This window comes from Hyperoodon ampullatus (genome assembly GCF_949752795.1).
Source record: "Hyperoodon ampullatus genome assembly, chromosome: X".
In the NCBI taxonomy this organism is placed as follows: Eukaryota; Metazoa; Chordata; class Mammalia; order Artiodactyla; family Ziphiidae; genus Hyperoodon; species Hyperoodon ampullatus.
This window is the reverse complement of record NC_136913.1, coordinates 37,500,624-37,644,802: the sequence shown is the minus strand read 5'-3', so window position 1 is coordinate 37,644,802 and position 144,179 is coordinate 37,500,624. Positions and strand designations below refer to the sequence as shown.

The window sequence follows — 144,179 nt, the reverse complement described above, 5'->3', positions numbered from 1 at the left end:
TATTCAAAATCACTAGTTATTTGGGAAATGGAAATTAAAACCACAATGAAGGGAATTCCCTGGTAGTCCAGTGGTTAGGGCTCTGTGCTCTTACTGCCGAGGACCCGGGTTTGATCCCTGGTCGGGGAACTAAGCTCCCTCAAGACACACTGCATGGCATAAATAAATAAACAAATGAATGAATGAATAAATAAATAACATTTGATTAACAGATTTGATCTATTGGTCATATATACAATCCCAAACCAATAATAAGATAATAAATACTTCTTACCAGACCAAAAAAGAAAAAAAACCACAATGAAATACTCTCTCACACCTTTGCTCTAGCGTTCTCCACTGGTTCGGCCAAGGCTTTGTGATATATGCATCACAGTCTGAAGCTCTTCTGTCCAGTCCTGCTTCTCAGTCCCTTTCCTCGGGAGTCAGCATCATGGCCTGAAGGCTTTGCCTGCCCCATCCTGCTTCCTCTGTCTTACCTTCCATGGGCATTTATCCCTCGATAAGCCACTTTGCACTTTTTTTTCTTTTTTTTTTTTTTGCGGTACGCGGGCCTCTCACTGTTGTGGCCCCTCCCGTTGCGGAGCACAGGCTCCGGACGCGCAGGCTCAGCAGCCATGGCTCACGGGCCCAGCCGCTCCGCGGCATGTGGGATCTTCCCGGACCGGGGCACGAACCCGTGTTCCCTGCATCGACAGGCAGACTCTCAACCACTGCGCCACCAGGGAAGCCCGGGATGAGGGAACTTTTTGGGGTGATGAACATGTTCATTATCCTATGAAGGTGATATTTTAATAGATACATATATGTCAAAAGTTATCAAACTGTATACTTTAAGTATATGCAGTTTCTCATATATCAGTTACATCTCCATAAAGGTGTTAGAAAACAGATTTTTCGACGACTGGTCAGTGTTCATTGCATGGTTGTACTTAGCCATGTTCTCTCCAATTATCTCTAAACTTTTAGTGTTATCTTTGTTCATAAATCTTTTTTTAAAGTTTAGTGTATATATTTTATTGAAATGGTTATTCTCTAAACATCCACATCATTCCATCTGTACCTTCTTCCTACAAACATTTTTTCTTCTACCATTCAATTTTTTTTTTGCTTTTTTAAAATTGAAGTATAGTTGAATTACAATGTTGTGTTAATTACTGCTGTACAGCAAAGTGACTCAGTTATACATATATATACATTCTTTTTCATATTGTTTTCCATTATGGTTTATCACAGGATATTGAATATAGTTCCCTGTGCTATACAGTAGGACCTTGTTGTTTATCTGTTCTATATATACCAGTTTGCACCTGCTAATCCCAAACTCCCAATCCATCCCTCTTCCATCCCCCCATAAATCTTTGAATGTATTTTAAGTTATTTTCTTAGGATTATAAATTTCTCAAAGTGGAATTACTGGGTAAAAGATTCTTAGGGTTTAAAAGAAACTCTTGATATACATTGACAACTTGCTTTCCATAAAGGTTATGTCAATTTACACTCCTATGAGCGCTCAATGATAGGCTTTGGTCATTTTAAAGAAATTTATGTTCAGAACTCATTGAACACTTTATAAAGTCAAAATAGCTTTCTGAGCAACCCTTACTATTGCCCTTTTCTAAAATTGTCTGAAACTACTTATTTTTTGCTCAGTTATTCTCAATTTTTGCTTGTTGCTATGCTCTGTCATTGCTTGATTTCACAAACATTCTTACTTCTTCAAAAAAAAGTTTTTATAACGGCTTTGTTGAAATGCTATTCACGTACCATACAGTTCATTTAAAGTGTACAACTCAATGTTTTTTAGTAATGTTAACAAAGTTCTGCAACTATCGCCACAATCACTTTTAGAAATTTATCCCCTCAAAAAGAAACCCTGTATCTGTTATCAGTCACTCCTCATTTCCTCCCAAACCCACCAGCCCTAGGCGACCAACAATCTACTTTCTTGTCTCTATGGATTTGCCTATTCTGGACATTTCATATAAATGGAATGAATACAATACATAGCCTTCTGTGACTGGCTTCTCTCACTTAGTTTAATGTTTTCAAGGTTCATTCCTATTGTAGCAAATATCAGTACTTCATTCCTTTTCTAATTGCCAAATAACATTGCATTGTATGATATACCATACTGGGCAATTCAACGGAGAAGGAAAAGACTATTCAACAAATGGCATTAAAACCATTGAACATCCACATGCAAAAAAAAAGTGAACCTGGATCAAAGTCTCATACCTTGTCCCAAAATTAATTCAAAATGGATCCCATATCTAAATGTAAACCTTTTAGAATGAAAAGGGGGAGAAAATCGTCACTGTCAATGGTTGGGCAAAGATTCCTTAGACATGACACCGAAAATATGATCCATTTGAAAGAAAGACTTGTATCCAGTATGTATAAAGAACTCTCAAAACTACACAGTAAGAAAACAAACAGCCCAGTTTTTTAAATGGACAAAAAACTTAAAATACAACCCAGAAATCACACTCCTAAGCATTTAACCCAGAGATATGAAAATTTATGTCCACACAAACCTGTACACAAATGATCAGAGCAACACTATTTGCAATAGCCAAAAACTCAAAACAACCAAAACGTTCTTCAATAATTGAATGGTTAAACATACCATGGTACATCTATACCATGGAATAATTACTGTGCAACAAAAAGCAACAAACTCTTGATACATGCAACAACTTGGATGGATCTTGAGAGTATCATGCTGAGTAAAATAAAGGCAATCTCAAACGGTTACAGACTATATGATTCCATTTATATAGCATTCTCAACGTGACAAAAGTATAGAGATGGAAAACAAATTACTGGGTGCCAGGGATTAGGGATGATTGAGGGGAGGTTATGGCTGACTATAAAGGGGTAGCTCAAGGGAGATATTTGTGGTGATGGAGCAGCCCTGCATCTTACTTGCAGTGGTGGTTATACAAATCTACACAAATGACAATATGGCATAGAACTATATACACATATCATACCAATGTCAATTCCTGGTTTTGATATTATTACTATAGTTATGTAAGATGTAACCATTGGGGGAACCTGGGTGAAGGGTACATGGGACCTCTCTGTACTATCTTTGTAATATCCTATGAATTTAGTTATTTCATAATAAAAAGGTTTTTTTAAGATGAATTGGGAGATTGGGATTGACATACATACGCTAATATGTATAAAATGGATAACTAATAAGAACCTGCTGTATAAAAAAATAAATAAAATTAAGTTAAAAAAATTTTTTTAAATGGCAAAAGACTTGAACAAATACTTCACCAAAGAGAATATATGGATGGCAAATAATCACATAGAAATATATTAAACATCATTAGCCATTAGGGAAATGCAAATGAAAACCACAGGGAAATACCACTATATACCTATTAGAATGGCTACAATAAAAAATACTGACAAGGAAGCAGAGCAAGTGGAACTCTCATACTTTACTCATTGGAATGCAAACTGGTACAGCCACTCTGAAAAACACTTTGGCAGTTTTTTGTAAAGTTAAACATACACTTATCATATGACCCAGCAATCCCACTCCTAGGTATTTCCCTAGAGAAATGAAAACTTATATTCACCCAAAAATCTATACATGAATGTTCATAACAGCTGTATTCATAGATGCCAAAAACTGGAAACAACCCAAATGTCCCTCAACAGGTAAATGAATAAACCAGTGGTGGTACATCCATACAATAGAATTCTACTCAGCAATAAAAAGGAAAGAACTATTGACAAATGCAACGTCATGGATGACTCTCAGAGGCGTTGTGCTCCAAAGTCTCAAAAGGCTGCATATTGTGTGATTCCATTTGTATGACATCTTTCAAAGATAAAACTATAGTGACAAAAAACAGATTAGTGGTTTCCAAGGGTTAGGGGCAGGGCAAGGGCATGACTATAAAATGTTTTCTGCAGAGGGACAGATAGTAAATGCTTGAAGGCTTTGTGGGTCACATATGGTCTCTGTTACATGTTCTTCTATATTTTTGTTTGTTACTTTTGGTCTTTTTGCAACGCTTAAAAATGTGAAAACCATTCTTAGCTTCTGGCCCTAAGAAATAGGCCACAGGCCAGATTTGACTCGGATGTGGTTTGCCAACCCCTGCTACAACAAGATAGCAAGAGGGAGTGGGGTGGGGTGTGTGATGTAGTTGTTCTCTATCCTAACTGTGGTAGTGGTTACACAGATCTATAGATGGGTTAGAATTCACAGAAGTGTATGTACACAAAAATGTCAATAATATTGTATGTTAATTATGAAAAAAAAACCCAGTAACCTATCAGATCAGATCAGTTCATCTCTGTCACAAAAGAGCAAAGATTCACTTTTCCCTAAAATATAGAGATCAAGAAATCTTTTAAAAGATATGACTTCTGTCTATTCTACTTACAAAATTGTTAACTGTAGTAATTCCCACAAATTAAAATGGCAGTCTTGTGTGAATGAGATAATGAATTCAGTTGTAACTTACTAGGTTATGAGGACGACAACTGTTTCTTTGAGGACAGGAAAGGCACTTGATTATTTTCTGTTACAGAGAGATAAATGGATTTATCACTTACAATAATGTCCAGTTTCTTAGCTGAGCAATGAACACTGAAGCTCAAAGCAGTATGTGAGTTTCAGCCCTTAAACAGCAATTCAAGCTGAATTGTTTTCGAATAAGGTACCCTTATAAGTGTTAGAAATTATAACTTGTGTTCTAGAGAATATGCCCTTTCTTAACTTTTCCAAACCAGAGAAAAGAATCTGACATTTGCTTGAATACTCTGGACAAGAGGGTCAGTGTACCACAGCAGAAGCTCTTTTTCCACAGGCCTTGATTACTGTCAGAGAGAATACTCAGCATATTGTATAAAGAAAATTGGCAGAACTGAATTCTGTGGTCTGGCCAAATGAATCCATTTTTAATGCTTCCTTAAAAATAGTCTTTAAGAAAATAAAAATATTTAATCTTTAGTAATGACTCTTGCAGTGGTTGGTGTGTGTACCTCAGGGTTGGGGATGTTTTAGGAAATTATATGGCCTAATGCCAGAATCATTGGCCTGGTGAGCCCTTTGAAAAGGAGTGTAGTCCTTCAAACTATATTTATAAAGTGTGTACTTCTGGTAATCATGTGATAGAGAATGAAAATCTTTTCCTACATTTCACTCTGGATACAAAAGGATTTCAAAACTAAGCATAAAACATGAAGCATAAAAGGACAATGTCTTTCTGTGTCCCTACAGGATGGCATCGTACCAATGGCTGGCTTGGCGTTTCTCTCTGTATTTCTTTAGGCACCGTTTCTTCCCATCATCCCAAGCGCTGCCTCACACTCCAAAGCAAGTTCCTGTGCTTATGTGACAAGAACTTTTTTCTCTTTTTGCCTGTAAGAATATGTTCATGCAGCAAAAATGTACTGAGCACCTATTACATGCTTGGCATACACAAACAAACAAACAAAAAGTCCCTGCCCCTATACAGCTTACTTTCCAGTGGGGGAAGATAGACCACAGACAATAAGTATAATAAATCAGTAAATTATATAGTATGTTAGATATATTTCAATTGCTTAAGGTGACTAGTTAGCTATCTTTGCTAAGTCGCTGATAAGTTATAATTCTCCCCTCTCTTTTTTGCATCATCAATTTCCCCCCTCTCTACTGGACTGTTCCATTAGTGTGCCTTGCAAAGAAACTGTTATTTCTCTAATCTTAAAAGGAAGCCCTCTCTTGATTGATTCTGTTCTCATCACAGCAGTCAGAGTGGTCCTGGTAAAGCATAAGTCTGATGATACAACACCTGTGAAACTTCCAGTTCCTCTTCAGCTCACTCAGAATCAAGTTATAAGACCTCACAATGGGTGGGGCATGAGCTGCCCCCATTTACCTCTCTGACCTCTCTCTCTCTCTCTCTAGGTCTTCAATGTCTTTCAGTAAAGTTTTTTTGTTGTTGGTTTTTTAATTACATTTTCAACTTTTCCCTTTGAAATAATTATAGATTCACAGGAAATTGCAGTGGTAGTACAGAGAGACCCCAGGTATTCTTCACTCATTTTCCCCAATAGTTACATCTTCCCTAACTATGAAGCCATATCAAAACCAGTAAACTGACATTGGTACAATGTGTGTGTGTAGTTCTGTGTCACTTTATCACATGTGTAGATTTGTGTAACCACCGCTGCAATCAAGATACAGAACATTTCTGTCACTGGAAAGAATACCCTTTTGCTAACCCTTTATAGTCACCCCACCAATTCGAATCCTGGCAACCACTAATTTATTCTCCATCTTTATAATTTCGTCAGTAGAGAATGTCATATGAATAGAATCACAAGGTATGTGAGCTTTTGAAATTGGCTTTTGTTCACTCAATATAATCCCTTAGGATTCACCCAAGCTGTTGCATGTATCAGTAGTCGCTTCTTTTTTTTTAAAATCACATTTCCTCTTTTTTAAAAAAAATTTATTGGAGAATAGTTGATTTACAATGTTGTGTTAGTTTCTGCTGTACAGCAAAGTGAATCAGTTATACATATACATATGTCCACTCCTTTTTAGATTCTTTTCCCATATAGGTCATTACAGAGTATTGAGTAGAGTTCCCTGTGCTATACAGTAGGTCCTTATTAGCTCTCTATTTTATATATAGTAAATAGTCACTTCTTTTTATTGCTGAGTAGTACTCTGTGGCACAGATGTACCAAAGTTGCTTAACATCATGTGTGAAAGACATCTGGGCTGTTTCCAATTTTAGGCTATTACAAATAAAACTGCTATGAGCAGTCATATACAGGTTTTGGTGTGGACGTAAGTTTTTTGTTTCTCTGGAATAAATACCGAGAAGTGTGATTGCTGGGCCATATTGGAAGTGTGTTTAGTCTTTAAAGAAACTGCAAAACTGTTTTCCAGAGTAGCTGTGCCATTTTACATTCCGCCAGCAATGTATGAGAGATCCAGTTTCTCCATAACCTCACCCACACTTGGTGTTGCCATTATTTTTTTCCAGTTTTATTGAGATATAATTAACTTATAACATTGTATAAATTTAAGGTGTATACCACAAAATGATCATCACAATGAGTTTAGCTAATATCCATCATTTATTCATTTGGTCAGACCACAGAAGTCCGTTCTGTATATACTGTATACCATATATTGTATGATCTCACTTATATACGGAATCTAAGAAACCAAACTCACAGAAACAGAGATCAGATATGTGGTTGCTAGAGGCAGGGGCTGGGAGGATGGAAGAATTGGGTGAAGGTGGTAAAAAAGGTACAGACTTCCAGTGATAAGATAAATAAGCTCTGGGGGTGTAATGTACAACCTGATGACCATAGTTCACGATACTGTATCGTATATTTGAAAGTTTCTAAGAGAGTAGAACTTAAAAAGTTCTCATCACCAGGAAAAAATTGTAGCTCTAAGAGGTGACCTCATCTCTTATTTCTCTTCCCTTCCCTCATTTTGCTCAAGCCACACTGGCCTTCTTGTAATTCATCTAACACATCAGACAAGCTCCTGTCTCAACATCTTGGCATTTGCTCTTTCCTCTGCCTGGAATTCTCTTTCCCTGGGTACCCTCACTTCCTTCAGGTGTTATTTAATGTCACCTTCTTATTCATCTTCATACCACCACCATCACCGCTGCCCAAGACATCTTATTCCCCTCCCTGGCTTCATTTTTTTTTTTTCTCTTTAGCACTTAGCTCTATTGCTATAGCTCTTTTTGTATCTATATCTGTATCTATATCTTTATATTTTATCTATAATTTTATTTATCTTGTTTTTATCTGTTTTTTTCCAACCACAATATAATTTTATGAAGGTATGAACTTCTATCTGTTTTGTTTTCTCTTTAATCTCAGTGTTTAGAACGATCCCTGGCACATTGTAGAGGCTCAGTAAGTATTTTCAATGAATCATGTTGCCTACTCTAATTAAATGTGTTTCAACAGGGAACTATTGGCTGACGATTATGCTTTAAGCACTATAATGCTGGTCACTGGGCAAATATTTTCTACAAGCTATTCCTTCAATATCCTTCAATCACAACGTTTTGATTCTATCAATAGTTATAACTCTAAATAATAAAAGATAATGTTGTCTGTCAGGTCCCCATTCAGTGTATTCATAAGAGTTGTGAATATGGGCTCCTCCTTCTTCTCCAGACTGTAGATCTTCAAGAGCCAGTATTTTGTTTGTTTTGTTCTTGGGTATGTGTTCTTTTTTCTTCTCAGCAATTCCTTCATGATCGCTTTCCTTTCTTGTGTCATTCATCTTCTCCCACTCCCTGCCCTAAAAAATTGGGGACACTGGTTGATATCCAGGAAAACCTTTCATCTTTTACCTTAATCTCTTTTTCAGTGTTAGCTCAATTTTGAACAGGCTTAAGTGAAATAAATTATTTCTTAGATACAGATACTATTAGACATACAGTTGTATTCATCAAGCTCTGCTTACTATAAATCTCTCTTCTGGAACTAACACTAATTGTAAGTTGAATTTTCAAATTACTTGGACATCATCACTCTGCAATGTATTTTTAATTTTCCTTAGTAAAACCTTTAATTATTCTTCCTATAATTTTAAAGCATAACCAGTTATTATGGCATCTAATTGGAGTATACCAGGCAGTTGGAAAAATATTTGAAACTAGATTGATTTTAAAATTAAGACTTGCTTTCAAATGTGTGTACCTTAAAAACATTTTACAAGTATGTGCTTCCTTCTATGGCTCCTCAATAAAATATAATGACTAGAGAAGTAGATCCCCTACTTTTTATTATAAAGGCTCAATATTCAAGATAAATGCTTCTTGTTAATCTTTACTTTTTTTTATTTTGGTAATTCTTAAAAATAATTTTCAAAATTTATTCTCAGCTAAGGAATTGGAGTTACATTTCCAAACTTGGGCGTCATAAATTAAGTGAACTAGGGATTTTTTTTTAAGGTTTAAGATACATGATTTTAAGCATTTAGGGAATTTAAGGCAAAAGTATAAAGTTATTTGTGGAGAAATTCAAAATGTTGCACAACGATGGAAATAAAATTCTTGGGATAAGAATAGTGTGTGTGGAGGTGGGTTTGAAATATCCCATTGAAACATCTTCCTTTTTAAAAATGGAAATTCCCTATTTTAGTCACTGAGAATTCTAAGCACACAGCATGCCAGATTTTAAGATATTTACTTTTAAATTTGAATCTAGATATTTATATCTATATATGCATAAATCATCTTATGGTATAATCAAGGTCACAGTTATTTGGTTTAAAAATATCTACCTAGGGACTCTAGACTACTTTCACTGGTTTCACATTTGTTGGACTTTATTGAGTAATCATTTGTACTTAGGTCATGAATATTTGCTTATTTTACTTGTCTTCTGATGGCCGTTGGGAGTGAAATTCAGTCTGAAGATCTCCCACCTTGAACAGAGAATATACTGTAATAACAGGTCTCATTATCCCACCATGATAGAAACCTCAAACGTCTTTATTTAAAGGATTCGAATTACATCTGTTGCAACACCAAAGCACCAGCTCATTAATTGCCTTTCTTCTCCACTCAGAACTACCTTGTGTAAAATATAATACCATACTCCCTAATGTAACTTGATTTTCATTAAATTATTAAAAAAGAAATTAGCAAGTTGAGGGTAGTAGAGGTGAAGAGTGTCACTTTTTTTTTTTGTTTTTTCCCTGTCCATTCCCAATTATTTCTGCCACCTGGTGCACAAAAGATGTGGTCCAACAAAAGGGATTATATAACACACACACACATATCTGTCACATTACTGGTCCCAGGAGTTGACATACTTCACTTTTGTTCCCCTTTTTTTTTTTTTTTTTTTTTTTTTTTTTTTGCGGTACGCAGGCCTCTCACTGCTGTGGTCTCTCCCGTTGCGGAACACAGGCCCTGGACGCGCAGGCCCAGCGGCCATGGCTCACGGGCCCAGCCGCTCCGCGGCATGTGGGATCCTCCCAGACCGGGGCACGAACCCGCGTCCCCCGCATCGGCAGGTGGACTCGCAACCACTGCGCCACCAGGGAAGCCCTGGTTTCCCATTTTTATGTTTAAGTTATTTAGCTTCTAGCTTTCTTTTTAAATAGGAGCTATTTGTGCAACAAAACTGGATGATAAATCCCCCCCCCAAAAAACCACAAACTATGAGCAAGTAGGGACAAACTAGTGACAGCTACAATACTTACAGTATCAGCTTATGTACAGAAGGAAGCATAGGGAAGCAATAGGGACTCTCACTGACCTGAGGACAACAATATAACCAACAGGTACTCACTGAGAGCTCATACAGCCAGTACGAGGACAGGAGCTAAAACTGTAAAGTTTATAACATTCCAATGGCTACTGAGTACCATGGATCTACAGTAAGGCCTAAGAGGGCTAAAACAGCCTGACTGAAACATATGAGCTTTGGGGACTAACCAGTGAAAGCATCCTTTGACGATAAAGATCCACACTGAGGAAACCTGCTGATGAATCTAAATTGAACAGGACAGTGACAATACAGACAAAGGAAAGACCAGTCCAGAAAAAGTAGAGGAGGGAATGGAGGCTGAAGATCTCAGAAATTAAGCCACCATAGTTTTCAACATTTCACAAAAACAGCAGGAGAGAGCTCTAGCCATAAAGTTATAAATCCATATCTCCCTTCTAAAAGTTCAGAAAAATTAAATTCACTTGAAAATGAACAACGTGACATAAAAGACAGAAACCATGTGATCATCTCAATAGATACAGGGAAAAAAAGCATTTGACATTCATAATACAAACTCTCAACAAACCTAGAATAGAAGGGAAATTCCTCAACCTGATAAAGACATGTACAAAAACCCTGCAGTTAACATCATACTTAATGATAAAAGAGTGGACGTTTCCTCTTAAGATCTGCAATAAAGCAAGGATGCCTACTCTTTCCACTTCACTGTTGCCACTTCAACATTGTACAGGAGTTCTGGCCAGTGCAATCAGGCAAGAAAAATAAAAAGCATCCAGATTGTAAAGGAATAAGTAAAACGGACTTTATTTGAAGATGACATGATCCTATATGTAGAAAATCCTAAGGAATTCACATACAAAAAACTATTAGAACCAATAAATAAGTTCAGCAAAATCACAGGATACAAAATCAGTATATGAAAATCAATTGTATTACTACTTACAAGCAATAAACAATCCAAAGTGAAATTAAGAAAAGAGTTCCATTCACCTAAAACTAACATAATATTGCATGTCAACTATATTTCAAAAAAAAAAAAAACAATTTCATTCACAATAGCATTAAAAATAGGGAATTCCCTGGTGGTCCATTGGTTAAGACTTTGCCTTTCAATGCAAGGGGTGCAGGTTTGATCCCTGGTCGGGGAGCTAAGATCCCACATGCCTCATGGCCAAAATACTAAAACATAAAAACAGAAGCAATATTGTAATAAATTCAATAAAGACTTTAAAAATGGTCCACATCCAAAATAAAAAAATCTTTAAAAAATAAAAATAATAAAAATACTTAGGGATAAGTTTAACAAAATAAGTACAAGACAAGTACACTGAAAATTTAAAAACACTGATGAGGGAAATTTAAAAAGATCTAAATAAATGGAGAAACATCTCATGTTCATGGATTGGAAGACTCAATATTAATATGGAAATTCTCCCCAAACTGATCTGTAGATTAACACAATTCCTACCAACATTCCAGCAGATTTTTTTTTTGGCAGAAATTGACAAACTGATTGTTGGGAAACAATTTTCCATGGGATATTTCACAGTTCTGTAGTTAGGTCTTCTGGGCAAAGAACATGTTTGAACAGCAAAGGCTTTAGAAGAGAGGTATTTGCTTTAAGAGAGGTATTTGCTTACATTCCAAGGTGATATATCTAAGAGGCCTTTCCCTCTCCTCCCCAAAGATTTGTTTACAATCCTGAATAAAGATGAAGTCATTCTCTCTGTCTCTGTTTCTGTCTGTTTGTCTGGCTGGCTGGCTGTCTCCTCCTCCCTCCCTAAAGAGGAAAATGGGCAGATGTACCAGCAAACCTTATATAAGCTTAGAGACTCATAATTTGGGGGATCCTTTCCTGTGCTGAAACCCACTGGATGTGCAGGTAAACATCTGACCCTCATTTGTGTTGACCTGTAGAGAACAGCCACATGGGGAGCTAATGCAAGATGCTACTCTGGATTCTGCTTTTACTATGAGTGATAAATCATCTGTGTCACTGACACAGGGGTCTGATGTCTTCTGTCAGTATATGTGTGTGAAACTGTGGCAAACTCACTTTGTTGGAAAGTAGGATAAAGTCTCCTTCACAGTTTCTGACTTAGTATTGATCCTAAAATTAAATGGAATAGACCTAGAATACCCTAAACAATTTTGAAAATAAAAAACAAGGTTTAAGGGACTTCCCTGGTGGTGCAGTGGTTGAGAGTCCGCCTGCTGATGCAGGGGACATGGGTTCGTGCCCCGGTCCGGGAAGATCCCACATGCTGCGGAGCGGCTGGGCCCGTGAGCCATGGCTGCTGAGCCTGCACGTCCGGAGCCTGTGGTCTGCAATGGGAGAGGCCACAACAGTGAGAGGCCCGCGTATTGCAAAAAAAACCCCAAAAAACCAAAAATAACAAGGTTTAAGACTTTCACTCCCCAATTTCAGAGCTTATTATAAGCTGTAGTTATCAATATAGTATGGTGTTGGCATAAATACAGACATATAGATCAATGGAAAAGAATTGAGAATCTAGAAATAAACTTTTATATTTATGGTCAGTTGATTTTCGACAAAGGTGCTAAGCATTTCAATGGGGAAAACGATAATCTTTTCAACAAATGGTGCTGGGGAAATTGGACATCCACATGCACACCATACTAAAAAATTAAACTGGATCAGAGACCTAAATGTAAAAGCCAACACTATAAAATCTGTAATAGAAAACAGGAGAAAATCTTAAGGATCTTGGTTAGGAAAGGATGTCTTAGATATGACCCCAAAAGTATGATTCATAGAGAATGAATTAATAAATCCAACATCATCAAAATTCAAAACTTTTAAACTTCTAATTGCAAAACACCACAAGAAACACCAATAAAAACCACTAAGAGGATGAAAAGAAAAGCCACAGACTGGGAGAAAATATTTGCAAATCACATATCCAGATAAAGGATTTGTATATCCAGAATATACAAAGTACTCTTACAACTCATTAATAAGAAAACAAGCAAACCAATTTTACAATTGGACAAAAGGTGGACTTATTCCCTACACCTAAACAGGACTGCCTGCTAAGAATGATTAATTAGGATCCAGAGTCTCACAACATAATACCCAAAATACCGAGGATACAATCAAAGACAACTTTTCATACCAAAAACCAGGACAACTGCAACAGATGCCAACACTGAGATTACTCAGGTGTTGGAATTATCTGACAAGGATTTTAAAGCATTTATCATAAAAATGCTTCAGTGAGCAATTATAAACACTTGAAACAAATGAAAAAAAATTCTCAACAAAGAAGTAGAAGATATTAAAAAAGAAAAAAAGAAATTACTGGAAAGTACAATTACTGAAATAACTCAATAGTAGGGTTCAATAGTAGATTGGAGAGGATGGAGGAAAGAATCAGTGGACTCAAAGACAAATCAATATAAATTACACAATCTGAACAACAGAGAGCTCTTACATTTAGGTCTTTGATAAATTTGAGTTAATTTTTTTTTTTTTTTTTTTTTTTTGTGGTACGCGGGCCTCTCACTGTTGTGGCCTCTCCCGTTGCGGAGCACAGGCTCTGGACGCGCAGGCTCAGCGGCCATGGCTCACGGGCCCAGCTGCTCCGCAGCACGTGGGATCTTCCCGGACCGGGGCACGAACCCGTGTCCCCTGCATCGGCAGGCGGACTCTCAACCACTGCGCCACCTGGGAAGCCCTGAGTTAATTTTTGTATATGGTGTGAGGTATCGGTCCACATTCATTCTCTGGCATGTGAATATCCAGGTTTCCCAACACTATTTGTTGAAATGGCCAATTGATTTTTGACAAACGTGCAAAAGCAATTCAATAAAGGAAAGACAGTCTTTTTAACAAGTTGCACCAGAACAACTGGACATTCATAGAAAAAAGAAAAAAGTGAGCCTTGACCTAAACATCACACTATGTACTAAAATTGTATGTACTAAAATTAATTCAAAATGGACCATGGGTTTAAATGTAAAGTGTAAAACTATGAAACTTAGAAGAAAGCATAGGAGAACATCTTCAGGACCCAGGACTAGGTGAAGAGTTCTTAGAAATGACACTAAAATCACAATTCAAAAGAGAAACAAATTAACAAACTGGACTTCATCAGAATTAAAAACTTGTACTATGAAATACTCTATCAAGAGGATGAAAAGACAAGCTACAGTGTGGTTGAAAATATTTGCAAACCATATATCTGCTAAAAGCTTTCTTTGTAGAATATGTAAAAAAATTCAAAATGTAGGGAAAAAATCCAATTATAAAATAGGCAAAAGACCTGAACAGATATTTTACCAAGGAAGAGATATGGATGGCAAATAAGTACATGGAAAGATGTCAACATCATTAGTCATTAGGGAGATACAAATTCAAACCACAATGAGATATCACTACAGAATTATTAGAACAGCTAAAATAAAATATAACAATGATACCACATGCTGGTGAGGATGCAGAAAAACTGGATCTCTCATACACTGGCAGTGGGAATGTAAACTGGTTCAGCCACTCTGGAAGAGTTTGGCAGTGTATTAGTTTCCTAGTTCCGCCATAACAAATTACCGCACACTTGTTAGCTTAAACAACAGGAATTTATTCTCCCACAGTTTTGAAGGCAAAACCCAAAAACCAAGGTGTGGCAGGGCCATGCTCTCTCTGAAGACTGTAGTGAAGAATACTTCCTCTTCCTAGTTTATGGTAGCTCCTGGTAATTCTTGATGTTCCTTGGACTGTAGCTGCATCACTCCAATCTCTGCCACCATCATCACATGGCTTTCTTCCCTCTGTGCATCTCTCTATGTAAATCTCCCCTTACTTTCTCCTATTCATCAAATCCAATCATTGGATTTAGGGCCCACTCTAATCCAGTATGACTTCATCTTAACTTGTTTACAGCCTGACTGATGCTTGGACCTTAAAATACTCTACCCCCAATTTCCCCTTCCATTTTTACATGTCATTGCCAATGTTTTAATTCCACCTTGTTTTTAATATACCCGAATTAATTATTGTTGTCATCTTTGTTTTTTTAATAGTCAATGCCTATTTAGATTTATCTGCGTATTTACCAATTTCCCACATATTTACCAATTTATTTGTTCACCATCACTTCCTGCATCCTACACTGTCCTTCAGGATTCAAAATATTTCTTCCCGAAGTGAATCCTTCAGAGGTTCTTAGAGTGACAGTCTGTGAGTGATGAGCTCCTTCCGTCTTTGTCTGAAAATGTCTTTATTTTGTCCTTCTTTGAATACAAAATTTAATCACATGGGGTGGCAGCTTTGAAAATATGCTACTCAGATCTCTTGCTATGGGAGTGTAACTGACAGATGGCCTCAGCTGCTTCACTCTGAATCCACCACCACATTAGCATGGAAACCACCGAGGCCACATTTCACACAGGCTGCTGTCAGTCAGTGACTAAGCAGGGCAAGGATACTAAGGCAGACCCATTCCGGCAAGACATGTGACTCTTCTGATGGGCTACTTTGGCTTAAGGACTCCTCATTAGCCTGGCTGAACCTTTCTTAGAACTGCACTGCAGTTTCAAAATCTGCCTAGGCAGCGCTCCCTTTTTGCCAGGGGTCAGACTTGCATTGTGGTCTGAAGACTCTTTCCTACTTTCTGGTGCTCCCTCCCCTTTTACACACAGAGGCATTTCCCCCAGTCAGTCTCTTGCATGTCCGATTCCATCTTGGCTTCTGCTTCTCAGAGGACCTACAGTAACACACATGGTTTGTAAATTAAACCAATATAACATGTATACACGAGTACTAGGGATGCAATGTACAGCATGATGACTATATTTAACACTGCTGTATGGTATATTTAAAAGTTAAGAGAGTAGGTCTTAAGAGTTCTCATCACAAGGAAAAAAACACTTTTTTTTCTTTTTCTTTTTTTTTTGTATTTATATGAGATGATGGATGTTCACTAAACTTACTGTGGCCATCATTTCACAATATATGTAAGTCAAACCATTATGCTGTACACTGTAAACTTATATGGTGCTGTATGTCAATTATATCTCAACAAAACTGGAAAAGAATAAAGTGAGATATTAGCTCGAGGTTAAAAAAAGAAATGATAAAATGTATGCAGTAACAAAAATCTCAGTCCCACCCTCACCCACATCTACCGTTTCCCCTACCACAAGCACATTCATACAGGTGTACTATTCTTTACCATTTTTGGTGCACCCTTTGAGGTTTTTACTGAAATAAAATATGAATATGTAGTCTCATTTTCCTCTTTCTTACTCAAAAGGTAGCAAACTATAAACACTGGTCTAGGTCTTACACATTTTATCTTCAAGCTCTCTTAAAGTTCTTTAAATATTTTCAATCTTTGTGTCACTGTGTCACAAAATTCTGAAACATTTCCTTAAATCTGTTACATAGTTCATTTATTCTCTTTTTAGCTGTGTCTAATTTGCTTTTTAATTCATCCATGAAAATTTTTTTCAGTGCCTGTATTTTTTTATCTTTGTATTTCTATGGTTATTTTTCCTAATCTATCTGTTCTTTTTTCATAGAGTCTTGTTCTTAGTGTTTTGATCCTTCTTTTAGGTTTTTGATTATCTAAAATATTCTGATCTTATATTCTCTTTCTAATTTTATTCTATTATCTCTGGTTTTGGGGGCTCTAATGCTTCCACTTATTATGTCTGCTGATTTCTACTTGTGGTGAGTTGTTTCCTTATGAGGCTTTATAATTTTTTATTGTAAGTTCAACAGCAGTGGGTGTTTTTTCTTTCTTTCTATGTGTAGCCAATGCAACTGGGCCTCTTTACATTTACTTTTGCCAGGTGTATCAATTAGGGTCCAGCAAGGAGACATAAAACACACCAGTAATTTGAACATAATTAATACAAAGAATTACTAATGAGTTAAAGGTGATTACTAAATGGATAAAAGAGAACTCTGAAGAACACAGGAGTAGCATTGCAGGGAGCAGCTATTATCTCTAGAGTTGAGGGAAAGGATCCAAGGATGAAAAAACTTAAAAGAGCATTGCCCCTTGGGCCTCCCTGGTGGCGCAGTGGTTGAGAGTCCGCCTGCCGATGCAGGGGATACGGGTTCGTGTCCCGGTCTGGGAGGATCCCATATGCCGCGGAGCGGCTGGGCCCGTGAGCCATGGCTGCTGGGCCTGCGCATCCGGAGCCTGTGCTCCGCAACGGGAGAGGCCACAACAGTGAGAGGCCCGCATACCACAAAAAAAAAAAAAAAAAAAAAAAAAAAAAGAGCATTGCCCCTTCCCCACCCCTAGGCTAAGACTCAGACCTCGACCTCATCAGAGAGGGTGGGTTGCAGCCCACTGGATGGTGGGGAAATCCTCTGAGGTGCAATAGGTCAGAGCTGGTCCACAACTGGAAGGCCAAGGCTGGCGATCAAGGAGCTGTTCGCCAGGGTGCTAGTGAGCTGGGGCTAGTGAGCTAGGGCTGGAGAGCAGGGAGCTGCCTGTTAGGGTGCCAGGGAAACTCACTGGGGGTGCCACTGGGTCTCCTATACACTGTTGGCAAGGATGCCAACTGCTGGGATTCTGGTGAAGATTGCTGAATGGTGAGCACCACTCCACCTCCTGCACATCACTGACAGTTGCACCATAGATTCAGGAAAGAAAAACACACCAGACCAGAAAGAGGAGCTCTTGCCTCTTCTGTGCTTTACACTGTTCCTCCAGCACCCTCACTTGACAAAGCCTAACATTACACTATCTGGCAAAGGAGAAATGTTTGCAAGGTCCAGTATCAGAAAGCATGGCCAAGAAATGTAGATTTAGAGCTGAGAGGCAGCAAACTGATAATTGGCACATTGAGTTCTTGAGGAGGTATCACTGGACCAGGACCAGTTCTTCACGTTGGTTTTATAGTTTGGGATTATCAAACCATGTAGAGAGTATAACTTTGGACTTCAAACCCAGAAGAGGCATATCCCTGGGATTTTGATTTTTCAGGGAGACTTCTCCCCTCAAAGCTTCCCATATAGCATCACCTGCTCATAAAGGGGGCCCCACTCCCATGTGGCTGGTAATTATACAACCAGAACAATGTCCATGCAAAAATACTTACATGTCTTTGTACTGAAAGAATGATGTTACAGATTAATTCAAATAAATGAAACCTATGTAGACCCCCTCATTGCTAGCAATGCCAAATTCATTACACGGAACACAAATCCATAGACAGAATAATAAAATACTTCAAAGAAATATAAGCACAAAACCAAGAACAACCATAAAAGAAAGTTAGCAAACTCCCCAAGTGGAAGAAACAGTTAACATGGCAAATCAAAGACTTTAAAAGTAAGTATAATATCCCCAGAGAGATTCTAGAGGAAAGTGCATGAGGGAAAAGATAACTAGAGCTTTTAGAAATGAAATATATGATCATTTAAATAAAAGAACTCAAGAGATGGGCTGAAAAGAATAACAAGCACACCTAGGAATGATATTAAAACTATTTGCTCACTAGTATGGCATAGGTATCAAACAATCAGAATATACACTTAATCAGGAAGACTCAGAACAGAATGCCCTAATGGTGTATACTGGCTTAATTTCCACCTTAAACACAGATGAAGTTGAGCCAAGAGATTTTTCCAGAATACAGTGCCTAGAGACAAAGAAATGAAAAGTATAAGAGACACACCAAGAGACAGGGACGATAGATCCACAAGTTTAAATGTGCACATGATAGTGATTCTACATGGACAAAACAGATAGTAGAAGGGAGGGAATGAAGAAATAATAAATGAAATATTGTAAGAGCTCAAGAAAGATACTAGTCTTGAGGATGCTAGGCCCCACCAAGTGCACAGATGGATTTTTTTTACAAAATTGTTTCATTTAAACCCAGTAGAGACAGAGAAGGTATCATTGTTCTTATGTTACTGGTGAGAAAATTGTGGTATAGGGTAGATAAATAACTTACTCAAGTAAGTCAGGATTTGAACCCAGACAGTCGGATTTCTAATCTTCTGATGTACTATTTTGCCGCCATATTGACAGAGGCTTCAGCTTTACTTAATAACTTTGTGAGCACCTCTGAATTCCAAGGCAGTGAGTGAGTATAGGAGGGGAGGCTAATTAGAGGTGAATAAGATGCTGTCCCTATCCTAGTTTACCCTTTTGCAGCCAGTGGGTATATAGAGAAAGTGATGGCATAATGGGAAGAGAATGGATTTCAGCATCAGTTAGAGCTGGGGTTGAATCTTCACTCTAGCCCTTACAAACTGTGTGCTCTTCACCCAATTACTTAATCTGAACTTTGGTTTCATAACGATAGGATGGGAATAACAATAGTACCTACTTCATTGGGTGGTTGTGAAGGTTGAGATATCATCCTATGTAAAGCATTCAAGCTCTTGTTATTTTAGACAATACTAATGTATCTTGGGAACTCACAGAGAATTTAAAGTTGGGGAGATTAGGGAACACTTCATGGGAGAGAGAATATTTGAGCTAGGTTGTAAAGAAGAAATGAAATGTTTAATATGTAGAAACGGGAAGAGATCCCTTGAGGCTGAGCTAACAGCATGAGCAAATGCGTGCAGGCAGGATGTTAAACTGGGTCAGATCAGACAGTACATTAAAGGAAATATTAGTAAGTAAAGCTTGAACAGTGACTTTGGTTTGTATTTTGGCAAAATAAATGAAACGAGGTTATGAACTCCCGGCAGACAGAACTGCTTTGATTTCTTCCTTCATTTTTTTTTTCTTGGTACGCGGGCCTCTCACTGTCGTGGTCTCTCCCATTGCGGGAGCACAGGCTCCAGACGCGCAGGCTCAGCGGCCATGGCTCACGGGCCCAGCCGCTCCGCGGCATGTGGGATCCTCCCGGACCGGGGCACGAACCCATGTTCCCTGCATTGGCAGGCGGACTCTCAACCACTGCGCCACCAGGGAAGCCCTCTTCCTTCATTTTGCTACACTGTGTCCCATTGAGTAGAACTGAATAGCATAGAAGTTATATGTGTTTCACATGTGTTGACAGGCTAATGTGATGTCTGTTCCCATTTGCTTTTGCTCTCACCTGGTCCCCATTCTAGAGGCTACAAAAAGCCTTGGTTTCCCGGTCTCCCTCATAGCCAGTAGTGACCATGCTTCATGGTTTCTGACTAATGAACTAGAAGCAGAAATCTGTCAGAGGGCTTCTGGGAGAGTTTTGCTTTATATAATGAAAAGGACAAAAATCCTGGAACCACTTCTTTTTCTCTACTTCAGGCCATGCCTGGAGTTGCAGCAACCATGTTGGGACCATGAAGTTATGGCGCAGAGGATCCTGATACAGTTGAGACATTGAACCAATTCCCCAGCAACCACAAATCTCCAGTCACCTTGTTATGTGAGAAAAATGAACTCCTGTCCACTGCTAGCTACATTGTTCTTGCAACCAAAATCATTTCTAGCTGATACAACAGGAGATATTTGGACTTTGAGAATTTTTTTAAAAATCAAGTACAACTAGTTTTTACTCAGGCAGAGTTTCACTTATTCTCTTTTTCTCAAATCAGTGCCCACAGTCCTAATGATTTAGAAACCTAATCTAGTGTTTGGCTGAGGTTACACTAGAACTGGGAAAGTCTGCAAATGGGCTGTGACAATTACATCAGAGACAGATGGGCTTAGTGTTCCTGAATACAGGTTTCTGCATGGTCTCTTAAATCTCTTTATTTTTCGTTCTATGTGGAAAAGTGTTCTGTTGTCAAAGAGAAATGCTTTGACATTAATTAATGACCTATAACATCAGAATAATTGAATGCAACATCCATAAAGAGGAAATAACTGACTGATACGGAAATTCAGCCTGACAGAACTGTTATTTTGCTTCCAGATATAAGGTCTAACTTTTTCCTGCCCTGAAAAATTATTATACAGTGATTCCAGGGGATGATAAATGCTCACCCTAGTATCAGCTCTCAAGATATAGATTCATCCATGTGTATTTTTGTATTGTGGTGGCCCTCAAAGTCAAATAGTTTGGATTCAATATAGTCTAGGTTCCAATACAACAAATACATTTCCGGTTGTTTCGGCTGGCAAAAATATAAAACTCTGAAAAATTAAGAAAACATATATAAATGAAATTACTGAAGAATTGACAACCTCATGATATTTGGTAATCTTATTTTGGACCCTTGGTTTAGTGAATATGCTGCTATACTGCTACCTATGTCTCAATAATACCTAATTCAACAATCTTTTGGTAACATTTAAGGGGGTAATTTTGGCAGCCTTCATAAATATCAAAGAAAAACCAAAGTTATAATTCACATGTTCCTGAGGAGCATTGTTTTCTCTCTAAACTTTGCTTTTAGCTTAGAAGTGGGAGTTTCCTTCCCTTTTGGCTCATTCTGTCTTGTTCAAAAGTGTCTAGAAATAATGGGCTAAATTTTTTGGAAGTAAAAATGAATTCTCTACAAATCTTTCCAGTGATTTAGGAAGAGGTAGTCTACCATGGGTCCCAAACATCCTTGCCTGGCCTTGCTAAGTGTGCCACACTAAGGCCTAACCATCCCCTGATACTGAAGAGTTTCTATAGAGAGTCATGTATACAATTAAGTCGGTCAAGGTGACCAAAACATGACTACTCTGGGGAAAGGGGACTGGCTTGTTTTTTGTTTGTTTGTTTTTTTTAAATAAATTTATTTATTTTTGGCTGCATTGGGTCTTTGCTGCTACACGCAGGCTTTCTCTAGTTGTGGCGAGTGGGGGCTACTCTTCGTTGTGGTGTGCGTGGGCTTCTCATTGCGGTCGCTTCTTTTGTTGCGGAGCACAGGCCTTAGAGTGCGTGGGCTTCAGTAGTTGCGGCACGCGGGCTCAGTAGTTGAGGCTGGTGGGCTCTAGAGTGCAGGCTCAGTAGTTGTGCCGCACGGGCTTAGTTGCTCCACAGCATGTGGGATCTTCCCGGACCAGGGCTTGAACCCGTGTCCCCTGCGTTGGCAGGCGGATTCTTAACTACTGCACCACCAGGGAAGTCCGGGACTGGCTTCTTTGACACTAACTACAAAATGTTCTGAGCCCTTGGCCCTGGATTGCAGTGCAGTCTGCTATGTGTGTAGCCTAGCTCATTGCCTCGTGAGACTTGGGGACATAGGAATTGGTACCACCATGCTGATGCTCCTCTTGTTTTCTATGCTGTAATAAAATGCTTTATTCTGATTTATCAACTCCCACTGTCTACTTTTTTGGCATCTATGGAAGTAGGAGGTTTACTCTGTGTTAGCCCAATCAGACTACCAAGGACACATTTGTAGTGTAACAAAATCAGGTTCATTGATCCACTGCAGTGAGGGAGATCACACAAGAGGAACCATGGGGCATCTCATCAAATAAAGGAAAGGCTAGAGTCATTATGGAATTTAGGGGAAGGGTGGAGTTTAGGTGACGTTTAAATGAAGCAGTGTTTTGGTAGGCTCAAAGTAAGGCTGTGTGTAAAGAGCTCAACATCAGCTCTAAGCTGCAAAGTGAACACTTGGATTAGCATGTATGTGGGATATTGAATCCAGGACCCCTTTCTGAAGCTATGCACCTAGGATGGAAATTGTGGCTGCTTCTCTAGGTCAAAGTGACTTAGATCCTCCAGGCAAGAGTGGGATGTTTTATTCTTGAAGATATAATTTCAAACAGCAAAGCTTCTGACAGTCCATGATTTTATTTTTTATTATTATTATTTTTTTTGCAGTACGTGGGCCTCTCACTGTTGTGGCCTCTCCCATTGCGGAGCACAGGCTCCGGACGCACAGGCTCAGCGGCCATGGCTCACGGGCCTAGCTGCTCTGCGGCATGTGGGATCTTCCCGGACCGGGGCACGAACCCGTGTCCCCTGCATCGGCAGGTGGACTCTCAACCACTGCGCCACCAGGGAAGCCCTGACAGTCCATGATTTTAGAGAACAAAGTTTCTCAATGAGTATGGCAGCAGTAGTCACACAAAGAAAGTGGTTATTATGACGTTTTCTACCTGCAGCATGTCCTTGAGAGAAATATTATTTTCAGTTGACAGTGCAGTTGACTTTGTGTATTATTCAAGCGTAATGAATGGCTGGGAAGATTCTGAGCTAAATTTGACTTTCACATTGTCTTCTTTTGTCCAAGGGCTATGAAATTCAATTCATAAGACATTATTTTGTGAAATCCAGATCTGCACCACTGTCTGAGTTCCATTGATTGGAAGGCTGTTTGGACAGTTGGATTAGTAAGTCCTGCTCATTTCTTTCATTGTAAGATGAACTGGTGAGTCAATTTCTGTGACAGTATCTGAATGGTAGCATTTAAGACTCTGAAGATCACACATTTGAACACTGTAACACAGACAAATACTAAGAGAAGGTTTTATCATCAGAGTTTGAAGAATACTTGTAAGTTAGAAGGTGTCCAAATTAAATTAAGACAACAGATCTTATCCCCAATCTGAAGAGCCCACAGAGCCAGGTATGGGGGTATTAGCTAAGCTAAGTTATCTCATTTTTAAAGGAAACGTCTTTGTCACCTATAAAATCACTTAGTATTGAGTTCAATTACCTAGGAAACCAATTGATCCGTACCATAGGAAGTTGGATAGAAAGTGAGTACAAACTCAACAGCTGGTTTAATTGTATGTTTTTAGCCAAATCGTGAGCAAATTGTAGCCAGGTGTAGGATCTATACCAAGGAGTGATTAAGGCTTCAAAGAGCAATATTAAGAATAGACCCTAGGGCTTCCCTGGTGGCGCAAGTGGTTGAGAGTCCGCCTGCCGATGCAGGGGACATGGGTTCGTGCCCCGGTCTGGGAAGATCCCACATGCTGCGGAGCGGCTGGGCCCGTGAGCCATGGCCGCTTAGCCTGCGCGTCCGGAGCCTGTGCCCCGCAATGGAAGAGGCCACAACAGTGAGAGGCCCGCGTACCGGAAAAAAAAAAAAAAAGAAAGAAAGAAAAAAAAAAGAATAGACCCTATATATACTGTAGTTAAAGAAGTCAGCAATCTAAACCTTAATCTGGTAAAGAAGGAAAAAAGCAGCCTGTCCTGTGCTATGGATGTTGGGTGAAAGCCGTCTACTTCATGCTGTTATCTGCTTCTGAAGGATCTATAAGAATCTTTAGTTTGAGGTCTTCAACTGATACAGTATTCCAGTGATTTAAGGGTGGTTTTTGTCTCTTTAATTGAGAGACATGGATCCAAGGATCAATATCCTGTATTACTGTTGTGTTAGTTAAGAGTACCTGGTAATGTCCTCATCGAAGTTGGAGGAAGTCTTTCCTCGATATCTTTTTTCAGAAGACAAAGTCGCTGAGTTTTATTAAATTGTAGACTTTGTTTCAGAGCAAGGTTTCTCAACCTTAGCACTATTGACATTTGGGGCTCCTAATTCTTTGTTGTTGGGATGAGGGGCGGTTCTGTGCACTGGAGGCTGTTCAGCAGGATCCCTGGCTTCTACCCACTCGATGCCAGTAGCACCCCGCCCCCAGTTGTGACAACCAAAAATGTCTCCAGACATTGCCAAATGTCCCTGGGGGTGGGGATAGCCCCTGGTTGAGAACCACTCTTTTAAAGGATGTAGTGAAAACTCTTCTTGGACATGTCGAATACAAGACTGAAGGCGGGCTTCCCTGGTGGCGCAGTGGTTGAGAGTCCGCCTGCCGATGCAGGGGACACGGGTTCGCGCCCCGGTCCGGGAAGATCCCACATGCTGCGGAGCGGCTGGGACCACGAGCCATGGCCGCTGAGCCTGCGCGTCCGGAGCCTTTGCTCCGCAACGGGAGAGGCCACAACAGTGAGAGGCCCGCGTACCGCAAAAAAAAAAAAAAAAAAAAAGACTGAAGGCGATATGGACAATGGAGATTTTGAATAAGATGTAATATCTCCCAAAGATGTTTGGCAACAGTTCTAGAGAAGTGACTGTCACCATCACTAGAGAGAAAATCAAGGTTTCCCAAGTAAAAAACAAGCCAAGCAACTTTTTTGTTATTGTTAAAGTAGTGGCTTTTTCATAACATTTGATGATCCTCAAAAATAGATATATAATGGCCGAACACATTTGTATCCCATGTAAATCTATTTGGAGGTTTTCAAAGGAGGCTTGAGGCTTTGGCTACAGTATCTATCCCATCTTAACAGGTTTCACAGGATTACGGCACAGGTAGGTGAAAACATCCCTTGGCGGTATCTTTTAAACCAATACTGTTTTAAAATTAGTCAGATTATCTCTGCCTTAGTAATATGACTGAACACCTCTGGCTAATGTATTATATTAATCAGCAGTAGCAGACTGGAAGAGAATGGCATCTTTTCTTGGGGTCTAACACAATTAATTTATAAGGATAGAGTCAAAATTACCCTGAGAGTAAGAAAATATTATGAACAGTGGGGACAATAACAAATTTCCAGTAGTTTCTGATTTATATCGATGAGAGTTGACCAGGATTGTCCCTGATTGACAAGGGTATTGAAATCTAGAAAGAAAATCACTTTGTAGACAATTATTGTACAAGTCTGTGTGCTAGAGGATGAGGATATTTGCACTAACCTAAAAAGTACACACTGAAGTGTATCTACTCTGTTTAACTTATACATAAGTAATCTAAGAATGCTGAACCTTTTTGATGTGTTAGCTTCCTCCACCTCTCTCTCCCCCCACCCCTCCCTCTCACTCTTAACTTTGGGAAACAAAAGAGTTCTCACAGTAGTTTTGAGTTACTTAAACGTGGAGAATACTGAAACAAACCTATTTCTATTATCCTTCTTTTTTATGAGGTGAAGAAGCAAATCTTTATGAGGCCATTCCAGGAAATCCAAAGATAGTTCAGGCACAGAAGACATCTTTATAGTTTTATTATTTCATATGTAGGGTCTGATAAGGGAAAGACAAAATCAGGAACTGTCAGGAGACGGAAGACATTAACATAAGTCATAATTTTTAAACCCAAGATACAGTTATATATTTTAAAACCACAGTAATAATTGACAGTGATTTTTAGGGCTTAACTGAAACAATAGAAACTTTTGTTGAAATTACTCAAGAGTTTGCAAGAAGTACAAAGAGTAAAAAGAATACTTTCAGTCTTAACAAAATACGTCCTATAAATTTTAAATAGATCATAACAGAAACCTCTGTTTTCCAGGAAGAGACTTAGTTGGTTGTTCTACAGAAGGAAAGCCCATGTAATCCATGTAATAATTTCCAGCAGGGTACTTAAATGCCTTTTTAAATAAATAAATCTATCACCATCGAATATACCCTTAATTTTTTGTTACCATTTATAGACCTTTTAAAAATTACTCTTGTCACTTTCATATCAGGGTAAATTAAAATTCACATAACATAAAATTAACTATTTTAAAGAGTGCAATTCAGAGACATTTAGTACATTCACAGTGTTGTGCCACTATCCCCTCTATCTAGTTCCAAAACATTTTCACATCCCCGAAGGAAACCCGGTACCTCTTAAACAGTCACTCTCCATTCTCCCCTCCCAGGCCTCGGCAACCACTAATCTACTTTCTGTCTCTATGGATTTGCCTGTTTTGGGTATTTAATATAAACTGAATCATACAATATGTGACCTTTTGTGTTTGGCTTCTTTCACTTAGCATATTTTTGAGGTTTGGTCAATGCTGTAACATATATCAGTATTTTATTTCTTTTTATGGCTGAATAACATTCCATTGTATGGATTTACCACATTTTGTTTATCTATTCATCAATTGATAGACATTTGGGTTGTTTCCATCTTTCAGTTATTGGGAACAGTGCTGCTATGAACATTTGTGTACAAGTATTTGGATACCTGTTTTCAATGCTTTTGAGTATATACATAGCAGTGGAATTGTTAATATGCTAATTAATATGCTAATTATATGTTTAACTTTGCAAGACCAACCAAACTGTTTTCCACAGCAGCTGCACCATTTTACATTCCCACAATCCATGCATAAGGACTCTAATCTCTCCATGGCCTCACCGACACTTGTTATTCTCTGTTTTTTAATAACAGCCATCTTGCTAGGTGTGAAATGGTATCTCATTGTGAACTGTACACTCTAAAATAGTTTGACTTGCATTTCCCTAACGATTAGTGATGTTGAGCATCTTTTCTTTTGCTTATTGGCCATCTGTATATCCTCTTTAGAGAAATGTCTATTCAAGTCCTTTGCACATTTTTAAATTGTGTTGTCTTTTGTTGAGTTGTAAGAGTTCTATATATATTCTGGATACTAGATGCTTGTAAGATTTATGATTCACAGATATTTTCACCCATCTGTAAGTTGTATTTTCAATTTCTTGATAGTTTCCTTTGATGCACAGTTTTTTATTTTTATGAAGTTCAATTTATCTACTTTTTCTCTTATTGTTTATGCTTTTCATGTCATGTCTAAGAATCCATTGCCAAATCAAAGATCGTGAAGTTTTAACCCTATGTTTTGTTCTAAGAGTTTTATAGTTTTAACTTTTATATGTAAATCTTTGATCCATTTTTGAGTTAATAATTTTGGTATATGGTATAAAGAAAGGGTCCAATTTCATTCTTTTTTTATTGAGGTATAGTTGATGTACAATACTATATAAGTTTCAGGTGTACAGCATAGTGATTCACAATTTTTAAAGGTTATATTCCATTTATAGTTATTATAAAATATTGGCTGTATTCCCTGTGTTGTACTATATATCCTTGTAGCTTATTTATTTTATACATAGTAGTTTGTACCTCTTAACAATTTCAGTCTTTTGCATGTGGATACCTAGTTGTTCCCGAACCATTTACTGGAGACACAGTTCTTTCCCCCGTTGAATGATCTCAGCACTCATAAAAAATCAACTGGCCATAGATATGCAAGTTTATTTCTGAACTCTCAACTCTATTCCATTGATCTATATTGTTGTTTGCTTGCTTAGTGACTTTTCTAAACTCTTTTTGTAAAGTCTGTATTCTTTGTCGTACGTGGCCGCCTAAGTTTGTTCTGTTAGCTTAGTGGTTGGCTAGTGTTTTGACAGTTTCCTTAAAGACATGGAGAGGAGAAGGAGGAGGAAGAGAGAAGGAAAAAAAAAACCCTCTCTTAGTCTTTGCAGATTGGCTCAGTGTCAGGGCACTCCTTCAATGCTTAGCCAAGCCCTTTGCAACTCTGCTTACCCAAGCCCTTTGCAACTCTACTTAGCCTTCACATCCTGCTTGCACAGAGCCTGAAGGCAAGCCAGAGGTGAGAGTTTAGAATCTTTTCAGGGTTTTTGTGAGCATGCATCCAGCTCTGGGCATGCATGTGGCCTTCTTGATTCCCAAGTGTATGTGGGAGCTTTTAAATTCCTTATTCTCCCATGTATCTCCTTTCCCAATCTCTTCCTTCCCAGGCTTTATGGTCTCTGTATTTATTGTCCTGACTGTCATTCTTTGTCCCAGGCTGCTACTGCCAATACTTGGGCCCTTAAATGCTTTTGGCAAAAGCTGTTTGGGAAGCTGCTCCAGGCCTGGGAATGCTCCCAGTTGAGCAAAACAAAGGTAAGTCTTGTGCAGGTCCTTTAGGGAGCTGCCAGGCAAGTCTAAACCCACAACAACAATTATGTGAGAATAAGGTCCATATTGCTCCCTTAGGCGTTAGCAACCTACACCAGGGGTGTGGGCTGCTATCCTCATGGCTGCCACCAATCTGGGGTATGGAGGATTGTAAGTGGGCAATTTAAAATGCCACTGTTCTCTCTTTCCCCAGTGCAGCAGCTTTTGTCTTCACCAAGCCTTCCTCTCGTTGTTGTCAGTATTTGACCAAATTCTAGAGTTGTGCAAAAGTTGATAATGATCGGGTTTTTTTTGTTTTTTTTTTTTTTGCGGTACGCGGGCCTCTCACTGTTGTGGTCTCTCCCGTTGCGGAGCACAGGCTCCGGATGCGCAGGCTCAGCGGCCATGGCTCACGGGCCCAGCCGCTCCGTGGCATATGGGATCCTCCCAGACCGGGGCACGAACCCGTATCCCCTGCATCGGCAGGCGGACTCTCAACCACTGCGCCACCAGGGAGGCCCGATAATGATCGTTTTTGCCAGCTCATTAGTTGCTTGTGTGGAGGGACACCACCCTGGAGTTCCCTACTCCACAATTTTCAGTGACATCATTCCATAATATACTTTTATATGAATATGTTTGGATGTAAATATATAGCAATGTTGATAAACAGTAAAATTAAAGACTTTAATTTTAAGATATAATTAGTGTTAGCATATTAAATAAAATATGTATGACATTAAAATTACTATTTTAACAAACTAATAATTTCCTTATGTGACGGACAAATCCATCATCAGGAAAAACATTTTCTTGTACACATATTTGTATTTTACATGATTCTTATACTGTGTATAGCTTTTTTTTTTTTTGGCCTCGCTGTGCGGCTTGCAGGATCTTAGTTCCCCGACCAGGGATTGAACCCATGCCCTCAGCATTGAAACTGCAGAGTCCTAACCACTGGACCACCAAGGAATTCCCTATACTGTGTACAGCCTTAATCATTTTTATTAGCTCCTTTAGTTTACATAGCCAACTTTTGTCTTTTCTAGACCCAGAGAAAACCACTAGACAGGAAGCCAAGAACCATCTAGCTAATTTTCCCTGAATATACTTTTTAGATTATATTTATAAATCTTAAGGTGGCAAAATAAGCACATACATCATCCAAAGGCCTGGAACATTCTGTTAACTTACAAAAGTTTTATAATATATAAGAATAAGGGTAAATTGAAACTATGTTTAGTGACCAAAGTTTTATATATTTTTGTACTTAGAAATTATTCAAGTAGCCAAAGATTATTTACCAATGAATTCAACCTAATATTTAAAACCTTAACAAATGTTAACTAAAGATCTGGAAATTGTAATTTTAGCTAACACACTAAGCCCTTATGATCCGTAGAATCATAAGAAATTTATAAACTCAAACTCTTTTAAAAGATATCTGTCATTAAATTCTCATTTAGTGAAACACCATTTTCATTTAGTGAAACACAATTTGGTAATCTTTAATATTTTGTGGAAACAATGAAAAGTTATTTGATCCATAAGACCAATATGGGAAATTTAGGAAATCTAAATCATGAGAAGTTTGGCCTTAGTTTTATATAGACTAGAACACTGGCTTGCATTAATTTTAATAGATTAAAACCAGGAGAAGACATTCTTCTAGTAACAAAGGCTATTATTTAAATTTACTTGTCATATATTTTTTAAAGTGAAAGAAGCACAGTTTATTACATTTTTTCTTTCTCATACACATTTATGACTATTTATCTGTACTAGATGTTCTTAGAATATGAATATGACAGAATGATTTTTCTGATCAATTACCTTTAAAATTTCCCAAGTAATGAAAAGAGAAAAAAACGTAAAAGAAGAGAAGGAGCAAGCTGTAGAATAAAATTATCACTGTAAAAGCTAAACACCCATTTTGACATATAGTCATATATACACATCCACACTAGAGTCATTAGAGGTGTTTTAAACAGTAACTTGGGGCCTTGATAATTTTTTTAAATTTTATTGAAGTATAGTTGATTTACAATGTTGTATTAATTTCTGCTGTACAGCAAAGTGATTCAATTATACATATATATATTCTTTTTCGTATTCTTTTCCATTATGGTTTATTACAGGATATTGAATACAGTTCCTTGTGCTATACAGTAGGACCTTGTTGTTTATCCATTCTATACATAATAGTTTGCATCTGCTAACCCCGAACTCTCAATCCTTCCCTCCCCCAACCCCCTCCCCCTTGGTTACCACAAGTCTGTGCTTATATCTGAGTCTGTTTCTGTTTTCGTAGATATGTTCATTTGTCGTATTTTATTTTTTTTTTATTTTTTTATTTTTTTTTTTGTGGTATGCGGGCCTCTCACTGTTGTGGCCTCTCCCGTTGCGGAGCACAGGCTCCGGATGCGCAGGCTCAGCAGCCATGGCTCACGGGCCCAGCCGCTCCGCGGCATATGGGATCCTCCCAGACCGGGGCACGAACCCGTATCCCCTGCATCGGCAGGCGGACTCTCAACCACTGCGCCACCAGGGAGGCCCTGTCGTATTTTAGATTCCACATATAATGATATCATGTGGTATTTGTCTTTCTCTTTCTGACTTACTTCAGTTAGTATGATAATCTCTAGCTCCATCCATGTTGCTGCAAATGGGCATTATTTCATTCTTGTTTATGGCAGAGTAATATTCCATTGTAGATATATACCACATCTTCTTTATCCACTCATCTGTTGATGGGCATTTAGGTTGTTTTCATATCTTGGCTGTTGTGAATAGTGCTGCTCTGAACCTTGGGGTGCATGTATCTTTTCGAATTTTAGGCTTGTCTGGCTATATGCCCAGGAGTGGGATTGCTGGATCATATGGCAACTCTATCTTTAGTTTTTTAAGGAAAATCCATACTGTTTTCCGTAGTGGCTTCACCAATTTACATTTCTACCAACAGTGTAGGAGGGTTTCCTTTTCTCCACAGCCCCTCCAGCATTTGTTATTGGCACCTTGATAATTTTATCAAGTCATACTATTAAAAAGCCAGTACTTATTGATATTAACACTTGTATGGAAAAAATAACATGGTCTCTCTCTTTTAGACAAGCCAGTCTCCTCATGAGTATTTTTGGTCTCTTTTTGTTCTAAAGCTCCTCTCAGATGAACAATCTTATTCATGTCAAAGTTGCCCAAAGTGGCCACTACAATTCCAAACTGTCCTCAGTGAAGTTGTGCCAGAAGTTAGTACAAGTTTATTAGCAAACAAAGCGAGGAGAAATCGGCTGACACTTGGTCAAGTGTAAAAATATCACTTACAAATGAGTTGGGCCCTTAACTCTAATGTTAAATCACCTCGACCACTGACTGGAAGAATCAGCAGCCTCCCGGAAGGCAGAATATTTACAAAGATCTCTTCCAAAGTCAATTTCTCATAAGTTCTCAGACAAACAACAGACAAGATGGTGGACACGCAGATGATAGAAGATGGTGTTAAAAGATAAATTTCACCAGAGGACACCAAAGTCTGATCAGACCTCTAAAATCCCAGGAGACAAATGACACATCTGATACCAAAGGGCCAAAGAAATCAACAGAGTCCAGATTCAGAGCAAAAATCCATGTAATCAGGGACAGAGATGCCTCAAGTGGACGAGATGCAAGGGGCTGCAGATGTGCACGTGATTACTTAGTCAAAGGTCCTGGTCCATGGCAGTGAGGATCTCAGCCGTACCTTGGTAGAAACTCCAAATTATTCTAGCCTAATATGCCTAAGACCACCAGGGACAAACCTATAGCCTGACAAAATCAGTTTTAATTGACCCATCATGGTGAGGGACACCTGGGATGGCTTTGGCTGATGGCCTGGGGAGCCGTTAAAGACCTGGCTGGCGTGTCTGTGTGATGAGGGAACAAGAATGAATGGCAGCAGTGAGGCTGTCTCACGTGCCTCAAGCTGCCATGCAGACTATTCAGTTGGGACAGAATTATGCCCTCAACAAGGCTTGCTACTTTGGATTTCTGTTCCAATGACTACATTATGGCCAACCCAGGAAGACTCTCCCGAGGCTGATAAAAATCCCACGGAATACCATGGAAGAAGCTATTCAAAGCCTGAGTGCTGTAGGTGCTCCAGACTGACAATGAGCATTGGACACAATGACAGCCCCCCACGATGAGCCTCTCACTGCAGAGAATGGCTGAAAAGGTACTTCGATCTGCCCCCCGCCCCAAGTGGAAGAAAGACTCCATTACCTTTGTTTTAGTACTTGGGGGCCCTCTGTGGTAGGCTGTGATGATGCTGAGCCCCAAAATGCCCAGGATAAAGATAGGCACCCCAAACCAGGCACAGACTGTGATCTAAGACAAAACTAAGGAAGGGAAAGGCACAACAGTCTTTTCTTATTTAATGAAAATAATAGAGTCAAGGGAGAAGCAAGCCTAGTCCCACAAGTGAATAGATTGTGGCCACACTTTTAGGGGCCATTGTAGCTCCCTCTCCTAGATGACTCCGAGAGCAGCCTTTGGCTCCCTAGGGAGAAAGAGTGGCTACTGACCTAGGACAAATGAACTATGTGGCCACGGAAAGAGAACAATAACCCTGGTACCTGAAGAATGAACACCTTCATTACCTAGGAAGTTTGAGGTGGTGGGAATATTTAATGCTTTCTTTGTCCCCTAGACCCAGCACTGCAGCATCACAAAATAATCACATGGTCCGCTTGAGTCAAGCAGCAGGTGCAATTGGCAATATAACCCTGCTGCTGGGTTTGTCATCCCATCCGAGTGCTAGGAAAAGAGAAAAACTCATGTGGGTGTGGCCAGAACAAAGCTATTCTGCTGTGTGGGACACCCGCACAGTAGCAGGACTATTCAGTTCCGCCCGATACCCTCAGGAAAGCTGGACTGCTTGGGTGTGTCTGACACCTCAGCTCCCCCCTCATATGTGCACCAGTGTAACCGTTTTTCAATCTGACTGATCGGAATTAAGGCATTGAGCCCTTGGCCCTGGGTTCCTCAGCTGTGATGCATCTCACTGCTCACAGACTCTCTGTCTGGGCTCATTGAATCACTCCCTGGGACTTGGGGGCACGAGAACCAGAGCTACCATGCTGATGCCTCTGCTGTTGCTGTGCTGAGTCTTACTCTGATCACGTGATCTAGTTCCAGTACCTATGGATGCCAGGTTTACTCCTTGCAATCCAGAGGTTGAGGGTTCTTCCCTAACAAAGGTAGAACAAGGCAAGGTGAGATTTTTTTATTTCTTAATGAAGAATATAATAATTGTATTTTAAATGGGTTCCTTCCCCCTTCTTTCTGTTTCTAATAATACCCCTCTTTTCCTTTTTCCTTTGTTCACCCACTAGAAATCATTTATGTAAAAGATATTGAATTTTACCAAGAGGTATCTGCACCCTCCGTGTTCATTGCAGCATTATTCACAAGAGCCAAGACATGGAAACAACCTAAGTGTCTGTCGACAGGTAAAGAAAATGTGGAATACACACACATACACACACACAAATGCATGCACGCACGCATATTATTTAGCTATAAAAAAGAAGGAAGCCCTGCCATTTGTGACAACATGGATAAAACTTTGAGGGCAGTATGCTAAGTCAAATAAGTCAGATGTAGAAAGACAAATACAGTGAACACTTGAACAACATAGGTTTGAACTACAGTGAATTTTTTTTTTGACTAAATATGTACTACACGATCCATGGTTGGTTGAATCCTCAGATGGAGAACTGCACATACAGAGGGCCGATTGTGAAGTTAGACATGGATTTTTCAACTGGGCAGACGGTCAGTGCCCTCACCCCTCACCTTTTTAATATTTATTTATTCATTATTTATTTAGGCTGCTCCAGGTCTTAGTTGCAGCACGTGGGATCTTCGTTGCAGTATGTGGGATCTTTCGTTGAGGCATGCGGACTCTTAGTTGTGGCCTGTGGGCTTCTTAGTTGTGGTATGTATGTGGGATCTAGTTCCCTGACCAAGGATCGAACCTGGGCCCCCTGCATTGGGAGTGCGGAGTCTTACACCCTGACCACCAGGGAAGTCCCACCCCTCACCTTTTTAAAGGGTCAACTGTACTCTATGATCTCAGATGTATTTAGAATCTAGAAAAGCCAAACTCATAGAAACAGAGAGTAACTTGGTGGTTGCCAGAAGTTGGGGGTGGGGGAAATGGGGAGATGTTGGTCAAATGGTACAAACTTCCAGTTATAAGATGAACAAGTTCTGGGGATCTAATATGCAGCATGGTGACTAAAATAGTTAACATGTATTGTACACTTGAAAGTTACTAAGAAAGTAGATCTTAAATGTTCTCAGCACAAAATTTTTGAAAAGGTAAATATGTGAGGTGAAAAAAAAAAGATACTGAATTTCAGCAAAGCTAGAAATTTTTAAGATTATAAATTTGTGTGTGTGTGTGTGTTTTGAGAGTCCCTTGGAAACATTCTTATATCAAGGCCTGAAACAAAAATTGTTAAAATATTTGACATTTTCTTCTGTTTTATAAGCAGTTATAATTGAAGTTTCTTGTAGTTTTCTTTTTTAATGTTAGTTTTAAACACTCTATAAATTACAAAAAAAGTTTTTAAAATCTGAAAAATTGAGTAGATATATATTAAAGGCTGTTCATTAGGAAAGAAAAAAGATCTGGGCCTTTAGTTTACTACCCATTCTTAATTTTTTTTTTTTGGCTGCACTGCGCAGCATGTGGGATCTTAGTTCCCTGACCAAGGATCAAACCCATGCCCCCTGCAGTGGAAGCATGGAGTCTTAACCACCGGACCACCAGGAAAGTCCCCCCTCCCCCAGTTTTTTTTATTGTGTATATTCTTACACATACAGAAAAGAAGTGAAAGAATGGAGTATAATGAACTCCCATGTATCCATCATCAACTTTAACAACCATCAACATTCTGCCAATCTTATTTCATCTACCTCCCCCAACTTTTTTTTCTGAGCCACTTAAAAAGAACTCCTAGACACTTGATTTCACATGTAAATATATGAAAGTCAATCTTAATTCCAAATAAGTTAATGCAGTATAAATAAAATTACAGTGTATAGATGAAGGAATATGCCTGTTCTATTCACTCATTAAAGCCAGATAGCTAGGCACTATGTTAGCTGCTGGGAATATCAGAGAGAGCCACTTGAGGGTAGGAGAAGACAGAACGTTCATAGGTTATTAGGTGAAGAATCAAATAGAAACATTATTGCTCCTAGGTGATGATAATGATAATAGTTAATATTTATAGATCAGTTACTGTTTTAAGCCCTTTGCAAACATTATTAAGAATAAATGTTAGGGATTGGTTCAAGATGGTGGAGTAGAAGGACGTGCACTAACTCCCTCTTGTGAGAGCACTGGAATCACAACTAACTGCTGAACAATCATCCACAGGAAGACACTGGAACGCAACAAAAAACATACCCCACATTCAAAGACAAAAGGAGAAGCTGCAATGAGATGGTAAGAGGGGCGCAATCATAATAAAATCAAATCCCATAACCACTGGGTGAGTAACTCACAAACTGGAGAACAATTATATCACAGAAGTCCACCAACTGGAGTGAAGGTTCTGAGCCCCACGTCAGGCTTCCCAACCTGGGGGTCTGGCAACAGGAGGAGGAATTCCCAGAGAATCAGACTTTGAAGGCCAGCGGGATTTGATTGCAGGATTTCAACAGGACTGGCGGAAACAGAAACTCCACTCTTGGAGGGCACACACAAAGTAGTGTGTGCATCAGGACCCAGGGGGAAGGAGCAGTGACCCCCATAGGAGACTGAACCCGACCTACCTGCTAGTGGTGGAGGGTCTCCTGCAGAGTTGGGGGGTGGCTGTGACTCACCACGGGGACAAGGACACTGGCAGCAGAAGTGCTGGGAAGTACTCTTTGGCATGAGCCCTCCCAGAGTCCGCCATTAGCCCCACCAAAGATCCTGTAGCCTCCAGTGCTGGGTCTACTCAGGCCAAACAACCAACAGGGAGGGAACTCAGCCCCACCCATTAGCAGACAAGTGGATTAAAGTTTTACTGAGCTCTGCCCAACAGAGCAACACCCAGCTCTACCCACCACCAGTCCCTCCCATCAGGAAGCTTGCACAAGCCTCTTAGATAGACTCATCTACCAGAGGGCAGACAGCAGAAGCAAGAAGAACTACAATCGTGCAACCTGTGGAACAAAAACCACATTCACAGAAATATAGACAAAATGAAAAGGCAGAGGACTATGTACCAGATGAAGGAACAAGGTAAAACCCCAGAAAAACAATTAAATGAACTGGAGATAGGCAACCTTCCAGAAAAACAATTCAGAATAATGATAGTGAAGATCATCCAGGACCTTGGAAAAAGAATGGAGGTAAAGATCGAGAAGATGCAAGAGATGTTTAATAAAGAACTAGAAGAATTAAGGAACACACATCTAGAAGAATTAAAGAACAAACAGAGATGAACAATACAATAACAATACAATAACTGAAATGAAAAATACACTAGAAGGAATCAATAGCAAAATAACTGAGGCAGAAGAAGCGATAATGATCTGGAAGACAGAATGGTGGAATTCACTGCTGCGGAACAGAATAGAGAAAAAAGAATGAAAAGAAATGAAGACAGCCTAAGAGACCTCTGGGACAACATTAAATGCACCAACATTCACATTATAGGGGTCCCAGAAGGAGAAGAGAGAGAGAAAGGACCTGAGGAAATATTTGAAGAGATTATATTCGAAGACTTCCCTAACATGGGAAAGGAAATAGCCACCCAAGTCCAGGAAGCCCGAAGAGTCCCAGGCAGGATAAACCCAAAGAGAAATATGCTGAGACACATAGTAATCAAATTGACAAACATTAAAGACAAAAATTATTAAAAAGCAACAAGGGGAAAAACAACAAATAACATACAAGGGAACTCCCATAAGGTTAATAGCTGACTTCTCAGCAGAAACTCTACAAGCCAGAAGAGAGTGGCATGATATATTTAAAGTGATGAAAGGGAAGACCCTACAACCAAGAGTACTCTACCCAGCAAGGATCTCATTCAGATTTGATGGAGAAATCAGAAGCTTTACAGACAAGCAAGAGCTAAGGGAATTCAGCACCACCAAACCAGCTCTACAACAAATGCTAAAGGAACTTCTCTAAGTGAGAAACACAAGAGAAGAAAATGACCTACAAAAACAAACCCAAAAGAATTCAGAAAACGGTAATAGGAACATACATATCAATAATTACCTTAAATGTGAATGGACTAAATGCTCCAACCAAAAGACACAGGTTTGCTGAATGGATACAAAAACAAGACCCATATATATGCTGTCTACAAGAGACCCACTTCAGACCTAGAGACACATACCTGTGTGGAGCCTGTGCTCTGCAACGGGAAAGGCCACAACAGTGAGAGGCCTGCGTACCGCAAAAAAAAAAAAAAATATATATATATATATATGTGTGTGTGTGTGTGTGTGTATAACTGAGTCACTTTGTTGTATGGCAGAAATTGAACACAACATTGTAAATCAAGTATATTTCAGTAAAATTAAAGAAAGAATAAACATCATTTAGTTTTCATAATCATCCTTTGAGGTAAATACTATTATTACAGATGAGGAAACTGAGAAACCCAGAGAAATGAAGTAACTTCCTGGAAAGCTTTAAGATCATAAGTGGTCTGATTTCAGAGGCTGTGCTCTAAGAAAAAAAGACTACCTTAATATTGTGGTAAAAACAATGTTATTTGTTCACCAAACCATTTCATTTTCTTCCTAGGCATACAGGAAGACTGTACTTCCCAGCTCCCTGGCCTTTAAACAAGCCATGTGGCTAATTCTGGCTAATGGAATGTGGGTGGATATAAAACAAACAAAAAAAATCTCCGGGTTAGAACGATGGCTTCCCAAGACGAAAAGAGACTGTATCTCTAGGTTATTACTTACAGGAGAGCCTCTCCATCAGGTACATCTTTACTGAACTTTGTGAGCACAAGAAATGAACCCTTTCTGTGCTAAGTTACTGCGATTTGGTGGGGTGTTCGTTATGGCAGCTTGTGTAAATAATACTAATAGAAAATTTAAAAATTTAAAAATTATGAAATATTTCAAAAATATTGAAAAGTGCAGAATATATTAACAATCATATCTCTATCCCCAGATTTAACATATATTAATATTGTCACATTTCCTTCAGGTTGTTCTTCAAGAAACCCATTAGATATAACTAATAGCTAATAACCAATAAAGCATCACCTCATCCCTAACCCTTCCTTAGAAGTAACTACTATCCTGAAGGTGGTGTCTATTATCCTCATTTACATTTTTTACTTTGTCTACGATATATTAAATTATAGAGTATTTTGTGTGCTTTAAAAATAGGAATGGTATCAAAAAAATGGGTTTTTTTTCATTCCGTATTGTTTTTGAGGTGTCTCCATGTTGGTACATGTAGGTCTAATTTATTCAATTGAAGAGGTATGTAGAAATACAGTAATTTATGTATCCATTCTCCTACTGAGAGACAGTTGAGATTCTTCTTATTTTTTTGCTTCTACAAGCAACGTTGCGATGAACTTCCTTGTACCTGCCTAATATCATGGAGTCGGGGAGGCCTCTCTGAGGATTTTCTCATTTAAGCTGATACTGGAAGGATAAGCCAGCCATGTGAAGAGCTGGGATACCAGTGTTTCAGGTATCTGGAACAGTAGACAAGCCCTAACACCTTAGGGAATGGCATGTACTTGATCCAGTGAAGTTACAGTGAAGTGAATGAAGGAAAGAGTGGCAGGAGATGGAGGTGGAGAAGCAGGCAAGGACCACTGTGTTAATGGCTTTAGAGACCACACTAAGAAGTTTGGGTTTTCTTCTATATGCAAAGCCATCCAAGTGTTCTCATTTTTTCTAGGTTGGTCAGACCAGTATTGTGAGTTCCTTCCCTCAACTTCACTATGAAAGGAGCATCTCTTAAATGAATGCAGTTACTGCTTTTGCTCTCCATTTTGGAGGAATTGATTGTAATATCATAAAAAAAAGAAAGAAAAAATACTTTTCAATTCCTTTCCCAGACTTTTGTGTCTGAGGGGCAGCTGTGTGTTTCAAAAGGAAACTACAGTTGACCCTTGAACAACATGGGTTTGAAGTGCATGGGTCCACTTATATGCAGATTTTTTTTTTTTTTTTTTCAGTAAATGTTACTACATGATCTGAGGTTGGTTGAAAATCGCAGAACAGCAGATAAGGAGGAATTCCAGTTAGGGAGGGCCAACTATAAATTATACATGGATTTTTGACTGCAAGGAGGGTCTGTGCCCCTAACCCCCAAGTTGTTCAAGGGTCAACTGTATATGTATCAAATTTTCAGTTTTCCATCAAAAGGGCTTATAAGGAAATGTTCTTTTTTCCCCATATTTTGCAATCAAATTGTTCCTCATTAAAATCAGATTGACTTCAGGAACGATCTAAAGTGTTAGGTTGATTTAAGAGCTGAGGAAATATGCTGCTAGTTCTGAAATTATCTCAGGTGTGATAGAATCTGGTGATGACCAAATAGAGCAACAATTGAAGAGTGGGAATGAAACATTAGGTATTTATACTACAGTGCCAAACATTGTACTGTAGGCTTTAAAATGATAAATTACACTATTTCCAAAAGTTTGGGTATGAGCCATTCCTTTAGTAACTTAGCCATATGCTAACATTTTCTCTCCTTCCTTATTCATTTCTTCGATTAGCAGTTCCTATATTTGCTTAATTGGCTGTACTATCAGGTTGGGAGGTGGGCTATCACTTTCAGTTTTCATTTAAATTACCTCCCCGATCTCCAACAATTCAAGCACATCAAGTCTCACAGTTCTATTCTTGTATTTTCACCCTATTTTCCATTAGAATATCTTTTTTAATAACCAGTACCTTTCAATTTTTAAAGATACGTATTCAGACTCACAGAAATTTCATTAAAATCTAACCCGATGGATGCCAGTGAAAATTCCTCTTTTCCAAAACAACCCCCATCCACCCATTAATTTTTTTTTATTTGCAAATTGGTTGTAATTTCTCTAGGTAGAATCTTACTGCCAAATAGAATGAATACCAAGAGGCATGGTGTATAACTGTGTTTAATAAATGCAATAAGGCAGAGTTAAAATCCCATCAACATCACACAGAATCAGAATGTGAGTATTAGAAAAGACCTTAAGGACCATCTTGTACATCTTGTGTGTTTGTGACCACCACGGCGTTTTAAGTGAAGTCAATAGTTTTCAGAAGAGGAAAAAGAACCTTCATTAAAACAAATCAAAACAACTGCAAAAAAAAAAAAAATGGTACCATTCTAACTAATTTAGAAAAAATGTGTTTGTTTCCTGAGGTAGCAGCATAGGGATGAATCTTAGGGAGGTTATCTGCCCTCCAGCAACTATACCTGTGGGGGGTGGTGTAAGTAATCTAATGTCTTTTTCTGAGTACTATGATGGTATTGTTTGTGTAAATGTGCTTTAGGATCACAAAAGAGGGAGCCAAGTGATTAATTACACTCCAAAAGTTACACCCTCAAAAGACAGGTGAATGGTCTTCAAGAAGGACTAAGAATTACACAAGTGGACAAGAATGAGAGTATTTTAACCTTAGGGAACAACAAGTGCCTCTCTTACACCTAAGAGTTACAGATAAGAATCTCCAAATAGATGTTTGAAAAGGGTCGCAGCAATTGACGCTTTTAAACGGTTGCACATTAAAATCACCTAGGAAGCTTTTAAAAATCCTGAAGCCCAGACCAATTAAAGCCGAGTGTATTGGGGGTGGGGGTGGCATAAGTATTTTTTAAAGCCACCCACCCCTCCACCGCCCAAGATTCCAACGTGCAGGCAAGGTTGAGAATCGCCGCTTTAACGCAGGAAGCAAAATTATTAAACGTGAATTTTGAGGGGGGAAAAAGTGGCAGTAGGGCACAGAAGATGAACTGAAAGTCCTTGGAAGGCAGGGCGGCTACTTCAAGGGCAGGGACAAGAACCAAGTGGGAGAATCAGCGGTAGAGGATTTAAGGGCTGTTTCCGTGGTAGAACTGCCAGGATTTGGGGGTCGGTAAAGAGCTCAGCATATATTCAACTCCGTTAAAGTGAAGTTATTCTGCCAGTGGCCCTGCTCCTACCCCTAATCAGATTTTCTCGAATTTTTTCCCACAGTTTAAAAAAAAAAAAAATGACGGAAACGTCTTCTATCCCACGAAAGGCACATGGGCAGACTGTGGGCGGGGCAAAGATCTGAGAAGTCAGAAGCACGCAGCCGCAACAATTTCTTTGCGAGTCCAGAACTACAAGTCACAAACATCTGGGATGGGGTGGCCTCCCGGTCTGTTGCACCCACCAGGGGAGCGTTGATCGACACCTCAGCGCAAATTGGAGCCTTTTAAATCCCGGAGGGCGGAGAGAGCAAGGGCGGGGCAACTGCTGACGTTCGCACCGGCCCCGCCCTCACACACACTTCCGGCGGCGCGCGGCCCCCGCTTCCGCTTTTCCCGCCAGCGCGCCGGCCCCGCCCTACTCCCACGCGCCCCCCAGCGTCCGGGCGCCCGACAGCCGGGAGAAAAGGCACAGGTTGCTGTCGGAAGTCCCCCTTTGGCTCCCTTTCCGTACTGCCTAACAACTTCCGCTTTGGGCCGTCAACATGGACGCTGCGGCTGCCTGGTGGAACTGCCTCTGATCGGTTGCGGGGGCGCAGCTTCTCTGCGGCGCCCACCCGGCTTCCCCGCCCTCCCCCCGCCCCTTGCTCCAGTCCCTGCAGCCGGCGGGCTTGTCGTTACATGGGGGCGGGCCTCCGCGGCCGGCGCACGGCTTCCTGTTCAGAGGCGGCCTGGCGGTAGTAGGCGGCGGCGGCGGCGACTCCGCCCGCGCCCACTTCGGCGCGGTGATCGAGCGCCCGGGAGGGAGGCTCGAGAGCCGCATTTTGTGCCGCTGCGCCAAGCCCGGCCCTGCGCCGCCATGGCCCCAGTGCAGCTGGAGAACCACCAGCTGGTCCCGCCCGGAGGCGGCGGCGGGGGCAGCGGCGGCCCCGCGTCAGCCCCGGCGCCTCCTCCTCCGGGAGCCGCCGTGGCGGCGGCCGCTGCGGCGGCGGCAAGCCCTGGCTACCGGCTAAGCACCCTCATCGAATTTCTGCTGCACCGGGCCTACTCGGAGCTCATGGTGCTGACTGACCTGTAAGTGCCGCGAAATCCACGCCTGCTCCCCAGCCCCCCCTTCCCGCCCAGCCGGCTGAGAGGCTCGCACCTCCTTCTCCCCAAAAGGCTGCTGCTTTCTCTTCTTTGCTGGGCTTCTTAGTCTAGAATTTTTGAACTCTTGGGGCCCAGCGGAGGTGGAGGAGAAGCTTTGCATTTGGGGTCTTTCTGGAGATGAAGCAGCCGAGACTTGTGAATTATGCACGTTGTTAAGACTTTCCCTGAAAAGCCAGTCTTTGGAATTTTTGCTCGATTTGCCAGCTGAACCCTATTGATTTCTTGGTTGGAAGCTTTCTAGCCCAGACCCCAAGATTACGGTTTAGGAATACATACTATTCGAGTTACCAAAAAAAAAAAAAAAAAAAATCCCAAAGGTGAGAAATTGTTTTACAGCTTCTTACGGTACATTTTAAATGTAGGTTGTAATTACTCCTGACAAAGTTTGAACTCAGGAGATGTATTGTGTATAAAATAATGCAAAATTTTGGATTCCAAGTTTGTTTTTCTGGAACGTTTGAGACTGAAGTCTTCACGCATTTAATGTAAGTAAAGATTTTTTTGTAACTAGCCTGCTGTTATTGTCTCTTGGGGTATGAACGGAGTTTATAGATCACCGAGTTACCGGGTGAAATGCCTTGGGACATGATTAGGGTGTTAATCTCTTCAGAATAGGATCAGAATACACTGTAAAGATTTTCAGGTGTGTGAAGAAAAGAAACTAAAATTTAGGGGTATATATACTTGAATTACTGTTTTACATTTTTTAATTCATGTTCAGAAAAAGTAAGAATTACTAGTTTTCGTCTAGATTCGTTTTTATCTTTTATCTATTGGTAGGCTCCAGATCAGTGTATTCAGTTGAAATACATGAGTATGTAGGTATTAGGCTGTGCAGTGTCACAGTAATTTGTTGCTAGAGACTGTTAAATTTTTTTTTTTTTTTTGCAGATGACTTAAAGAATTAGAATAGGCTCCACTTATTCCTGTAAAACATCATTCTGAGAATTTTGATATACTGTACTTTACAGAAAGAAGCCTCCCCCCCCACGGCCGTGTAATGAGAAACTTAAATAGCTGTCATGATGAGGGATTATTGTGGTAATGTACTTCTCTGCACCATTAGTTGTTGGATTTCATAAGAATTTGAGTATCCATGAGAAAATATCATGTACCCGTCCTATGTAGAGCTATGGGAAACTGTTGAAAACTGCCGCTCTCAGTGGTTGTGTAACTTGTATAATTTGTTTTTCCATAGGGCATTTGTAGAACTTCTTTGAATTGTGTTGTTGTTACTGTTTTAGGACTTAGTTATAAAAAGAGAAACATTTATTTTATTGCTGTAGAATAAGTATATAGTTTAATATTTCATCCTGCACCCTTTATAGGTTGATGATTCCCATACTTATTTCTCCAGCACAGGCGTCTCCACTGAGCTGCAGACTCTGTATCCAGGTGCCTATGTTTAAGTACCTAATGGGCATTTCAGTGGACCAAGTCCAGAACCAAACTCCTGATTCCATTCGATCCCCCCAAAACTTTCCTATCTCACTAAAGAGTACCTCCATTCTTCCTCTTGATGCTTTTAGGCCAGAAATTTTGGAGTAATTCTTGGCTCTTCTTTCTTCCAATCCCACCCTCAGTACGTTAGCAAGTCTTGTCATCTCTGACTTCAGAATCTGACCACTTTTCAACGTTTCCATCAAGTGTTAATCCTTTGCTCGTGTTACCGCAGTAGTCTGCTAACTGGGGCCTCTGCTGCTACCCTTGCCCCTCTACGGTTTTTCCTCCATAAAATAGCCAGGATGATCCTTTTTTTTTTTTTGGCGGGACGCGGGCCTCTCACTGTTGTGGCCTCTCCCGTTGCGGAGCGCAGGCTCCGGACGCGCAGGCTCAGCGGCCATGGCTCACGGGCCCAGCCGCTCCGCGGCATGTGGGATCTTCCCGGACCGGGGCATGAACCCGTGTCCCCTGCATCGGCAGGTGGACTCTCAACCACTGTGCCACCAGGGAAGCCCCAGGATGATCCTTTTAAAACTTATTTGCTCACAACTTTCCCGTGGTTCCCCATCTCACTTAGAGTAAAAACTTTTTATAGTCACCTATATAGAGTGACCATAAAATTTATGGTCCAAGTCAGGACACTTTTGAGCATGAAAGGTGGTGCTATTAATAGCAATGGCAGAACGACAGGCATAAACCGGGACTATCTTGAGCAAACCAAGACTGTGGTCTACCTTTAATATCCTACATGATGTGTCTTCTCTCCCTTGCCTCTTTAACTTCAATTTCTAATACTCTCCTTCTTCTGTTTCAGCCACCGCTATTCTTACTGATCTTTCTTGATAGGGTCAGGCACACTCCACCTTAGAGCCTTTGCTCTTCTCGCAGAAATCTGTGTGGCTTGCTTTCACATTTCCTTTAGGTCTTTGTTCAGATGTAACTTATCAGAAAGACTTGGTGATCACCCATGAGAAGTACTCTGCCCGTCCACCTATCCTTCTTACTCACTGCTTTGTTTTTCTACAGCACTTATTGTTTGTTGTCTGTCTCCTCCTCACTGGAAGTTCTATGAGGACGGGGATTTTGAGTTGTTTGCTACCTTCCCCAGGGCTTAGAACAATAACTGTTCTAAGTCAGGGCACCTGTCATTGTAGACCTGGAGAATTTAAGGGGAAAATTCACTGTTGCTCTTGATACATAGATATATAAAATAACTTTTTTCTCTTTTGATTTGTGGTAACCAAAATTGGTTTAGGAATATACCTTGGAAGTTCCTAAATCATGTATTTTTCCTTGTTCCAGGTAAAAACTGCCAGGATTAATGTATTAATATAAAACCAGTGTTCAAGGTATACTCTGAGTCTTATTTCTGCCACATTTGATGCTTGTCTGTTGACTGTTGAAAGTAAAAAAGGTGGTTTGTTTTTGGCCCCAGATTTCTATTTTTTTTTTTCCTTTTGCTTGTTCATTTCCTCCCCCGACTCATGTAATACATGCTTTCATTTTAGAGTTTACATTCTGCTGTGATTTTTTAGAGACTTAGGTTCTTCCTTTTAAAAACCTCTTTTAATTAAAATCAGAAAATGCTAGGATCTCAGTCATGTAAACTTGTCTTAAAACGCTTTGGTGTAAACAAGGTTTCTGTGACTTCTTCCAAAGATTTGCCCTTTAGGGTTGGTTTTTGCCCCAAGTGGTGGATTTGTCATCCATAAAGGAATTTTAAATAGATTAGGAGGAATGGGGGGGGAGGGATGTAGGCAGCAAAGCCTATCCTTTGTCCCTGAAATGACACCACCTCTGGCAAGAGATGATCCTTTTAGGGTCTCTGGGGGTGGTGGTGCCTAGAACAATGATTCCTATTCTTTCTACCCCCAAAGGCTCTACTCTTCTGTTTTTCTCCCTCTCTCACATACAAGCATCCATGGTTCTCATTCTCTCCCTCTCCTGAGGACAGGGGAGTCTTCTCAAGGAGTGTTTTCCGGATCTTTCACAGGTATAGGAACTTCCCAGTAGCTGCTTTTACTTGCAGTCTTATAATAAGGCCTTAATTTTTGCTTCATCCTCTGATCTCCTGGCCCTTCTAGCTCCTACCTAGTTTCTTGTATCACTTGGATCATAACTTGAGCTTCCATCCCGTTGTCTACCCGAAGAATTGTAGGTAACTCTAAGTCAGAGCTCATTTTAATAGTTTCCCTTCCTTGTACCTCGGATCTCTGGCGGTGGTTTTAGTTTTTCTGCACCTGTGGCATGTCGGTGGGGAAGAGGGTCTAAGCGGCTCAGTGTGTATTCTTCAAGAGCCTGTTAGATGTAGGGGACGCTTTAGAGTTCAGGCTGTTGAATCTTGGACCATAGGATAGAGGTTTACAGAATGTGGTGATTCAGGAAGCAATTCAGGACCTTTCTAAGCATCGGTGGATGTGAGACTGTTAAATGGTATAATTTCAGGGAAAATGGTGACATTGGTTGCTGGCTTTTGTACTGGAGAACTAGCGAAAAAGAGATCAAAATCTCACTGGAGCCGTTTAAAAGTAATCATTTGCATCTAACCAAGCAACATCATAATTACTGTACATCCCTTGGCTGACGCTGGCCCTTTTGTGTGCCTAGCTTCTAGTTTTGCCCACCGTAACAAAACATGGAGGGATTAGTGCTTGGAAGCAAGGTTCCATTGAATATGGGGAGGCTGGCAACTAAGTAGTACCTTGCATCCATGATCATTTTGGTCTTAAAAGAATATTTTCTCTGACTCTCTATGGTGTAATGTGCTAAGGTAAGACTTGGTCTTTTTAAATGTTTGAGGTTCATGCAGTATCTTTTGAAGCACTTGGAATGGAGAGAAATGTTCCTTTGTTAGTTTTTCCTTTGTAACTATACTGCCGGAAACTCATAAAATAAAAAAGAGTAGGGAGCCACACAAGCTTGTAGTGTCTATTTATCCAGTTTTTCTGAAATACTAAGGTATTTAATAAGTCAAAGTAAAGACCATTATCATATTTTGATGAAGGTGTGCATGTATTTAGTCAGTTTCTTTTTTTTTTTCTTCTTAGACTGCCAAGGAAATCTGATGTGGAAAGGTGAGTATGAAAAAAACCTTAAATCTGTGTCTTTGTTGATATATCTATGAGTATGTGTGTGTGTGAGCGAGAGAGAAAGTGGCGGGACGGGGAGGTACGTGTAGGTATGGGTGGTAGAGCTGTGGACCGGGAACCTAGGCGCAGAGAACCTAGAGTGACTTCACACCATTTGTTTAAGGAGCCCTGGGAAATCTAATTTCCTCACCCTTGACAATTCTTGGTATGAGGCCAGCTCTGGACCTTCTCTTCTAGAAATCTTTATTGAATCACTGACCAGTTCAAGTGCCTGAGGGGGTAGGAAGATGTAGAAAATACAGAACTAAATGGAGAAAGCTGAGGAAGAGACTGACTTTAGAAAGTTTGCTGCTAATTTATCATTTGCTGCAATGATGGTATTAGATATCTATGGAGAGTGGACATTTGTCTACTGCTATTGCTGTTTTATAGTTAAGAGAATTTTGATGCAGTTGGAGTTTGGGGCTTAAGACATTACTAAACGCTAGTATGTTTCCATAGTCCAAAGGAACAAGATAAAGTAAGGTTTCAAAGAAATCAGGTGATGGAGATTTAAACTGTGGCTACAGTATAGGCTACTTGACTCTATCTTTGGAACTACTTATGCTCCTTGGTTGATCTTTTTTTTAAATACCAAGTCACTAGGGTGGATTTTAGCATTTATTAGTGACTACGTTCCACTCCCTACCCGCAGCGATCTTTCTGAGAGAGTTAGACATAGATCGAAAAGCTAGAAGTGGAAGAGACAATTGAAGTATTATGGTTTGGCTGGTCCGTTTTTAAGGAAGGAAATGAAAATCAGGATTTGAACAAAAATAAACAAATGGGACCTAATGAAACTTAAAAGGTTTTGCACAGCAAAGGAAACCATAAACAAGACGAAAAGACAACCCTCAGAATGGGAGAAAATATTTGCAAATGAAGCAACTGGCAAAGGATTAATCTCCAAAATTTACAAGCAGCTCATGCAGCTCAATAACAAAAAAACAGACAACCCAATCGAAAAATGGGCAGAAGACCTAAATAGACATTTCTCCAAAGAAGATACACAGATTGCCAACAAACACATGAAAGAATGCTCAACATCATTAAATCATTAGAGAAATGCAAATCAAAACTACAATGAGGTATTACCTCACACCAGTCAGAATGGCCATCATCAAAAAATCTACAAACAATACATGCTGGAGAGGGTGTGGAGAAAAGGGAACTCTCTTGCACTGTTGTTGGGAATGTAAATTGATACAACCACTATGGAGAACAGTATGGAGGTTCCTTAAAAAACTACAAATAGAACTACCATATGACCCAGCAATCCCACTACTGGGCATATACCCTGAGAAAACCATAATTCAAAAAGAGTCATGTGCCACAATGTTCATTGCAGCTCTATTTACAATAGCCAGGACATGGAAGCAACCTAAGTGTCCATCGGCAGATGAATGGATAAACAAGATGTGGTACATATATACAATGGAATATTACTCAGCCATAAAAAGAAACGAAATTGAGTTATTTGTAGTGAGGTGGATGGACCTAGCATCTGTCATACAGAGTGAAGCAAGTCAGAAAGAGAAAAACAAATACCGTATGCTAACACATATATATGGACTCTAAAAAAAAAAAAAAATGGTTCTGAAGGACCTAGGGGCAGGATAGGAATAAAGACGCAGACCTACTAGAGAATGGACTTGAAGAGACGGGGAGGGGGAAGGTTAAGGTGGGACGAAGTGAGAGAGTGGCATGGACATATATACACTACCAAACGTAAAATAGATAGCTAGTGGGAAGCAGCCACATAGCACAGGGAGATCAGCTCGGTGCTTTGTGACCACCTAGAGGGATGGGATAGGGAGGGTGGGAGACGCAAGAGGGAAGAGATATGGGGATATATGTATATATATAGCTGGTTCACTTTGTTATAAAGCAGAAACTAACACACCATTGTAAAGCAATTATACTCCAATAAAGATGTTAAAAAAAAATATTTGACAGCAGCCAAAAATAAATAAATAAATAAAATACCCACAATGCATTCATTTGGGGGAAAAAAAAAGAAAATCAGGATTTGTTCTGTCCACTCTGGGGTAGGAAGGGAAACTGGGCCTTGGAAAACCAACTCATGCTGCCTATCACTTGAGACAGTGTGGTGTCAAGAAAATACCATATTAAAATAGTTTACAAAGGGGGATGTCTCCTTTCCAGTAGAGGAGCTCCTCTGGCAACGGAATTAGTAATATACAAATATGTTTACTCTGTGAGAGAAGAGACCTCACATCCTCTGTAAGCCGTTGCTAAGTTAGAATGACAGCACTGAGGCTCCTAGCACTGAGGTGACTGCCAGATCTTAGTGTACATTTAACATTTCTGCTGTGTTCCAGTCTTGCCTGTGATGCTCTCTGCTTGTTTTATCCCTAAGGATCCTTCACAGACCCTGGCAAAGAGTCATAATTGTATCAGTGTCCTTAATTCTTCTCTTTCTACTACCAATAATCATATTGCAGGCTGAACCTTAAGGAAGTCTTTCAGGTTGTTTGTGGGCTACGTATTCTCTCAATAGGAGCTAGACTCTGTGGTCTTCAGTTAGGATTATGCTTCAGCAGAAACTTTCATTTTGGTGCATTGCATCGTGGTATTGCTGTTGGTGAGATACAGAGGTGTGGGTTGGATCTACAGGTCAGTGAACAGCTGTAACAAGATTAATATGTCAGAGTCCACTTGGAGGGAGGTTGGTGTCTTGCTGGGGCCTGTCATCAGTCCTGGCCTGTCGAATATTTTTTTGTGTGGTAAGGTAAACCATGAAAGGTATGATTATCAGTTTTGTAGCCGACATGAAGTTGAGAGGTCTAGCTAACACGTTGATTGACAACGTAAAGCTTTTAGTAAAGCTTTTAAGCCTTTATGAGGAGATGATAAAAATACTGATGAGTATGGGGAGAAAAAGCATTGTAGTGGGTATAGCATAAAAATAGATATGGACAGACCTTCTAGCTTTTATTTTTAGTACTTTGTTATTGAAATTAGTTTGGTAAAGAGTTGCATAGTTAAGCTCTTTTTTTTTTTTTTTTTTTTTTTTTTTGCGGTACGCGGGCCTCTCACTGTTGTGGCCTCTCCCGTTGCGGAGCACAGGCTCCGGACGCGCAGGCCCAGCCGCTCCGCGGCATGTGAGATCTTCCCGGACCGAGGCACGAACCTGTGTCCCCTGCATCGGCAGGTGGACTCTCAACCACTGTGCCACCAGGGAAGCCCCATAGTTAAGCTCTTTATTCACTTTTATAAATCATGCTCTTGCAAGATGGGAAATGGGCCCTTGCCTTCGTAGAAATAATACAGCTTCAAGTTTTGGTAAAGAGCTATTTCACTTCCTCTCTCTTACCAGAAAGGTTACTAATTCATAATTCATAATTTCAACTTCAAACCATAATTTGGTCCCCTTTGTGACCCAGTTAACTTCTATATAATAATTTTATATTTGTGAATTTAGTATATTTTAGTAAACAACTTTTATTGCAGTATAAAATTAATTTGAAAATGTGATTCATTGCTTAAGCATTCTATTGGAGATGTTACTCTGAGGTAGAAAATGAAGTATATGCAGGTGGTATATAAAATGTGACAATAATTCATATTTAAATAAATATTTTAGGTGGTTCATTTCATTGTAATGGTTGTAAACAAAGACTGATTCATATTTTATCTCAGATAAAGTAAATTGTGAAATACTCCTTCAAATTTGTTGGTTCATTAAAAGTTGTTTTGTTTTATTTTAAAGGAAAATAGAAATAGTGCAGTTTGCTAGCCGGACACGCCAACTCTTTGTTCGATTATTAGCTTTAGTAAAATGGGCTAATAATGCTGGCAAAGTGGAAAAATGTGCGGTGAGTTAAACTTTTGACTTTATTTTTTATAAAATAACTTTTTTGGAATGTTAACTTATAATAGGCATAGTTTCTAATTTTAGCTCTAACTTATATCTGCTGATATGTTTTGGGATACATTACTTATGTGAGTAATCATTATTTCTGTATGATAATGTATAAGTATATATCTGTAGAAACTTAGTATTTGTTTATGAACACCTAATCAGAAAAAAGAGTAGGCCATATCTGGAGATGTCATTACGCTAGAAGACATTAAATATGAGACTGGACCTAAAGGGGGAAAATGGTTAGCTTACATTCGTATGCTTCCTTAGAGTTTGCAAAGTATTCCCTAAATTTGCCTACTGATTTCTTGACAACCCTTTGAGAATGGCAGAGTCAGTATTCTCTTCTTATTTTACAGATGAGGAAATAAGGTTCCTAGAAGTTAAATGGCTTTTTCAAGGCCACAGAGCTGATGATAGCACTTATCTGTCCCTTTGTTTATTCATCTGTTCATTCTCCAACCCTTTATTGCACACAGGGCATAAGGCATGGTGGATGGAGACTTGAATAAGGCATAGTCCCTGCCCTCAGGAAGCTCATGGTCTTTTGACTGTTGAGTCATTCTTTTGAATTCAAAGGAGTGACCTGTAGTGAAGTGCACCAAAGATTCTAAAATATGCACCCCCTACCCCCCATAAAAATTTTAAGCTATGTTCAAGAAATGTTAAGGAGGAGAAACATCAGTAGGGATCTTGTGTTAGCCTATTGAGCTCATAACTTGGGGAGGATGATATGGTGTTAACAGATGAGACACAAAATGAGGAGAATGGAGTTCATATTGGAAAGGATAGAGTAATTATAATAAAGTGAATAAAATCTTAAAATAATGAGAGCATTTATTTATCCACCATAATTTATTTTTTGCACCCTGACAAGCTAAGTTGAAATATTTTTATAGTAACTTTACATTTGCAAATCTATTGGGGTTTGCATATTCCATAAAATTTCCCTTTAGAAAGAAATCTACAACACAGTGTGTTTCTGCATATGATTTTCTGACATCTCCCCTCAATTTTAGCCCAGTGCATTTGCTATCCTCAGTTTCACTAGGTTCACTTATCATTAGAAAGAAAGCTTATGTGAAAATTGCTAAAGTGAAAGGAAAAAAGAGGTTTGAAGAAGTTGAGAATTTAAAATTCTAGAATAATATATTTTTTGAAAGTTAAAAGAAGACACATTTCTAGCCACAGATCTTTTGTCTCTAGGAGTAAGCTGGTATCATCCTTTTATATAACATTGATCAAAGGGGGAGGATATTTTGTACCATATATTGAATTTTCTTTATGGGGGAAAAGTCATTTTATTCATGTTGTCATCATTCAAAGGATAGTTTTTATTATAAATATTAATCTAACAGGCTTATTCCAAGCTTATTTACCAGAAAGTTTACAACTCATTTCATTGTTTTGCAAATTTAGGCACCAAGTCTAATGAATCTATTTTGGCCAAAATGAAGAAGCATGGTATAGTATTTCTGAGAAGCCTAAGGTTTCTTTTCAGTAATTAGTTAATTTGAGGTAATCTTTTCCTAAAGATATTCAGACTTTCAGTGAAGAGTTAAGTATTACTGAGGTATATAAAATCCGAGTATTCAATTTTTCAAATCTAGTTTTAAATCCCTAATTATACCATGGGTATTTAAATTACCTGTTTGATACTACTGAGCTGTATGTCGTTAAAATAATATCAAGCAAAATCCAAAACTCTCGGTTTTCATATTGAGCCATATTGTATTTATCTTTCATTAATTCATGGTATAGTATTTTCCTATTAGTTTTTTGAATTGGCTGTTCCAGTAAGTCACATTCTGAATAAAGTCTCATATTGAACTTTATACATAAAGTTTTGGTATTTTTGTTTTGTGAATGTAGATACAGAGATGTGTTTTTGTCAGGGATAAAGTCCATCAACTGGAGAATTAGAGGAGGATTCACGTTTTGACACTTGTGTTCTCAACCTAATGATTATTTAACTAGACTCATTGGAGGTTCTTAATAGATAATGATCTTTAGCCATGCCAGACATATAAAGTGTTTAGCTGAGTGTATAAATACACGGTTTATAGAACTCTAACTAATGGTAAAGCAGTCTGGATAATGTTTTAGCTAAGAAAAAGAAAAAATATCTCTCTCCTCCTTGAGCTTTTTTAAAAGCAATTTTGAGATATAATTCGCATACCATACAATCTATCCATTTAAAATGTACAATTCTGGGAATTCCTTGGTGGTCCAGTGGTTAGGACTCCACGCTTCCACCGCAGGGGGCACGGGTTCAATCCCTGGTCAGGGAACTAAGATCCCACATGCCGTGCGGTGTGGCCAAAAAAAAAATAGTAATAATAAAGTGTACAATTCAGTGGTTTTTAGTATATTCACAGATATGTGCAACCATTAGCAGTCAATTTTAGAACGTTTTCATCACCTCAAAAAGAAAATCATTACCCTTTAACTATCACCCCAAGTACCCCCCAGCCCTAAGCAACCTCTGCTGTCTCTATAAATATGCCTATTCTGAACATTTCATATAAATGGAATCATAATATATGGTCTTTTGTGATTGGCTTCTGTCATTTAGCATGATGTTTTCAAGGGTCATCCATGTTGTACTTGTACTGTACATGTATCAGTACTTCATTTTTATAGCTGAATTGTATGGATCTACTACATTTTGTTTATCCATTCATCAGTTAATGGACTTGTAGGTTGTTTCCAGTTTTTGGCTGTTATGAATAATGTTGTTATAAACATTCATATACAAGTTTCTCTGTGGACATGTGTTTTCATTTCTCTTGGGTATATACCTAGGAGTGGAATGGCTGGGTCATACATTAACTGTATATTTAATAATCATTTGAGGAACTGCCAGACTGTTTTCCAAAATGTCTATACTATTTTACATTCCTACCAGCAATGTAAGAGGGTTCTCATTGCTCCATGCCAACACTTGTTATTGTCTGACATTTTGATTCTGGCCATCTTGGTAGGTGTGAAGTGGCACTTCGCTGTGTTTTTTGTTTGTGTTTCTCTGACGACTAGTGATGTTGAACGTCTTTTCATGTGCTTTTGGCCATTTGTATATTTTCCTTAGAGAAGAGTGTTTGGTACTCAGTTAAATTTTAAAGGAGATTGGTATTAATCATATCAACAGTTGGTATGTGAGTACTTAAAAATAAAAAAAAAAGAACATGATTATTAGGGACCTATATGGATTCACTAATAAGTAACTCAAAACTAAACTTTTATCTTTATTAATTTGATTTCTAAGTCAAAGAAATATAGCTGGAGCTAGTTTATTTTGAGTTGAGCAAGGTAGTTTAGAGAGTTTCATTAATAACCCACATTTAAGGTGGAGTGATGTAGGCTCGATGAACTGTGGCACCCCACTAGGGTTGATGCACATCTTCCTGGACGGAAATGTTTAGTATTCTTTGGCCTAAGCATTTTTACAGTGTCTTGAGTGAATGGAGACTTGGGATGACCTAAATCTGAGTAAAAACCTGTACAGAAGTTGAGAGAAGCAGGATTCAAATATGTTAAAAATCAGAGTACAGTCATGCTTTAGGTTCAGGGTGGGAAAGGGGACCTTGCTTGATAGAGATTCATGCACAGAAGATCAAGGCCTTTTAGTTAACTTCAAGCTTGCTGTGTGTTAGCAGTGTCGTGGCTGCTGATAAGAAGTTAGTGTTGGTGGTGTTAATAGAACTCCATTTTACTAGTCATGGAAGGTAGCACTTCTGCGGGGCTGTGCTGGTCTAACTAAGAGTTAGAAAAAACATTTTTTGCTTCCAGCTTCTCTGATTATTCACTATCTTTGAGCAAGTGTCTAAACCTCAGTCTCAATTTTCTCATCTCTAAGATAATAGTAATTATCTTGTTTTGTCTATTTCCTAGAGTCATGAAAATCAGATAATAAAATAAGTGTGGGAATACTGAGAAAATGTAGGGCATTGTGTGTGCATGATGTGTTATTAATTCTGGATACCATATTTTAAGTTGATCACTGATAAACTGGAGCATTTCCAGGCAGTGGAATAAGGATGGTGAGTCAGGAATTTGGAATGTTCAGCTTGAAAATAGAGTGGGCTTCCCCTGTTTGAAGGACGTGAAAGACTTTAAGCATTGTTCCAAAAAGGAAGTCGTTTTCAGCTTCATGATGACCTCTACTAGTTTAGGCACACTTGTGAAATGCATTGAGTAGAGAACTGATGGAAAGGATTTCTGTATTGGATGTGAAGTTGGTCTAGATCTCATAATGGACAATGTTTACTGTGTGTTTTATATGTTCTAGGCACTGTTCTAAAGGTTTCATATGCATAAACTCTTAATCCTCGAACAACCTTACGAGGGGGAGGAAATCATCTCCATTTTATATTGAAAAAACTGAGGTAAAGAGGGATTTAAGCAACTTGCCCAAGGTTATAGGGCTAGTGAGTTGCAGAATTAAAATTGAGACCAAGGCAGTCTGGGTCCAGGAGACCATGCTTTTATGTCTCCTTTATTACCAATCAACTCTAGAGGTCTGTAAGAGAAAAAGCATTGTGTTCTATTTATTTTTCCTGACTTGTCATATGTATGTGTAATGTTAAAGATGGAGAAACGAATCGGGAAACCTTTTATTTAAATTGATAGAAAATTACTGGTTTTTAAAAATATTTCTTCTTTCCTCAAATTACTGGAAAATTTTTTGATGAAATATTTTGAAATATTGAAAAGCTATATTTCCTCTCAGAGTTTACTTTGGAATCAATAAATGATATTTGATGTGAAAAGTGGCTGGTTTTCAAGGAAGCGTAATACATATACCCTTTGCTTTGAAGATGATCTCGAGCTTCTTAGATCAGCAAGCCATCCTGTTTGTGGATACTGCTGATCGCCTGGCCTCATTAGCTAGAGATGCTCTGGTCCATGCACGCCTGCCTAGTTTTGCCATCCCATATGCTATTGATGTACTGACTACTGGGTCTTACCCACGGCTGCCAACCTGCATTAGGGTAAGTGCATTCCTACCCCAGCCCAGCCCCAAAAGTTGAAGGCTTTGACATTGGATTCTACAATATTAATAAGTAGCCCAGCCAAAACAAAAAACTGTTCTGTATTTTTAAAATAAATATTTCATGTAGTTTGCTTTTTTCTCTGTAATTAAAATTTGGAGGGGGCGGGTTTGAAATAAATTGGAGCCAGAATGTGAGTAGCTATCAAAATGGGTTTATTTATTTATTTAGGTGAGGGTGAACAGAATTATGAAGGTAACTTAACATCTATTTCAGATGTGAAAATATGGCACACTAGTTGCTTTTTGGAAGTGTTTTTTAAAATTTGTTGTTGTGGTAGTTGTTTACTCACTTGGTGCTGTTGTATTTTATACTTCTAAGAAGTGGTGAAAGTCATCTAGTGACATTAAGTTGGTTTCATAAATAGAACATGAAGAAGATCGTGTTGCATTACCATCTTAGCTGGGTGACTGGTGGAATCATTGACACTCTAATGCATGATAGTAATGGTCACTATTATTGGATGTAGACTGCAGAAATGAGTGTTGAGGTTCTCTTGGGTAAAGTAAGAAAATACTGTGTTAGAACAGGCGCAGGTAAAAATTATGTCTCTTTGTACATTATTTTTAGATCACTTAAACTTTTTTGTAGGATAAAATTATTCCTCCAGACCCAATTACCAAAATTGAGAAACAAGCTACACTTCACCAGCTGAACCAGATTCTTAGACATCGGCTTGTAACCACAGATCTTCCTCCTCAGTTAGCAAATCTTACAGTTGGTATGTACCTGAAATACATTTTTAAAGAATTGACTCGTTTGAATATTTTTCAAACAGCTTTTGGGGTTTTACCTTTTAAAATATCCTTATGAAGTCTTGACCTACAATTTTGGTGGTGTTTGAATCCGTAACTTGTGCCATATCATTTCCCTTCAGTACCTGGAAATACAGTGCTGGTATTTGAAGCTGGGGAGTGGGCAAGATTACCTGGGGCTGGAGGAGAGACTAGGTCCTAGAGTTGAGCCTCAAGAAAATATTGTTTCTTGATGTTAGAAGAGTTGCCTCTGGTTTCTTGATAACCTGGAAGCTGGCTACTGTTTATGCAGGAACCACTGAATTGTCTGAACACTTATGAAAGATTCTTCAGTCTATTTAAAATTTCTTGTGAGCGAGACTGAAAGTTCTAGGTTAGCGGGAAGCTGCTTATTTTCTAGCAAAGTAGACCTTCTTCTTCTTCTAAAAGCAAATGGCCGAGTGAAGTTTCGAGTTGAAGGAGAATTTGAAGCCACCTTGACTGTGATGGGAGATGACCCTGATGTTCCCTGGCGTCTTCTCAAGCTAGAAATTCTAGTTGAGGATAAGGAAACAGGAGGTAAATCATAAATAATGATTTAAATCATATGTATTGATCTAAATGTTTGGTGTTATATTATTGAAACATTCTTGCAGAATAATACATGTGTTTAGCAATTTATCCTGTAATCTGATGCAGATTTTATGATAATCGTAACTGCCTACTGACCACAGAAGTTTCAGTGTTTCTCTAGTATACTCTCTAGTTTTCATAGATAATTTCAGTTCTTTTTTTTAAACTCATCGTTAGTGAGTATACTCTTCCTTAGTTGGTCTATGACACAATCTGTACACTTTTCTGATTAACCACCTTCTTTTCTCCTGCCAATGGAAGATGGGCGAGCCTTGGTTCATAGTATGCAGATCAACTTTATCCATCAGCTGGTACAGTCTAGGCTCTTTGCTGATGAGAAACCTCTTCAGGACATGTACAACTGCCTGCGTATCCTTCTGAAATTTGAGCCCTGTATTTGTAAAGAATTTGTGTCCCCCAGCACACACACAATTTCCATCTGCCCCTAGTCCTGAACTAGAGCAGCTTAAACTCTCCCCGTCACGCTTTTTGGGTGGAAACGGGGGCTGGGGAACTGGCCAGTGTAAAGAATAGTGATATGTCTATAAAAAATGAAGTTTTTAATTTTACTGTTGACTTTGCAGGTAAAAACTTTAAATGATGAGGTAGAAATAGGACTATTTGGAGAGAAAAAAATAGTACCATTTGGTCTACCCATATTCTCTAAACTATGATGAATTAAGGGGTGACCTGGACCTTACGTTTTGTTTATATTGGTTCAAAATTAAATACAAAACCTTTTTCTAAAATTATGTCACGAATTCCAACACTTTTTGTATAAGTCATTGGAGAAGTACAATGGCCAACTTTTGGGGAATAGAGCGTTTGTTAAATTAAGTTTGCTTATACTTCACTGGCTGTTGGTGTAATATATTAGATTTGCTTAACAAGATCCATCAGATTCTTTCTGCTTATCACTTCAGTTAGAAGTGCTACATTCCCAAACTCTAATGTTAATCCGAGAGCGGTGGGGAGACCTTGTACAGGTGGAAAGGTATCATGCAGGAAAGTGCCTCTCCCTCTCAGTTTGGAAGTAAGTAAATTTGATTCTGGTGGGGTCATGCAATGACTGTAAATATTCTTTTTGTTTCTCTCTTTCTCTCACACATCTGATTTACCATATACCTCTGTGTACCTCTAGCAACATGATTTTGTATGGTAGAGTCCTATGGTATATAAACCACATAGGACATCCATAATTGACACCTTTCTTAGAACATGGCATATTTTAAATATGTAGACACTTACCTATTGGTACTAAAACTTACTTTTTTTTTTTTTTTTTTTTGCCGTACGTGGGCCTCTCACTGTTGTGGCCTCTCCCATTGCGGAGCACAGGCTCCGGACGCGCAGGCTCAGCGGCCATGGCTCACGGGCCCAGCTGCTCACGTGGCATGTGGGATCCTCCCAGACCGGGGCACGAACCCGTGTCCCCTGCATCGGCAGGCGGACTCTCAACCACTGTGCCACCAGGGAAGCCCAAAACTTACTATTCTTAAAGATTAGATTACTCTGGCTTCATACCAGATTGCTAAAAGACCATTAGGTTAGATTATCAGGTATCATTTTTAAAACATCCTTGCTTATCACAGTGTTATATTTTGAATTACACCTTTCAAAAACTTTTGGGGAAGTTTTTTGGGGAAAATCAGTATCAGGCTGTTTTACAATCCTCTATTCCCTATTTGAACTTTGCTTGATTCCCATTTTCTGTAAAGGAATCAGAGGTGAATAGACATCACTTAAAGGTTGTTTTGGCCTTTTTGTGTGTGTGTGCATGTGTTTTATTTTTAAATTCTGCGTGTTTTTTTTAATGTAGTAAATCATATTGTGTTGGATTACAGAATAGCTGTCTTCCCAATATTAATATTCCCTCAACGAATAGTGAGGACCTGCCATGTTCTAGGCTCTGGATAAGGTGCACAATAGACTGTCTCTCTTTTATTCCAGAAGTTAACAGACTGTGTTGGAAAAAATTCTTAATATTTCTTTTTTCTCTTTAGTCAACAGGTTCTTGGGAGAAAAACAGGGACAGCATCTGTTCACAAAGTTACAATTAAAATTGATGAGAATGATGTCTCCAAGCCTTTACAGATTTTTCATGATCCTCCTTTGCCAGCTTCTGATTCCAAATTAGTAGAAAGAGCCATGAAGGTAAAAGAACTCAATATATTTCAATACTGGTTTGATTAAATGAATATAGTAATATAACTTACCATTTATACTTAAACTTTTAGCACAAATCCTTTAAAATACCTAATTGTTCCTAAAACCCTTTATGAAACTTATTTTAAATGAATGTTATGCTTGTACATTTGTTGTGGTTGTTTTAACATCTAATATAATTTTTAAGATGTTCTTTCAAATTCTGTAATTTAGATCAGATCTATAGTTGCCAGAATGTTAACTGTAGCCTTTAAGTTATCAATACCGTTTAAATTTATTTTTTTAATTTTAAGTTTGCTTTCTTTTACTGGTTAACACTTAATCATTGTGATTCTAAAAGGAAGTATCTTGGGGCACAATAATCTACTCTCAGGCTTTTAAAGTAAAAATGTTTAAATTGCACGTACAATTCTGTTCTTGTTTATGCAGATTGATCATTTATCAATAGAAAAACTCCTGATTGACAGTGTCCATGCACGAGCTCATCAGAAGCTCCAGGAACTGAAGGCTATTCTTAGAGGCTTCAATGCCAATGAAAATTGTAGGTTCTTTTAAATTGGCATTTCTGTCTTTCTTTTGTTTAAATTAGTATCCACTTTTATTTTCTGAAGAGTCTTTCTTAATGATTTTTTTCCTGATATACTGATTTTGTTGTAGAGGCTGCATTTTAATTTGCGATCTACCAAGCTTGTCTTAATTTTTCCCTTACTTTCTTCTTTTTCATTTAGTTTGACCTTATTTTTGAAATGTATGTATATCAACTCTCCTTAAAACTTTTCTTTCCTATTGAAATAGAAGCTATTTTAACATTTTAATATGAATCTTCTTTTGTTTTTTCTTCTAAAAGGTTAAGGCAGCTTTGCAAATATTTATAATGTATTTATGAAATAATGCCTGTTTGAATGAAGCAAAATATATCCCTTGTCTTTTTAAAAATGTTTTTGAGTTGTTAATACCTTAACAGGGTTCAAAATAAGAAATACAGATATGCACACATAGTGAAAAATCTTCTAATTACCTGGTATATTCAGAGCAGATGGGGACGGTCAGTCATTTACAAAGTAAGTGCTTTCATTCTAGGAATATAGTTTCATAGTACCACAATGAGCATATTTACTATTCCTACCCCAGTTGTTTTTGGCTGTGATTACCTGGTGCCCACAGTATTTTTGCAATCTTAATTTTTCTAATTTTAATTATTTCTAATTTTTCAAAATAGTAAAATTCTAAAATATCATTGGGATTGTAGAAAATTCAGCTTTATGATCTTTTGATAGGCTCTGGTTTACTTTAGTTTCATCTGTAAACAAGTCTTAGTAAGTAAAAAAAAAACTCAGTATGATTGCCTGGGGGATATTTAAATTACTTTAAAAAATGGAGTGAACGTGTGTTTACCTAGGAATAGTTTTGCGTGTTGTTCACGTAAGTTGCGAAGATTTTTCTTTAGCAGCATTTTGTAGAGATGTCACTGCTTGAGTAGCCAGAAGATGTGGGTTCAGCTGCTCTTCTGCTTTTGAACAAGTCACTTAAATTCTTTGGGCCCCATTTTCCTCATCTGTAATTTGAGGATGTTAGTCCAGGCTCTTCCTGGATCTCTTACTGTAGTGGAGTGTGCTACAGTAGTGGTTTTCAAGCCCTATGAGTCTGTTGAGTCCTCGGTGTTAGAGAAAGGTGCTTTGGAGACTTTTGAAGGAGAGGGAGGTTCCTGGATGTGGGGTTTGGCCCCTCAGCCCTGCTTTAATCAGAACAATTCTGGAAACAAGGACTGCTGTAGGAAAAGTTCTGCTGACCCACCATTTTAGAACATATGCTTTTAACTGGTTTTTTAAATTCACGTTCATGCATTTATACTCTATGTAGTCTTAACTTGATCTCTTTTGTGATGGGAAAGCAAACTTTAGTCAGATCCTTTGCTGGGACCAGGGACCATAGTCTGTTCTGCGAACCCCTTAGTGCAATTACCCTTAATTAGCTGGCTTTTCTTCCAACTCCTCACTAGAATAAGCCAAGGAAATGAGTAGCTCGGGAGAATGGAGCATTTCAAGGAAGGGCTAGGGGAGTGCACAGATAGCAGGTTTTAGACAGCCCAGGGGGCATTGTGTGGTTTCTTGAGGGTGGGAGATGGAGGGTGGGAATGTCTCAGGGGAGGGTAGGCAGGACTCTGGGAGAGACATTTTAAAAAGGCAGTTCAAGGCACTAAAGGTAACTTGCCCTGCGGCCCCTTGTCATTATCACCTGACTCTAGGAAGCCAGGGTGCTCTCCCTCGGATTGTGCTCTGTCAGCACCAGATTTGGGGTCTCGAGGTCAGTTCAGAAGCTGTGAACCACACACAGCCATCCCTAATTGGGCTTAGTTGCTTCTCTTCAGTCTTCCCACTTTATATTATTGTCTATTGGTACATTCCTCATCTTATCCTCAATAAATAGATAGGGAGAAATGAAAGAGGAGATTTGTATATATTCCTGCTGCAGGAAGAAGTGTGCAGCCCAGTCATTTTGCACGGCCTTTAATTCTCCCTTCATAAGTTTCTCCATTCTGGATACACTCCATTAAAACCTGTTGCCTTTAAATGCTTAAGGCCTTATATATTTTATTTTCTGTAAAGAAAAATACGGACATCGGCAGCCATAAAATATGTTCAGAGATGTACATCAAAGTATTTTCTATCTTTTGGACTGTGTTCTCTATTCTTCCCTGTTGCCCTATCTTTTCAAAAATTTTTAATTTTGTTAATTAGATTGAAATTATAGTTTTCATCCCAATTGTCAGAATTAGTTTTACTCCGTTGCTACACTTTAAAAATAGTTTTGTTTTAAAGAATACATTCCTATCCCATTAGGAATTAAGACAGTACAGATATATTTTAAAAATCAGCAACTCTGCTTCAAATCTCTGAGCACTTTTTAAATTTGTCACACTGGTCTGAATGATAGAATATTGTAAAAGAAATTCCCGTTTGTGCCTTTTTTGTCCTGTTTTTTTGTTTGTTTGTTTTAGATGAGTTATGCTGGACCTGCATGTTAAAGATTTGTATGCAAACATGTTAGATATACTTGAAAGCAGTTTGCTTTCCTCTGATTAAATATGTTTCCTGCAATCTTTTTTTGATTTATTATTTTGTTTGTATAGACAGTACCAATGGCAACATCACCTATTTTAATTGTTGAAATTTATAACGAGGTTTTGGGTTGTTTCTTTGGTACATAAATACAGAAAATGTACATTATTGAGCACTTTGCTTTCTAAAGCACCTTTACAAGCTTGTCATTGCTTCTTCCTGAACCCATGGCATGGACAGGAAGATGTCATTGTCCTTGTTTAACAAAGTAGCACAGAGAAGTCACACCTGGTGAAGGGCTGGGCCTACGCTACCACTCTACTCACTCCCTGCCTTTCTCCTCCAGTGTAGCTTTAAAGGACTGTGGTAACCAGAAGAGCATATTCCTTTAGCAGGTCATCAATCTGATGAGCACATGGTGTGCTTTCAGTTAGCACATGGTGTGCTTTCAGGGCTTTGCTCCTTTACTGGATTGTCTTATACCAACTTGTGAGATTAAGGGGAAAGTTAATCGGGCCTGGTGGAAATACTGTGAAACTCTAGAAAGAGTATATTGGCAGCTTTGGGAATTTGTGTTTAGCAGTTGCCTCTGTTCTTATTTCATCTGTGACTTGAAAATGAGGTACATAAATAACTTGAAAAAAACTTTTCCTTTATAATCAATGTTTAATAGCATTCAAAGGTTTTTTTAAATACATGGGCCCTAATTGCCAGAAAAACCTCTCTTTATGAAGAATGGCATTAAAAATATTTAGGCCATAAATGAAGTTTATTCTATTTACCAAACAATATTATTTTCCCATTATATCAGAAAGAAAATCCTTCAAATTAGCTTATTAGTAATTACTGAGTGAAAGTAAAACTAGAACTCAGCTCACTGATAAGGTTAAATTTTCACGAGCTATTTTAACCTTTTTAAAGGAATCTTGGAGGGTTTTTTTCTTTGCTGTAGTATTTGAGATGGGTGTGTTTGTTTCAGGTCACCTTGTAGATTACATTCTTCTTTTGAGCTACTAAGTGACATAATATTACTAACCCAGTTTAGCAAAATTATGTTTTTCCTGTAACATTCAGGATCATTCAGTAGTTGGTTCGTTTCTACTCACTGAGAAATATATGTATTTTTTGGGGGGGGGATATTCAGATAGAAATATAACTTAATTCTTAACTGTTCAGCTTCCATAGAGACTGCACTTCCAGCTCTTGTTGTTCCCATCTTGGAGCCCTGTGGTAATTCGGAGTGTCTACACATTTTTGTAGATTTGCATTCTGGAATGTTCCAGTTGATGCTTTATGGACTTGGTAAGTTACTAAATGATAGACTCACTCAGTGTAAAGAAAAATACTTTTAACAAAAGCAGAATAAAAATTTTTTGCCATTAGGTATTGGGAGGGGTGGTATAAACAGTGTATAGAGAGTAGATATGGAAGGAATAACTCTGGCTGATGTCTATTCCTTGGGGCCCATTTTAACTCTCTTGTACCAGAAGTTAAACTTATCAGTATGAAGTACATTCATGTTGTTATTCCTATGTAAAAGTAATAATATTGATGGCTGATCTTTTCTTAGATTAACTATTTTACCACTAATAGTTGGGTGTCATGGAGAAGACTACAATCTAATGTCATTCACGGCTGAAGAACAAATTTATGACAGTATAAACATCTCAGATGACTCAGGGTACAGAATCCTGTAGGAAAGGATTTTTTTTCTGGCTTAAACACAGTAGAAATTGAAGTTTGATTTCTAGCATGTTCTGTTACCAAGTTGGTGTTCTGAAATGATGAAATACTAGGAACTTAGTGTTTTTGTATTGCTGATGGAATGGTGTTCTTGAATATATTAGCACATTTGCCATTTGAAATTAATATTAAGGTAGATAGATTGATGAAAATAAAAGGCTTTCTGGTTATATCGTATGGCTATAAAGATAGATTTTTCTATGAACTGCTTATGGAAAACTGGCCTCATTACTTTGAATCACATCACATTTATGATGGCTAAATGATAAGTGACACATTAGGAAATTGTTGTTTGCTCTTCAAAACTTTATTTAACTGTTTTCTTGATGATTAACACAGTACGTACTCATAAGTAGAAAAACTAAACATGTAAAAATGAGAGAAGCAAAAAAATAGTTGCCTGTTGGTAATCATTGTTTTTAGGGGATATATGCTTGTCTTAGCTCAGGCTGCCATAACAGAGAACCACAGAGTGGGTGGCTTAAACACAGAAACTTATTTTCTCACAGTTTTGGAGGTTTAAAGTATGAGATAAGGTTGCCACCATGGTCAGGTTATGGTGAGAGCTTTCTTCCTGGCTTATAGTCATCAGCCTTCATGCTGTATCCTCACATGGCAGGAAGAGAGAGAGAGCAAGCTCTCTGGTGCCTCTTTATAAGGGCACTAATCTTATATGAGGGCCCACCCTCATGACCTTATCTAAACCTAATTATCTCCCAAAGGCTCCACCTCTAAACACTATCACATTAGGAGTTAGGGCTTCAACATATGAATTTGGGGGGATGCAGTTCAATCCATAGCAGTGCTCTTCTAATTTTTTCTATACTTTTTTCTTTAGTTGAACTCATTTTATATTTTGCTTTTTGCTCAACATTGTATTATTAGCATTTTCTAGTGTCATTAAAAATTCTAAGTGACATTTAGCAAGCTAATCTTCAGCCAACAGCTCATGCTTATGCCAGAGATCATTTGTGTTTAATAAATAAACATTTTAATGGAGTTTTATAATTTTTAAGGTTCTAAGTCTAGTAATACTATGAGTTTTAAATACATACAAATTAATAATATTAACTAATTAGACTAAGAGTTTTGGTAATTAAACTATAGGCAAAGAATTAATTCGTGTTGTTTGTTACTTGTTCTTCCTGCTAATGTACATTTGCTATTAATTATCTTAACTGTAACTCTCCCTAAATGTTAAAGAGGGAAAACAAATTAGGTTAATTTATGCCTCTTGATGCGTTTCGTTTGGTTTTTCTCTGACTCAAAAATAACACTACTTTCTGCCTAAAACAATAATTTTCATTTAAATTTTGGGCTACCTGGTTATCTTGTGTCTCATGTAAGCAATTAATTAATGAAGTGCTTTATGCTATAGACCAGGCCACACTGGATGACATGGAGAAGTCTGTGAATGATGATATGAAACGGATCATTCCTTGGATTCAGCAACTTAAGTAAGCCTATTTATTTAGCTCAAAACTAACAATGGAAACTTCTTTTGACAAGATAATGCTTTCTTCTCCATCATTGCTCTTGATCACCCACTATCCTTAATGTTTATGACATGAAACTTGAGTACCTTTTGGTACTTAGAATCTAAATTTTCTTGGAGTAGGTCCAAGATGTCAGTGCTTTGTATCAAATTCCCCTCTAGAGCAAATATAGGTATGAAGGGCATGACACTCAGCTTTGATTCCTTTCCACATTTTCTCCTGTGCAAGCACTCTACCAAACACTTACACAGTGAATTTTATTGTATCTAGTGTTCTTTGCAATAAAGTCTTATTTGCTCTTATCTGGGATAATCTTCATGGTATGAATCTACCAACTGACACTTTCAGAGTAGTCATTTCTGCTTCTCTAATACTGTCATTCAGTTTGTCTCAGAATCCTTTGAATGCTTCAGACTGTTAAACTAAATAAAATTGAAAATGGAGCTAGAGATAATTCTGTGAGGTTTCATTACCACCCTGGTACACAAAGGTACCATTATGGCAACTCTAACAGACTCTTTTTAAATCAATAAAACAGAATTCCAAGGGATAAAAATAAATATCAGAGATTAAAACCAAACTGGCAAATGGCGGGGTGGGGGAGTGAGGGTGTGGGGCCAGACTGTTCAGTGGGATTTAAATACTTAAATCTCGATAATTCACATCTTGCATAACTTACGGTTTTGGGCAGTTCCAGCTAATAGAAATATAATCTAAAACCAGAAAGTCAAGTCCCAAAAGCTTTAAACTTATCAAATGTGTATCTATACTTAAACTCACATTATTTATAGGAAAGGTCCCCTGGTTGTCACTTACAGTGGTGCTTCTCAGATGATCTTTGGTGAATGACCAGTTTATCACTAATCTATCATGGGACATTAATTTTTTTGAAATAACTATTGAAATATAATTTACATATCATAAAATTCAGCTATTTTAAGTGTACAATTCAGTGACTTGTATTAAATTTACTGAGTTTTGCAACCATAACCACAATCCAGTTTTAGAACAATTAGAACATTTCTGTTGCCTCAAAAAGATGCTCATTTACAATTAATCCCCATTCCCAGCCTCAGCCCCAGGCAACTATGAATCTACTTTCTGTTTTTGTAGATTTTTCTTTTCTGGACATTTCATATAAATGGAATCATAAAGTATGTGGTCTTCTGTGACTGGCTTCTTTCATTTAGCATAATGTTTCGGGATTCATCCATGTTGAAGCATGTACCAGTACTCCGTTCCTTTTTATGGCTAACTAACATTCCATTGTATGGCTAGGCCCCATTTTATTTATCCATCAGTTGATGGACATTTGGATTGTTTCCACTTTTTTGGCTCTTATGAATAACGCAGCTGTGAGTATTCATGTGCAAATATATGGCTGGACTTCTCATTCCCCTAGGAATGGAATTACTGGATCATACAGTAAATTTAAGCTTTTAAGGAGGTTGCCATACTAGTTTCCAAAGTAGTTGTGCCATTTTACAGTGACATCAGCAGTGTCTGAGGGTTTCCATTTCTCTACATCCTTGCAAGCGCTCGTTACTGTCTTTGACAGTGGCCATCCTAGTGAGTGGGACAGGTATCTGACTGGTTTTTACTTACATTTTCTAGGGACTAATGGTGTTGGGCATCTGTTCATGTGATTACTTTTTTTATAACATGCAGTGAAAACAAATTCTAGAAAAAAGAATTGAAAAAACATGTTCAAAATATAAGCCCCCATTTTTTTTATTAGAGTGAACAGACATAAAATTGCATTTCAATACATAAAATCAGAACAAAAAATATAAGAAAAAATTCAAAATCTGTGTATTTCATTGAAAGTGAACATATACAGACAAGATACTCTTCACTCAAATTTTTTTTTCTCTTTTTTTTCTTTTTTTATCATCTTTATTGGAGTGTAATTGCTTTACAACAGTGTGTTAGTTTCTGCTTTATAACAAAGTGAATCAGTTATACATATGTTCCCATATCTCTTCCCTCTTGCGTCTCCCTCCCTCCCACCCTTCCTATCCCACCCCTCCAGGCGGTCACAAAGCACCGAGCTGATCTCCCTGTGCTATGCGGCTGCTTCCCACTAGCTATCTACCTTACGCTCGGTAGTGTATATATGTCCATGCCTCTCTCTCACTTTGTCACAGCTTACCCTTCCCCCTCCCCATATCCTCAAGTCCATCCTCTAGTAGGTTTGTCTTTATTCCTGTCTTACCCTTAGGTTCTTAATGACATTTTTTTTTCTTAGATTCCATATATGTGTGTTAGCATACGGTATTTGTCTTTCTCTTTCTGACTTACTTCACTCTGTATGACAGACTCTAGGTCCATCCACCTCATGACAAATAACTCAATTTCATTTCTTTTTATGGCTGAGTAATATTCCATTGTATATATGTGCCACATCTTCTTTATCCATTCATCCGATTATGGACACTTAGGTTGCTTCCATCTCCTGGCTATTGTAAGTAGAGCTGCAATGAACATTTTGGTACATGACTCTTTTTGAATTATGGTTTGCTCAGGGTATATGCCCAGTAGTGGGATTGCTGGGTCATATGGTAGTTCTATTTGTAGTTTTTTAAGGAACCTCCATACTGTTCTCCATAGTGGCTGTACCAATTCACATTCCCACCAGCAGTGCAAGAGGGTTCCCTTTTCTCCACACCCTCTCCAGCATTTATTGTTTCTAGATTTCTTGATGATGGCCATTCTGACTGGTGTGAGATGATATCTCATTGTAGTTTTGATTTGTATTTCTCTAATGATTAATGATGTTGAGCATTCTTTCATATGTTTGTTGGCAATCTGTATATCTTCTTTGGAGAAATGTCTATTTAGGTCTTCTGCCCATTTTTGGTTTGGGTTGTTTGTTTTTTTGATATTGAGCTGCATGAGCTGCTTGTAAATTTTGGAGATTAATCCTTTGCCAGTTGCTTCATTTGCAAATATTTTCTCCCATTCTGAGGGTTGTCTTTTGGTCTTGTTTATGATTTCCTTTGCTTTGCAAAAGCTTTTAAGTTTTATTAGGTCCCATTTGTTTATTTTTGTTTTTATTTCCATTTCTCTAGGAGGTGGGTCAAAAAGGATCTTGCTGTGACTTATGTCGTAGAGTGTTCTGCCTAAGTTTTCCTCTAAGAGTTTGATAGTTTCTGGCCTTACATTTAGGTCTTTAATCCATTTTGAGCTTATTTTTGTATATGGTGCCCTGTTGCTATGCTCTCCTCCGCGGCTCCAAAGCTCCCCGCCTCCGCCACCCGCAGTCTCCGCCCGCAAAGGGGCTTCCTAGTGCGTGGAAACCTTTCCTCCTTCACGGCTCCCTCCCACTGGTGCAGGTCCCGTCCCTATTCTTTTGTCTCTGTTTATTCTTTTTTCTTTTGCCCTACCCGGGTACGTGGGGAGTTTCTTGCCTTTTGGGAGGTCTGAGGTCTTCTGCCAGCGTTCAGTGGGTGTTCTGTAGGAGTTGTTCCACGTGTAGCTGTATTTCTGATGTATCTGTGGGGAGGAAGGTGATCTCCGCGTCTTACGCTTCCACCATCTTCCGCCCCATCTCACTCAAATTTTTTTTGTTGTTGCGCAAAGTCATAACAAAAAAGTTGAGTGAAATAGCAATCCCATATATGCTTTAAAGAATATCTTGTACTTACTATTCACACATTTATAATTTATGTATATTACATTTGTAATAGATTTAGAATTTTTAATGTGGCAAATGAGCTTGTTTCTGGTTTGTTGTAATTTATCTAATCTCGGTTGGATTGATGATGATGAAAATCACAGGAGATAATGTGTATCTTAAGTGTTTCCATGTTTTTTAAAAAATAACGTACATAGTAGAGATACCACTCTCACAAAGGTATGTTGATGAGAGTGGAAGTAGAGATCTGAAAGCAGTTTTTGCAAGTTCAGAATATTCGTTTTTAACTGTCATCCAAAATGAGGCAAGTATTGGTGTATTTTAAAAAGTTATTTTCATTCTTTTATTAATAGTCAGTTCTAGCAATTGATCCTGTGAAGCTGTAGTTAAATTTGTTTTTCAGGGTGAAAAAGCAGTTTCCAGATTCTGTCCATTTTGGGGGGTAATAGTTGACAAAGTGCCCTTAAAATATTATATATTAAACATGGTTTTACTGCACATGACTAGTACACATTTTGTATCACATGCGGCTCACCACAAAAATGCAACAACATCCAAACTGGTCTGTGCCCTGTTATGCAAGGCAAGCCTACTGATCATGAGCTTGGATGTTGTCACACTGTTACGTTGCTATGAAAAGCTTCTAAATTTGTATTCTTATTTTTTGAGTTGTCTCATTGTGGATCAGTGAGAGTTTGTGTACCAATCATTTTATCCCTTTTTCACATATTATATGGTATCCTAGCCTCAAGGATAGGTAGTCAGATAAAAGGAATAAGAGGAGTACTATAGTAGAAGCATCAAAGTGAAATCTGGTGGCTTAACTGAGAGAAAGGGGAAGAAGGTAAGCAACACTTACTGGCACCTGCTAGGCATACCTGTCACTTTATATGCACAGTATAAAAACTGGGACTGAATATCTCCAGTGATACCAGAAAAATGAGATACTTTTATACTTGTTGTTTGTTGTTCTGTTTTGTTTTATAAACACTTCAGGCATTTTATAAAAGATGTTGAGATTAGTTTGTGCTGTCTTATAAACCATAGGAAATCTTTCATCTCCTATAATAAACTGATACAGTGTCTCAGCCTTAATATTAGTTAATTCTACCTTATTAATTAAAAACCATTCACACTGCAATTTAAGCTCCTTAAACTAGAACTAGAACTAACAGTCCAGTACAAAACTAGAGAAATGATTCATCATTATGGTCATGTGTCCTTTTACTAGTTCAGTTAAATTTCATATTAATTCGTTTCTTAGTGGTCTTTAATAATCTATTTATAAATCAGTAGCACACAGTTAATCAGAAAAGTCTATGATTTTGTGATTTGGATTATCTCTTTTAAGGTTTTGGCTTGGACAACAGCGTTGCAAACAATCTATAAAACACTTGCCTACAATAAGCAGTGAAACATTGCAGCTGTCCAATTATTCAACCCATCCTATTGGAAACCTTTCTAAGAATAAGCTGTTCATTAAACTTACCCGTCTTCCACAATACTACATTGTAAGTATGCAAAGGGGTAATTTGGGTGATCGAGTTCAGTAATTCTATTAGTATCTTGAATAATTTATTGTTTGGTTTAACTTGCAAATGTATTTTATTGGATATTTGAATTTTGTATAGTGATTCTCAGCCCAGGAGAGGGGAGAGAGATGGTAGGGATGAGGGAGAGAGGAAAATCATGTCTGTAAGAAGTTATATAATGATTAGGCAGGGTTGGTGAATATAAGGTGTGCCTCTATCCCTCACCCTAGGATCTCTCCTGTAGTGAGGCCTAGTTTCTGCTTGGAATGAGGCATCTCTGTGTAAGAAAAAATTTGAAAGCAACTACTGTGAAGGTTTGGAGATGTTTTGGTGTCAGATAAACTTGTTTGGTTTTAATCAAATGTTAACTTGCATAATGCTGCCTTTTAAATATGGCTGACTAAAGTAGCTTTATTTTCTCATCCTTAACTGATTGAAGGCATATATATCCATTTTATTGATTGCATGTACCTTTCAGTACACAGTAAAATCCTCATTCCTTTTACACTCTAGATGTTTTCTCGTAGTTTCTTTGAGATCATTGAATTGGTTAAAATTTGCAAGAGTTTGAAATATGGACTCATGTATTTTATAAATATATTTCCTGCTTGTAGAAATTTTTGTGTACACCAAGTAGATACTTCTAGATAAGATTCTAAGGTGTTTGAAACAACTTAATTCAGGATTGTTGGTTGAAGGTAATGGGAGTGAATTTTTTTTAAGGTTTTAAGCTGTACTTTTAAAAGATACTGTCATAAAAAGGTAGCCTGATATATCTTAAGTTAGGGTTACTTATGTCTTTGAATAAGTCTGTCATTGATGTGAAGTTCACTTTTTTCTGAATTCTAAAATACCAGCTGTGAAACTAGATCTGGGACGTGACAGAGGATTGTTCTTTCAGTTCTCCGTGAGCTGCCCGGTCTACGTATGAAATGATATACATAATAATCAAACCTATGAACACACAAAGATCTTTTGTACCCAGCCACACACAAAATAAAATGGTTATAATTTATTACTTTCTGACCTTATTTAGTATCAACAAAAAGCCAGGCTTTAAGTTTCAGTGACTAGTGATTTACTATAAAGCAATAATTTGTTTCACATGGTTTAGACCAAAACTGAATGTATACTACCCTTCATCCTGCATCTTTCTCACTTAGGGACGATACATTCATAGTAGTGGGAAAAACTACCATGGACATTAAGAACAGAGGAAAGTCTTACTGCCTTTAAATGTCTTCCTGCTATTTTACTTTTGCCAGCTTTATTGAGATATAATTTATATACAGTAAAAATTCAGACGTTTTAGTGTCTGAAGTTTAATAAATGCATACAGTTTTGTAACTGCCATCATCCCCCAGAACTCCCGCATGCTCTCCCCTATAATCAGACCCTCCCCCCACTCTCATCTAGTGACCATGGACCTGTTTTCTGTCTCTGTAGATTTGCCTTTCAGTTTAGTTTCTTTCACTCAGCATAATGCCTTTGATTTTCATCCGTATCGTTGTATTTATGATAGTTCATGCTTTTTATTGCTGAGTAGTGTTCCATGGTATGGATGTATCACAGTTTGTTTAACCAGCCTCTCATTGAAGGCCATCTGGGTTGTTTCCAGTTTGGGGCAATTGTGAATAAAGCCGCTATAAGCCTTTGCATATAGATTTTTTTGTGAACATAAGTTTTCTTTTGGATAAGTAACTAAACGTGGGATTGTTGGGTCATACACTAAGTGTATGTTTAGCTTTATAAGAAACTGCCAAACTGTTTTCCAAAGTGGCCAGACCATTTTGCATTCCTGCCAGCAATACATGAGAGTTCTAGTTGCTCTGCAATTCTTGCCAGTACTTGGTACTGTGATATTTTTTTAAAAGTTAGCTATTCGGGACTTCCCTGGTGGCTCAGTGGTTAAGAATCCGCCTGCCAATGCAGGGGACACGGGTTCAAGCCCTGGTCTGGGAGGATCCCACATGCTGCGGAGCAGCTAAGCCCATGCGCCACAACTGCAGAGCCTGCGCTCTAGAGCCCGTGAGCCACGGCTACTGAGCCCTTGTGCCACAACTACTGGAGCCTGTGCTCTGCAACAGGAGAAGCCCCCGCAATGAGAAGCCCGCACACCACAACGAAGAGAAGCCCCTGCTCGCCACAACTAGAGAAAGCCCGCGTGCAGCAACAAAGACCCAACGCAGCCAAAAATAAATAAATAACTTAATAATTTAAAAAACCTCATAAACCACAACAGTAATTTCTTAAAAAAAAAAAGTCCATTCTGATAGACGTGTAGTGGTATCTTATTGTAGTCTTAATTTATGCTGCCTTGATGGCTGATGATGTTGAATATCATTTCATGTGCTGATTTGCCATCCGTATATCTTTAGTGAAGTTCCATTTTACTTTTAATCCTTCCACTTCCTCAGGTGCCTCAGCGTTGATCCTTACGTGTTGACCAAACAATTTCCTGAAGAGAGTGTGTGAGGAGGAGGGGGTGGAGAGAAGGGAGGCAGGAACAGAGACATAAAAGTATGTGTTGGTCAAGAGCCTTGTCCAATGGCATTCATTTCTCTCACTTCTTAAAGTATTTAGGGGACTTTTCTTAAATTTTAGGTAGACCTTGAAAATAGTAAACTGTTATAGTGAGTAAGAGCAAGGTCTCTGGATCCAGACTTCTAGGATCAAAACGTATCACTTCTCAGCTCTGAGACCTTGCGCAATTAACCTAACTTTTTTGTGCCTCAGTTTCTTTATCAGAAAAATGAAGATAAGAATCCCTACTTCATAGAGTTTTTAGGAGGACATCTGTCAAGTACTTAGGACAGTACATGGCACACAGTAAGCTCTATATCAGTGTTAACTACTGTTGATGTTATTATCCTCACAGTGACTGTATATTTCAGTTAAAAAATTAGAGTTTATATGCTTCCAAGTATGAGAGGTAGTTGTCATTTTTCCTCTGCCATAAGAGTGGAATTCTTAGGCTGTTTCATTGGTTAAGAGAGACAGCAGGGCAATTTAAAATAGATACCATTCTAGAAAATCTAGAAGACCTGCTGGACTTAAGCAGAAAATGTTTTCAATTTATAAGCTAAGGTATGAATTCAAGAACACCTAATGCTGATAGTCTAAATGTTCCATTTGCTCTAGTTTATAGTTGCATTTACTTTTAGCATTGTTCTTTAGCCTGATCTATTTTTTTAGAAAACAAATTACAAATATTTAATATTTGTAATTACAAATATTTACAAATATTTAATTGCAGTGCTTTTTTTTTTTTTTTTGAGATCATGACTGATTTGTCCTTGTTTAAAGAAAAAAGGCATCCACATTAGGTGGATGAGCCCTACTTGATATAAGGAGGAAAATATCCAACACTTATCAGTTATGTCTCTGAGTCTCATTTCTGATTTGGGGCCTTTTTAGGTTGTGGAGATGTTGGAGGTTCCCAATAAACCCACACAGCTGTCATACAAGTACTACTTCATGTCTGTGAATGCCACAGATCGTGAAGACAGCCCTGTCATGGCCCTCCTGCTGCAGCAGTTCAAGGAAAACATCCAGGAATTAGTTTATCGTACAAAAAACGGGAAACAGCCTAGAAGCAGTACCAAGCGCAAGGTATGATCACATACAGAAATGAGCACAGGGTTTGCGTGTATTAACTTTGCTGTGCTCTTTAACCATTTTTAAACGGGAAAGAATTTGGTATGGTTTTTAAGAGACTGAGCAGCAATAAGGTTTAGGTAACAAATGTCTACGTATTCTTGAAAATGTTTGTCTCTTAATTAATAATTGTATACCATTTTCCAAAAGACAGCTTATTAAATACATAATATTTACTACTAAATTTCCAGCGTGCAGGTCAATATTTGCTCAGTAAATATTTGTTGAATGAATTAACATTTGTCTTGGTTAACCTTGACTTTTGTTATGGTAGTACAACTGCCTTAACTAATTGCATCACATGTACTTTTTTAACCCACTTGCGTTCTTTACTTAAATTCTAGTTGTCTGATGATCTGTGTCCAGTAGAACCCAAGAAAACCAAACGATCAGGAGAAATGTGTGCCTTCAATAAAGTTCTAGCTCACTTTGTCGCTATGTGTGATACAAATATGCCATTTGTAGGACTTCGGTTGGAGGTAATTTGGGGTACTCTGAGTAATTTTTAAATGCCTTGCTAAAGCTACATGAATTCCATTAGGAGAACCAGATGGTTGTGATCACTTGTATATTTTGGGAGGGGTGGGGTTGAAATCACAGCATCTCGTGGTATACATGTAAAACATGACTTAAATTATTTCATCTCTCTGGTTCCAAATTGTGGGCCTTCTGTTCTTTGTGGAAATGGAAAGTAAATTCTTCCTAGTTTAAAAAAAAAAAAAAGGACAACTTTTGAGAATTAACATCTTACTTGTATACCTCTTAGAAGCATTATTTACCCTTTTAGATATGGGTAGTTGATAAAGGGGTGGCTCATTGTTCAGTGGGTGAAGCTGTACATATTGCTTACTAATAAAATTGGGTTCCTTTCTGAGAAGCAGGTCAGAAAGAATATTAAACTAAATTTTTACTTTTTTCCTATGGAAGAAGCAATAGACTTATGCAGAGTTAGTGTCTTTCAAGAGTACACAATTGTGATATCCAGCATGATCCCCAAACATGAAAGTAAAGGGAGGTAACAGAACCTGCATTTTTGTATTTCCAAAAAGGGCTTTGGCCAAGGATGGGCAGCCCTTAAAAGTAATACATCAAAACCTTACTTATTTCCCTCTAGTTTAAAGTTTTACTTTCTGTAAGACTCCTCCCCTCTGTAAATTATTGGGAATGAAGAAGAGACCTAGAAACATGGAAGTGGATTATTTCAGTTGGGCTGATGATGATAGTCTTGGGAAGACGTGTTGAAAGCATTTTGATGCTTTAGAGCAGGAATCAACAGACTTTTTCTATAAAGGGCCAGATGGTAAATATTTTAGGCCTTCGTGGGTCATAGTCTTTTATTACAGCTTTTCAAATCTGCTGTTGTAGTGTGAGCCAGCCATAGTTGATATTTAAACAAATGGGTGTGGCTATGTTCCAGCAAAACTTTATTTACCAAAACAGGCAGTGGCTGGATTTGGCCCATGAGCTGTTGTATGCCAACTGCTGCTTTATAGGGCTTCGGGATCTGAAGGCCGAGAATAAGGTGTGAAGTGTGAGGAGCAGCAGTAGCCCAGAAAACCCAAGCCCAGAAATAGGCTAAAGTAGATACTTATGTCCACGATGTCCCCGCTCCTAGAACTGTGAGCTTGACGGATGTCCTCTTGTCTGGGAACTGGCCAAAGCTCCAAAACTGTGCAGTGTCCGTGCTTGTATCTACTTAACTGTGTTGTTGGGCTTTTTCATTGTGCCATGTGGATTGGTTACATGAATGTCATTCAGTTACTCCCTTGCAGTGGGAAGGGAGGCTACATGATGCCCAGGGGCAGTGTAATGCCTCATTCATTGTCTGCTGTCTTCCCCCTTACCCACAGGCTAGAAGTCGCAAAAACTTGTGTCTTCGTAGTGTCCCTATAGACACCTGTAGACATATGGCCTCTGTCCCCCTTCTCTGTGCTCCTATACCTGTTGCACACATAGGCCATGTAGCATTCTGTAGTAGTCTACTGAACTCAGTCAAGCTCTTAAAAACTTAATTTTTTCTTCTCTCAATGAAAAAGACATGTTAAAGGTAAAAGCAAGCACATTTTCTGCTTAAGGTAATTTATATTGAGATGTGAATAACTAGATCTAGTCTTACCAGGAATGTTTATATTTCTGATCCATAGAAGAGAAGCCCTCCCACACTTTGCTTCCTTTTGAATCTGGACCCCTACTGCCTATTTGGTCAGCAGCTATTTTCCTAAACCTCTGCTCTTCCCAGGCCCAAAGAGCAGGGCTCAGTGAAATGCTTAGGGCTGCCTTAAATCCTTTCTGGAGCAAGGTGGGTATAAATAAATAAATACTCTGTCAGAGTATAAATACTTCTGTCAGAGAAGACCTGGGAATATGTGCTGAAGGCAAGCATTTTGCTAGATCAGATGACTTCCTGGCATACCCAAATAACCTGTAGTTCCACTGATAAGGTCTCAGGCACTATCCCTGCATTCATCCTTTTAACTCATTTACTGAATCCTCCAATTGGGAATGATATCTCACTGGGTAAATGCATAAAGTGGAAATCTTTTCTTCTTGGGTTTCACGGAGGAAATAGTTGTTAAAAATAAAAATGTATTCCAGAAAAGTTAAAAACTGAAAAATATTGTTTATGATTAAAAATGAGATGTGGCTATGACTCGAACTTTGTTTTCAAGCAAACATAATTGAATCACACAAGAGAACCAGTCTTATTTGGTTTCCCAGGAAATCGGATGATGGGGGCACAATGCTCATGCCTAATACGTTGTCACTTTGGGACAGAGTGACCCTAGTACAGATGCCACGAGAATAGAGACAGTAGTACTTAGAAAAGGTAGTTTCCTTTGTAAAATTGGTGGTCTGACATAACTGTGCTTTTCTCTTTTCAGCTGTCCAATCTGGAGATTCCACATCAAGGAGTGCAAATGGAAGGTGATGGCTTCAGTCACGCGATTCGCTTATTGAAGTAAGTCCCTGTCACGTGTCTGACTTGGTGCCACACACTGCAGCCACACTGCCAGTGCTGCTCCTCTCCTTCCGTGAGTCAGCATAAAGCCGAGTTCAGAACCTGCGGATGTCACAGATTTCTGCATGGAATTACTACAGTCTGGGGGAGCATTCTCTTTCCCCTGCCAAGTGGAGATCCAGCAGCACTTGGTATTTTAGGATGTCTTTCCTCTGGCTTATCTTTCATTCATTCAACAGGTGTTTACTGAGTGTGAGTACGTGTCAGCCTTGAATTCTGATAGGGCCCTTCAGGATGCTGTGGGTTCACATAGCAGGGGGATCTGGGCCAGTTCAGAAGTCAGGAAGGGTATCCCTGAGGAAGTACCAGTTGTACCTAGACTGAAGGAGAGGTGAGAATTAGCCAGAGGAAAGGGAGCTAGAGTGGGAGTGGGCACCCCTAACCAGAAGGAATAACTGCTAAAATGAAGGCTTAGGGGGAAGAGAAAGCTCGGCATCCTGGAACTGAAGGAAGTTGGGCATGGCAGGAGTTAGGAGAGATGAGCCTAGAGACATAAGCAGGAAGGGGTCAGATCCTGTAGGGTCTTTGTAAGTGTCCTTAAGGAATTTAGACTTTACCACAATGGCACTAAGAAGCCATCAGATGATTTTAAGCAGAAACTGACATCATTAGATAGGTGTTGTTGAAAGCTCACCCTGATAGGGGAACAAGACTGAAGTAGCAAAACTAGTTGCTGAAATGGTTCACACCAGAGTTCTTAGTAGCTTGGACCAGAGAAAGTTCCATAAGGACTTAGGGGATGAAATCTTAAGGGGTTGGTGATTAGATTGATGTCGAAGGTGAGAAAGAGGAGAAGGTGGCAGAGATAACTCTTAGTTTTATCTTGGGCAAATGATGGATGACAGTGATGTTTTCCGAGACGGGACCGAAGATGTGAGTTTGAAGGGGCTTTGCTAAGTTTGAGGTGCCTAGACATCCCTTTGGGCAGGCAGGGTTGTGTCTCAAGCCCAGGTGACTGGTCTGGGCAGGAGAAGTAAATGAGTCAGTACCAAGGTGAAAGTAATTGAGTGGGGATAGTAACTTAGATCACCAGGAAAGAGCACGCGGAGGGAGATGGGCAGAGGGCTTGGTTCTAAACGGGTAGAGGACAAGGGGGTCAAAGGATGCTTAGAGGGAAAACTAAGGCAGCGTGTGTGATTTATAAGGTGACCAGGATGGACTTGCAAAGCTAGAATGCCATTTAAGAGATCACCCTTTTTGGTGCACAAAGCAGTTTTCTTTTTTGGACATTTGTATTGTTTATTAGACATTGCTTAATAATATAAATCATAGAAGCAATTTTTATTTATTGAATTCCTTTCTGCCAAGACATGGCGGCTCTGCAACTTGAGCCAGCAGGGCTTTAATTTTTGTTACTTGGGAATCAGTTTGCCCTGTGGAAGGTGGGAAGGACTCGCAGATAGCGTGCACTCCACCCATGTGTCATGGTGCTCACGTTAGATGAAGAGTTGAAGAACTAGAATAGCTGCCCTGCCTGGTTACCTTAATGCCATCTCCACAAAAAGCTTTCTGGGGAGAGAGCTGGTCTTAGAATAGACATCAAAAGGAAAATGTAAAACTTTTAATTAATTTGCCTTTGGTTTTATATTACTTCTGCCTAAAGTATAGGGTTTTTTTCTTTTTACTCTTTTTGACAACTGTAGATTAATAGATGATAACATTTGTGTTCTATTCTCTTAGTTATATTTTTCATGTTTTGCAAGAACCTTAAAATATATTGCTCTCGGCATTTTTACAAAAGAAATTTCAGTCCCCTTTATTCTTGAACTCAAGAGAATTCATTATAGTCCTTACCTGGAGAGGAAGCACTTCATATTTTTTAATCTTCATTTTACAATAATTTTTGAGAAAGTCTTTACTATATCCTGGCTATTGTTTTCTTTATTTAAAACTTAAAAGGAAAATGTATAGAAATGGATAAGGAGATCTGTTTGGTACAAGCTGTCCATTATCGGGGGAAGGAAAAAATAATGAATGTCTAAATATGATTTTATTAAATTAAAATCTGGCATAGATCTAATTATAATTAGTAAGTAATTGCTCTAATTCATTTAATCTTCAGAAACTCTTCTTTTAAGCATTTAGTCCTAGGTATATTCATATTAAATGGGAGTATGACTTCAAAGCTTTAAAATTGAGCACATTTTTCTCCTCTTTGCTAAAAAATATGTTCTGTTCTTGTTCAGCTTATCTCCTTGAAAATCTGTTGAGCAGGCCTCCTTGCTGTATCTCTGAAAATATCATGGTAAACACCTTAGACTGCTCTGGTTCATGGGCCTGTTGCCTTGTACAAACTCAAGAGCCTTGATCCCACCGCACAGATGACACAGTCTCGAGAGCAACATGCTCGCAGTGCCTTGTTTTGAGCTCTTAAGCAAACTTTCCACCCTCTCCTGAACTAACATTACAGTAATGGGCAGTGGTGCTGGTCCTCCATCCATGCCCACAAGGTTTTTTCATCTCGTGATTCGTTTGCCTCTGGTAGCTTATGCAAGTAATGCACAGGCCCAGCTCTTTTTTGCAAGTTGTGTGACTCGGCTTGTCAGTTATGCGACTGAGTCCTTCTGCATATGCACGTGCAATCTATATAAAATCCACCCCACTTTCCTTGTAGGTGCAATTGTGCTGCTTTTACTAGCACTTTCAGTGATCTTCCTCCCCACTTTTGCACCGTGGGGACATAACGTGGTTACTGATGTTTGTAAAATCCCTCAGAATGAAACTGACACACAGCACGTGATGGCAGAGAAGGAGCAGTGCTGATACACATCTCCCCTAGAAGACCAAAGCTTACTTTCTAAGTGTGTTCAGTACTCAGAATTACAGGAGAAAAATCAGTCAGGAGTAGCTGTTTAGATCAAAAAACTTTTTTGAAATGATAGAAATTTTCAGATATGTTAAATCCATTGTCAGGGAAACATCTTCCTCGGTTCTTAATTTTTGGCGAATATATTGAATAATAGTATTTTGTGTTTGTTACAATTTTGTCAGGTTTCCTTTTGGGGGAACCTGTTTTTTTTTTTCCACCTCACATGATCATGCAGGGAGGATTAAAGTTATTGTTATTTCTCTCTGTTACATGTATAACCTTAAAAGCAAGTAGATATTTTGCAGGTTCCTTGAAATAAAGCCAATTATATCGGTATCACAGATTAAGAAAGTGACATAGAATGCATTTTCAGGGTCGTGTTGTCCCTGAGAACATAAATTGGAAGGAGTCTTACTTAATTCTTACTTCAAAACATGCTGACTTCTATGTGTTCATTTTCTAACCAGATGGATTTCATGAAATACCTATTTTATGTGAAAGAAAGATAATGTACTGCATTTGTATTTTCAAAATCAGGATTTAAAAAATCTATCTGAATTGGCTGCTTTATAAGTACTGTGGGTTAGAGGTACATTTTGAGGGGTAAGGGCAGGCAGAAGTCCTCAGTATACCCGAAGTTGAAAGCATATGTGCAGTGTATGCAATTTCTGTAATAACTACCCCAAATAATGTTGGACAGAATCTTCTTGGTAGTGAGTGATATGATAACAAGTATGTAGTATGAAATATTAACTTTTGAAAAAACTTTAAAACCTGTACATTTAAAACAAGCTGTGGTGGAATTTTTAATTAACTGAGAAAATTTCAGTACATTAATTCTATTTTTATGCAACCTGGATAGCTTTCTTTCCCCCTACAGATTTTATTTTTTACCATATACAATCTCTGTCTCTTTTTTCTCTTAAATTGTTTATTCTAGGTCAGTGGTTCTCAACCTCAGGGCAGTGTTCCCTGCCAGGGAACATTGAGCAATGTTTGGAGATATTTTTGGTTCTCATTAACTGAGAAGAAGGGGTGGGAGGTGCTACTGGCAGCTGGTAGGTAGAGGCCAGGGCTGCACAGGATAGCCCTCCACAGCAAAGAATTCTGCAGCCCAGAATGTCAGTATTGCCGACACTGAGAAACCCTGTTCTAGGTGTTATATCTGAATGAGAGGCCTGAACCAAAATTCCATATTTCTAGTTATATTTGTTGTTTTTTGCTTAGATTTTGATAATTATTATACCAAGTCTGATAATTAGCTCACCTTCCCTGTGCGTTAAAGGATAATGTGTAATTAAATATTATCTCATTATTTCATCCATTACTGAAAAAAACAGCCAAAATATATTACCTCATCATGTTTTATGACAAATAAGATAGTTCATAAAGCTGCAAGAGATGGGTATTTTAAGACACCGAAGCTAATACATTCCTCTTGTATATGTGGTATATATAAGTGACAGTATGTATGTTAAATGAGTTGATACATGTGTAGCTCCATCACAATGAGTTACCTCTACAGAGGAGGAGGGGAGAAGGTGGGGGGAGATAATGAACCTGAAATTTTGTCATGGCAGTCAGTGATCAAGACTTGGTTTTACTGCAAGGAGAAACTAACATATATGAATACCTGCTGTATCAGCCACCATAAGTACTTTATATATATGTTTTGTCATGTTTTAAAATCAGTGACCCATAAGGTAATTATCTATCTCCATTTTATAGTTGTGAAACTGCAATTCAGAGAGGTTGAATGTGGCTGAGTCAGAATTAGAATGCAGGTCCCTTACTCCAAAGCCCTTGTTCTTTTCACTGTGTCATCCTGACTTCAAAGAGTGGTCTTAAAACTATTTTGTTCTCCTTAGCTTTTCCTTGAGGATGTTCTAGGTAGATTTCACAGAAAGCCAGTATCTTTGATTTTCTGAGAAATTGTGGTCTTTTCTAATAACAAGATTAAGGATGAAGGCGAGCATCACTGTTAAAATGAGAGTCCTAATCCATATTGATATGAATGGAAGTGGGTTAAATGCTATTAACTGCTGAGAATTGTTTCCTTCTCTTGCAGATGGTGCCTAGTAGTGGACTTTGAACCAAAGCTCTAATATGATACCCTGCCTGTCATTGTGTAGATTGTGCTTTTGTCTTTCTGTGATATGAAGTATACTTCATATGCTGTCTTTCATCACCAGAATTCCTCCCTGTAAGGGTGTAAATGAGGAAACCCAAAAGGCTCTGGACCGCTCTCTTCTCGATTGCACTTTCCGATTACAAGGTAGAAATAACCGCACCTGGGTGGCAGAGTTAGTGTTTGCAAATTGTCCACTTAATGGCACTTCTACCAGGGAGCAAGGTGAGATGCTTCACACACTTTGTCTTTGCATATTTCTTGATTTTTTTTTTGTATTGGTTACTATTAATCTTTTCTTTTAATCTGTAGGACCATCCCGGCATGTTTATCTGACATATGAAAACCTGTTGTCTGAACCTGTTGGTGGTAGAAAAGTGGTTGAAATGTTCCTTAATGACTGGAATAGCATTGCACGATTATATGAGTGTGTGTTGGAATTTGCACGTTCTCTACCAGGTACAAGTGATAATCATCAGTCTATCCCCGAGAGACAGCCACTGTGATGATTCATATATATTGAGAAATTTTAACACACAGGTATACCAGATTATAATAATAGTGCGTATTTAGAGTTTACTGTGTGCCATACAATGTAATAAACACTTGTATTAACTCATTCACTCCTCACAGTCACCCTATGAGGTAATTTATCATCCCTCATTTCACAAATGAAGAAAACAAGTCACAGAGACTTAAGAAACTTGCTGAAGTTCACGTAGCTAGCAAAGGGCAGAGCTGGAATTGGAACCCATAAACCACTATGCTATACTGCTTCAGTACATCTCTGCCCCTGCCCTGGCCCCCTTTTGTCAAAATGGAAATTGAAGCCTACTACCTATTTATTTATTTCTTATTATTACTATTATCAACCAGCTAAGTAAACTATTAGAACTACTTTCAGCTTTTTTTTTCTTTTTAAGAAATTTTTCTTTTTCTTTTTAAAATTTATTTACTTCTGGCTGCATTGGGTCTTCGTTGCTGTGCACGGGCTTTCTCTAGTTGCGGCGAGCAGGGGCTACTCTTCGTTGCGGTGCGTGGGCTCCTCATTGCGGTGGCTTCTCTTGCTGTGGAGCACGGGCTCTAGGCGTGCAGGCTCAGTAGTTGTGGCTCGCAGGCTCTAGAGCGCAGGCTCAGTAGTTGTGGCACATGGGCTTAGTTGCTCCGCGGCATGTGGGATCTTCCCAGACCAGGACTCGAACCCGTGTCCCCTGCGTTGGCAGGCGGATTCTTAACTGTTGAGCCACCAGGGAAGCCCTACTACCTATTCATGCTGTTGCTATCTTTTTTCCTTCCTTTTTTTTTTTTTTTTTTTAAACTAAGTTATATATACAGAGACCTTTCTATCTAGGCATATACTATTGCCAAGATGCCCGCTTTTTCAAATATATATTTTAAAATTTCATATGTATAATCTTAAACTTTTTTGTTTTCTTTCTGTTTAGACATACCCACTCATCTAAACATTTTCTCAGAAGTTCGTGTTTATAATTACCGAAAACTTATCTTGTGTTATGGAACCACCAAGGGAAGTTCAGTAAGTCTGTGAATTAATTAAAACTAAAATTCCTCTCATATATCTTTAAAAAATCAAGAATTCAAAAATTATGAAAACTTTCTTGAAATAATTGAGAGTTCAAGTAAAAATTAGGGATAAAATGGTAAATTTTAAATACTTCGTTGATAAAAAATATAATGCTTAACTCTTTAAAATTGAAAACAAAAACTATACCCTCTTTGGTGTGTGTATTCTTGAAGAGTTTTGGGCAAGGTAATATACTTTTGGTATTTTGGGGGTTTTTTTTCTTCACTGATTTCAAATCTGCTTAGCAGCGTGATTACTATAATGAAGATTATGTATGAATGGTCTTGAACAGTGTGGTATGTCTGTGCTTTTAGTCACATGGTTGTTAACATTATCTGATCCTGTATTAATCTTGAAGGTATTCCCCATAATCTGTAGTTTCTTATTTTTTTCCCCACCCCATATGTTAAAGTCCTAGAAATTTAGTATATAAATTCAGCCAGCTAGCTTCTTTCTGGACTCTTCCACATAAAGTAATATCAGAAATTACTTGAGTGTTTTAACTGAAGGTGGCATCTGTTGGGGCTGGCTTCCTTTCCCTTTAATACGTTACTCACCTAGGGGGTGACTCTTATTCCGTTCAAGAGAAAATGGAAAAATAAGAAACAATGACAATTTTCAAATAAAGTTTAATCAAATTTTTTTCTTTAGCACCTTCTCTTTCTGTTTTATTTAGTAGAAGTGGGCTGTCTAACACACACATACTCAGTGAATGTCCATAGGGACAGCACATCTGGAGTTTACAGGGTCTCATGAGTTGCTTCCAAAAAGGACCTCATTTCGATCTTTGGCATTTTGCCTTACTGTTTAAACATTGTTTTTTCTTCTGCTTGACTCTGTTCCTTTCTTGGTTTCTGAAACATGTAATCTCTTTGATTTAGATTAGTATCCAGTGGAATTCCATACATCAGAAATTTCACATTTCTTTGGGAACTGTTGGTCCAAACTCAGGATGCAGTAACTGTCACAATACCATTCTCCATCAGCTTCAAGAAATGTTCAACAAAACACCAAATGTGGTTCAGTTATTACAGGTAATTAAGTTCATTTTCTATTTAAAAATAAGACTCAGTGTTAGTGTCTCGTGTAAAACTCCTCAAAAAATCATGTGGACTTGGGGGCTTCCCTGGTGGCGCAGTGGTTGAGAATCTGCCTGCTAATGCAGGGGACATGGGTTCGAGCCCTGGTCTGGGAGGATCCCACATGCCGTGGAGCAACTGGGCCCGTGAGCCACAACTACTGAGCCTGCACGTCTGGAGCCTGTGCTCCGCAGCAAGAGAGGCCACGACAGTGAGAGGCCCGTGCACTGCGATGAAGAGTGGCCCCCACTTGCCACAACTAGAGAAGGCCCTTGCACAGAAACGAAGACCCAACACAGCCAAAAATAAACAAATAAATTAATTAATTAAAGTACCCTTAAAAAAAAAATCATGTGGACTTAACTTGTCTTTAACGATGTAAGTTTTTATGGAATGTGCCAGAAGGACATTGTCTCATTTGTGACGATTTTACGTTGGAAATTCTGAGGTTTTAGCAGAAACTGGATGCTCTCACTGCATTTGTTCCTTGTAGGTACTGTTTGATACTCAGGCTCCATTGAATGCCATCAACAAACTGCCCACTGTGCCGATGTTGGGCTTGACCCAGAGAACCAACACTGCCTACCAGTGCTTCTCCATCCTGCCGCAGTCGTCCACCCACATCAGACTGGCCTTCAGGAACATGTATTGCATTGATATATACTGCCGGAGTCGAGGCGTTGTGGCAATACGCGATGGGGCCTATAGTCTTTTTGATAATAGCAAGTTAGTTGAAGGTTTTTATCCTGCACCAGGACTCAAGGTAATGGGCTTTAGTGTTTACAGCATTAGTAAACATAAATGTGATCTCTAAAACAATTCCTTCGAGGGGGAAATAACGGGGGGAAAAGCAACAAATTCCTGTTAAAATTTAATGAGTAGCCATGTTAATTCATCATCTCTGCAACTTCATTCTGAAGGAGCTAGAACTTCTGGTAAAGTGCTGTGCCTAGGTATATGAAATGATAAGATGTCCCTTTATTTCCTTACCATGTAATGAGTGAAAATACTAAAGAGAGACCTATTTGCTATTTGGAGCTTCAAGGAACTTTAAAAGTAGTCTTTATCAGTGAATATTGAAAAGCTTTGTTCATCAGTTCAACTGTGATACTTTTTTTTAAAAATGTAGGGTCCTGGGCCACAACCCCTGGAGATTTTGGTATGACAGCTCAGTTGTATGTTCTTATAGTTTAGAGTCAAATAGTTCCAAATGGCCTGTTTTGAAAATTAGTCCCAGTCTTGCCATTTTCCTACTCTGTTTTCAACTCTTATACAGTATAGCTCATTCTCTTGGTATTTACATCCTTACCTCTAAATAGCATGCTTTCATTGCTCTTTGCTGACTTCTTAGTTGAGGGCGTTATCTGACTCTCATAATGGAAGATGAGGATTTAATTCTTTTTTAGTTCTTTCTTATATGCCCCTTCCCCTTTTCAGGCTGCTCCCAGTACAGATTCATCTTCTTTCTTTCCTCCAACCTTGTGATATGGTTAGGTAGCAATTTAGGTAATTTTTCAGTGTTCACATTATTATGAGTATTTAACACTATTCTACCAAGCTTACTATGATTACTTTTCCTTTCTTGCTCAGCATTTATTTTCCTGGGAACTATTAATTAACTTTTTTGTTTCTTAGCTCTCTCTGTACTTATCACTAACTCAACCTTAAAGTCTCCCATATGTGTAACTCTCCCCTCAGTACATTCACAAATCAGATACCTTACCAGTTTCATCTTGAAGACATCTCTTCCACAGTCCTCTGAACTCCAGTCTGGAATGGTAGCGCTCCAGACCTTTTGCCCAGTTTTGATTTAGGAATCTGCAGAAGGGTGGTAAAGCAGGAGATTCCTTCACTTCTCTCCTGTGTTGCATGCCCTGTGGCTTGGACCCCACGTCTTGTTCTTGGTTTACTTCATTGTTTTGGTGGAATACTTTCTATGTAGCTCCCTGGGAGAAGATACACGGGAGGTTAATTTGAGACCTTGTATGTCGGAAAGTGTCTTTAGCGTCATCTAGTTGAGAGAGCGGCTAGGTGTAGTATTCTAGGTTGCAGTCATTTTCTGTACGAATTTAGAGGCATTGCTCCATTGTGCCCTAGCTTCTGTTGTGACCATTGAGACATTTCATCCTGTTCCAGTTCTTGAACCTTATGTGACTAAGTGGACTCTTTCAGTCTGGAAACTTACATCCTTTTGTTGTGGGTAATTTCCTTGTGCTCTTCCTCGAGTCTTTTCCTTTGTGTTCACTGTTAGCTTTCTGGTACCCCTACTATTCTGAAGTTGGGCATCCTGGACTTATCCTCTAATTTTCTTATCTTTTCTGTATCTCATCTCTTTGTTTCTGGGAGATTTCCTTTTTTTTTATTTTTTTCCAATCCTTCTGTTTTTCATTTCCATCAAGAATTTTTTTTGCCATCTTTTAAAAAATTTCTGAGAGCTCTTTTTCATTCTGAAAGTTCATTTTATGATGTCCTGTTCTATATGGCTGCATTATCTTTTCTTACCTCTTCCTACATAATCTCCATTTCATCCACCTTTTTTTGTTTTCATCTCTTTCATATTAGTATTTTTCAAATATTAAGTGATTCTTAACGCTGTGCTTTTATTTAAAGGTGACACTTGCTGACTGTAATCTTCACTGCAGGATGATCTGCTTGGGCCATTTCATTGGGTAACTCCCAATGTCAGTAGCTTCAGGTCTTTTTGTTGGGCCAGTGTGAGTACCAAGAGAAGAGTATCAAGACTCTGCATAGCCGTTGTGCATCTGGCTCCCAATATTTGGCAAGTCAAATAAGAGAAGGAAACTAGTATTCTCAGCATTCAGTATGTAAACTTTAATCTCTATTTTTAGTATGGTACCCCTGCTGTCAATTGATCCTAGAGTTCCCCCCCAATCAGAGACCTTCCGCCTGGGTGGTAGAGGTCAGCCTAACTCAGTGGGAGTGCCAGAGGCTCTGGAGGGTTTCACTACTGTCTTTAAGACGTTTCACCCAGTCCTCTGCTCTTAGTCTGTTTCATTTCCATTTCCAGGGGTATCTGATGCTGCCAGTTCCTGTGTATCTTGGAGATCTGGATGGAAATAGCTTTGCTTCTTGGCTTTCCCCACTGCTTGCTTAAGAAGAAACTTCCTCACATCAGATAGTTCAGTTACCACTCAACCATCTGCTCTGCAACCTCCTAGAATTTATTGCTATTTCTCTCTTATCCCATTCTTTTTGTCTTTGTGACTTACTGCTTAAAAAAATTTTTTTAGGAGTTTCAGTGGGGTGTTGAGAGAAGATGAAATGTGTGTTGTGAATAATCTATTATCTTTAATTAGAAATAAGACTATGTACCTTTAAAAGCTTTTCAGTAATTCTGATAAGCTTGTAATCTATATTTTTGAAGATTGGGAAGGTGGAGCGTATTAAAGAGAATCTGGGACTTCCCTGGTGGTGCAGTGGTTAAGAATCTGCCTGCCAATGCAGGGGACACGGGTTCGAGCCCTGGTCCAGGAAGATCCCACATGCTGTGGAGCAGCTAAGCCCATGCACCACAACTAATGAGCCTGCACTCTAAAGCCCGCGAGCCACAACTACTGAGCCCGCGAGCCACAACTACTGAAGCCTGTGCACCTAGAGCCCATGCTCCACAACAAGAGAAGCCACCGCAATGAGAAGCCCGCACACCGCAACGAAGAGTAGTCCCCGCTCACCGCAACTAGAGACAGCCTGCATGCAGCAATGAAGACCCGACGCAGCCAAAAATAGATAAATAAAATTTATATGAAAAAGAAAAGAGAATCTGTTCTTGAAACACAAATTCTGGTAGCCTTGCTTACTTTTTGATGACATAACCTATAAAACAGGACTGTCCCATTCTTGATGTTTAAGTCACATAAAAAGCAAGTAGCCTTGCTTAATTTTTGATGACATAACGTATAAAACAGGACTGTCCCACTCTTGATGTTTAAGTCACATAAAATAAAAAGGGAAAAGGTAGCTTAGTTTCTTTATTCAGTATTCCTCTTTCATATTTTCTGGCTTAAAAAGTGAGAACTCTCACTAAATAGGAAGTTTTCCAAGTCATTGAAGTTACTTATATGCCTACCATACAACTTTTTATTCTTTTCCATGTTTTTGATTCAGAAATTAATAAGAAAATATTTTGGCCAGGGTGTATTTCTTTCTTCAACTTTTTGCTCACATAATAACATTTTAACTTAGATGTTATTTTTATTGTTGTGTTTAACTGTTTTCCTCAATTTTCCCCCTTTCTTCAAATTGATCACTCTCTCTTCTAGGTTGGCCTAACAATAGTGGCCTTGTGTCATACTTATATTTCAGATAATGGACATAATATGTTTGTTTCTGTTAACACATTCTCAATGATTAAGAATATCTTACTAAAGTTAGGTAAAATAATCTAAATTTTACCTGTTTATATCCATAGACATTCCTGAATATGTTTGTTGACAGCAATCAGGATGCTCGAAGAAGGTCTGTAAATGAGGATGATAATCCCCCTTCTCCCATTGGAGGAGATATGATGGATTCTTTAATCTCACAACTCCAGCCACCACCCCAGCAACAGGTGATGTCAAGCTGACATTCCAAACAGTGTCATATTTGTGTTACTTAACAGGTTCCATAGGTGGCTCTGCTTCTTTGCTGAAAGGCAAGGAGGTCCTTGGTGGACCCGAGATGCCCAAGAAATTCATATGAAAAAATAGTGACAGAGGAAGACAGGAGGAGGCTTCTAGTGATGGGAAGTAAATAGTACCAGAAACAGCATTAACTTCAGACTCCCACACTTAAAATAATGTCAGGTGATTACCCGTGTGGTCACAAAAGATGATGTCCAAATGGCCAGTAAGCACAGAAAAGGTGAATAGTGTCATCTGTCGTCACAGAATTATACATTAAAGCCACAGTGAAATAATACCCCATAGCCACAGAAATGTCTTTAAGGAAAAAAAAATTGATAGTCCTTGCCAACATTTGGTATTAGGGCCATCTGAAACTCATTTATTACTGGAAGGTGTATAAAATGGTACAGCTACCTTGCAATGGTGTGTAGCATTATTCCGGAGAGCTAAGGCTGAACATTATGCATGCCTATGATTTAACGGTTCTACCTTGGGTATGTATGCAACAGAAATGCAGCCAAAAAACACGGGAATGTTCATAGCAGCATTATTTATGCAAAAACTTGTAAACAACCCAAATATCCGGCAACAGTAGAATGAGTGAGTAAACTGGGGTATATTCATACGGTGGAATACTTTACAGAAATGAAAAAAGCTATTGCTACATGTAACGAAATGATGAATTTCACTGACATAATGTTGAACAAAAGAAGCCAGACACTAATGAGTACATTCAGTATTTATATGAGATGCAAAAAACAGGCAAAACCAAGCTTGAGTGATGGAAGTCAGAGTTTGGGGAGGTGATAGAGACTTGGAAGGTGGGTGAGGGTGGCCTCTGGGGTTCTGGTAATGTCCTTCATTATCTTGATCTATGTGGAAGTTACATTTATAAAAACTCATCAGACTGTACATTTAAGAGTCGTGTGCTTTACTGTATGTGATTCATACCTCAAGTTAAAAAAATAGACTAGGAAGAATTACATTGTCATTACTGGAGATGAAGGTGAGTAGAGATCAGGCTGAACTACCATATTTCACTGACTCTAAAACTCCACCAAATGCATTGTTTTTATGTACTGCCCGAAACAACACTGCCAGTTCACCTACGACATGCCATGCATTGGAAGACACACACTGATTTCAGAGATGTTAAAATATGGGGAAAATTTATCTTAGAATCAGTGAAATGGTAGGTAAATAATATAGATAAATCAGTTATATGGTAGATAAAATGAGCAAAAAACATCTTGGGGGCTATAAGCAGTGGTACTGCAAGGTCAGGAATGAGAATGTTGCTATTTTTAAAACATTTTGAAAGGAAGTTTTTTAAAACTTGCATTATTGATGTGAATTTTGGGCATTTTCATACCTCACCTTTCCTATTTGGTAACCAGTGATGTGTGTAAATGTTAACACTGTAGCTCTTTATTGGGGAAAGCCACACTCACATAATCTGCATGGTTGGCCATTTTACCAACATGGAATTTTCTTCTTTTCAGCCATTTCCAAAGCAGCCAGGATCATCAGGCGCTTATCCTCTAACTTCGCCCCCTACATCTTATCACAGCACAGTTAACCAGTCTCCCTCTATGATGCACACACAGTCTCCAGGTAAGATATTACTTATTCTCTTGTTGTGTTCAACTTTCAGATCCAGAAGACACACGCATACACACACACACACACACACACACTGTGAGAAATACTACAGATGTAGCCTTAGATGCCAGAGGGAACTGCTTTGCTAGTCCGTGGCTGGGTATTTGCCATTCATTCATTATGGCAGGGTTGTGAAATCTGTGTTCATGATTCAGGAGCACTTTTAAAAGGTTTGAGTTAAGTGGAGTTGTTGTCACCCAGAGTCAGACTCATGGCGCAACTCCAAGAATCACAACATGATCTATGTCAGAGGTCGACACACTAAGGCCTGTGGGCCACATCCTATCCACCACCTAGTTTTGTAAATAGTTTCATCGGAACACAGCCACATCCATTTATGTAGTGTCTGTGGCTGCTTTCCCGCTACGATGACCCGTTTCACAAAAGCCCCCTTACAGAAGGAGTTGGCAGAGCCCAGGTGTATGTGAACAGTGCCCCACCTTAGAGTCGGGCAGGCCACAACCTGCTTGTCTGAACAAGATGGCTCTGTTGGCGACCCCATGAAGTGCGCTGTAAAAACTGCTGGAGAGGGACTTCTCTGGCGGTCCAGTGGCTAAGGCTTTGCCTTCCAGTGCAGGAAGTGCAGGTTCGATCCCTGGTCAGGGAGCTAAGATCCCACATGCCTCGCGGTCAAAAAACCAACATATAAAACAGAAGCAATATTGTAACAAGTTCAATAAAGACTTTAAAACTGGTCCACATCAAAAAAAATCTTTAAAAAAAAATTGCTGGAGAATGCCAAACTTTGACTTTTAACAGAACAATTAATTTGTTGGTATGTCTTAAGTGCTTGCTCTGTGTCTGATGCTGCACGGTGCTGGGGATTCAGCAGTGAGCCCGATAGCAGTCCTGCTTCTTGAGCTTACCTTCTAGCAAGGAGCACTGGTATCGGATTTTTAGGGTAGATGAGTCCTTCCCTGCTCATCAGAGATGGTGGGACCCCAGGTGAAGACTTGGAAGTCATTGTTGTGTCATTGAAGGTCCCTGAACCCTGAGCTGGTGGGAGACTCAGACCCTGTGAAGCTCTGACAGTAGACAGTGTGGGAGCCTGAGGAGGAGCAGCTGGGGAACAAGGGGGAGAATGGGAAGCGGGGTCCCAGCACCCGAGGGGAGGGAGTTTCTAGGATGTGGGTTGAGACTGGTTTCGTATAGAAGGAAGGAGAGATGATTATTTTGAAATAGTTTTAGTAGCAGACAGGTATATAGTGCTTCCTGTGTGCCAAGCCCTGTTCTAAGCACTTTACCCTTTTAAGCCCTAGGCATTAAACGAATTCGTTTATTCCCTAGGGAATAAACGATTAAACGCATACCGAGGCATGGAGAAGTCAAGTCACCAGTCCAGATCACACAGCTAAATATGTAAATATAATACTTAAAGGTTAATCAAGTTGATTAACATTTATTGAATATCAATATGTTAATATTGAATTCATACTATATTGAATTAGTACTGCATTAGGTATTAATAGAACATTAAAAATATGAAATTCTCTTACATAGTAGAGAATTTGAAAGCTGCTGGTATTGAGGATAGTCATGGTAATGTAGCAAGTATTTTAATGTTGCACTGATAGTTTTGATAGCCATAGTCCCCACCCTTCATCATCCTAAATTAAAGCTAGTCCTGTGGCTAAATACCATCTTTAAGCTCATGTCTCCGAGTTTTTTATAGCTCCATCTAGGCCTCTCCCCCACACTTGAGTCCTGTATTTTCCAGCTAACTATTCAGCATTTCTATGTAGATGTTTAGTCAACATCTGAAACTCAGCACGGCTGAAACTAAATTCCTAACACCCCCCAACCCTGCCCTGTTCTGCTTGTCCCATAGACACTGCATCTCAGCAAGTGGCAGCTTCTTCCTTCCTTCCTGTTACTTGGGCCAAAGCTGTAGGAGTCATGTTGGACTCCTCTTTCTCTCACACCCACAGTCAGTCAGTTACCGAATATTGTCAGCTCCATCTTCAGAATTTATCCAGAATCTAACCACTTTCACCGTCTCAGCCTTCACCCTTTCCCAAGTCATTAGCCATCTCTCACCTGGGTAATTGCAGTTGCCTCTAACTGGTTTCACTGCCTCCTGCCCTATAGTCTGTTTTTCAATAGCAGCTAGAGTGATCCTTCTGGAACAGAAGTTAGGTCATGACTCCTCTGCTGCAGACTCTGCAGTGGCCTCCCATCTCATTCAGGGTAAACCCTAAGTCCTTAGAGTGGCCTACAAGTCCCTGTGTGATCTGGGACCCTCCTCCCACCTCTCTGACCTAATCGTCTTCCGTTCCCCCCTCCCTGCCTTGCTCACGCTGTTCCAGCCACACTGGCCTCCCCCTGTTATTTATAACTGCTGCTACCATTGGGGCCTTTGCACTAGCTCTTCTGATCCTTCACTTCATGTCTCAGCCCACATAGCCCCTCCTCAGAGAGGTCTCTGGTTGCTCTACATAAAGAACAGCACCCACCTCCACCACTACACGATATAGCCCCCTTACCTTGCCCTGTTTTTCTCCATAGCACTTAGCATAACCTGACATATGTTTGTCTTTCTCATTATACTAGAATATAAACTCCATGAGGGCAGGAATTTTTGTCTGTTGTTAACTGCTGCATCCCCAGTACCTACAACAATGCTTGGCATGAAATTGATGTTCATGCCTACTTGTTGAATGAGTGAGTGAGTGGATAAAAAAGTACACTGGATTTTTTTTTTTAAACATCAGTCAATATAAGAGCTAGAATTTGGGCCCCACGGAATTGATGTCTCTCTTTTTCCATACTGAAATTGTTCCAGTTTTTCTTTGTGCTACTCATGGGAGCTTTACTACTTGTTTCTTTAGTCTGTAGAGAGTCTTAACTCGGGGTCCTTGGACAGGACATAATATGTGTCCTGCAAGATCATCTATAATTATTTTCCTTTATTAGGAAATCTGCATGCCGCCAGCTCCCCCAGTGGGGCTTTGAGAGCCCCATCACCAGCATCATTTGTTCCAACTCCTCCCCCTTCCTCGCATGGAATCTCAATAGGACCAGGGGCCAGTTTTGCTAGTCCACATGGTGAGTCCATACCGGAAATCGCTAGAACATAAGAGTTTGATGTGAAGGTAGTTTTTGTTAAATAAGTTTTTGTTAAATAAATTTTCTTTTTGCAAAATTAGCACTTGTGTATTGGGGAAATAGCAAAAGAAAGTATGTTTTTCCTGGGAATTCCCTGGTGGTCCAGTGGTTAGGACTCCGCACTTCCACTGCAGGGGGCCCGGGTTTGGAACTAAGATCCCACATGCCGCGTTGCACGGCCAAAAATAAGAATACATTTTTCCTGATCACACAACGAAGAGATCTACCAGTTAGTCTGTCTGCTTCGCACTCTCTCTCCCCCTCACTCAGCCTGTCACGCACCCCGGCTTGCCTGCCTGCCTGCCTGCCCAAATCTCTGTTGCTCTATCTTGCTCTCTACCCATCTTCTCTCCCCTTAAACACTACCCCCCCAACACAAAATTGGGACCCTACCATATGTATTGTTTTGAGACTTGAATTTTTTAACTCAAAAATTCTATTTTGAATTTGTTCAAAAAGAGAAGAATAGAAGAGGTAGCCAGTGAGGTGTTCCCTTTCGAGTCCACCAACCACCTAGTTCTTCCTCCCAAAGGCATTTAGTGCTCCTGATTTCTCGTGCATTCTTGGAGGGATGTCTTATGCGGATTGTTCTTCCCCCTCTCTTTTACACACATGGCAGCATACTGCACACCATGTTCGGTACCTTACATTCGTCACTTAACTGTATCATGAATCCTGTGCCAAATCTGAACATAAAGAGCTTCCTCAGGTTTTACAGCTGTGTAGCATCTGTGATTTTCCTCTTTACTATTAATATTTGCAGGAACATTTCTGTCAGTAAAAACTACATCATCATACTAAATGGCTTCATAGTATCCCCTTGTCTGGGCATACCACGATTTAACCGTTCTCTTATTACGATACGTTTATCTCTTATTACGATACGTTTAGAATGTTTCTATTTTTTCACAACTGAACATGGTGTCTTCTCTGCTCACAGGATTATTTTCATAGGTAAGTTCCTAGAAGTGGAATTGCTGTCTCAAAGGGTTTGAGAAGTTCTAAAGCTTTTGAAACATACTGCAAATTGCTCACCTAAAAGGCTGTACCAATTTCCTCTAGTATTGTACAAGAATGTCTGTTTTCCTGCATCATTGCCAACAAGGGGTATTGTGATTTTTTTTTAATCTTGGTCATTTTGATAGGTAAAAAATGGCATATTACTGTTCGATGTGTGGTTTTTTTAATTATTAGTGAAGTTGAACTTTTTTTAATGTTCATTAGTCTTTCGTGTTTCTTATTTTACACCTGCCAGTTTATATCCTTTGCCTATATTCTTGTGTTTTTCTTACCGATTTGTAAGATTTCTAAGTAAGGAACATTTATTCTCTGATATATGGTAGAAGTATTTTCTCATTTTGTCATTTGGTTACAGAGAGGTGTAAATATGTTAAAAGTTCTGCAGGATGAAATTTAAATATCAGATTGTTCAGGAGGTCACTGCTTTCAAAATTTGATTCTTGGTGCATTTCTTAGTCACTGTACACTTTACTAAATAAAGAAAATGGAAAATTCCCTCTCTTCAGCCTTCTCTGAGTAGAATGAAAACATAATTTGTCAGGGTTAGTTTAAAAATATAAGATTTCTACCCTTAAAGGAGGTTTGAGATTTTTTTGCTTAATATTTTCAAACATAGTGTTTGTTATATAGTGTAAAGTACATTGTTACATATTACACATCTTGAAGCTTGTGTAAAGGTAAATTTTATCCTTTCTCAGTATTTTTTTATCTTCCTAATTTTTGTATCATGTTCAAAAGTACAAAAACTACACCAAATAGAGATTCAAATGTGCCATGTGCATCAGGCTTCAGTGAAATATCTTACTGAAAGACAAAATAAAATATCACCACGTGGGGTTTAAGCATTTGGATGTTGTCAGCTATTTAATAGCTTTTCAGCTATTAAAATATAGGTTTTGAAAACCATTTGTTTACTTGTTTACAGGAACCCTGGACCCTAGTTCTCCATACACTATGGTGTCACCAAGTGGACGAGCAGGGAACTGGCCAGGGTCTCCTCAAGTGTCTGGCCCCTCACCAGCAACACGCATGCCTGGGATGTCACCAGCCAACCCATCACTACATTCTCCAGTTCCAGATGCTTCTCATTCCCCTCGAGCTGGAACAAGTGAGTGTCATCGACACTTTTATGTTAGCTTTTAGAATAACATAAATGACCTGTTTTAATCATTCTATCCTCATCTTCACATTTGAAAGTCATGACTTAATAAGGATACTCAATAGCTTAAACTTTTATCCATTTAGTAAATTGGTTGTAACAGTAGTTAAATTTGTAAAAGTCGGGCAAAATGTAAGAAAGGAGAATGTCTCCTCCAGAAGTCTTCTGAGGTGAATCCTGTACCTCTGTTACGACTACTAACTTAGCTGTACTACTAGACCTTAAAAGGTACCTAAAGGTAACTGACAAGGTTATGCAAATTAACACAGAAAAGAAGAATTGTACACATATGTTCATTAGCTTTTGCCATGTGACTTTTAGTGGCTTAAAACAACAATCATATGTTCGCTCGCTGTTCTGCAGATTGGCAATTTGGGCTGAGCCCAGCTGGGTGATTCTTCCAGGCTCTGCTGGGCTCACTCATGCATCTGTGGTCAGCTCCTGGGTTGGCTGGGGCCTGGCTTCTCTCTGCTGCTTATGGTCTCATACTTGATCATGGGCTTGCTCAACTGGGGCTGGACAGGATTCCAAGAGAGTCAGTAAAAGCCTAGGCCTGCAGCTGGCACTGTGTCATTTCCACTGCATTCTGTAGGCCACAGCAAGTCACAAGGCCAGCCCAGATCCCAAGTAAAGAAGTAGACCCCACTCCTTGAAGGAACTGCTGCAAAGTCACACTGCAAGGGACCTGGCTGCAGGGAGGAGAATAACTGTAAGGAAACTAATATGTGATTGTTAACACCACAGGGAGTAACGGAAACAGTATGGATTGCTATAGAAAAGTAAAGGTGTTTAATAAAAGCAAAACAGGGAACAATGAGATTGTGTGTATTTGTAAAAAAAAAAAAAATGACGTTTTCCTTCCCAAAAGGTTCCCAAACGATGCCCACAAACATGCCTCCACCTCGTAAACTACCTCAGCGCTCCTGGGCGGCCTCCATCCCTACCATCCTCACTCACAGTGCCTTGAATATTTTACTGCTGCCCTCTCCAACGCCAGGCCTCGTGCCCGGCCTAGCAGGTAGTTACCTTTGTTCTCCGCTTGAGAGATTCCTTGGATCCGTCATCATGAGACGACACCTTCAAAGAATTATTCAACAAGAAACGGTATGTGAGTACCTGCTGAATTCCTAAGTGGTGATTGTCAAAGCAGGTGCTAAGTTGCTTCCTAGAGTAGGATCTGAACTGAAGTGCTATTCCCTTACCTCCTTTAACCAGCCTGTTAGAATTATGTTTTGCCCTCCACCCTAGCATTAAAAATGGATCCACTATTTTCTTTTCCATTCTTACATTAACAAATTCCTTCACTTACAATTTGCCATACTCTGGCTATCATGGACCTGGAGATAGGTCCCCACGATACCATAGAACAAGTGCATCCAGGATCTGACTTGGTAGAGAATAGCATATGAGTAACTACTTGCCCTCTGGAATGCTTCTGCAGGCAGGCTGAATCTGAATCTGTGATCATAAAATTATTCATGATCACAAGGATGAAAGCTACTTTTTAAATACATGAGCAATTGGGGATTTCCATGGCGGTCCAGTGGCTAAGACGTGCTTCCAGTGCACAGGGCCTGGGTTCGATCTCTAGTCAGGGAACTAGATCCTACATGCTGCAACTAAGAGTTCGCATGCCGCAACTAAGACCTGGCACGGCCAGAATAAATAAATAAATAAGTATTTTTTAAAAACACATGAGCAACTGAATTGATTTAAAATTCTTATAGAAAAAGACTTCTATCCTGTGGTGATACCCTTAGGAGACAGTTCAGAGTTGAGAGCACGAGTTCTGTAGTCAGGCTACCCCAGTTTGTAGCCAGGTCATGCCACTGGCTGGTACGAGCTTCGGCACATTTCTTCACCTTTTTGATAATAGTAGATAGTAGTATCTACCTAACTCACAACAGTTGTGGGAATTTGAGGTAACTTCATATAAAACCTTTACATAATGTTTTGGTATTCAGTTACATATTATTTATAATAATTATTATTGATATTTATGTTAATGAGGTAGTCAGAATGGTGAATGTTTAAAATAGCCTCTCCACAGATGGCGCCAAGCTATTTTGCAACCTTTATATTCAAATTTGAAAGAAAGAAAAGTTTTAACATAAGTTGAAATAAATTAGCATTCAAAAGTAATCATCAGACCTGTGATCTAGCCTCACCTCTGCCACTTAAAAGCCATGTAAGCTTTCAGCCCTTTGAACCTCATTTTGCTTATCTGCATAATCAGCATATTAGGCTAGAGCAGAGGTCAGTAAACTATGGGCCTCGAGGCCAAGTCCTGCCCTCCACCTGTTTTTGTAAAGTTTCATCGGAACACAGCCACACGCATTCAATTGCATATCGTCTATGGGTGGTTGCAGCAGAGACCATAGAACCTAAAATATTTACCAACCCCTGGATTAGCATATCGTCCCAGTCCAGATCTAACATTTTGTAATTGAACTCTTTATTCTTTTTTCCTACTGGATCTTTTTTAAAAAACTTATTGTGGACAATTTTAAGCATATACAGAAGTAGAGAGAATCGTATAATAAACCTTTCTGTTCTCATCACCCACCTTCAACAGTGAACTCACACTAATGTTGTTTCATCTATAACTCCTCCTCCCAGATTGTTTGACAGCAAATTCCTGACATCATTTCATCCATAGTTTCTTTATCATCAGATTTCTAATTGGTGTCCAGATTTCCCAAGTTGTCACAGGTTTTACCATCTGAATCAAAATCCATACATGTTCTTAAGTCCTTTCTAAACAATAGGTTCCCCCTCCATTTCTCATTAGATAATGTATTTGTTGAAGAAGCCATATCATTTGTCCTGTGGAGTTTCTCACAGTCTGGATCTTGCTGATCACATCCCTTTGGAATCATCTAACATGTTCTTTTGATCTCCATATTTCTGTAATATTGATCAACCCTGTGGATCTGACTACTGAATTCAGGCTCAAGTTGGTTGTGGTTTTGATAGGTGGTATTATGTTCTTCCATCAAGAGACACATAATGTCTGATTGCCTCTCTTTGCCATATGGTTAGCAATTGCTGGTGCCCAGTGCCTAGATACCTTTTTGTGGAACAGGTATCAACTTAGTTGTTTTCCTTTTAAACACTTCTCTAGTTACCATTTTCATTTTCCCTTTGACTTACATATTATTTCACGTGTTAATTTGATGCATGCTTCTTGTTTTTCAGCTACAGCTGATAAATTCCAATGAACCCGGAGTGATCATGTTTAAGACTGATGCGCTGAAATGCAGAGTAGCCCTTAGTCCCAAAACCAACCAAACACTTCAGCTAAAAGTGACACCCGAAAATGCAGGACAGTGGAAACCTGATGAACTTCAAGTTTTAGAGAAATTCTTTGAAACAAGAGTATGTGTTTCTTAATGCATAATTTTAATACAGTCAGTGAAACAGAGGAGTCAAGGTAGAATGAAGAGTAACTTAACTTGCTTTATTTATCCTTGTAGGTTGCAGGACCGCCATTTAAAGCCAATACATTAATAGCTTTCACCAAGCTGTTAGGAGCTCCTACACACATCCTCAGGGACTGTGTGCATATTATGAAGCTAGAGTTGGTAAGTTACAGTGACACACAGACTTCTCTAGCCAGGTCGGTCTGAGGAGGTTGGAGTTGGTGGGAACAGTATATGTTGGTTTTCACCCATTTATGTTATGTACTTCATTTTTCTCTTGCATTCTTAATTTTTAACTTAAATTTTATTTGTCTTTGGGTAGGTAACACAATCCTCTTATATCTTTTGAATTTAGAGCGAGGTGATACAGTGGGAAATTTCGCATCCATCCCTATCCAGCCATCTAGTCCTCCTCCCCACAAGCAGTCTAAGTTATCAGTGGCTTCTCTCTTATAAAAAGATGCATTTAATATACTCTTCCTACTCCCAGATCATGAAATAATCCTCCCCTGGTTTCTCCTAATACTGTTATGGAATCATTTTGTAAACTACTTATATATTTGATCCATTTAAAATATACCTTGTGGTCAAATGGTGAGGTATGGGTCCAATTTTTTCAGATGCCCCCAACTGCCCTAAACCATTTATTGAAAAATCTATCCTCTCCAGTGAGATTTTTTTTTTAACATCTTTATTGGAGTATAATTGCTTTACAATGGTGTGTTAGTTTCTGCTTTATAACAAAGTGAATCAGTTATACATATACATATGTTCCCATATCTCTTCCCTCTTGCGTCTCCCTCCCTCCCACCCTTCCTATCCCACCCCTCCAGTCGGTCACAAAGCACCGAGCTGATCTCCCTGTGCTGTGCAGCTGCTTGCCACTAGCTATCTACCTTACGTTTGGTAGTATAGATGTCCATGCCACTCTCTCACTTTCTCACAGCTTACCCTTCCCCCTCCCCATATCCTCAAGTCCATCCTCTAGTAGGTGTGTGTCTTTATTCCCGTCTTACTCCTAGGTTTTTCATGACTTTTTTTTTCTTAGATTCCATATATATGTTAGCATACGGTATTTGTCTTTCTCTTTCTGACTTACTTCACTCTGTATGACAGACTCTAGATCCATCCACCTCACTACAAATAACTCAATTTCGTTTCTTTTTATGGCTGAGTAATATTCCATTGTATATATGTGCCACATCTTCTTTATCCATTCATCCGATGATGGACACTTAGGTTGCTTCCATCTCCTGGCTATTGTAAATAGAGCTGCAATGAATATTTTGGTACATGACTCTTTTTGAATTATGGTTTGCTCAGGGTATATGCCCAGTAGTGGGATTGCTGGGTCATATGGTAGTTCTATTTGTAGTTTTTTAAGGAACCTCCATACTGTTCTCCATAGTGGCTGTACCAATTCACATTCCCACCAGCAGTGCAAGAGGGTTCCCTTTTTTCCACACCCTCTCCAGCATTTATTGTTTCTAGATTTTTGGATGATGGCCATTCTGACTGGTGTGAGATGATATCTCATTGTAGTTTTGATTTGCATTTCTCTAATGATTAATGACGTTCAGGATTCTTTCATGTGTTTGTTGGCAATCTGTATATCTTCTTTGCAGAAATGTCTATTTAAGTCTTCTGCCCATTTTTCGATTGGCTTGTCTGTTTTTTTGTTATTGAGCTGCATGAGCTGCCTGTAAATTTTGGAGATTAATCCTTTGTCAGTTGCTTCATTTGCAAATATTTTCTCCCATTCTGAGGGTTGTCTTTTGGTCTTGTTTATGGTTTCCTTTGCTGTGCAAAAGCTTTGAAGTTTCATTAGGTCCCATTTGTTTATTTTTGTTTTTATTTCCATTTCTCTAGGAGGTGGGTCAAAAAGGATCTTGCTGTGATTTATGTCATAGAGTGTTCTGCCTATGTTTTGCTCTAAGAGTTTGATAGTTTCTGGCCTTACATTTAGGTCTTTAACCCATTTTGAGCTTATTTTTGTGTATGGTGTTAGGGAGTGTTCTAATCTCATACTTTTACATGTACCTGTCCAGTTTTCCCAGCACCACTTACTGAAGAGGCTGTCCTTTCTCCACTGTACATTCCTGCCTCCTTTCTCAAAGATAAGGTGACCATATGTGCATGGGTTTATCTCTGGGCTTTCTATCCTGTTCCATTGATCTATCTTTCTGTTTTTGTGCCAGTACCATACTGTCTTGATTACTGTAGCTTTGTAGTATAGTCTGAAGTCAGGGAGCCTGACCCCTCCAGCTCCGTTTTTCGTTCTCAAGATTGCTTTGGCTATTCGGGGTCTTCTGTGTTCCCATACAAATTGTGAATTTTTTTGTTCTAGTTCTGTGAAAAACGCCAGTGCTAGTTTGATAGGACTGCATTGAATCTGTAGATTGCTTTGGGTAGTAGAGTCATTTTCACAATGTTGATTCTTCCAATCCAAGAACATGATATGTCTCTCCATCTATTTGTATCATCTTTAATTTCTTTCATCAGTGTCTTATAATTTTCTGCATACAGGTCTTTTGTCTCCTTAGGTAGGTTTATTCCTAGATATTTTATTCTTTTTGTTGCAGTGGTAAATGGGAGTGTTTCCTTAATTTCACTTTCAGATTTTTCATCATTAGTGTATAGGAATGCCAGAGATTTCTGTGCATTAATTTTGTATCCTGCTACTTTACCAAATTCATTGATTAGCTCTATTAGTTTTCTGGTAGCATCTTTAGGATTCTCTATGTATAGTATCATGTTATCTGCAAACAGTGACAGATTTACTTCTTCTTTTCCGATTTGGATTCCTTTTATTTCCTTTTCTTCTCTGATTGCTGTGGCTAAAACTTCCAAAACTATGTTGAATAAGAGTGGTGAGCGTGGGCAACCTTGTCTTGTTCCTGATCTTAGTGGAAATGGTTTCAGTTTTTCACCATTGAGGACGATGTTGGCTGTGGGTTTGTCATGTATGGCCTTTATTATGTTGAGGAAAGTTCCCTCTATGCCTACTTTCTGCAGGGTTTTTATCATAAATGGGTGTTGAATTTTGTCAAAAGCTTTCTCTGCATCTATTGAGATGATCATGGTTTTTCTCCTTCAATTTGTTAATATGGTGTATCACTTTGATTGATTTGCATATATTGAAGAATCCTTGCATTCCTGGAATAAACCCCACTCGATCATGGTGTATGATCCTTTTAATGTGCCGTTGGATTCTGTTTGCTAGTATTTTGTTGAGGATTTTTGCATCTATGTTCATCAGTGATATAGGCCTGTAGTTTTCTTTGTTTGTGACATCCTTTTCTGGTTTTGGTATCAAGGTGATGGTGGCCTTGTAGAATGAGTTTGGGAGTGTTCCTCCCTCTGCTATATTTTGGAAGAGTTTGAGAAGGATAGGTGTTAGCTCTTCTCTAAATGCTTGATAGAATTCGCCTGTGAAGCCATCTGGTCCTGGGCTTTTGTTTGTTGGAAGATTTTTAATCACAGTTTCAATTTCAGTGCTTGTCATTGGTCTGTTCATATTTTCTATTTCTTCCTCAGACAGTCTTGGCAAGTTGTGCATTTCTAAGAATTTGTCCATTTCTTCCAGGTTGTCCATTTTATTGGCATAGAGTTGCTTGTAGTCATCTCTCATGATCTTTTGTATTTCTGCAGTGTCAGTTGTTACTTCTCCTTTTTCATTTCTAATTCTATTGATTTGAGTCTTCTCCCTTTTTTCTTGATGAGTCTGGCTAATGGTTTATCAATTTTGTTTATCTTCTCAAAGAACCAGCTTTTAGTTTTATTGAACTTTGCTATCATTTCCTTCATTTCTTTTTCATTTATTTCTGGTCTGATCTTTATGATTTCTTTCCTTCTGCTAACTTTGGGGCTTTTTTGTTCTTCTTTCTCTAATTGCTTTAGGTGCAAGGCTGGGTTGTTTATTCGAGATGTTTCCTGTTGCTTAAGGTAGGATTGTATTGCTGTAAACTTCCCTCTTAGAACTGCTTTTGCTGCATCCCATAGGTTTTGGGTCGTCGTGTCTCCATTGTCATTTGTTTCTAGGTATTTTTTAATTTCCTCTTTGATTTCTTCAGGGATTACTTCGTTACTAAGTAATGTATTGTTTAGCCTCCATGTGTTTGTATTTTTTACAGATCTTTTCCTGTAATTGATATCTAGTCTCATAGCGTTGTGGCCAGAAAGGATAGTTGATACAATTTCAATTTTCTTTTTTTTTTTTTTAAGAAAACAGAAATATTTATAATACATTTCAGAAAATCTTTAACAACAGTTAAAAACGATTTTAAAGAAAAGAAGTTTGACTCCTTAAAGGGCCACGCTCCAGTTATGCTGACCATCACTTAACTGGAACAGTTGCTTTGCATCAATCCTGGATATATGTTGCCCTACAGAATAGCTGACTTTACTGAGTTGCCTGAAACAGATTTTAAACGGTGCTACATACAAATAATAAGCTATCATATGAGGTTCAAACTATATAAGATGGCAACAGATTACACAGTTGAATCACTAGGGTGATGTAAAATAATTGTTCTAAAATGCACTATCACCATGAAGCAACATCTTCCTACCATGTGCCCAGCACTGTGCTAGGGGCTGGATTATTAAGCATTAATTTGAAAAATTGCTTTCTCTTTTAAGATTGTGAAGGTAACCCCAAACTCTTATTCATATTTTTAAAGGTTAAATGACATTTTACACGCACAACACAGCCATTACATAACAGGCATAGAATACTTTTTACGACTTGGATAGTTCTTTTTTCTTTTTTTAAGTGCACTAGCAACTCTATTTTCAAATGCTATCGAATTCTTAAGGGTCTGAAAACCTACATGTAAGAATGGACTGTCTCATCCACTCACTTGTTTTGTGTAATAAGTGTTTGAACACAGGCATGCCATTTCGGAGTTCACAGTGAGGCTAAGCTGTACTTCAGCGTTTTCGTAGCAAGCAAAAACAATTTCAGCAACGGTCCTCATTTCCCCTGGTAATTTTTTTTTTTTCTTTTCATGGCGAGTTACTAAATGCTCGATACTAGAGTCAAAAAGAAACCTGACATCTGCGGAGGTGTTGAGGGGGTGTTAATAGTTCTAGTTAGATGTTTAGGGAACGTTGAGGACAAGATTTTAAAACAGCAAATACAGGGAGAAGGGGGAAATGGTGGTTTCGGATGACTCTCTCCTCCCTCCACTTTCTCTCTTCACCAATCCGTATGCCCCCCAGTTTAGAGGCGGGTTCAGCGAGATCAGGCTGCAGGAAACCGGGAGACTCCTCGGCACTGCCGCCCCGGCCTCGTGATGTAATTGTTATTGCTTACTCGGAGCCTGAACCGCCGAGAGCTGCCCAAGAAGTGGCAGCCCAGTGCCTTCTGCCTTGTCTTGTAGGGTCAGATTCTTCCCGGGGATGGTGTAGATTCGAGAACTGACTCCGCTGGAGACTTCGCAGTGACAAAGCAGCTGAAGATAAACCCTGCTCCCGGGTCCTCCGCCGTCCGAGGAGCTGAATGGGGCGCTCCTCAGGTCTCCTTCCCAGTTTTCCTCTCGGACTCACTCCGCATTTATCCCTGGCTGCCTCCTACGTGCTGGGCGTGGGGTCAGAGTGACCCGCAGTTAGTGCCCGTGCCCCCCAAGATCAAAGCAAGACACACAGATTACAAGGTGGTGCAAGTTGGGGGTGGGCGAGAAGGAGCCAAGGGGACACGTGTCGTGGGCGAAATGGGAGGAGGGGGACACCTAGGGCGCCGGCACCCAGGAGGGGACCCGGGGAGTCCCGGCCCCCAGTCGGTGCCCCCAGCACGAGCCTTTGGCCTGTGTCTCGAGATTGGTTCTCCCCGGGCCCCGGGAGGAGCTGTACGGGCGCCTTCGGCCGTGGCGGCAGCTGGACAGAGCTGGGAGCCACGGGGGACAGCGCAGGCACGTGGAGCACCTACCTCTCCCCACCGCCACGGTCCTCCCGCCGCCTCAGGGCCCCGCAGTCCCTGCCCGGCCGGCCGGAGGGTGGGCAAGAAGGAAAACCAGCCAACCGAGGGGGCCCCTCAGCTCCCGCGAGCCTCCGGGACCCGGGTGCCTTCCTCCCGCCCTGGTGACAATGGGAAGGAAGGGGAAGAAAGCTCAATTTTCTTAAATTTACCAAGGCTTGATTTGTGACCCAAGATATGATCTATCCTGGAGAATGTTCCATGAGCACTTGAGAAAAATGTGTATTCTGTTGTTTTTGGATGGAATGTCCTATAAATATCAATTAAGTCCATCTTGTTTAATGTATCATTTAAAGCTTGTGTTTCCTTATTTATTTTCATTTTGGATGATCTGTCCATTGGTGAAAGTGGGGTGTTAAAGTCCCCTACTATGAATGTGTTACTGTCGATTTCCCCTTTTATGGCTGTTAGTATTTGCCTTATGTATTGAGGTGCTCCTGTGTTGGGTGCATAAAAATTTACAATTGTTATATCTTCTTCTTGGATCAGTCCCTTGATCATTATGTAGTGTCCTTCTTTGTCTCTTGTAATAGTCTTTATTTTAAAGTCTATTTTGTCTGATATGAGAATTGCTACTCCAGCTTTCTTTTGGTTTCCATTTGCATGGAATATCTTTTTCCATCCCCTCACTTTCAGTCTGTATGTGCCCCTAGGTCTGAAGTGGGTCTCTTGTAGACAGCATATATATGGGTCTTGTTTTTGTATCCATTCAGCCAGTCTGTGTCTTTTGGTGGGAGCATTTAGTCCATTTACATTTAAGGTAATTATTGATACGTATGTTCCTATTCTCATTTTCTTAATTGTTCGGGGTTTGTTATTGTAGGTCTTTTCCTTCTGTTGTGTTTCTTGCCTAGAGAAGTTCCTTTAGCATTTGTTGTAAAGCTGGTTTGGTGGTGCTGAACTCTCTCAGCTTTTGCTTGTCTGTAAAGGTTTTAATTTCTCCATCAAATCTGAATGAGATCCTTGCTGGGTGGAGTAATCTTGGTTGTAGGTTTTTCTCCTTCATCACTTTAAATATGTCCTGCCAGTCCCTTCTGGCTTGCAGAGTTTCTGCTGAAAGATCAGCTGTTAACCTTATGGGGATTCCCTTGTGTGTTATTTGTTGTTTTTCCCTTGCTGCTTTTTATATGTTTTCTTTGTATTTGATTTTTGACAGTTTGATTAATATGTGTCTTGGTGTATTTCTCCTTGGATTTATCCTGTATGGGACTCTCTGTGCTTCCTGGACTTGATTAACTATTTCCTTTCCCATATTAGGGAAGTTTTCAACTATAATCTCTTCAAATATTTTCTCAGTCCCTTTCTTTTTCTCTTCTTCTTCTGGAACCCCTATAATTCGAATGTTGGTGCATTTAATGTTGTCCCAGAGGTGTCTGAGACTGTTCTCTGTTCTTTTCATTCTTTTTTCTTTATTCTGCTCTGCCATAGTTACTTCCACTATTTTATCTTCCAGGTCACTTTTCCGTTCTTCTGCCTCAGTTATTCTGCTATTGATCCCTTCTAGAGTATTTTTAATTTCATTTATTGTGGTGTTCATCATTGCTTGTTTCCTCTTTAGTTCTTCTAGGTCCTTGTTAACTGTTTCTTGCATTTTGTCTATTCTATTTCCAAGATTTTGGATCTTCTTTACTATCATTATTCTGAATTCTTTTTCAGGTAGACTGCCTATTTCCTCTTCATTTGTTAGGTCTGGTGGGTTTTTATCTTGCTCCTTCATCTGCTGTGTGTTTTTCTGTCTTCTCATTTTGCTTATCTTACTGTGTTTGGGGTCTCCTTTTTGCAGGCTGTAGGTTCGTAGTTCCCGTTGTTTTTGGTGTCTGTCCCCAGTGGCTAAAGTTGTTTCAGTGGGTTGTGTAGGCTTCTTGGTGGAGGGGTCTACTGCCTGTGTTCTGGTGGATGAGGCTGGATCTTGTCTTTCTGGTGGGCAGGTCCACGTCTGGTGGTATGTTTTGCGGTGTCTGTGGCCTTATTATGATTTTAGGCAGCCTCTCTGCTAATGGGTGGGGTTGTGTTCCTGTCTTGCTAGTTGTGTGGCATAGGGTGTCCAGCACTGTAGCTTGCTGGTCGTTGAGTGAAGCTGGGTGCTGGTGTTGAGATGGAGATCTCTGGGAGATTTTTGCCATTTGATATTATGTGGAGCTGGGAGGTCTCTTGTGGACCAGTGTCCTGAATTTGGCTCTCCCACCTCAGAGGTACAGTGCTGACTCCTGCCTGCAGCACCAAGAGCCTTTCATCCACACGGCTCAGAATAAAAGGGAGAAAAAATAGAAAGAAAGAGGATAAAATAAAATAAAGGTAAAATAAAGTTATTAAAATAAAAAATAATTATTAAGAAAAAAAATTTTTTTTAAGTAAAAAAAAAAAAAAACGGACGGACAGAACCTTAGGACAAATGTTGAAAGCAAAGCTATACAGACAGGGCTTCCCTGGTGGCGCAGTGATTGAGAGTCCACCTGCTGATCTAGGGGACACTGGTTCGTGCCCCGGTCTGGGAAGTTCCCTCATGCCGCGGAGCGGCTGGGCCCGTGAGCCATGGCCGCTGAGCCTGCACATCCGGAGCCTGTGCTCCGCGACGGGAGAGGCCACAATAGTGAGAGGCCCGCGTACTGCAGGAAAAAAAAAAAAGCTATACAGACAAAATCTCACACAGAAGCATACACATACACACTGACAAAAAGAGGAAAAGGGGAAAAAATAATAAATCTTGCTCTCAAAGTCCACCTCCTCAATTTGGGATGATTCATTGTCTATTCATGTATTCCACCGATGCAGGGTACATCAAGTTGATTGTGGAGATTTATTCCGCTGCTCCTGAGGCCGCTGGGAGAGATTTCCGTTTCTCTTCTTTGTTCGCACAGCTCCCGGGGCTCAGCTTTGGATTTGGCCCCGCCTCTGCGTGTAGGTCGCCGGAGGGCGTCTGTTCTTCTCTCAGACAGGACAGGGTTAAAGGAGCAGCTGATTTGGGGGCTCTGGCTCACTCAGGCCGGGGGGAGGGGGGTACGGATGTGGGGCGAGCCTGTGGCGGCAGAGACCGGCGTGACGTTGCACCAGCCTGAGGCGCACCGTGCGTTCTCCCGGGGAAGTTGTCCCTGGATCCCAGGACCCTGGCAGTGGCGGGCTGCACAGGCTCCCCGGAACGGAGGTGTGGATAGTGACCTGTGCTCGCACACAGGCCTCGTGGCGGCGGCAGCAGCCCCAGCGTCCCACGCCCGTCTCTGGGGTCCGCGCTGTTAGCCGCGGCTCGCGCCCGTCTCTGGAACTCCTTTAAGCAGCGCTCTGAATCCCCTCTCCTCGCGCACCAGGAAACAAAGAGGGAAGAAAAAGTCTCTTGCCTCTTCGGCAAGTCCAGACTTTTCCCCGGACTCCCTGGCGGCTAGCCGTGGTGTACTAACCCCTTCAGGCTGTGTTCACGCCGCCAGTCCTCTCCCTGCGCTCCGACCGAAGCCCGAGCCTCAGCTCCCAGCCATGCCCCCTCCGGCGGGTGAGCAGACAAGCCCCTCGGGCTGGTGAGTGCCGGTCGGCACCGATCCTCTGTGCGGGAATCTCTCCGCTTTGCCCTCCGCACCCCTGTTGCTGTGCTCTCCTCCAGGGCTCCAAAGCTTCCCCCCTCCACCACCCGCAGTCTCCACCCGCGAAGGGGCTTCCTAGTGTGTGGAAACCTTTCCTCCTTCACGGCTCCCTCCCACTGGTGCAGGTCCCGTCCCTATTCTTTTGTCTCTGTTTATTCTTTTTTCTTTTGCCCTACCCGGGTACGTGGGGAGTTTCTTGCCTTTTGGGAGGTCTGAGGTCTTCTGCCAGCGTTCAGTGGGTGTTCTGTAGGAGTTGTTCCACGTGTAGCTGTATTTCTGATGTACTGTGGGGAGGAAGGTGATCTCCGCGTCTTACTCTTTCGCCATCTTCCCCCTCTCTCCCTCTGGGGAGATTTTTAAATGCCTCTTCTTTCCTATGAAAGTATACAATTATATACCTGGAATCCAGATGGCAGCTAATTTTATTTTTCCAATCTTGCAGTAGTCCTTTCGTTTTAATGTTTCTAGCATTGCTTTGGGTAATTCCAAATACCTCACTCCTTTTTTCAGTTGGTGTTTTATTATTAATATTGGGACGGCAGTGTTCCTTTGCTAGTAGTCTCAGCATTTGGCTTCTGCTCTGATAGGCTATAGGAAACATTATTTATGTTAAAAAAATCCATTTGAGTTTTTAAAGGAGTAAATATTTATGTCACTAAAAAAGCTCCAGTAGATATAATTTAAAATTATTAATGCAGTTTGACTAGTTTGTTTTAGGGAAGGAGTTGGAAATGAGACTGAAAAGTCTAGATTGGCACCAGTTAAGCGCCTTGAATGCCGGTGTTGGTCCTTGGCGGGTGGAGTGGGACAGCATGGATCACTGCATGTCACTGAGCATTTGTGAGCTAGATTAGAACCATGCTCTAAGACATTTGTCTGGCAGTAGTGTAAGGATGGATTGGGAGAGGCAGCCAATGGAAGGGACCATTAGGGGGGCTACGGGAGAAGTAACGGAGCCCTGAGCTCAGTGGCATCAGTGAAAATAGAGAGAAGGGAAGAGATGTCAGAGACACCGCGGAAAGAGAACCCGCAGGCCTTGGGAATTAATGAAGTGGGAGGGAAGGAAGGTGAACATATATAAATCCAGAGCTGACTCTTCAGTTAGGAACTTCACATGTATATTTCCTTTGAGAAAAGGGAGGTTATCAACTTTATGATCTACTGATAATTGAGTATAAAATTCCATCTAACCTTTCAGGCTCCTACACTAGAATATAATTTTAAATGTTCATATGACTTTATCATAATTTTTTTTCTTTTCAAAACAGTTTCCTGACCAGGCAACACAGCTAAAATGGAACGTTCAGTTTTGCCTGACGATCCCTCCCAGTGCACCGCCAATTGCACCTCCTGGGACACCTGCTGTGGTGCTGAAATCCAAAATGCTATTTTTTGTAAGTACCACCTGGCGTGCACATGTGTGTGTGTGTGTATATGGGTGCAGGTGCGCAGAGCTTCTGAGGGAGAAGCCATTTGAGGATAACAGAGCATCTTTTGGATAACTACAGAAATTACCTGTTGCTGCCAAATATAGGCCCAGATCCCTTAATTGTCAGTTTAGACCTCACATAATCTTGGTTCCTTTAGTAAGGAATTTATTGAACTAGGTAATTGTGTGACACAGTTGCATCTTAATCATAATATTGAGTTGTTTGTCACTTTTCTTGTTCTATTTAATTTTCTTTTACTTGTATTTTAATCTGACAGAGTAAATGATAGTACTTTTGATACATTTACATAAATATTTTGTTTTCTTACTGTGTTTTTATTCTCTTTTGTTTGTGTTGTGTCTACAGCTTCAGCTAACTCAGAAAACATCGGTCCCTCCCCAAGAACCTGTTAGTATTATAGTTCCAATCATTTATGACATGGCTTCAGGTACCACCCAGCAGGCAGACATTCCCAGACAGCAGAACTCTTCTGTTGCTGCTCCCATGATGGTCAGCAACATTCTGAAGAGATTTGCAGAGATGAACCCACCACGACAAGGTACATAACAAGTAGATGATATTTTATTGCATATATGTTATAAACGTTCTTTTGAGAGATCCCCCTTCTCCCGTCTGCTCCCTCCTTACCCACCTTGCCCCCCAGCCCTAGTAGTAGAGCTCTGGTTGCCGTGGCCCTCTTAATGTCTGCCTGTCGCTTTCTTCCTTTCTCACTGGTTCTTCAGTTTTGTCCATGTCTCTGCTGCCTGGACTTTATTTTTGTTAGTGATTTACTATTGGGACTGACCCAGTTGCTAATGCCAGAAGCTTGTATTTATAGCACACGTTGCCACAAAGCCCTAGGTTAGGATGATAGAATTTTCCATGGCTGTGAATTCCTGCCCCACCATCGATACCTGCCACTCTGTACATCACCAAGTTGAAATGCATGTTGGTTTCTCCTATTTCATGGTTCAGTCATGAATAGAATAATATCACTCAAACTTCTGTATCTTCTAAATGTTTTGTGAAGAATAAAAGCTGATACAAATGGCATCACTGCTTTTTGGGCTTCTTATATAAGTGTCAGGCGGGTGCAAGTGAACCTTTTCACCAAGTGCACAATGAAGCTCTCAAACTGAACATTTTCGAAGAGACCAGAATGATTCTGGTAGATAAACAAGGTCCCTTCAATACCGGAGTAGCCTATGCTTAACACAGAACTTCTGGCAGTGCTAAATTTTTTATTATAAAACATAAAGCTCAGCAAAGAGAACTTCTCTTCCATTCTGCTTATGTCTAACATTAAGGAAATTAAATTAAATTTTGCTTATTTCTAATATTAAGGAAGTCCTCTGTATCTTTCTGTTTAGAATAGTATGATAACAGAATTAGTTTTTTAAATGAGGGAAAGTTGTTCTCTGAAACATTTTTTAGGTACCACAGTGTCAAAATTTTACTAGACACAGGAATCATGGGAGAAATTATATTTTCAGCTGTTTGTTGCCCCATATTGTATACATAGACAAGTTCTCACCTACGTATAGTTTATAAGGAACGCACTGGGCAGTAGAGAAGGGTGTGCTTCTTTTGTTGTAATGCTTCTTCCACTTCTTACAATTTTCTGCTTTCATCCTTTGACTTCTCTTCTTTCAGCTCAAAATAGGTCCTTCAGAATCTAAGTTTAAAGCTGTCAGCATTTTCCAAGTAGCAGTTCACTGTAACTTTGATAATAAACACCATTCCTTCGCAAGCAGATGACTATCATTATTATGTCTCATGGAATTTAAAATTTAAAGGAAAGAATGTTTGATCCTGTTGGGATCGAGCAAGTTTTTCTCCCTATCAATAACGAAAATGTGTTTTTTAAAAAAGAAAAAGTTGTAACTTCTTTTATTTAAGAAATTGTTGCGCTATTTTGGAAGTATATTTCTTTTTTTCTTTTATTTGACCTTAGACTGGTTAAACCTTTGGATTTTTCTTTCTGTACCTTAATTTTCCAGTAGTTGGAGAGAAGGTTGCAGTGACTTGTGCAGGATCACTGCACATCCTGCCCTTTGCCGGAAGGCCATTATTCAATTGAGGTCTTCACTTCCCTCGCTCTCAGCCACTGTAGCGTTAGGCCATGCTCTAGGGAAAGGACCCAGTTTGGGGTTTCTAATATTTACAACTGGTTTTGGTTTATTGTATTGAAATATTTGAGATCTATATGTGTGTGTGTGTGTGTGTGTGTGTGTGTGTGTATACACACACACACAATAAGTAAGAGGCAGAGTATTTCGTTCTTTGAGCAAATGGGAAATTGAGAGGGTGAATCATTAACCTCCCCCCAACCCCCCCCCATACACACGCACACAAACAAATCTTGTTTTTGGATTGTTGGTGTGCTGTACTTTAGCCTCCCTCCCCTCCTCCCAAACTCATCACTTCCTCCCCGGTGAAGGAGGAATCATTTTATTTTTGTATTAATTGATGTTAACGTTGAACTCCAGAAGTTGATCAATTCCTGGAAATTTGAGGGAAACTCCAATAGATATCATAGACCTGCACTGTCCAGTATAACTGCCACTCTTCACATGTGGCTATTTAAATTTAAGTTATTTAAAATCAAATAAAATGTAAAATTCAGTTCCTCAGTCACACTGGCTATATGACAAGTGTTCAGTAGCCACAGCACACATATAGAATATTTCTGTCATCACAGAAGGTTCTATTAGTGCTGTCGTAGACATTTTTATCTGGCCTTTAATGCAACATCAGAAGGACACCATTGATGTTGTTAACTAATATATAAATATAAAATTAGATCTTTCATTAGATTCAAGAAAAGGTCGTCAGGAACCTTGAAGTCCAACTTCAAAGGCTTATCCAATGCTCCAGTGTTTCTGTAGAGAAACTCTAGGCATATTGTCTTAAATTCAGATCTAACTGGGAGTTGCCCAAAATGTCTTCATGATGAAAAAACAAAACCCAAACCAAGTATCATCTGATACTTAACACCAAAGCTTAATCCCCTATAATCTGTACAGTTAAAATCTAGTCTTTTGTTTTGGTCTTTAAAGTTCTTGCTAATTTTAGATTTAGTTACCCCTACCCCCACCGGTGTGTTAACATCATCTTTCCTGTATTGCGAATAGCTAATGACCATTTTTCTCTGTTGCAGGTGAATGCACAATATTTGCAGCTGTTCGTGATTTAATGGCTAATCTTACACTGCCCCCTGGTGGGCGTCCATAGACACTATTGTTTTTAAACCAGGAAGGCTGACAAAAGAGACAAAACAACAAAAAAAAAAATCTGAATTCAGCCTTCAGTTTAAAAAAGCAAAAGGACTTTTTTGACTTTAAGAGCTGAATATTCTAAAGTGGCAAAAATTTTCAGGGTGCACTTCTTTCATCAAAAAGACCATCAATCTTTTGTATAGTGAACTTGTATAGTGTGTTTAAATGGGACACATTTCAAACTAGGTAATACGTCAGTGTCCGTTTGCCAGTAATAGATTTAATATTCTGTTTTATACTATAAAGTATGGAAATGCCAAACTTGTTTATTTAATTGTTTTCTTATGTTTTGGGTGGAATAGTCCTTTTTTGGTTTTTGTTTTGTTTTTTAAGGCAGGTCTGTCATTTTTGAATACTGTAAAACTGTGATAAACTTTATATTGAAGCTGTATTTTAATATGACCGCTTTGAATCCTTACATGAGATGTTCTGGGAGTTGTTATAAACACATCCCAAAGAAGCAATATTTAATAAAACTAGGTTAAAAAAAGTGACCCTCACTTGTGTGTATATCAGCTCTGTAGACTTCTCAGGGCCTCCCTTCATCTTTAACCTGGTGGGGCCAGTAATTAATTTCTAATAATACATGTCTGAAATTTGACCAAAACATCTTCTTTGTTTCAAGGTTAATTTATTTTCTTTAAACATTCCTAATTTGACTGGTGGTTAACATTTAGGACCTTGGTTGTCTTTCAGTGTAGGATTTGGGTAAAAAAGAAAGAACCCAATCTTTGAGAACAGACAGTGAGTAGTTCATACTGATCAAGGATCCCAAATACTGCAGTCATTCTCTGTTGAGGATGTGGGAACTTTTCTGTTAGGCAAATTTAGTTTACAGGATACTTCTGCATATAGCATTAATTAGGAAACCAAGAACTTGAATGCTCTACCATTGCATGAAATTTCTGTGACGTTTCTTTATCTTGATTAACTTCTCCCCCTTGCCTTCCCCACCAGAATTGGGGTGGTTCTAAACAATCCCAATTTAATTTATTGTCAACAAAATGATAAAATGTTTTACCTGGAAGAAACCTGGTGCAGTGCACTCACTTGGAAGAATCCAAGACCCAGGGTCTGCCCAGGGTCAAATGGAGTTTCTGTTTGGAGCACTGTGCTGTCTCTCCCAGTCAGTCAGGAACTTTTTTAAGCTTCAAAGAACATGATCCAAAGCAAAGGTCTTCTGGAGACTTGATGTTATTTGGGAAAGTTTTTTAAATGGTAATACCATGCTGAGTTATCTGATCACTGTAATACTGGTTCTCCATGAAATTTTAGATGCTTTATCTAATTCTACTTTAAGGTGATTTAATTGAGCTTCTGTGACTATCAACTGCCAAATTCTAGTTTCAAGCATCTCATTGCAGTTAATATCTGTTCTCAACTTTGCTTGATTCTCCATTCATTTCTGGTCAGAATTGAGGCCTTCTTTGCCTTTCTTCTATGTCTTATTTCTGCCTTCATCTCCTGCTTCTCACCCAACTCTGCCACTATGCAGAAGCAGGTGACTAAACTTTTATCCTTCCCTTAACTTACCTTTTATCCTTCTGTTTTTGGTTCACCTTACAATGGTAATCACATCAGTTTGGCAGTCTGAGATGTCTTTATCAAGGGTCAGCCCTTTCCTATTTGGAGCTGAATCCTTTCTTTCATGTAGAAATCTACATGTATATACAAGAAATGTATTTTTATCTGCAGGATAATATTGTCTCAAATAATTTGATTAATAGAGTTAAATTTTCAGGCATTTTCCCTTTTAAGTGTGGTTTTGAAATATTAATTGCATTTTTAAACATGATGCATTCAGTGGATACTTTGTTCCTTATTATAAGTCATCTCTGAATGCATTGTGCAAATCAAAAGATAGGATTCAGTGAACAGAATTTGCTTTTGATGCTTATGAAGAGAAAACCCATGGATGTAAATTTTGATATCACGCTTGATACTTGGAATTGGTGCATACTTTATTACAGCTTGAAAACACTTAGCATTTGAATCCTAGGTTTCATCACAAACTATGTCTTTTGCCTCTTTTGTTAACCGAGTTCAATCAAAGGGACTGGATGCCCATAGGGATTTTGCCTAATAGGTGGTTTGGGTCTTTAGTGTGTTTCAATGTGACTTTAGAAATTTCAGTAATAAATAAAATTTATACAAGTTTCAGAGAACTACCAACTCTCTAGTTAATTTTCATGAAGATGTTTTGGCTAGTAGTCTGGTTTAATATTAGCTTAACCTTGAAGAAATTGGTCCTGATTTGCCACATTCTTTTTTCCATCTGCTGAAATGAGGACTCTGCGCTTCCAATGCAGGGAGCCGAGGGTTCAGTCCCTGGTCGGGGAACTAAGATCCCATGTGCCACGGTGCGGCCAAAAGATAAAAAAACAGAATGTATTAGAAGTATTTTCAGAATTAGAGAGGAAGAAAGCAAAAACTTTAACAGAACATGTCAAGTTATTAATAACAGGAGCACTGAACTTTGTTTGAAAACTAACACTGAGTGAGCTAAGTGCAAGCATAAACTAAAATATACATGATTTTGAATTTAAACACCACTAATAACTTTACTATGTTGTAGTTAACACAGTAACCTGTTCAGCGACGGGATACTAAATAGTCTGTTAGTCATTTTTTGGATCATGGTTAATTTGATAACTTCAAGAAATATAATTTTGCTACTCTAAATCTGGGTCCAATTTCAACATAAAAAAAGATATTTCCTGGGGCTTCCCTGGTGGCGCAGTGGTTGAGAGTCCGCCTGCCAGTGCAGGGGATGCGGGTTCATGCCCCGGTCCGGGAGGATCCCGCATGCCGCGGAGCGGCTGGGCCCGTGGGCCATGGCCGCTGGGCGTGCGCGTCCGGAGCCTGTGCTCCGCAGCCGGAGAGGCCCACGTACGGCAAAAAAAGAAGAAAAAAAAAAAAAGATATTCCTTTCTTTCATGGTTTCTTCCCCAGAAGAAATACCTATTACATTTTACTTTAATCCAGTTTACTGTCATCCAAGTGTTCTGATATAAAATCAATACACAGAAAATTATAAGAGAATTTATACTCAGGGAATTTAAGGGACAGAAAGGAAAGTTGTTAATGTATATTTCATTGTTCCTTGTGGAATTTCCTTTTTCATGTGGTTTAATGGGAATGGACAGTTTGTCTAAGGGAATGATTTGAAATTTACTTGGGGTGGATTTATTATCGAGGTTTTTACGAAAAAATTAGCAAAGGCCAGCCAGCATTGTGCTGCAGAATTCCAGGAGACTATGATCTGCTCACGGTTTTCTATAAATTGCCTCCATTTCCAGGTGGCCAGTGATTTGTTAAAATACTTTGCCCAGGAATGACTGATTGATGAAAGGGCACGTTTAGGTCAATATAAAATAATAGCTAATATTTACTGAGAGCTTACTATTGCCAGGCACTAAGTATTTCAGACTGTATTTAATTGTCACAACAACCCAGCAGGGTAGGCCTCCTTTTACTGTGAGTAAACTGAGGCCTAGACAAATGAAGTAATTTGCTGAGATCAAATTAAGATTGCTTAAGATCAAACAGCTAAGAAGCAGCATTTTGAGTCCAAAGCTGACACTCCTGAACACTGCCACTTTGCTGTGAAACAAAGTCAGGGGAAGGCGTCAATGTTTAGACTCTTCCCTCAGAGCCTTTTGACTACACACAATTTTAAAATGTTTTCCAAGCTCAGGAAGCTCACTAAAAGCAACTAAAATTGAGATGACCTCTTCGTCATTTGGAGTTGACAAGCCATTGCCTTCTGACCCTCATGGCACTTATTTGGAACTTAGATTACCTTATGCAAGGAGCTCTAATTATCATATAACCAAGAGTACTAAATCATCTAAGCTCGATGCTTCAAGATCATAGTGGAAGAAGTCCTCATCCCACTCGGGGCGATGCAGCCCTCCAGAATCCGGATGATGTGTCGTCCTGTTTTGCCTCTGCTAGGTAGCCCAATGGCGGATGTTTTTGAGCTTTGTGTCCCCTTGGCACACCGCAGGCGCATAACAGGTGCGCGGTGCAGACAGCCAACGGTCAAATTTCACTAAAGTCCAGATAGGCTACAGCCAACCTGCGGGCTTAGGATCCAGTTAAGAAAACTTTCTAGAATTGTATAACGCAAGGAACATAAGTAATTCAGTAACTGTCTTGAGCACCGTCTTACACCTCTACAATAAAAAAACAAAAAACAAAAAAACAGGAGCACAGGCTTCAGGAGAGGGAGCCCAATCGTTGGCTGGCGAGGTCTCAGTTTGGGGGAACAGAGTAGAGGCTTTCTGGGCGAGCACCAGACAAAGTACATAACGCGTCGGTCGTCATCTAAGACGGGGGTGGGGCCGACGTACCCCGGAAACTAGAACTCCCTGCCGCCTGGCGGAATCCGGGGCGCCTTCGGGCGGGGCCACGCCCACAGCGCCGCCGTCGCCTCGGGCGCGCCCAGGCTTCCGCGCCTGCGCACGACCGTCCGCCCCGCCCCTCGCCCTGTGGCCCCGCGGGCTGGATTCCGGCATGGTGCTCTCTGAGCTGGCTACGCGCCTCAACTGTGCCGAGTACAAGAACTGGGTGAAGGCAGGCCACTGCCTGCTACTGCTACGCGGCTGCTTGCAGGGCTTCATCGGCCGCGAGGTGCTCGCCTTCCACCGCAGCCTGCTCGCCGCCGCCCCCGGCCTGGGCCCCCTCGCCGCCTGCCGCAGCGGTTCGCGGTGCAGCCCGCGCGCCCGCCAGGTGAGCACCCGGCCCGGGGTCTTGACCGTCGCCCCTCACCCCGTCCGCGGGCGCAGTGTCTCGTGCCCTCCCCGGAGCCGGGCCGACCGCCGGGCCTGGGGTTCAGATGCCCAGACGCCGCCCCTCCCTCCCGGGCCCCTCCTCACCGCCGCCCCCTGTAGTTTCAGCCTCAGTGTCAGGTGTGCGCAGAGTGGAAACGGGAGATTTTGAAACATCACACCAGCAGAAATGGAGACGTCCACTGGGGAAACTGCCGGCCGGTCCGCTGGCCGGTCGACGCCTGGGAGGTGGCCAAGGTAAGCACCTGCGGTCGGGAGGGTAGGAGGAGTTGGCCCACCAGGTAGGAGTTACCTGGAGCCCGGGGCGTCTGCTGGGTCTGTGTGGGAGCTGGGGCCCCATAAACAGATGCAGAGAGAGATTGGGCTTTTGATCAAGTGTGTAGTGTCTAGGCGGCTCAGAGCTGTTATATCGGACCCAACGCAGCTTAGTGAAGTAGAAGATTTCAACAAGAGACGCTGGGGCAAGATGTAGAGCGAGCATCATGGGTACAGGCACAGAGGGAGAAGCAGGCAAGGCCTTTTGAGGGTAGGCTCCCTGAGTAGCTCACTTTGTCTGTAGGGTGCCATGAGGATGGCAGAATAAGCCAAGGGAAGCTGGGGCTAAGATAGAAAGGACCTTAAGTCCCTAGCTAAGGAGTAAAACTTTGGGGAGGTAGGGGTGCCAGATAAAAGGGGACTGTTTGGCCCGTTTTCAGATCTTGGCGATGTGACTTAATATGGGGTGATTGAAGAATTTTTTTTGATTTTTTGATATTTGCCAGAAGCCCAGTAGGAGCTCTCAGGCTTCCACTGCCTTCCCAATCCCCAGCAGCCTCTGCCCTCCCAGCTTCCTTTGCTTCCTCAGCCAGCCCAGATTCCACAGTCCATCATTCTGTTCAGTCCCTTGCAGTTGTCTCGGTCTTCTTCCTCCTTTCCCTGCACTTGCCAGGCCCAGCTCCAGCCCTGATGACACCACACCTGCTGCTCTGGGGAAGAATCTTTCGAGGGATCTTTCGCTTTCAGTTCTTGATCACGAGCCCAGCCGCCTGGCCCTGTCTCTCCGTAGGCTCCTGTTCCCGGAGACAACTGTTGCTGCCTCTCCTTCGCCGAGCTCCCACTCCTGTTCCCCCACCTGCAATCCCAGCTGCTAACCTTGCTCTCGCTTTCTTATCTTTTTACCAGACCTACTGACCTACCTCCATGTGCACCGTCTTCTTCCTTCTGCTACAAAGGAGGAAGGGCGTTTCTCCTCTTACCGCCCTGTCCCTCCACTTGAGTGTTGGACCTTATCCGCTCCCACCTGCCCAAGGACTTTGAGTCTCCACTCTTCCGACCTCCCAGTTTATTCCCATCACCATACAAATAGCCTTAGTACTGCCTTGGTTTATTCAATTTTTTAAAAAAAGAGATTCAGTATAGGGTTAATATATGACTTAGCAGTGCCACTCCTAGGTACATACCTGATGAAGTGGAAACATGTGTCCCCACAAAAACCTGTGCGCGAACGTTCATAGCCGTACTCTTCACAATAGCCAAGAGGTGGAAACAACACACGTGTCCATCAACTGATGAATGGATAACCAAAATGTGGTCTGTCCATACAATGGGATATTATTTAGCCATAAAAAGGAATAAAGTACTGATACATGCTACAGTATTGCATGAACCTTGAAAACATTATGCTAAGTGAAAGAAGCCAGTCATATGTTGTATGATTCCATTTACATGAAATGTCTAGAATAGCCAAATCTATAGAGGCAGAAAGTAGATTAGTGGTTGCCAGGGCCTGAAGGAGAGAGGGGGCAATAGCTAATGGGTAGAGGGTTTCTTTTTGGGGTGATGAAAATGTCCTAAAATTGTGGTGATAGTTGTGCAACTCTGTGAATAATCTGAAAACCACTAAACTGTAAATGCTTTTTTTTTTTTTTTTTTGCGGTACGCGGGCCTCTCACTGTTGTGGCCTCTCCCGTTGCGGAGCACAGGCTCCGGACGCGCAGGCTCAGCGGCCATGGCTCACGGGCCCAGCCGCTCCACGGCATGTGGGATCTTCCCGGACCGGGGCACGAACCCGTGTCCCCTGCATCGGCAGGCGGACTCTCAACCACTGCGCCACCAGGGAAGCCCAATGCTTAATTTTTTTATTGAGGTGTAATTGATTGTAACGTTATATTAATTTCAGGTATACAACATAATGATTTGATGTTTATATACTTTGTGAAATGATCACCACAGTAAGTCTAGTTAATGTCCACTACCATGTGTGGTTGCAAATTTTTTTTTCTTGTGATGAGAACTTTCAAGATCTACTCTCTCAGCAACTTTCAAATACTGCAGTACAGTATTATTAACTATAGTCCCCAGGCTGTGGATTACATCCCCAGGACTTATTTATTTTATAACTGGAAGTTGGTACCTTTTGATCCCCTTCACCTATTTTGCCCACTCCCCACCCCCCACCTCTGGCAACCACCAATCTGTTCTCTGCATCTGCGAGCTCGGGTTTTTGTTTTAGGTTCCACGAATAAGTGAGATCATGTGGTATTTGTCTTTCTCTGTCTGACTTACTTCACTTAGCATAATGCCCTCAAGATCCATCCATGTCGTCACAAAGAACTGTGTACTTTATTTATTTTTTTAGCCGTATTATTACATTTTATTTTATTCATTGAAAATAAATAATTATCAATGAATCCTTTCTAGATTTTCTAGTTTCCCAAAGTTCCCTGTATTCACATTCTTTTTTATTTTTCACACACACACACACACACACACACACACACACTGTATTTTATTTTTACAAGAGATAAATCAACTGACACCAAGCATTGTAAATGGATGACCACAACAAAAGCAATAATGATTGTAATTACCAAACACGAAACACACTCATACTATGTCATAATACTGACATTCAGTCCAGGAATCCTCCACTGTAACAGCTCCTTTACTTTGCAGTGATAATTGATTTGTATATTTTTTTGCCTCTGAGTCCTTGTGGGATTTTTTTTTTTTTTTTTTTTTTTTGCGGTAAGTGGGCCTGCCACTGTTGTGGCCTCTCCCGTTGCGGAGCACAGGCTCCGGACGCGCAGGCTCAGCGGCCATGGCTCACGGGCCCAGCCGCTCCGCGGCATGTGGGATCCTCCCGGACCGGGGCACGAACCCGTGTCCCCTGCATCGGCAGGCGGACTCTCAACCACTGCGCCACCAGGGAAGCCCGATTTTTTTTTTTTTAATTCAAACAGAAAGTCACAAAAATTATAATCATCCTCATCAGTTCACTCAGTCCCATGTAATTAATTTCTTTTTCATCTTGATCTTTTGTTAGCACTTTTGTGAATTCATCAGTTTTCCATTAGAGTTCTGAAAATGCTTATTCATTCAGTTCAGCAGTATAGTCAGTTACCAGAAACCTGTACTTGTCAGAGTCTTTTTCATGAAGAACTGTGTACTTTAAATGGGTGAATTATATGGTCTGTGAATTACATCTTAATAAAGCTTTTTTTAAAAAAGAATTGAGTGATACTTGGAAAATAAAATTAGAAAAGAAAGAAAAACTTCCTTCATCCATTCCGTCCAGCTGTCTCCCCATTTCTCTAACTGCCTCCCATATACATACCCAGTAGAACTTCACAAAAAGTGCTTTATGCCTAATTCTCTTTTCAGGGTTCATGCAGGTCCCGTTGACTCTTCAACCCACTCCCCTCTGGCTTCTGCCCCGCCACTCCACTGCATGTCTTGTCAGGGGCACGCGTGACCTTCAGTTCTCTGGCCTCATCCTTCCTACCTCTCAGCTATTTCGCACTGCCGCACTGCCGGCCACTCTTCTTGAAACAGCCCTGGCTTTGTGACATCCGCCCCTCCTGGGTTTCCTCCTGTCTCCCCAGCTCCTCCTTAGCCTCCTTCAGAGTGTCAGTTGGCCTTCCTCGGGCCTTTTCTGTCCCTCCCCACCCCACCTTCTCCCCTGGTGATACTGCCCAGGCCCGTGGAGTGAAATATTAAATACTACGTTTCTGCTGACGGCTCCCAGATTTGTACCCCTAGCTCTGTGCTGTTCTGCACTCCGGAGGCCCATACCCAGCTGCTACTTGATGCCTCCACTTCATCACCTCCTGGGTACTTCGTCTTTACTTCTCAAGCAGGACTCTTCATCTCTACCCGCCAGCCTGCGCCCATGCCCCACCACCAACTACCTACAATCATTCTTGCTTCATCTCTCTCCCCCCACCACCCCTCCTATTTGTACGTGCAAATTATTTTTGGAATCCTCCTCGCCATCCCTACATCACAGCTCTCGCCCCCTCTCCTGCCAGCCTCCCACCGGGCCGCCTCTGCTGCTCTGCTCACCCCTGGTTGGTCCTTCACACAGCAGGATGTACGGTCTTCATGTGGGAATCAGATCGCTTTCTTCCTGTGCCCAAAACCCTTGGATGGCTTCCCGATGTCCTTAGAGTAAACTCCAAACTCCTTGTCAAGGCCAGTAAGGCCCAGCACGTTCTGGCCCGTTTATTTCTCCAACCTTGTCTCCTACTACTCAGTGAAGAGACAGGAGGGGGTAGTGAGAGGCAATAACGTGTGTTTCTCACCCTGTGCTTGTCACATACGGAACCTGGCGGTAGGCGATACCATTTTCAGAAACAGCTTTCAGAGGCAAGGAGGCGGCAGAGCCTCTGTTGGCTTCTGGTTCTGAGGGAAGGAAAGAAGTACGAGAATAAAACCTTGACGTGGGAGGGACAGGTTTATGTTGGTGAGGAAATGCCAGACTGGACATACCTTGTAATGGGAAAGAAAAACTCTGCTTGGTTTTGAGGCAACTAAGGCCCCTCCCACTTTGGATGTTCCTCTCAGCCATAGTTGGAATAAGCAGTGTTTCTTTTCTTCCTCTTTTTTTCCTCTAGTTCATCAAATTAGTTTGCCTGTGATACATTAGTTAAGTTCTTTGTTAACACTTGTAACATCCATAATCTACTTTCAGCGGGTTGGCCAAAGACAGTGATGGTCTTGGCTACTGTACCTTTTGATAGGGGCCATTCAGCGTGTGTAGAATTCTTCTCAATTACGTGAGGCCGAGGTGTGTGATTCTACCACCATCAGGAACAGAGCCCTGACTCTCCTTGGGGGGTGTCGGCTCATACCACGTGCCTTTTTCAGAATAGCACCATGAGCAGCACTGTAGGAAGCAGCATGGTTGCTTGCCTACGGAAATGTGTTTGTTTTCAAGGGAGCAGGTCTCTTTATTTAGAGTTCTTTTTTTTGCGAGTCATTTTTTATATGTCGTCTCTTCTAGTCCCTTGGCAGGAATGTACTCTTGAGCTTCGTAGCTTGGTAAAGTTGCTGCCTTCAGATGTAAATTTGGAAATACTTCAGGAAAGAAATATGCCCAAGCCTTGCTATAACACCATTTTGGGGGTGCATACCATAAAATGCTACAAAAGGCAAGATCATGCTAGAATGAGGCCATTCTGTTGTATCTAGTATCTCAAACCCTGGGACCCCGTCTGTAACGCCTGTGTAGGTCCTGCTCACCTTGCACCATCAGCATAATAATTGCCAACATTTGTGGCATGTGCCAGGCACCGTGCAAGTGCTTTACCCGCATTAACTCATTTAATTCTCGAAACATCCTTCAAGGTAGATGAGGGCAGTTAGCCCCCATTTACCGATGAGGAATCCGAGGATAGGTAACTTGCCCAAGGTCACACAGTTGACAAGTGGCAGAGCTGGGATTTGCACCCCAGCTCTGTTGCATTCCAAAGCCCAGACTCTTAACTTTCTACTGCCATACTGAACTTTCTCGAGTAATTTTAAAGTGTCCACTTGGGAATAACTATTATTTTTAAATCTTCTTTAACAACCCAGCCACTGAAACTTCAGTAAGGAAAAGAAAAGGGTGCTTTCTACCCCTGCCTCCTGCTTATATGCCATTAAGAAAGGACAATTAGGTCCAGTGTATAAGTGTCTGTAATAGCAAGCGGACAGATAGAGCAACTCTTCATTTATTGCCCTGGGCTGAGGCTTGGCTGCCGCACTGTTTCCCAACTTGTGTTTTGGACTCATGAGGCGCTAACGTGAAACCTCAGTAAGAGAGTTTCAGTCATCATTTGGGGAACAGGCACATAACATTTGTCCCACTAGCCCCATATAGATAGATGTCTCCTAGGGTTGGAGGAGACTCGGGTGCCCTTTGGGCCTCCCCTGCTTCAGGCCTTCATGCCCCGAGGACTGGCAGACAAAACAGGACCCGAGGAATGTGACGCGGTTGCTCTTCTAAGTCTCATCAACTCCTGTGATCACTTCGAGGTTGATCGAAAGAAAGTCACAGAGGTAAGAACTGTCAGATTGAAAAGCAGACAGAGTCGGTTGGGTGGGTACTGTGAAGACCAGCCAGGAGCCACACCCCGTGCTGCTAAAGCAGCCGTGTGGGCAGAGCTCACTGCTCTCCCCAGACAGTGGTGTGCGAAGGAGTTAGACTTTCGCTGAGCAGGCAAGCAGGGCTCACATCACATGCACCTTCTGTGATGTCCCAGAACCCCTGTGCGAATGCAGGCGGGAGACTGACCCTTCAACCCTCCCCTGTTGAACTTTTCCAACAACCTGCTGTTGCACTGTTTGCCACTAAATCGACAAGCCTCAAATTTCTCTTCCCTGTTCTGCCATAAACAGAAGCAAAGTAATCTTCCATATTAAAAAACAAACAAATACAGAGTAATGCTCCATTCTGTCCATTGGATGCCAGCATTTGAATCCTGCCCTTCTCAATCTCATTGGCTAGACAGTTGCAAGGCCAATTTACCTAGAACTGAAGAAAATATAAACACTAATGGATAAACAGTGTCAGAATAGATTGCTACGCTTGTCAGACTTCCTCTGGGAGATTTAGACTATCTCTGTTTCGCCAGAGAACAGCTCTGGCACATTTGTTACTCTAAGGATCCTTGAAAAGGGTATGTAGCATACCTGGATTATTTGTAATATGTAGAGGAAATGCATGTATATTTTGCTAGCATGCCAGCAGCTGAAAGAACTGAGAATCCTTTATCATCAGCAGACTCAAAAACTATCACAGTATAAAATCAACCCCTTTGGTAGCTTTTAACCAAAAATGTGGAAGACTTGGCATTAATTATATATTAAAAGATTTTTGCATTGTCTGCTTCGGCCTTTGGGTATTCTCAGAGCCAGTAGCCAATAGTCTTGCTCTTTGGCAGGTTGTTTTAAGTTAGGGCATTTGGGGGATTGTGCGAGAGATACCCACCCAGCCACAAGATTTCAAGGACTAGCAACAGTTATAGGCTTGTTTGTATTCCTTACCTCAATTAATTTATTCAAGTGGTGGGGGGTTGAACGACCCCTCGAGCCTTGACAGCACCTGCAGGCCACACACTTGTGGATTTTAGAATTAACAAGGCCTTTCAACAGTCTCTCTCTGGAACTACAAAATCTCAGTTTACCCCACTATTGGCCTTTGAAGGCTTTTCTCTTTTTTTGTCTTTCTATAGGTGATTAAGTGTCGTAACGAGATCATGCACTCTTCAGAGATGAAAGTATCTTCTGTGTGGCTTCGAGATTTTCAGATAAAGATCCAAAATTTTTTGAATGAATTTAAGAATATCCCAGAGATTGTGGCGGTATACTCCCGAATAGAACAGGTAAAAAATCACATTTAACAGTTCTGGCATAAAGAACTAAGGGGGAGGGCTTCCCTGGTGGCGCAGTGGCTGAGAGTCCGCCTGCCGATGCAGGGGACGCGGGTTCGTGCCCCGGTCCGGGAAGATCCCACATGCCGCGGAGCGGCTGGGCCCGTGAGCCATGGCCCCTGAGCCTACGTGTCCAGAGCCTGTGCTCCACAATGGGAGAGGCCACAGCAGTGAGAGGCCCACGTACCGCAAAAAAAAAAAAGAACTAAGGGGGAGAAAAAGGAATCACAGTCACTCATTTAGAATTTGAAGCTTATTAGATTTAAACAAAATTCTAGAATGTAAGCAGGGGAACAATATTGATATGAAGTCAGAATTGTGATTGGGCTGAGCAGCTTTTCTGTGGTCACGGGATGTTATTAGAATGGATCCAGTCAACGATGTTTAATTACAAATTCTTTGAGTAACCGAGTAGAATTTTTTTTTTTTGGAATATCTTTTCCATTCAATCAGTTTATATATTTGTTTGGTAACCCAACAGCTGTTGACATCTGACTGGGCTGTTTACATCCCTGGGGAAGATCAGGCAGATGGGTGTGACTATGAAACAGGAGTTTACCTGAGTGAGCACCAAGTAACCGAGATAGAAATGGAATTACTAAAGGAGAAACTTCAAGAGCTATATCTTCAAGCAAAAGGACAAGAGGTGTTGCCTGAAGAGGTAAAAAAAAAAAAAAAAAACCATTATATCCTCTGTGTGAGTAAACAAGACAAAGAAAGGCACCAGGGAGGAAGAGTAGCACATTTTAACTTATTAACGGTTATGTTTCTGCTTTAAAAGTCAAATAATTTCCAGAAATGGATATTCTTTTGGCACAGATTACTGTTACCCTTAAACAAATGTTTTCACCCCATCAGCAAACATTTGGGTGCCTAATATGTGCCACAGAGTGGAAGACCACAGGAAGGGCGGCCACAGAATCCTGAACCGCAGGCTCCCGCGACTCTCTGCAGCTCAGAGGGGGGATTGCAGAAAAAGGCTTTGCTGAGAAGGCGCTGTTGAGCTGGGACTAAGAATCAAATCAGAGTTCAGCAAATTGGCAAGAGCAGAAGGGCATTCTTGGCAGAAGGCATTTGCCAAGACATGAAAGACTAGTCTGGGCCAGACAGTGACGAGGCGAGCGTAGGAGGGAGGTATGGTCGGTTGTGAGGGTGGTCAGGTAGGTCGAAGCCGTATTTTGAAAGGTCTTCTATGCCTCACTAAGGGGTTTGGACCTTATTCCCAAAAAGCAGTTGGGAGCCAACGGAGGTTTTAAATCAAGAGAAAGTAAATGAATAGATCAGATAGGGCTTTTAGAAAGTGATGTCTTAATGGCACTTGGAGGTTGGAGACGAGCCAGGAGGCTCTTGCAGTTGTGTGAGGGTGAGAGAAAGAGGACAGAAGCTAGAGGTGTGGGGGAGGAGCCGGGTGCTGGAGGCACGACTGGGGCCGAGCTGAGGGCTTGCAGTGGCTGGTTAGATTACTTGGGGCGTGGCTTGGGGCTGGCGGGAGGTGGCGAAGGAGGGGTTAAAGGATCATCAAGGCTTCTAGCTCAGGACGCTGCAAGCTAATGATCGTCTCAAGTACAGAAGATACGAGTCCCCTTTGTTACATGCAAGATATTAAAAAAACTAACAGTAGTAGAATTATAGTTTGGTAAGGTTCAGAAATAGCCCAGCACTTGCTGGATTAGAATTCCAGATTCCCAGGATGTCTTGGACAGATCATTTTACCTCTCCATTCCACTTCGTCCGAGGAAAGTAGTTTTACTGGCTACCTCGTGAAACACAGCGTGTTTTAGTACAAAGTGTGTATTTCATTTTTTAGGCCATGCTCCATACTGGTCCATGTGCCTACGTTAAATCTTCTGACCTTGACCCAGGTGCTTCACTCAGCTTGATGAGCTCCTTTAGCATAGGGACTGGGTACCAGTGGTTTTGGGGTGCACCCACCCTGGCACACCATAGGTATTTAAAGTGACGAATAAGGCTGTTAAAGCTGTTTTCTAAATCCATCTGTTTCATCTGGCTTTTTTTTTTTTTTTTTAATTTTCAAAAAGTATTTATTTGTTTGGCTGCATTGGATCTTAGTTGCGGCGTGCGGGCTTTTTTAGTTGCGGCATGTGGGATCTAGTCCCCTGACCAGGGAGTGAACCCAGGCCCCCTGCATTGGGAGTGCAGAGTCTTAGCCACTGGACCGCCAGGGAAGTCCCTCGTCTGGCTTTACTTTAAAATGCCATTAAAACCATCCCCAGTTTTCTTTCCACTGCTCCTTTTGAAAGCAGAGTCAGACAACAGAAGAAAACCGGGGGATCAGGCTCACGGTCCCTGAGTCATCAGAAATTCTCTCCTCTTTCTTGAGGGAGCCGCAGTTCTTTTCCTGTTTGTGTAACAAAGAGCAAAATGCATCAGTAGCAACACACTGAAACCAGAAGTCTCTGCAAGTTGGGAGCGGGAAGGGAACCGGGTAATACCCTGCTTTATAGCAACCCTGAGGGGCAGGTGCTGATGGGCTCAAGGCCTCACGGCTGGGGTATGAGGGCTGGCCCGGGGGTCTTCCCGCTCTGGCCCTGGGCATGCCTTCCCACGTGCCGTGCAGCGGCTCTAATGTCACCGAGCAGCTAGCAATTGTAAATTTCGACCCTTCATTATCGCTGTTTTACAGAGAGGAAATTGGGGTTAATTGGCTTGTCCTCTGGGTCCCCAAGTCTCTAGATAAAGGTGATAAATTCTCATTTTTCATGCTTTCTGTTCAGTGGCCCGTGGCATTTCTCTTGATATTTCAATTGATCAGGATGTAAGTTTGGATTGATTGGCACGTTATCTCTGAGAAGCTGAAGGATGGCTTTCCACGATGTGTGGAACAGACCTCTTTTGAAAGTTCAGCACCAAATACGATTATTCATGTTCTTTTGGATTAGTCTCCAAAGTCAGAGGATTTGGTAAACCAAATTTCAGTGACTCTAAAACACTATGAATTGCAAGACACACCATTAATTCAGTCACTTGTCAGAAAAAAAAAATGCTGCCAATTTACTGTAAGACACTATCAATGGTAAGGTGCATTCTCATTCGAGATGTTAAACTATGAAAAAAGTGTGCAATTAGGAATCAAGAAATGCAGTGGTTGTATTATGACCATGGCACTTTTTTTGTGAATGTTTAGCAAGACCTCTTTCTGGTGTTCATTAAAACAGCAGGGCTCGGGTTGGAAAGCCAAGTTGAGAAGAAAGGGTTAATGGTGGTGATTTAGTGCGACGGTTCCCCCAAAGGCATCAAGGAGCACGGGAGTGAGTGCCAGGGACCACGAAGCAGAGAGCTCATCATCTCCATTCTTTTCTGTCCAATTGGCGAGCCTTAATGATAAATAACATTATAAAACGGGGCTCCCATTAAAATACACTGTGCGTGCATAACTGTGATTGTAAAATGCGGTCCGCCTCAGAGCCAAATGGGAGCAGCAGCTGCCACCCAAGAGCCCTTCACACACACCTGCCGGCCCTCGGTGCTCTGTTAGGATCTGGGGGGTTCAAAATTCAGCCAAAGAACGTTGAGCGCAGTAAGTGGCTAAAAAACATGCAGAGAACTTGCACATTCTTTAAAATCATTACGGACTTCTTAAACCCTGGTGGGGGGGGGCCGCTTTCAGGGGGAAACTCAGGGAGAAAGTGACAGAATGCAGTCGAGGTAGGCAGGGAAAGGATGGAAGTGACACTCCATTGGTTATAGTCCAGATTTATTTCATGAGTGAGTGCCTAATATTTGCCAGGCACAGTTCTAGAAGCTTGGCGTGCATCAGTGAACAAAACAGATGGTAAACGGTCAGCATAATAAGCAATGATGGGGCGAGTTAGAAGGAGGAGGGCTGTGTGGAGCACAGTGTGGGGATCAGGAGTGGCCGAACGGGGCTGGGGCTTGGGTTGTGCAGGGTGGCCAGGGAGGCCCCATTGGGAAGCTGAGACTTAGCGATACCTTGGAGGAGGTGCGGAGCAGCCGTGTGCGCTTCTGGAGGAGGAGCGTTCAGGCGGAGGGCAGGGCAAGCTAAGCAGGCTGGCTGGAGTGCGGTGAGGAGCTGAGCGAAGGGAAGCCTTATGGGCCGTTGGGAGGATCCAGGCTCTTCCTCCTGAGACGGCAGCCACACTGAGTTCTGAGCAGCAGAACGATGAAGGGAGCACGCTGGCCGCCGTGTGGAGGATGCAGGGCCGGGGGCCAAAGATGGAAGCAGGGAGACATTAGGAGGCTGCCGCAGATACCAGGTCAGAGAGGTGGTGGTTCAGACCAGGGTGGAAGCGTGAAGAGTAGAGGTGGTGAGAAGGGGGGCACGTGTGGTGTGGGAGAGAAGGAAAGGCGTCAAAGACAAGTCCAAGGGTTTTGGCTTAAGTGCCTGGGAGTATGGAGGCGCTAAGCATCTTTTGCCTAGAACAGCGCCTGCCTGGCGCATAGTGGACTCTCGGTACACTTTTGTTAAATGATTGTCAGAAGGGAGGAATGTACCAGACACAGTGCTAGGTGCTTTTACTAGATTATTTCTGATCCTCACAGGAATGCTTGGTGGCGTTGGTGTCATCATCCTATATTTGCATATATGGAAGTAAGCTCAGAGAGGTCAAGTGTCTTGCCCAAAGTCACACAGCTAGTTAAGTGGCAAAGCTGGGCTTCAATATCCAAGTCTGTCTGACTACTTTTCTAGCACTTTGTTTTTCCATCTTTACTTCCTTTCCCCATTTAACATATAAACGTGCACAAGCCTTCCCCATTCTTAATATATTTTTTTTAAACTCCTTTTGACTCTTTCTCCTCCCCCCAAGCTAAAATAATCACCCCTGTTGAGCACATTTCAAGAGCAGAGAGGGTCGGGAGGTGACAGCACAAAGGATCATAGCTCCCAAGTCATCAAATGAGAAGGTCTATGGGGAGGGAGGACCCCACTCCATCTTGGAGGGTATGTGTGGTGCACAGACCAGGCTGGCATGGTCTCGGGCATCTGATGGGAACCAAGGAATGGGAAGAACCCTGGGGTGCATCTAGAGCACCCGGCACAGGCAATGAGCGCTAACAGTGCAGTACCCGCAATTACTAATGTACACTGTGAATTATGTCATTGATGTAATCTTCATTTCACGTGTTTATGGTTTCCAGATTTATTATTTAAAGCCCAGGTATCTTTCAGGAGCTGTGGGCTTGTTTCTAGCCATGTAATAAACAGCTCCAGCTGAAGGGCACATCCCCATCTACTTAGTAACCTATCAGAAGACCTCTGGTCAGCCTCAGCTCCACCCTGGCCCTCGCTGTTCCCTGTTCATCGTGGTCACGAGCCCTAGCCAGTCTTCCCCTCCCTCCCATCCCTGGCAGCCATCGTTCTGCAACCGACCATCTCATTCGCTGGCATCACAATAACCTGGTGCCTGCTTAGGTTCTGCCCTAGCCCTACTGCACCGGAATCAATTGTGTACATATCTAAAGTTTAAGAACCAGCACTCTGCTAAGAGTAGGGTACTCCATCACTTTCCTTCGTTAGATGTCGATCATCTTGACTTAGCTTGGAATTGGGGGTCCCTCATTTTAAACAATTCACCACACCCCAAAATATTAATAACTGTCTTCTTTGTAATAAGCACAGGGACCAGTGAGGGTACCCTCGGATAAGCCGAGTGAAAACACTTCCATGGTACTAGTCTAAGAATACATGCTTTTATTAGTTTAAATGTCAGGAAGTATGTTACTGGTGGGAGTTTAAATTGGTATAACCTCTAGAGATGACAGTTTTGGCAAAATCTATTAACATTAAAACAGAAAACTCTATCAATTAAAACTGCATTCCACTTCTAAAAACAGATCCTACAAATAGCCTGTCACTTTATGCAAAATGACACATGTCCCAGGTTAGTTACTGCAGCAGTATTTCTCTTAGCAGAAGGTTTGAAATAATATGTTAATATATGAGACACCCATAACTGAAAAACTGTTCAGCCATTAGAAAAAATAATGAGGCCACTCTTTACAATCTGATATAGAAAAAAATCAGTTGAAGAACAATGTCTAATATGCTGCCATTTGTGTTTTTAAAAATGTGTATGTGCCAATTATGTCTCAGTAAAGCTGAAATTTTAAAAAGGTGTGCACATATATACATATATGCTCACATGTAAATGCATGGACTATCTCTGGAAGAGACACAAGAAACTTCCTTGTGGTCACCTTTAAGAGGAGCTGGGTGACTGGGGACAGGATGTGGAAGAGGACCAACTTTTTACGTTGTACCCTGTGTTCATCTTGAATTTTGTACCAGTATATTTATTACTGGTAAATATGTATGTATATTTTATAAATATTGAATAGTAATAAATGTACATATGTATACATATTTACCAGTAATAAATGTGTACAAAATTCAAAATGAAAGAGCATTGTGTGTGTGAGTGTGTACATTTGTATATATGTGTGTGTATAACGTGTATGTGTAAATGTATTTAATCATAAATGGGTACAAAATTCAAAATGAAAGGGCTTTATTTTATTTTTATATATACATATATATGTATGTGTATGCGTATGTATACGTATGTGTGTATATATGTGTATACACACACACACATATAGGTATAGACATATAGCCCTTTCGTACAAATGCGGAAGTTTTACAGCAAAAATCATCTTTTAAAATTTTTTTCCAGTTTTATTGAGATATAATTGACCTACAGCACTGTGTAAGTTTAAGGTATACAGCATAATGATTTGACATACATATATCGTGAAATGATTACCACAATAAGTTTAGTTAATGTCTGTCATCTCGTATAGATACCAAAAAAAGGAAAAAAATGTTTTTTACCTTGTGATAAGAATTCTTAAGATTTACTCACTTAACAACTTTCAAATATACCATACAGCAGTGTTAACTATTGTCATTGTGTTGTACATTACATCCCTAGTACTTATTTATCTTGTAAACTGGAAGTTGGTACCTTTTGACCACCTTCATCCAATTCCCTATTCCCACCTCTGGTAACTGCAAATTTGATCTCTTTTTATGTGAGTTTATTTTTTTGTTTTTGTTTGACTTAACTTAGCATAACGCCCTCTGGGTCCATCCATGTTGTCTCAAATGGTAGGATTTTCATCTTTTTATGGCCAAGTAATATTCCATTGTGTATATATACCACATCTTCTTTACCCATTCATCTGTTGATGGACCCTCACGTTGTTTCCTTGTCTTAGCTATTGTGAATAATGCTGCTAATTAACATGGAGATGCAGATATCTCTTCAGCATGGTGTTTTTGTTTTCTTCAGATATATTCCCAGAAGTAGAATTTCTAGATCACCTGGTAGTTCCTTTTTTAAGTTTTTGAGGATCCTCCATACTGTTTTCCAGAGTGGCTACACCAATTTACACTCCCACCAGCAGTGTACGAGGGTTCCCTTTTCTTCACATCCTCGCCAACATTTGTTACTTCTTTTTGATGATGGCTGTTATTTTTTTTTTGGCCGTGCCGCATGGCTTGTGGGATCTTAGTTCCCCGACCAAGGATTGAACCCGGGCCCTTGGCAGTGAGAGCACGGAGTCCTAACCACTGGACCTCCAGGGGATTCTCGATGATGACCATTCTAACAGGTGTGAGGTGATACCTCATTGTGGTTTTAATTTTCATTTCTCTGATGATTAATGATGGTGAGCACCTTTTCCTGTACCTTTTGGCCATTTGTCTGTCTTCTTTGGGAAAATGTCTATTCAGTTCTTTGGGAAAATGTCTATTCAGGTCCTTTGCCCATTTTTTTAATTGGGTTGTCTGTGTTTTTTGCTACTGAATTGTGTGAGTTCTTTTTATATGTGTGTGTGTGTGTGTGTGTGTGTGTGTGTGTATAATTTTTTTTTTTTTGGCTGCGTTGGATCTCTGTTGCTGCGCACAGGCTTTCTCTAGTCGCGGCGAGCGGGGGCTACTCTTCCTCGCGGTGCGCGGGCTTCTCACTGCAGTGGCTTCTCTTCTTGCAGAGCACGGGCCCTAGAGCGCACAGGCTTTAGCAGTTGTGGCTCGAGGGCTCTAGAGTGCAGGCTCAGTAGTTGTGGAGCACGGGCCCAGTTGCCCCGCGGCATGTGGGATCTTCCCGGACCAGGGATCAAACCCGTGTCCCTTGCACTGGCAGGCGGATTCTTAACCACTGCGCCACCAGGGAAGTCCCTCTTTATATATTTTGGATATTAACCCCTAAAAGCAAAAAATTTTAAGGAGACAAGCAAACACGCCCTTGTGTGGCCCCAGAACCAGCTATTGGTAGACACATGAACAGGAGCCCGTCTTGGAGCTAGTAAGTTTTTCATCTGAATTTCAAGTCTGCTATAAAATTATCTAAGCTGTGCATTGTATGGTTTCTTCTTACAGGTCTTAAATCAACTGGAAGTGGTGAAAGAATTTCTGAGAAACAACAAGGATCTTAGAAATGGTCTTACAGAAGATATGCAGAAGCTAGACAGCCTCCACCAACAGCCTCAAAAACTGGATTCGAAGGAACCTAGGGCACAGACATCTGAAGGGAAGGCCTGAAGTGAGTTTAAGCATATGATGGTAAATAAGGACAGAATAGCCTCATCTCTTTAGTGTCTGTTATTTTAGGTAAGGCCATAACACACGTAGTCTCATCTGAAGTTTCCCTATGTCCTTATTATTTGAAAGAAAGGACACTGAGCTTTGTGCTCTTTCTAATTGATGGTTCTCACATCTGTGAACTAGTTCAAGATAAACCTCCTGTCAGCTTTGTTTAGTCAAGTATATCTGAAGTCATTGGTCTAGTCTTAAATAAATCAACTTTATGACATAATCAAGAAGCATTTCAGCCCTAAAGTGATGCCAGTGATGCTCACTCTTAGCCGTGGCATGAATAATAGCAATTTGTTAATTTTCATAAGAAAAACTTGTTGGAACTTCCCTGGTGGTCCAGCGGTTAAGACTCTGCGCTCCCAATGCAGGGGGCCCGGGTTCTATCCCTGGTCAGGGAACTAGGTCCCGCATGCCACAACTAAGATCCAGTGCAGCCAAATAAATAAATAAATAAATTAATTTTTAAAAATACTTGTTAAAATAAATAACTATCTTCAGTATTTTACTTTTTTTCCTCAAATGAAGAAAATTAAATATTTTCTTTTAGGTTGACCTTCAACAAAAATCAGGCATGTTCTGTGAAAGTCAGCCGGGCTTCCATCTCAGCCGTCCTTTTCTGTGCAAAAGGGAAAACTTACTCAAGTACTCCACTCAAACAAAAAGGAATTTGTGTCATCTTTTCCTGGACTTTCCTTTAACTCTTTGGGAGTTTTTGTTTGTTTTTTTTTTTTTTTACATTCCTAAGCTTGGTGTTATGTGATCTGTACCAGCCAAAAAATATTAGATACTCTTGTGCCAAACTTGCTGTCATCCGGGCTTTTTTGTTTGTGTTTTGTTTTTGGTTTTGTTTTGCTGTTTAAAAGGTGAGATTCTTTTCTGGTCCTAAAACTCTTAACTGCTTAAACACTAAAGGCTGTGTTTGGCCAGGCCTGTGTGAAGGGCCACGCAGAATTCTCTGCCCACTGGCACGCAAGTCCTGTGCCCACACCCTTGCCTGAAAGTCTCATTCATGAGGATGCCCAAGGGTGGGCTGTGATGTACATGATGAGATATAAATCCTTTTTGCCAGCAGGCAAGGAAAAAATGTGCCCGAAAGGCCATTTTCTAGCCATTTCCAGTTAGTACAGAACCGTTACTACCTGTTTCTGGTAGCTTGAGGCAGTAGGACAAAGAGGTGGGCTGGAGAACACAGTAACTTGACTGACAAAAGCAGGGCGAAGGCCCAGGCCAGCATCACAAGCAGGGATGTCCGGGAAAGTTTTGAGGTTGCTGGCTTGTTTATGGCACCCTTAAGAAAAGTCAGCCTTGGTGGCAGTCACAGCTCTTCCGGTTCAGTTATAACCTGAGTGCCGAGCACAGGGCCTGGCCCTTGCGTGCTCAATGAATATTCATTAACTGAAGGGTCAACTGATAGCTTAGAGGTATTCATAGACGCAAATGTTAGTTTGTTAACTAAGGCTTGTCCTTTGTTATGAGATTGAGGAATGAAATTTTTAATATTCTTATGGAAGTTCAAAGACATCATTTTCTTTCAGCAAATTCACAAATTCATTCATACTTCCTTATTCCTTTTACCCAAAAAGTCATACACTTTTGACTTTGTCCTGTTTGTTTCCTAAACTGCAAAACCCCTGTCCCATTGTATGCAGTGGTCTGTGGGATCAGCTCTGCCCTCACCTTCCCCTACCGCTGCTCATTTCCAAAGCCAGCAGTGCTGAACTGGGCCTTGTCGCCCCTGGACCTTGAGGGACAGAATTGCCACATTCCCCACTGCCTGGAGGAAGTACTTCCATTTCGAGCCCAGGTGAAGCCTTGCTCCTTTGCTTACTCAGCTGCCCAACAAGGATGTGATTTTTAGAGAATGGGGGTGGGGGGATGTATTTTTACCCTGAAATGCATTTAATGTAGTTCTGTAAAACCTGGATGAATGCAAATATGTCTGTGACTTTCTGCTTTCATCTTTCCTGCTACTATTTGGTCTTTAATCTTACATTTTCTTTCTCCCTTCATTTCATGGAGTTCCTTTAGAAGACTTCAATAGTAAAGTAACAATTTTCTTTCATCTTGCAACTTCCCGCAAACTAAGAAACTCCATGAAATATTTCCTAGTTTCTATATGTAAGATAACAAAACTTGGGATCAAATTAAATCTTGATTCACTAACCAATTTAAGATCTGATTTCTCACCTTAGGAACTTTGGATTATGAACACTTTCATTTCATACCTCTTGTATCTATTTAGCTTTTCCTTATCTACCCAAGAAACGTTTTATCAAGTATCAACCACATGCCAGGCACTGAAGTTGATGCAAATGGAGGATATGTAAGGTATGGACAATGGTATGTGAGCTGTCATCTTACTGGATTTATTGTCTGCTCCGATGAATTAAAGATACTGTTCAGGGAATTCCCTGGCGGTCCAGTGATTAGGACTCAGCACTGTCACTCAACTGCCGGGGCCCGGGTTCGATCCCTGGTCGGGGAACTAAGATCCCACAAGGCGGGAGGTGTGGCCAAAAAAAAAAAAAGAAGATATTGTTCAGAAAACATTATTCTGGCAACATTTAATTACATTAAAATTGAAACGAAGATAGGAAGACATGCCTGGAGGGGGCTTTAAAGCAGACATAGCTTTAAAGCAAACACAGCTTTAAGACTTCCGTGGTGGCGCAGTGCTTAAGAATCCGCCTGCCAATGCAGGGAACACGGGTTTGAGCCCTGGTCCGGGAAGATCCCACATGCCGCAGAGCAACTAAGCACATGTGCCACAATTACTGAGCCTGTGCTCTAGAGCCTGCAAGCCACAACTAGTGAGCCCGCGTGCCACAACTACTGAAGCCTGAGCACCTAGAGCCCGTGCTCCACAAAAGGAGAAGCCACTGCAATGAGAAGCCTGCACACCACAACAAAGAGTAGCCCCTGCTCGCTGCAACTAGAGAAAAGCCCACACACAGCAACGAAGACCCAATGCAGCCAAAAATATAATAAATAAATAAATTTATTTTTAAAAAAACAACTATAATTTAAAAAAAATAGCAAACATAGCTTTAAAGGTTGATCCAGGGACATCAACCCTGTGGGACTCTCTTCTACAGATCTGTGCATGCGGGCACAGGGCATGGACAAAAGGGTGTTCACAGCAGCCTTGGCAGGCAGCCATCGAGAGAGGACTGGTTAAATAATCACAGCACATCCATGCTACCGAGTATTATGCAACTGTTAAAAAGAAGGCGGCAATGCCATGGTAGGGGATGATGTGTAAGACATTGGATAGAAAAGCAGAATGTGTAACAATGCATAGCATGCTATAAAACTATGGTATTTTCAAATAACAGAGGTCTGAAAAGTTGTGTACTTTTCCCAAGCTTTTTTGCCATGTTACCGCTGCCAAAGGAATTGGGGTCGAATTTGGCTTTTCTATTTTTTGCACACTCGCGTATGAAATTTTTACAACAAAGCTGCACTCCTGTAGTTTGAAAACTTTTCATTCAAATTTTGAATTTCAAAATAATAGACATAAGTTCAAACTGCAAGACATATGTCACGTTTCCTGGAATATATTGTAGCCTGCATTTTTGCGGGGGTCAGCTCCACCTCCAGGGACACTCGTGAGTTATCAGGGTCAGGAGAGGCCCAGGAAGTGGTTTCCTTCCCGCACAGGGCTTCATCATCTCTAAGTGCCTTGTTTTTGTGCAGCAATGTGATTTGTTCCCAGCCTCTCCCTGAGACACAGTATGAGGTTCATAGTTGTGAAAGAATTAGAGGAGAAAAATGGTTGTAGCATTAGAGTTGCAAAGATGAGGCAGTTCGTTGGATTTTAGCCTGGGCTTTGCCAGGAAGGTCAGAGGACCTAAAGAGAAAGACGTTACTTATTAAACTCAGTATAAAACCCAAATTCTGGGAAGTAACAAAAGTGTGCCAATAACAAAAGCTTCTGAAAAAATAGCTCTGCCTATTTGGAAAATGTTTCTGGCTTCATAAAGTAGTGGTAGAGACCTGTAGACAGTTTAAGTTAAATTGCCAAGACCAGAAAGAATTATGTTTGAGAGTTTGGGGAGATTATGAAATGATTATTACCCTAATGATTTGAAGGGTGTGTTTTTATTAAAGTATTAATCACTTACATGGCTTTAAACACTAATATCCTAGGCAACAAAGGGTTAGAGCTCTTAGCTGGGTGGGCATACTACAAATTAGATCCTGTAAGTGGAGCATTGCATTAGAATGGAGGTGTTGCAATCTTTTGGATATTTGCTCTAATCGTTTTGCCCTCTAAATTATAAATGTAGAGTGACAGGAAATTATCAGCAGGGATTACCTATTTTCCCCTTACCAGGTTAATTAGAAACGTACCTGCTCTGATATGTCTTCAACATACAGTGGCCTTTTACTGAAATACAATAGTCAAATTACAAAATACATTTTGTAAAACAAATCTAAAAATGCATTAATTTCCACTCATGTAAGAGCAAAGGGGGAAAATCCTTTAAAATTTTAATAAAAATCTCGATACAAGGTTATGATTCATTTCAGAACTTTCAGAACTGCTTTTTATCATATGATAGTCTGAACTATCTAAAATATTATGAGCTACCACCTATCTTCCAGAGACTTCTTTCCTGCTTCTCAAACCCATCCTCTGTAATATATGCATGTTTGTAATGACCACAAAACTGTAAACTGAGCATTTTGTGACATCTCTTGGGGAAGGTGGGCGATGACCTTACATGATTTATTACTTTCTACTGAGTTTCAGGAAGGCAGGAGAGTTTTTATTTCAGAGCCACGTGTGGTAGCCAGTCTCCAAGATGGCCCCCAATGATCCCTGCCTCCTGCTATTCCCACCCTTGTGTTGTCCTCCCACAGCATACCAAGGTTGGTCCATGTGACCAAGAGAACACAGCTGAAGTGATGGTATGTCACTTCCCAGATTAAGCTATAAAAGACTGTGGCTTCCATCTTGGGCTTTCTCTCTCTTGGAACACCTTCTCTGGGGGAAGCCATGTTGTGAGCAGCCCTATGGCCCACATGACAAGGAACTGAAGCCTCCTGCAAACAACAGTGTGAGTGAGCTTGGAAGTGGATCCTCCAGCAAGTCTTCAGAGACTGTAGCCCCAGCAGACAGCTGAGAGACCCTAAGGCAGAAGCACCCAACTAGGCCCCTCCCAGATTCCTGGCCCTACAAAATTGTGAGATATTTGTTGTTTTAAGCTAAGTTTGGGGGTGATTTGTTACACAGCAATAGATAATTCATACACTGTCACTTTCCAGAGTTTGTTTTTCCCCCTGTATGCAGAATGTGAAATGCAGAAACTGCCTACAAAGAGGACTACTGCTTAGATGCCACAGAAGGTAAAGTTGTGCCTGTCTTGTCCAAAACCTGATGTCTTCAGAAAATTTCAGTTGTTTTCAATATCTTTGCATTTGAAATCTTTAACAAAAGTAGGGGTTTTGATCACATACATTGGGGTTCCCCAATAGACCACCCTGGAACTTCCCGCATTCTCCAGAGGGAGGGGGGATTGGGGGTCAAATCCTAGAGGGCAGCCTCTGCTGCAGAGGTAATGGCCTTACACCCAAAGCCCCAGCCTTCTCTTTTCCCTCCTCATGCTCCCAGGTTTAAGCAGAGTCCTTTAGCACCCATAGGATTCCTAGGGGGGATACCCTGGGCTAATACTGTTGACCACTCACCCTCACCCTCACCCCTAGCTAGAGTGCAACACAGGGTGATAGGTTCACCACCTTTACAAACTGCCAGTTCCCCCATTTTTAGGCATGAGGAAAAGAGGAAAGGATTATGATCTTGTCGTTTTTATTTTCTGTTTACCTAGAATTCAGGGTTGACAGCCACTGACCTCTGAGTTGTTTATTTATCCTGATTCCATTGAAGGTTCTGTCATTGCTCCTGGTCACCAACAGATTCTAGGTTCTCTTGCTAAGTACTCCTTAAAAGTCTGAGCTGGATTTCACTGAATTCATTTAAACCCCCTTGGAAGTATTTCCCTCAGTAGAAGTAGCCCTTGGAATTTTTTGGCGTACAGACATTGTGGCTTATCTGGCCCGGACACCCTAAACAAGTAACAAAAGCATGTTCTCAAGAGAGCTTTAAAAAAAAGCAATAAATTAGCTAAGTTGAAGTGTCTTTCATTCAGCCTTCCTCCCCTACATAAACTAACCCTCGAGTTGCAGGTCCCGTGGAGAGGAAGACTAGCCAATCCACCCTCACCTTCTAAAAACCATTTTGTTTCCCTGTCACGAAATAAACAACACTCAACAGCTTCAGTTCTGCGCTATTTGCCATTTTTTATTAACAGAACTGCAGGTTTCAATCAGATTCGCACTGTTTCAGAGTCAAAACCAAACTTTTTATTGATCTTTAGGAAGAACAGTTCAGTGCTTGCAAGCTGCAAAGATTTGATAGGGCCCTCTCAATCATGTTCCGGGGTCAGCGGATCGTAGTCGGTGACCTCCAGGCAGTCGCCGTCAGTCACAGGGTCTTCAGCTGCAGGGGTGGTAGCGGGGTAGCGGCGGTAGAGCCGGGAGAAGCAACAGAGGCAGCAGCGACTGTGGCCGCCGTGGCGCCGCCGTAGTGGTAGATCAGATAGGGCTCCCCTTTATACTCTGCGCCACCACGTTGGTGCCGTGACACGCCATCAGCAGCAAGTTGCGAGGCTTTACTAGGTAGGCGAAGCGCATGAAGACCATTGAGCAGAAGATGAGCGCCGTCGTCATGCGGCCGCTGATGTCTCATGTCTTTGAAGGCGGCCAGCGGGAGGCCCCAGTTGGCCACTGGACCCCAGAAGTGCGTGCTGGTCACGTAATCCCAGAACTGCTTGGTCTTCACGATCTCCACTGCCCTCCGCCACAGTGCCGCCACCGCCGCCATGATCGCGCCAACGGATGAACAGCCAACCAACAACGAGCTGGAGCGCAGAGCCCGGAACCATTGATTACCCTGCGTCGGCCCGGAACCTCCCCCTTCGTGCGGCGGCCGTAAAGCGCGCTAGACAGCACGTGCCGCTGTCCTGCGTAGCTTTGGGGGCGGAGGCGCGGCCTCGCCCTCGTGCCTTCACGTTTCTGCCGTAAAGTGCACTAGATGGCACGTGCAGCTGTCGTGCCCGTCTTTGGGAACGTGAGGCGCAGCCTCGCCCTCGTGCCTTCGCGTGACTGCCGTAAAGTGTGCATGCGTGTGCTTTTAAGTGAAGGTGGGATCACAGCATTCTCCTTCGCTCCCCGTCGTGCTGCGGCCGTCTGAAAGCTCCTCGCCCAGGGAGGTGAGGGTCCTGCCGACTGCTTCTCAGCTACACAGGGGGGAAACTGTTCTCTCCAGTCTGTGGACAGCGTTGACTAGATGTTGATACAAAATTCTTCAGCCAGGTACAGAATTTTCTTTGCACAACTTGCCCGAGTATTACTTGCGAAGTGAGATTTCACCTCTAAATATTTCAGCATCTGGCTCTTCACAAGGACATTCTACAAACCACAGTACAATAATCCACTTAGATACCTAACATTTAGTACAGTACTATCATCTAATATGCAGTGCATATTTAAGTGTTATAGTTTTACGGCTTCTTTTTCAGCCATGGCCGCTGAGCCTGCGCGTCCGGAGCCTGTGCTCCACAACGGGAGAGGCCACAACAGTGAGAGGCCCGCGTACCGCAAAAAAAAAAAAAAAAAAAAAAAAAAAAATTCACATTTAGTTATCATTTCTTTTACATTAATCTAGAAGAGTTCCCCAGCGTTTTTTTGTCTTTTGTAACATTGATATTTTTGAAAAGTACAAGTCAGTGTTTTTTTCAGAATGTCCTTAATTTGGATTAGTCTGTTTTCTCTTAATTAAATTTAAGTTAAATGTTTTTTAGCAAGAATACTACACACGTGTGGTTGTGTCCTTAGTGCATCACAATGGGAGGCACGTGATATCACTTTGTTCTATCATTGGTGATAGTTTGATCATTCGGTTAAGGAGTTGCCTGCCAGATTTCTCCATTGTAAATGACCTTTTCCTCTACATTATCAACAGATAATCCAAGGGGAGCCTCTTATGAGAGTGTATGGATAAGTCTTTCACCTAATAGTTGATATCCAT

The 144,179-nt window shown here is 40.4% G+C and overlaps 3 protein-coding genes across 3 annotated transcripts; 2 read left to right on the top strand and 1 right to left on the bottom strand.

Annotated features, from left to right (window-relative positions):
* Positions 1 to 42,724: 42,724 nt before the first annotated feature.
* MED14 (mediator complex subunit 14) lies at positions 42,725 to 115,540 on the top strand (the record flags this gene model as incomplete). The annotated part of the gene is made up of 31 exons (XM_079727352.1): positions 42,725 to 42,939; positions 47,505 to 47,531; positions 51,319 to 51,424; positions 56,289 to 56,462; positions 57,114 to 57,243; positions 57,707 to 57,835; positions 58,151 to 58,258; positions 58,790 to 58,922; positions 59,893 to 60,043; positions 60,485 to 60,596; positions 64,291 to 64,416; positions 66,236 to 66,314; positions 71,342 to 71,501; positions 74,940 to 75,134; positions 75,524 to 75,658; positions 78,062 to 78,138; positions 83,200 to 83,360; positions 83,448 to 83,594; positions 84,581 to 84,672; positions 85,602 to 85,754; positions 86,293 to 86,562; positions 90,229 to 90,369; positions 91,927 to 92,038; positions 95,000 to 95,131; positions 97,137 to 97,319; positions 98,239 to 98,474; positions 100,569 to 100,748; positions 100,847 to 100,954; positions 111,607 to 111,732; positions 112,135 to 112,327; positions 114,929 to 115,540. The coding sequence occupies 31 exons, from the start codon at positions 42,725 to 42,727 to the stop codon at positions 115,000 to 115,002; spliced, it is 4,365 nt and encodes a 1,454-aa protein (XP_079583478.1). The 3' UTR covers positions 115,003 to 115,540.
* A 4,024-nt stretch (positions 115,541 to 119,564) lies between these two features.
* Positions 119,565 to 136,799, top strand: LOC307068875 (uncharacterized protein CXorf38; the record flags this gene model as incomplete). Its single annotated transcript, XM_079726962.1, has 7 exons — positions 119,565 to 119,780; positions 119,942 to 120,076; positions 125,951 to 126,139; positions 127,315 to 127,464; positions 127,994 to 128,173; positions 135,872 to 136,034; positions 136,635 to 136,799. The coding sequence occupies 6 exons, from the start codon at positions 119,565 to 119,567 to the stop codon at positions 136,031 to 136,033; spliced, it is 1,032 nt and encodes a 343-aa protein (XP_079583088.1). The 3' UTR covers position 136,034; positions 136,635 to 136,799.
* A 5,617-nt stretch (positions 136,800 to 142,416) lies between these two features.
* On the bottom strand, positions 142,417 to 142,973 carry MPC1L (mitochondrial pyruvate carrier 1 like; the record flags this gene model as incomplete). Its single annotated transcript, XM_079728217.1, is given in 3 exon segments — positions 142,417 to 142,696; positions 142,699 to 142,832; positions 142,834 to 142,973. Coding segments are annotated over 3 exon segments (396 nt in total). The 3' UTR covers positions 142,417 to 142,574.
* Between the last annotated feature and the right edge of the window lie 1,206 nt (positions 142,974 to 144,179).